General features: G+C 46.8%; 1 protein-coding gene across 1 annotated transcript; it reads right to left on the bottom strand.

Annotated features, from left to right (window-relative positions):
• Positions 1 to 36,167: 36,167 nt before the first annotated feature.
• Positions 36,168 to 141,966, bottom strand: cops5 (COP9 signalosome subunit 5). The gene is made up of 8 exons (XM_072467629.1): positions 141,492 to 141,966; positions 138,085 to 138,319; positions 106,995 to 107,123; positions 101,499 to 101,564; positions 95,925 to 96,010; positions 77,982 to 78,093; positions 48,344 to 48,492; positions 36,168 to 36,798 (listed from the first exon to the last, which is right to left on the bottom strand). Exons 1-8 carry the CDS (start codon positions 141,632 to 141,634, stop codon positions 36,708 to 36,710), a joined length of 1,011 nt encoding a protein of 336 aa, XP_072323730.1. The 5' UTR covers positions 141,635 to 141,966; the 3' UTR covers positions 36,168 to 36,707.
• Positions 141,967 to 144,179: the final 2,213 nt, after the last annotated feature.

The following is a 144,179-nucleotide window of genomic DNA, read 5'->3' as shown; positions in this document are numbered from 1 at the left end:
ATCCTGCAGTATGCTATCGCACCATCTCAGCACAACGTCAAACCGGCCCAAGGTAGAAAATGTCTTCTGACAGCTAAAGAAAAAGCAGGCACCAGGAGCAGATAGAATCTCTGCCAAAACACTAAAGCGTTGTGGAGGAGCACTATTGACACAAATTTCTGACGTAATTGACCATCTTCAAGGAAGGTGAGAAGTCCGACTGGAGTAACTACAGAGGAATTTGTCTACTATGTATGTACTGTGTATGTTCCCTTGGCCGCGGAAAAATAATTTTCACTGTACTTCGGTACATGTGACAATAAATATCAATCAATCAATTTCCCTTATGTTAGCCACAGGGAAGGTCATTGCAAGAGCGGCACAGTGACACTGTGGTTAGCACTGCTACCTCACAGCTCCAGGGTCCTGGGTTCAATTCCAGCCTCAGGTTGTCATAATATGCACCCATGAACATCATGAGGTAAAAGCAGGCACTGACAGGCACCCAGGTGAGCCAATCAATGTACAGAACAGAACACGACCAATCACAAGACAGGACACCAGAGGGGGACTGACACCTGTAAAACACACAAGGCATGAGCACTAGGCCTCTTTCCACTGGTGTTAGCTATAGTGATAGTCAGGGTGTACAAATCATTCAACACCTCCAACACGTGGATCAGAGCTAGCCTGGTCTAGAAAGTTAGCTTTAGTTTACTTAGGGTAGTAGAGTCAACCCACAGGCAGCTGTGTGTTCTGTTGCTAGAGTTCAATAAGTCATTTATTGAACCAACGCCTTCGTTTGGTGTATACTTGATCAGTTAATTGCATCGTGTGCAATCCGTGTTACCTCAGGGTGAACAACACAACACAGGTGACTGTGTGGAGTTTGCACTTTCTCCCTGTGTCTGCGTGGGTTTCCTCCAGGTGCTCTGGTTTTCTCCTATAGTCCAAAGATGTGCAGGTTAGGTGGATTGGCATGTTAAATTGCTCCTTAGTGTCCAAAAGGTTAGGTGGGGTTACTGAGTTACGGGGATAGGGTGGAAGCGTGGGCTTAAGTAGGATGCTCTTTCCAAGGGCCGATGCAGACGCGATGGGCCGAATGGCCTCCTACAGCACTGTAAATTCTATGCTTCTATAAGAATCTTCCTTAATCACCCTGTGGTTTGAGAGCTCTTCCCAGAGTTGCAAAGCAGATTCTGTCCTCTAAGGGGCACAATTAACACAATCTGTTTTAAAATTTAGAGTATCCAATTAGTTTTTTCCAATTAAGGGCAATCTAGTTTGGCCAATCCACCTACCCTACACATCTTTGGGTTTTGGGGGTGAGAATGTGCAAACTTCACACAGACAGTGACCCTGGGCTGGGTTTGAACCTGGGACTTGAGGAGCAGTGCCAACCACTGCGCCACCGTGCCGCCCCTGGACATAATCTTCACTGCTTGGCAACTACAAGAGAAATGCAGGGAACAGCACCAACCCTTGTATATGGCCTTATTTGACCTCACATAAGCCTTCGACACTCAACCGTGAGAGATTATAGAGTGTTGTCTCCATTTTGGCTGCCCCCAAAAGTTTGTCACTATCTTCTGCCTGCTCCACGATGTCATGCAAGCCGTGATCCTGACTAACAGTTCCACCACAGATGCAATTCACATTCGGAATGTGGTCAAACCCACACTCAAATCTACAGGAAATAGTCTCTTTTGTAAAAATTACTAACTTTTTATCAAGCCTGATCTACTAGATATTCAAGTTATCTATTCCTTATCCGTCAGAATAGTCAGAACCAGACAACGATAGGCTTATGTGATATTAGGCTACACTGGTTTGGAGATATGCCAAGTATCTGGAAGAGAACAGGACACAGGTTACAGTTCCTAGTTTGTTAAACCAGTTAGCGCCAGGATCACTGAACCTTTCACACTACTACAGAACAAAATGTGGATACAGTATATTAAGTAAGAGTTCAAAAACCTGGACTTATTTAGTGACCTACAAAATGAACATTTAAGAAATGACCTTCCTGTAAAGGATAGTCTTCCTGCATTGCGCATGCAGATTTTTTTGAGCAAAAAGGAAACTTCAGAATGTAATTAATCAAACATTACCTTTTCAACAGAGGGGTTCTGCCAATCATTTAACATGCTTGTTAAAACTGTTTTTAAATCCTAAGTAAACATGAAGTTTACATAAGAACCTAAGACTACTGTGTATCAGTTTAGTAATTTAAGCTCTTTAGGTCACTATATGCTTAAAAATGAGGGAAGCCATTTATCATTAATCTCAGATATCACCATGGTAATTTGGCCACTTCCATTTATCAGCATTCAACTTTCTAAAAATAATATTCAGAGCTCATGATGTTTAGCATTCTATAATGACTGTTGATTTTTTCTAAAGGAAATGAAGTGACTATTTGCTAATTGAAAACATACTGGAGAGTCCCTTGCCAATTCAATGAGGTTGAATGAAACAAAATGTACTTTAGTATATATTAGCTGGGGAAAAATCATTTAATAAAGGCTTTACTTATTTTCTGTTTTAGTACAATTCATTGTTATATAATTTGAACATAAGAACTGGGAACAGACATAGGGATGGGATTGTTGAATCTAACATCCTTTTTCAGATATCAGTCCCATCTACTAGTTTTCGCACCATATCCATTCTCTCTTATGGGCTAGTTTACCCATTTCTACTTTAACCATTTCCTAATGATTTATGTGACTCCAATATGGTGCAATAGTACTCTATTAAGTTTCACACAAGGGTTAACATCTTTATGTGTCCTATGTAATGGCCCTTCCTGATGATTCCCTTATTTGCCTTTCTTTATTTTTGCTGTTACCATTTTGATCCATGGATACTTAATGGACATGTATCTTTAAGTTAAGCAGCAGAAAGAAAGAGGAATTCAAGAAGTTGCAACATAATATATAGTGCTGCTAGCTTTGGACAGTAGAACCTAAATGCTTCAGCACCCGAGAGATGGCGTGGGACTCACTTCAATTGGTTGGTTGGTAGCTAATTAATTTGCCAAAAGACTGCATTCTGCCCGGTAACAGGTGAAGATTGGATCTTGTCCGAGTGGGATGATTTCCAGAGAATCAACAAGCTCAGTTTAAATCCTGGACACTCAGGGTAAAGAACCTTGGGCGGAATTCTCCAAGCCTCCGCGCTGAAATCGTTTCTTCTGGAAAGTCCAGAGTGAAACACACGCGTTTAGACATTGGAGTGGGGACATAGCCCCATTATTGGAGAATCCTGCCCTGTGTCTCTCTTCTATATCTCTCTCCAGAAAGGCTTTAAGTTGCAGTATTTCTGAAACTGCAGAGATCTGAATGAATCTACAGAGAAACCATTACAGGCTGCAAACAGAGACCTGAATCTGAAAGCTTTTCCCCTGGATGGGCATGTCTGCAGGTTACCAAACTCGCAGATGACAGTGAAGGCACTGGCTAAGGAATTGGAGGAGACATGTGGCGCAGCATGAATTACAAACAATGGGTGAGGGGGAAGGGTTGTCATTGACTGGAAAGCTGCCAATGGAGCAGTTCATGAGCTTCATTAAGGACACATTTCGGCAGCAACGTAAAGAAATGCAGAGTAACTGGTCAAAGGCAATTGAAGGGGCAGTGGCACCTCTTCGCAGGACTTTGGAACGGGTGGAGATGAGCTGGAGACGACGATCCAGGAGGTAGTGTCTAACCAGAGTGCCTGGATTGTGATGCTTGAAGTGGAGATGGCGATCTTGGGGCGCATGTGCAAGACATTGTGAGCAAAGATGGAGGACCAGGAAAACCATTCCCGGCAAAATCTGAGGATCATAGGCCTACTGGAGGGAGTGATGGAATGAGTGAAATGTTTTATGTCTCGAGGATGGTGGCCAGGTTGCTGGATGAGAAGATGCTGGACAAGGCCCTGGAGGTTGATCGGGCCCATAGGTTCCTGAGGCAGAGGCCAGGAACGGAGGAGCCGCCGTGGGCAGTGATTGTGCATATGCACAAGTCCCAGGACAAGGAGAAGATTCCAGGGCACAGCAGGATTGAGATTGGGAAGTTCTGTTCACTAGCATGTGCAAACTCCACACAGACAGTGACCCAGGGCCAGGATTGAACCAAGTGCCTACGGTGCTGAGGAAGCCATGCTAACCACTATGCCACCGTGCCACCCTTGAGCCAAGGGTTTTTGCATGGGTTCGGTTGCTGTATGCATCCTCCACGGCGAGTGTGTGAACGAATGAGACAAACCCGGGGTATTTTGGGTTGCACAGCGGTACATGGCTGGGTGTCCACTGTCCCCGCTATTGTTGACCTTGGTGATTGAACCCTTAGTGATGGCACTTTGGGCCTCAGCTGAGTGGTGGGGGATTGAGAGGGGGCAGGTAGCACCGGGTGTCCTTTTATGCCGATGACCTGATGCTGCTCGTAATGGGCTCATTAGAAAGCATAGGCAGAATCATGGGCGAGGTTTGGGGCCTTTTCAGGCAATAAATTGAATGTAGGGAAAAGTGAGGTATTCCTGGTGAATGCAGTGGGGTGTGGAAGTGAACCTGGGTGCACTGCCATTTAAGGTGCCAAGGGAGCGGTTCTGGTACCTGGGAATTCAGGTAACGCACGAGTGGGCCACGATGCACAGGTGGAATTTGATGGGGTTGGTGGAGGAGGTTAAGCTAAACCGTAAATTGTGGGGTGCGCTGGTCCTACCTTGACCTTTCTGACTCCATTTCCAGTGACAGACTGAACATTAATATTCATTACAAGCCCACCGACTCCCACAGCTACCTTGACTACAACACCTCCCATAAGGTCCCCATCCCATTTTCCAAGTTCCCCTGCCTCCATTGCATTGTTCTGATGATGCCTTCTTCGAAATGGCACTTCTAACATGTCTACCCTTTTCCTTAACCAAGGGCAGTCAACCGGGTTCAACTCATTTCCTACACCTCTGCCCTCACTCCTGCCTCTCCCTCCCAGAACCACAATAGGGTCCCCCTTATCCTCACTTTGTACTCCACTAGCCTCTGCTTTCAAAGAATCATCCTCTGCCATTTCCGTAAACTTCAGCATGATGGCGCAGTGGTTAGCATTACTGCCTCACGGCGCCGACGTTCCAGGTTCGATCCCGGCTCTGGGTCACTGTCTGTGTGGAGTTTGCACATTCCCCCCGTGTTTGCGTGGGTTTGACCCCCCACAACCCAAAGATGTGCAGAGTAGGTGGATTGGCCAAGCTAAATTGCCCCTTAATTGGAAAAAATCAATTGGGTACACCAAATTTAAAAAAAAAAAACTCCAACATGATGCCACCACGAAACACATCTTCCTGTCACCTCTCCTGTCTGCATTCTACAGATACCACTCCCTCCGTGGCACCCTGGTTCACTCCTCCATCATGATCCACTCCTCATCCCATTCCAGTGGCATCTTCCATACAATCGCAGAAAGTGCAACACCTGCCCTTTTACCTCCTCCCTCCTCACCACTCAAGGCCCCAAGCACTCCTTTCAGGTGAAGCACTCCATAGCACAGTGGTTAGTACTGTTGCTTCACAGTGCCAGGGTCCCAGATTCGATTCCCGATTTCCTCCCACAAGTCCCGAAAGACGTGCTTGTTAGGTAAATTAGACATTCTGAATTCTCCCTTAGTGTACCCGAACAGGCGCCGGAGTGTGGCGATTAGGGGATTTTCGCAGTAGCTTCATTGCAGTGTTAATGTGCTTACTTATAATAATAATCTTTATTGTGTCATGTGAGAGTACCTTTAAGAAATGGCTGTTTAAGAAATGTACTTTAAGAAATGGGTATTTATCAGTGATGTCAGAGTGTGGGTGGAGCTGGGCTGTCTGTCAGCTTTTTACTTTAGTTTTAGGCTGTTTGCTGCAAGTTGTGTTTTAGTTTTGTTTCCATAGCTGGATAGCATAGCTGCAGTCACAGCCAGAAGGTGTATTCGTCTCTCTCTCTGTAATCTAAAGACTGTAAATCGATCCATGGTGATTTAAAACTAATAACTGCTCTCAGTAGTGACTTTAACCTGACGTGCTTCTGTTTAAAGGTTTCTTTTAAGTCTTATGGATGTTAAAAGGAAAGCTTAAAGGATTACTTCGTGTTGTATTTATTGGGGGTTGTATTTGAATTGATAGTTGCTAAGATGTTCACTGTATGTTTTATAAAGCTTAACTTGAGTTGATAGAATAAACATTGATTTGCTTAAAAAAATACTTTTCCATTTCTGCTGTACCCCACCTGTAGAGTGGGCCGTGTGCTCCCCATACCACAATCTATTAAATGTTGTGGGTCAGGTAAACTCCATGATACACTTTGGAGTTCTCTAAACCCTGGCCCATAACAAATTGGGGGCTCGAGGGGGATAAAAGTCTATCTATTGGATTGGCTTAGTGAACTTAAAGACAATGAGGGGTGAGAATTTTGTGGTTGCTTTTCAGTTGTGCTATTCCAGTTTAAGTAGGGAGTGTGTTGTAGACAGTGGCTCTTTCAGAGGCTCTGAAGGTTTTGGGGGTGGAGACGGTCACACGCAGTACCTTACGGACAGAGACTAAAAGCAGACTGTTAGACATTGCAGTTAACATTACCTGACAAAATGCGAAAAGATGAGGTAATTATGGTGGTGGTTAAGCATTTAAAGTTGCCTGAGATACAGTTTGACTCATTGGAAATGGCAAAAATTCAGTTACAAATTAAACAAATGGAACATGAGAAAGAATTAAAGTAGCTTGAATATGAAAGAGGGGAAAAATAAAGAGAGAGAGCGGAAAGAGAAAGAGATAGAGAGGAAAAAGAAAGAGAGAGAGCGAGGAAAAAGAAAAGGAGAGAGAAGAAAGGAGAAAAGAAAGAATAGCTCCAGCAGAACAAAAAGAAAGAGAAAGGGAGATACAGATCAGGGAAAAAGATAAAGAGAGAGAGTTTGAACTTCAGAAAATGGTCATGAAACATGACAGTCAGTTAAAATTGGCAGACGTAAAGGGAAACGTACAGTTGGATGATAGTGATGAGGATAGTGGGAAAGAACGTCAAAGTCGAAGGCTTGGTGGGAATCTATTTAAATATGTCCAAGTATTTCCAAGGTTTGACGAGAAGAAAGTGGAAGCCTTTTTCATTTCATTTGAGAAGGTAGCTAAACAAATGAAATGGCCACAGGACATGTGGGTATTACTGATTCAAACAAAGCTGGTAGATAGGGCTAGTGAAGTGTTTGCGCCACTACCGGAGGAGGTATCAGGGACGTATGAGGAGGTGAAAAAATTCATCTTAGGTGCATATGAACTAGTGCCTGAAGCTTACAGACAAAGGTTTAGAAATTTAAGGAAAGCATTTGGTCAAACATACATGGAGTTTGAAAGGCTCAAACAGAGTAATTTTGATAGGTGGATAAAGGCTTTGAAAATAGACCAAACGTCTGAAGCTCTCAGAGAAATTATACTTTTGGAGGAGTTTAAAAATTCAATTCTTGATATAGTGAGAACTCATGTGGAAGAGCAGAGGGTTAAAACTGAGTTTAGCAGCAGAAATGGCAGATGATTATGAATTAGTTCATAAATCAAAGCTTGGTTTCTGACATCAGTTTCAGCCTGTGAGGGATAGAAACTGGGAACATGAGAAATACTCAAGTGGTAAAGGTAAAGGTGATCTGATGGGAGATAATAAGGAGACTGTGCCTCAGATTAAGAAAGAAATCCAGGAGGGTAGAAGTGAAATGAAAAGTTTCAGATGTTTTCACTGTAATAAACGAGGCCATGTAAAGTCACAGTGTTGGTGGTTGAAGAAAAGCACTGGGAAGGCTGATGTGGTAAAACAGGATAAGGCAGTGGGGTTTGTTAAAGTGGTAAAGGAAAGCCCAAGTGAAGCGAAGGAAGTGCAAAAGACTGTACAGCCTGATCAAGAGGTGATTGATAAGAAGGTGCCAGATGTCTTTCAAGAATTTACTTGTGTGGGTAAAGTTTACTCATGTATCAGGAGGAGAAAGTAAAGAAGTCACAATTTTAAGAGATACAGGAGCTAGTCAATCTTTAATGGTAAGAGATGAGGGGTTATGTAGTTTGGGAAGAATGTTGCCAGAAAAGGTGGTAATATGTGGAATTCGGGGTGAGAGGAGTAGTGTTTCATTATATAAGGTAAGGTTGGAAAGTCCAGTGAAGAGTGGTGAAGTGATAGTCTGAGTAATAGAGAAACTATCTTGCCTAGGAATACAGTTTATCTTGGGTAATGATTTAGCTGAATCGCAGGTGGGAGTGATGCCTACTGTGGTTGATAAGCCAGTGGAAAATCAGACAACTGAAGTGTTGAAGGACGAATATCCTGGGATTATTCCGGATTGTATAGTAACAAGGTCGCAAAGTCACGGGTTAAGACAAGAGTAGAAATCAAAGAATGAAGATGAAGTGCAATTATCAGTAACGATTTCTGATCAGATGGTTGAAAAAGAATAAGAACAGGTGGAGGGTGAGGCGGATATTTTTAGTTCAGGAAAATTGGCGGAGTTACAAGAGCAAGATATAGAAATAAAACGGATGTATCAGAAAGCATACACGGAAGAGGAATCTGAGTGTATACCAGAGTGTTATTACCGTAAAAGGGATGTCTTGATGAGAAAATGGAGACCTTTACATATGCAGGTGGATGAAAAGTGGGCAGAAGTTCATCAAGTAGTATTGCTGGTAGGGTATAGAAAGGAGGTGTTGCGAGTTGCACATGAGGTACCAGTGGGAGGTCATTTGGGAATAAAGAAAACTCAAGCTAAAATCCAGAAACATTTTTATTAGCCTGGGCTTGATGTAATTAAATTTTGTCAATCATGTCACACATGTCAAGTGATAGGGAAACCTCAAGCAGTGATAAAACCAGCGCTCTTAATACCCATTCCAGCATTTGAGTAACCTTTTACAAGGGTCCTAATTGATTGTGTAGGACCGCTTCCTAAAACGAAAAGTGGGAATCAATATCTTTTGACTATAATGGATGTGTCTACTAGGTTTCCAGAGGTCATTTCACAGTACGTAATATTACAGCTAAAAAGATTGTGGAGGAGTTATTTAAATTTTTTACTGGATATGGACTACCCAAAGAAATACAATCGGATCAAGGATCAAATTTTACCTCAAGGTTATTCAAAGAAGTTATGGATAGCTTAGGAATAAAACAATTTAAATCAATTGCATACCATCCAGAATCGCAGGGAGTGTTAGATTGGCATCAGACATTAAAAACAATGTTGCGGGCTTATTGTCATGATTATTCAGAGAATTGAGATAAAGGAATTCCATTCGTACTGTTTGCAATTAGGGATGCACCTAATGAGTCAACCAAATTCAGTCCTTTTGAACTAATTTTTGGTCATGAGAAAAGAGGACCACTTAAATTGATTAAGGAAAAATTGGTGAGTGAGAAATTGGAACTTACATTATTGGATTACATGTTAAATTTTAGGGAACGATTAAATAGAGCAGGTGAATTGGCTAGACAACATTTAAAAGTTGCACAACATGTGATGAAACGGGTAGCGGACAAGAAATCCAAAGTTCGTAGTTTTGCCAGTGGAGATAAAGTTTTAGTGTTGTTACCAGTGGTAGGTGAACCTTTAAAAGCAAGGTTTTGTGGACCTTATCAGATTGAAAGGAAATTAAGTGAGGTGAATTATATGGTAAAAACACCAGATAGAAGGAAGACTCACCGAGTGTGTCATGTGAATATGCTTAAAAGGTACTTTGAAAGGGAAGGAGAGAAAAAGGAGGAGGTTTTAATGATTCTAACTCAACGTGACGAACCAAATCCAGATGACTGTGAATTTGACATACCTCAAGTTAAATTGGAAAACGAGGATGTTCTTAAAAATTGGGATAAATTGTTGAGTTATCTTCCAGAGGAAAAACGAACTGACCTGAAAGTGTTATTGATATCACATGGGCATATTTGTGGAGATAAATTGGGAAGTACTAAAATGGCTTAACATGATGTAGATGTGGGAAAGGCTGTTCCAATCAAACAACATCCATACAGACTTAAAAACCCGTTAAAATTGGCACAGGTTAACAAAGAGATTGAGAATATGCTTAAAAATGGCATAATTGAAGTGGGTTGCAGCCAATGGAGCTCGCCCATAGTTATGGTACCTAAACCAGATGGTACCCAACTGTTGTGTGTGGACTATAGAAAGGGTAATGCAGTTACAAGAACGGACTCTTATCCTATCCCACGCTTGGAGGATTCCATTGAGAAAGTGGGACAATCAGCTTTTATTTCCAAACTGGATTTACTTAAAGGTTACTGGCAGGTACCTTTATCTGAAAGGGCAAAGGAGATTTCAGCTTTTGTGACTCCAGATGGTATATACCAATTCAAAGTTATGCCATTTGGCATGAAAAACACACCAGCCTCATTTCAACGGCTAACTAACAAAGTTGTTTCAAGATTACCCAATTGTGCGGTATACATCGACGATCTGGTAATTTTCAGCCAGACATGGAAAGAACATTTAAAACATGTGATGGAGTTATTCGATCGACTTCAGGAGGCGGGTTTGGTGATAAACCTGGCCAAAAGTGAATTTGGAAAAGCCCAAGTCACTTTCCTTGGCCATATAATCGGACAGGGTCGAATGGTCACACGGGATGTGAAACCAACAGTTATTGAGGAGTTTCCAATAGCCTCAAGACGAAGGGAAATAATGCGATTTTGTGGCATGAGTGGATTTGATCGAATATTTGTGAAAAACCTTTGTAGCGTGGTTGCTCCACTGATAGACTTGCTGAAGAAACGTTGAAAATTTCAGTGGACAGCGGACTTTCAACAGGCATTTGACTGTCTGTAAGCTGTGATAACCAATGTTCCTGTGTTGGAGAATTACAAGGGACTCTGTGATCAGATTGAACTAAAGTATCTGACTTTAAAGGGAAATGCCGAGGAGTAGAGAATTGGATGGATCGTGCAAAGTCCTTCTTGTTCAAAGAGATGTCAATCGAGAAGGATTCCAGTTGGAGTAAGAAGAACAAAAAAAAATGGACTATATTATTATACCTGTTTGCATGCGTTGTTTTTTGAAACAAAAAAGTATATTTACTGTGTGCGTTTCTTAAAGGATAGTGAAAAGGTGAAAAATGAAACCACCTTGAAGTTGATGGCTTTTTTTTTTCTTGGGGGGAGGTGTCATGTGAGAGTACCTTTAAGATTTGGGTGTTTATCAGTGATGTCAGAGTGTGGGTGGAACTAGGCTGTCTGTCAGCTTTTTACTTTCGTTTTAGACTGTTTGCTGCAGGGTGTGTTTTAGTTTTGTTTTCATAGCTGGATAGCATAGCTGCAGTCACAGCCAGAAGGTGTATTAGTCTCTCTCTCTGTAATCTAAAGACTGTAAATCGATCCTTGGTGATTTAAAACTAATAACTGCTCTCAGTCGTGACTTCAACCTGATGTGCTTCTGTTTAAAGGTTTCTTTTAAGTCTTATGGATGTTAAAAGGAAAGTTCAAAGGATTACTTAGTGTTGTATTCTTTGGGGGTTGTATTTGAATTGATGGTTGCTAAGATGTTCACTGTATGTTTTAAAAATATTAACTTGAGTTAATAGAATAAACATTGTTTTGCTTAAAACAATACTTTTCCATTTCTGCTGTACCACACCTGTAGAGTAGGCCGTATACTACCCATACCACAATCTATTAAAAGTTGTGGGTCAGGTGAACTCTATGATACACTTTGGGGTTCTCTGAACCCTGGCCCATAACAATTGTCACAGGTAGGCTTACATTAACACTGCAATGAAGTTAATGCGAAAAACCTCCAGTCGCCACATTCCGGCACCTTTTCGTGTATACTGAAGGAGAAATCAGAATGTCAAATGTCCAATTCACCTAATAAGCACATCTTTCGGGACTTGTGGGAGGAAACCCGAGCACCCGGAGGAAACCCATGCGCCCTGGTACTACCGTGCCACCCTTGTCATTTATACTGGTTACTTGTGATCATAATAAAGATTATTATTATTATTACTTGCACCTCCTTCAATTTGGTCTACTGTATTTGCCGCTCACAATGCAGTCTCCTCTGCACTGGGAGACTAAATGCAGAATGGGTGACCACTTTGCAGAACACCTTCGCTAAACCCACGTGCATGACCCAACCATCCCTTTGCTTGCCATTTCAACTCAGCATCTTGCTCTCATGTCCACATATCTGTCCTTGGCCTGCTGCACTGCTCCAGTGAAACCCAATGCAAACCATCTTTACCTTTTTCCACATCCCAAACATTTTTTTGTTCTGTGCAAAATTCCTCCCTTCCCCCTCCCCCATTGGGCCATCTGTCACCTGTTCTTAAGTTTTGCAACATCTTTGCTGCAATCTCTCCCAGCTCCCAGCAATCACTGTTCCTGGTGTTTCCATCCCTTCTTATATATAATCACATTTTCTATCTCTTTAGTTCTGAATAAGGGGCATGTGAACTCAAAACGTTAACTCTATTTTCTCTCCCTGCGGATGCTGCCAGACCTGCTGCGTTTTTCCAGCTTACTCTGTTGTTGCTCTGGTGATGGTATTTTTCTCTCTGATTATGGAGGTGGGAGTAGGCGATCTTTTTAATGGAGAGGATATGGAGTCAAATTCATTTTTCTTTCTATAAATTTAGAGTACCCAATTCATTTTTTCCAATTAAGGGGCAATTTAGCATGGCCAATCCACCTAGCCTGCACATCTTTTGGGTTGTGGGGGTGAAACCCACGCAAACGGGGAGAATGTGCAAACTCCACACGGATAGTGACCCAGAGCTGGGATTAAACCTGGGACCTCGGCGCCGTGAGACAGCAGTGCTAACCACTGTGCCACCATGCTGCCCTGTGGAGTCATAATCATAATATGAATAATAATATTTATTGTCACAAGTAGGCTTACATTAACACTGCAATGAAGCTACTGTGAAAAGCCCTGAGTCGCCACATTCCAGCGCCTGTTCGGGTACACAGAGGGAGAAATCAGAATGTCCAAATTACCTAACAGCACGTCTTTCGGGATTTGTGGGGGAAAACTGGAGCACCCGGAGGAAACCCACACAGACACAGGGAGGACATGCAGACTCCGCACAGACAGAGACCCAAGTCGGGAATCGAACCTGGGACCCTGGAGCTGTGAAGCAACAGTGCTGTCCTGGTGCTGTCTCTGAGCTCACCCTGTCTCTAAACCTCCTCCCCTTCTCTTAATTCTATTGAACCTCTTTCTTCTTTTTTCATTCATTATGAACTATCCAACTAGCTAGCTAGCTAATATCATTAACAGTTCCCAATCCTCAGGTACTGCCCCTTCCATTTCAAATGTTGTATCACCACTCCACCCTCAAACAAAACCTTACGCTTGATGCACTCTTGCTAACTACAGCCTCCGCTCCAACTTCCCTTTCCTTTTCAAAGTCTTTGAACATGTTGTTGCCTTCACAATTCATGCCTTTATCCACCTTGACGTTCTTGCAGCCTTCAACACAGTTGAGTGCAACATGTTCCTACAACGCTGCTCTTCTGTTGTGCAGCTGAGTTGAAGTGCACTTGTCTGTTTCCATTCTTATCTATCCTGTCATAGAGGATTTCATGTAACAGTTCTCCTCCTGACTTCAAACTCTGGAGTACCACAAGAATCCATCATTTGCCCTCATCTATGTGGCGGGCCCTTCAACAGCATTCAAACCGGTAACATCAAATTGCATGGCCGGGATTCTCCGACCCTGCACCGGGTCGGAAAATCTCCGGGGGGAGGCGCGAATCCCGCCCCGCCGCCCTGACGCCGGCTCCCCTATTTTCCGGAGACATTTTTTGGGCGCCGGCGGGATTCCCGCCATGTCGGTCGGGGGCCGTTGACTGTGGCGCCCCCCCCCCCCCCCCCTGATGGGCCGAGTGACTGACAAGTTTTGCCGGCGTGGATTACTCACCTCACACACGGCGGGACCTGGCAGGTAAGTGTGCGGGGGCCGTCCTGGGGGGGGGGGGGGGGGTGCGCGGGGGGATCTGACCCTGGGGGGCTCCCACGGTGGCCCAGCGGGCGGGCTTGTTCCATGGCGGCCTTCTTTCCTCCACGCCGGGCCCCTGTAGGGCTCCGCCATATTGCCCGGGGGCCGGCGCGGAGAAGGAAATCCCCGCGCATGCACGGAAATACGCTGCCCATTCCGCACATGCGCGAGATTATGCTGGCCGTTCCGCGCGTGCGCGAGGTCACGCCGTCCGTTCTGCGCATGCGCAACATCGCGCGGGCCGTTCCCCACCGGCTGGAGCAGCAGGGATGACTCCGGCAGCAACCTAGACTCCTAGGAAGGTACGGATTCCTCATTTTCGGGGGCCATTGACGCCGGAGTCGTTGGCACCGGTTTTCCCGCCGGCGTGGGGACATAGCCCCATTTTTAGAGAGTCCCACACTATGGGCGCGATTCTCCAGTCCCACGCCGGTTGGGAGAATCGCCTGGGCCGCCAAAATTTCCAGGGACGCCGGTCCGACGCCCTCCCGCAATTCTCCCAAGCGGCAGGAACGGGCCAGTCGGGTTTCGCGGACCGCAGGCCGGAGAATCGCTGGAGATACCCAAAATTGGCGATTCTCCGGCACCCCCGCTATTCTGAGGCCCGGATGGGCCGAGCAGCCAGGCCAAAACGGCGGGTTCCCCCCGGCGCCGTCCACACCTGGTCGCTACAGTCGTGGGCGGTGCGTGAACGCTGGGGGGGGCGGCCTGTGGGGGGGCGAGGGGGGATCCTGCACCGGGCTTCACCTTGAATGTGGGGTGGCCCGCGATCGGTGCCCACCGATCGTCAGGCCGTCCTCTCTGAAGGAGGACCTCCTTCCTTCCGCGGCCCCGCAAGATCCGTCCCCCATCTTCTTGCGGGGCGGATTTGGACAGGACGGCAACCACAAATGCGCGGGTTGGCGCCGGCCAACCCGCGCATGTGCGGATGACGTCCGTTATGCGGCGCCGGCCACGTCATCTATTCGACACCGCTTTTACGCGGGCGACAAGGCCTGGCGTGGGTAGATGACGCGGCCCCGATACTGGCCCATTGTCAGGGCCTGAATCGGTCGGGACCGGTGCCGTTCCGCGCCGTTGTGAACCTCGACGCCGTTCACGACGGCGCGGCCACTTCGGCGTGGGGGTGGAGAATCCCGCCCTATATGTATGATAACAACAGCCAACTCTGCCTCACCACTGGCTTTCTCAGCCCCTCCCCTACCTCTGTGTTTTCAAACTATTTGTCCACATTCAGTCTTGCAAATTCAGCATTTTCCGTCAATACCCATTTGAGCGTGACTTCAGGATGTAGCATATGTGTAGATTGGCACAGGAATCCAAAATTTGTGGGATGTCAAGCAGTGGCAATGAGCCAGCAATCAATAAAGCCAGTGAGAATTTCAACTTTTCTGCTCCCCTGTCACAACTAGAAGTCTTAACAAATGGTAGACTTTGTTCAATCAGGTGTAACTGAGATTTTAATGCCATTCTGATTAATAAAACCTAATGAACAACAGAACTAGCCCTGAAAAAAATGTTGTATTCATGGAGTTAAATCCATAGAATCCATCCAGTAGAGAAGAAGGCCATTTGGCCCATTGTGTCTGCACGACCCTCCGAAAAAGCCCATATCTAGGCTCGCTCCCCTGCCCTATCCCTGCAACCCCACCTAACCTGCACATCTTTGGACACTAAGCGGCAAGCTAGCATGGCCAATCCACCTAATCTGCACATTTTTGGACTGTGGGAGGAAGTTGGGGCACCCAGAGGAAACCCACTCAGACATGGGGAGAATGTGCAAACTCCACACAGTCAAGGCTGGTATCAAACCGTTTCCCTGGCCTTGTGAGGCAGCAGTACTAACCACTGAGCCACCTTGATTTTTTTTAAAGTGAATTTTTAGAAACATTTCTTCAAACTATTCTAGTTTCAACATTCACCCATGTACATGTCCCAATCTTTAATTTGATCAATCTAAACATTTTAAAGCTGAATTTAGTTTTCTGCTTTTTGTTTCCTGAATGGGTGTTTGTGAAAAACATTTAATGTGTTTTGTACCACTATAGCTGCAAGCTGGGAATGATCTGTAAAGAATGCTGTAATCAATTGCAGTACTACTGCAGCTCAGAGGTGAATTTTTTTGCCTGCTACAAGGGTGTGATCCATGTCACAAACTTCATTCCTTAACAACTGATTCCATCTACTCTTGTAGCTACTGTCAAAAGTTGAACTAGACTGTTTGTAAGCATAGCATCTTATTTGACCCGGAACTGAGCTTCTGACAACATGGGCTGGAGTCACCATTTTTGAGCCTAAGTGCGGAGGATCTGTGGCGTATTACGTGAAAAAATTAGGCGCCGACCCCCCACCGACCCTGCGACCGTGAGGCGCTAGCAGTCACGCAGTGTAAAATTCCCGGCTCCCACGATAAAACCGCCTGGAGAATGGGCGGGTCTGTGGTCGCGCATGCGCACGGCGACGATCTGCAGCAGTCGCGCTTAGAACATGGCGCCGGCTGTGCACGGACCTGACCTGCCAGATAGTGCTACACTGGCCACCCCCTGGTCATCCCCCCCCACCAGTCCTCCCAGCCCTCGCGGAACCTCCCCCGACCAGCAGCATGGCTCCCGCCAGACTGTGGCAGCGTTGAACACAGTCCGCAGCCGCCACGCTGGGATCCCGACCGCCGAGACCATACGTCAACCGCGCGGTCGGGAACTCGGCCTATCGGGGCGGAGCATCAGGGAGGGCCTTCAGGTGATGCGCTGAGGCCGTCCCAAGGGCGCGCGACACGATGATGCCATTTTGGAGGGGGTGGAGGATACCAAACCTGCATGAAACAGGTGCCGCCCCCGATTTTGGCATGAGAAGGGATTCTCCGCCCGATTGCCGATTAAGACATCGGCGTCGGGGAACGGTGAATCCCGCCCCATATCTTCTCCAACCTGCCTACAATCACTTCCATGATATCATCTGTCTCAACAGTAATAATTTGCATTTGCATAGACCGGTAGTAAAACATCCCAAGACATCCCTTCCCTGCCTCAGTTTATATGCCGTTGAACCCGTCATCTTTACCTATAAACACAACTATTCCAATGTTTCCTGCAACCAATATTGTAACACAAATCAAATTCTGTGCATCAGCACGGTGCTCTTTGGCCTATATTGTCCAGCAATCCCTCAATTTTAAATGTTCATCCTTGTTTTCAAATCCTGCCTCGGTTTTCACTATCAATGCAACATCCTACAGCCCTACAACCTCTCCGATCTCTGCGCTTCTCCAATTCTAGCCTCTTGAGCATCCCTGATTATAAGTGCTCCACCATTGGCAGCTTCAACTGCTTCGTAAGTTTCAAAATTCCCTCTCTAAGCTTCTACACACCTCCACCTCTTTGGGCGTAATCCTCCTGAAAAGTGACTGAGTGTCATTTTTGGCTGAGTGTTTCCCATTGGCTTTTTGGGTGGGATCCTGACCTGGATTCACCCAAACTTAGTCATTTGTTTGGGCCCTGGGGAGTTTCTCCCTGGTCCAGCCCACACTTAGAAATGTTTTCAGCAGTGGGGAACTGAACTCACCGGCGAGACCGGCTCCGTATAGATTGAGTGCCATTTTGAAAGGGTGCCCTGATCTCTAAGTGAACTTGAGTGTTCCCCAAACCCCACCACCCGGGTGCCCAGGTGCCAGGAGGAGTGCCAGCGTACTGTCCTGCTCCATCCTGGACCACCTGGGGAGCTCTAATGGTCTCCAAGACCCAGGAGTGGTCATCACACTTCGTCTCCACTTGTGGAGATCAGTACTAATCGGCACCCTGGTGAGGCTTCACTGGTGCGGCCGGTGATTTCTGGACGCTGGGAGTATGCGGCCTCGACCAGGCTGTACATATTTAAATAAGCTTTCATTACCTGGATCACGCTCAGCGAGGACAGAATTCAGATCGTGCCAGATGCCGCGGGTCAGGTGACTCGCTCAAGATTTTGTACTCGGTGTGAAGCCCAATTGGGCGTCTCCCACGATGACCCCAGCGTACCCGGATCAGCGCAGTACGCCAGGAGAAATTGCGCCCTTTACCTTGCTTTCCTCCTTTAAGATGCTCCATAAAATGTGCCTCTTTAACCAAACTTCCAGTCATTTTGGACTGGTCTATATTCAAGAACTCAGCGGCTAACCTAGACGAGTATGCCACCACTATCACAGACTTCATCAGCAAGCGTGTCAAAGATTGCTTCCCAAAAAAGGTAGTATGTGAGTTCTCCAACTGGAAACCATAGTTTAACTAGGAGATCCACTCCCTCCTGAAGTCCAGGTCTGAGGCATTCAAGACAGGCAACCATGGCCTGTACAAGGAATCGAGGTACGACCTCTGCAAAGCCATCAGGGACAACAAGAGACAATACCAGACTAAGTTAGAGTCACAGACTAACGACACGGACTTTCTTCGGTTGCGGCAAGGTCTGCAAGACATAATGGGCTACAAGATGAAGGTATGTAAAATCGCACCCCTCCCCGATGAGCTCAATGCATTCTATGCACGCTTTGAGCAAGAGGTCAGTGAACGCACGTCCTCCACCCCAGAAGCCTCGGATGAACTTGTATCTGAGGTCACCATTGCAGATGTCAGAGCAGCCTTCTCGAAGGTCAACCCACGGAAAGCCACTGGCCTGGATGGGGTACCCGGATGAGCACAGGTCTTGCATGGATCAGCTGGCGGGAGTATTCGCAGACATCATCAACCTCTCTTTACAACAATCTGAGGTCCCTATCTGCTTCAAGAAGGTGACCATCATCTCTGTACCAAAGAAAAGCCAAGCAGTGTGCCTTAAGTACTATCGTCCAGTGGCTCTGACATCCATCATGATGATGTGCTTCGAAAGGTTAGTCATGGCACAAATCAACTCCAGCCTCCCAGATTGCCTTGATCCACTGGGCTGAGCAGAAACTGATAGGAAAGTTCCGCACACATGAGTACGGCCTCAACCGGGACCTTGGATTCATGTCGCATTACATTCACCCCACACCATCTAGCCTGGACTAGCCACTAATTGATAATCCTACCAACTATCCTGGCTTGAGACAATTCACACCTCTTTAATCTGTGATTATGCCTCTCTCCAGTCGCTCTGTCTGGACCTGTAAAGACTTAATTACCTGAAAAGACTCGCATTCAAAGTATCATCTTGCATCATTGACTTTGCCTATATATGTGTTTCTGGAACCCATCTCTTTATTCACCTGAGGAAGGAGCTGCGCTCCGAAAGCTAGAGATTCAAAACAAACCCGTTGGACTTTAACCTGGTATTGTAAGACTTCTTACTTGATCCACTGCAGTTCGCCTACTGGTACAACAGGTCCACAGCAGACACCATCTCCCTGGCCCTGCACGCAACCCTGGAACACCTAGATAACAAAGATACCTATGTCAGATTCCTATTTATTGACTACAGCTCAGCCTTCAACACCATTGTTCCTACGAAACTCATCTCCAAACTCTGTGGCCTCGCCCTTGGCTCCTCCCTCTGCAACTGGATCCTGAACGTCCTGACCCACAGGACACAATCAGTAAGGATAAGCACAAACACCTCCTCCACGATCATCCTTAACACCGGTTCCCACGGGCTTCCGGTTGCGGCTATGCTGAGCTAAGTCGCAAATTCGGCCGGGTACAATCGAACTAAAGCGGTTCTGCATCGGAAGGGGGTGAAATTCGGGATGCTGCAGCCAGCGCGACTGTGGGTCACGTTTAAGGACCGGCACCATTACTTTGAGATGCCGGAGGAGGTGTGGACCTTTATTCAGGCCGAAAAGTTGGACACGGACTGAGGGTCGATTGTGAGGGGAGGTCGCGGGGGGCTACTGTGGTTACTGTGCTTTGGGGATGTTGGGGGATGTTCTGTTCTGTATTGTTTCCTCGGGTGCTGGGTGGGGTAGGGTGAAATGGTTCGAAGTGGGGGTTTTGTGAGAGTGTGGGTGTCGGTGGTTGGAAGGATGGGGCCCTGTTGGGGGAGGGGAGATGGGAGGCCTGAGGTGGGGGAGCTGGGATTAGGCCGCAAAAGGGAGCTGCGCCAGAGAGGGCGGGGCCGGTTTGATGGAAAGCGCGGGCTTTTTCTCACGCTAGGGAAGGAAGGGGGCAGGGCCGGGGGGGAAGGGCGGTGTTGGAGAGGAGCGCCCGCTGATGGACAGGAGGGGGGGGGAGACTACCACACTGGGGGGTCGATGGAGTGGCGCGAGTGGCCGGGGTCAGCAGGAGTCAGCTGACTTACAGGAGAGGGACCAGCTCCCGCTGTGGCGCCTGGATGTGGGCTTTCTGGCGGATAAGGAGGTGAGCGGGCAGATCCGGAGGTGCATTGAAAGCTATCGAGAGGCTAACGATAATGGGGAGGTGCAGGTAGGGGTGGTCTGGGAGGCGCTGAAGGCGATGATTAGGGGTGAGCTAATCTCCATTACGGCCCACAAGGAAATGAAATGAAAATCGCTTATTGTCACAAGTAGGCTTCAAATGAAGTTACTGTGAAAAGCCCCTAGTCGCCACATTCCGGCGCTTGTTCGGGGAAGCTGTTACGGGAATCAAACCATGCTGCGGGCCTGCCTTGGTCTGCTTTCAAGCCAGGAAGAGAGAAGAGAGAGGGAGAGGTTGGTGGGGGAGATTTTAAGGGTGGATAGGAGGTATGCAGAGGTCCCCGAGGAGGGACTACTCAAGGAGCGACGAAGCCTCCAGGCCGAGTTCGACCTGTTGACCACCAAGAAGGCAGAGGTGCAGTGGAGGAAAGCGCAAGGGACGGTGTATGAGTACGGGGCAAAGGCTAGCCGGATGTTGGCGCACCAGCTTCGGAAGCGGGAGGCAGCGAGGGAGATTGGGGGAGTTAGGGATAAAGGGGGGAACACGGTGCGGAGTGCGGTGGGAATAAATGGGGTATTTAGAGACTTTTATGAGGGGCTGTATAGGTCTGAGCCCCCGACGGAGGAGGGGGGGGATGCGTCGATTTTTGGATCAACTGAGGTTCCCGAGGGTGGAGGAGGAGCAGGTGGCTGGTCTTGGGGCACCGGTAGGGCTGGAGGAGCTGACTAAGGGGCTGGGGAGTATGCAGGCGGGGAAGGCACCGGGGCCAGATGGGTTCCCGGTGGAATTTTACCGGAAGTACGTGGACCTGCTGGGCTCTCTATTAGTGAGGACTTTCAATGAGGCGAGGCAGTGGGGGGGCGGGGGGGGGGCTACCCCTGATGATGTCCAGGGCGCTGATCTCGCTGACGTTGAAGCGGGACAAGGACCCATTACAGTGTGGGTCGTAGAGGCCAATCTCTCTCCTCAACGTGGACGCAAAGCTGTTAGCGAAGGTGTTGGCTACCAGAATTGAGGACTGTGTCCCGGGGGTGATTCACGAGGACCAGACGGGAAGGCTGCTGAATACCAATGTGCGGAGGCTCCTTAACGTAATCATGATGTCTGCAGTGGAGGGGGAAGCGGAGATAGTGGCGGTGATGGACGCGGAGAAGGCCTTCGATAGGGTGGAGTGGGGGTACCACTGGGAAGTGTTGAGGAGGTTTGGGTTCGGGGAGGGGTTCATTAGTTGGGTTAGGCTACTTTACGAAGCCCGGTGGCGAGTGTGGCCACGGATCGGAGGAGGTCGGAATACTTTCGGCTGTACCGGGGTCGAGGTGTTAGGCGTTTTAGTTGCTGTGATATGAAGAGTCTAAAGTTCTGTTCCTTTTTCACAAACACACATTTATTTCATTCCAACAGCCTTTGCACAAAACTCTAACTATACATCACTTGACAGAGGCCACCTGAAGCCCCTTTACATATCAGTGTCAATTAATGGATACTTAACATAAATGAGACAACTAATTGAAATGTCTCTTAACCCATTACTTAACAGTCTCCCCTTCCTTGGAGAAAAAAAATAATTAGGTGAAAACAAAATTTCAAGAAACTCAAAAACAACACACATGATTTCCCCCCCCCCCTTTTTTTTGGATGAGAAAGGAAAAAAAACAGTCACAGAAACAAGCGCCCTTCATTAACAATATCCAAAAGTTTCTGTGAACTCGCCCCTCTTTTCGTAAAATAGTCTGACAGTTGATAGCTCCTGTCGACCCATTTGATTTTTGTTATTTCCCCTCTGTCCAACATCTGCTTCAAACTTGCGATGTCTATCCGTAACCTCTTTTCATTGACACTTTTTGTAGAGAGCACATTTTTCCACAGGGATTTATTGTCAATGTGACAGTCAATAGGTATATTACCCAAATCCCTTAATCCCAAAATTTCTGTCAATATCATACTTATATAAAAGGTCATATCCACCGCCTCTACAAAGCTTAAAGTCTCAGCAGCCAAAGTGCTTTTTACCACTTTCCTTATTTTCTTTGTTTCCCACACAAGCGGGCAACATTTACCATTGTTCCCCAAAAGGTAAATTGTAAAACCTCCTGCGCTTGAAACCCCATCACATAAATTTGCGTAGGACGCATCACTATAAACTATGAGTTTCAAGTGCCTAAGGTCACCTAAAACCGGGAACTTCAAAACACACTCCTGCATTTTTAGTTTGGCCAACGCTTTATTTGCTCTTATTATGTCTTCCACTTTGGGATCATTCATTTTTGTACTCAACTCTAAGACATTAAAACTCACGTCCGGTCTAGTCTGTCTACCGAACCAGTTCAGTTGCCCAATTAAACTTCGCAGTTGCTCTTTTTCTATCTTTGAAACCATTGTGTCTTTTTGTGAAACTCGGCCACGGCTAATTGCTATTGGGCTGATGCTTTCCAAATATGATTGCTGACGTAAAGTTGCCCCTAACTTAGTCTGTCCAATTTCCAGTCCAATATATTTAAATGCACCGGAAGCCTGACTTCCAACCCTGAATTCTTTACTCAAATAAGAGATTACAATAGCTTCAAAATCACTAGTCCCACCCCACAAAAAATCATCGACATGCATCATAAAAATGCCAGAAAGATTTCCTTTATAGTGCCAGTAAAACATTGCAGGATTTGCTTTCAACTGGCAACAGCCTAACTTTAACAAAGCTGACCTTACCGAAAAATACCAGACTCTAGATGCATCATTTAATCCATATGCACATTTGTTCAACTTTCAGAGTACCCCTTCTGTGTTCGCTGCTTCTTTAGGAGGACGGAGAAAAATGTCTCTCTGGAGCTGATGCCCCTGCAAAAAGGCAGCTTTTATATCTATAGATTTGCATTCCCATGCCTTTGTGGCTAATAAAGCCAAGAACATCTTTAAAATAACCTTTCCTGCTGTAGGTGAATCTACCCTTAAATCCTGATCTTCTAAGTTTTCTTCAAATTCCCTTGCCACAAGCCTGGCCTTTGCCTTATAAGTTCCATCCGGAAGAACCTTTTCTGTGCAAATCCATCTGTGGGATAGAGCTCTTTGTCCCCTGTCCAGTACTTCCGTGTGTACCCCAAATTCACTCCAACTATGCAATTCTTGCTGTTTAGCTTCTTTGATAACTTTTTCATCTAATTTATTTGAAGCCACCAAAATCTCACGTGCATGTGGGCTTCTACTCCTATTAGTATTCGTAGTCTTACTCATGTTCCAAGATCTTGACAAACTACGTCCCCTCTCCCGCCTGGTATCTCGTTCTGTACTGCTACTGCTTGATCATTCCCTTCTGCTGTGGGATGTCCTTTCAATAGTTCTCGACCTTTTCCTGCGAACCTGTTCACTATCCGATGTACTATCTGAACTGGCACTGCATTTCTGCGCCCTCCATTTTTGAACTTCGTTTTCCCAATCCATTGTCCTGACTCCTTCCCCTGAATGCTGTACATTCAACCAATGTTTATACTTTCCAGTAGCCTTCCCTGCTCTACAAATAACAGTTGCACCCTTCCATTGAGTAGACCCTTCAGGCAAGTATGTCACTTTTGTACCAACTTTTGGCAGTTGCCCTTTCGGAAAAATGGCATCAGTTAATTGGTCCTCATAGTTCTGTAACACATGCGTACCAGATGACTCTGGTTCCTCACCATGTCTGTCTGCTCTGTCTAAATTTGAAAATTTGTAATCTGTACCCATTATCCTTGATGAATGTACCCTAACAGTTTGATTACCATGTTGCAAAATAATTGTTTTGCCATCTATGCCTATGATCTTCCCTGGGCCTTTCCATTCATTAGAATTGTCTCTCTTATAGTATACCATGCCTCCTTGCTGAAAAACGGCATCTGATGGCCGTACGTTATGTTTAAAAACTCTGCGAATTCTTTCAGAGACTTCTGCTTCCAAAAAAGCTTTTCTACTGCTATGTAATGCATTTAAATGTTCAGCAAACCCAGAGCTAATTGTAGTCCCCTCCCAAGCTGGAGGCTGGTCATCCAAAATGGACGGAATTTTAGGATTTCTACCAAACACTAATTGATAAGGACTATAGCCCCCAGCAATCTGCAATGAATTCTTTGCATGTACTGCCCATGCTAAAGCTGAATTTAGCCTGCAATTTGGTCGATCTGCCAAAGCTTTCCGAAGCATGTCATCAATGACAGCATGATTTCTTTCACAGACACCATTACTCAATGGGCTTTCTGCAGCCGTATTCATAACTCTGATATTCATGTTTTCACACATATCCCTAAACTCATCATTAGCAAATTCTCCCCCATTGTCCGTAAGGAATTTTGACGGTGGACCCATTCCTGTCCCTATCCATTTTTCCACTATTTGATCCAGAATTACTCTCTTTTCTTTACTTCGTACAATCGTTGATTGACTAAATCTGGTTGCTAAATCTACAAAATGCAAAATAAATATATTATTTGCTTTATCCCAGATCTTAAGGTCCATGGCCACAATCTCGTTAAAATCCCTGGCCAAAGGTAGGGTTACTATCGGTCGTGCTGATGTCCTTCTGTACTTCCTACAAACTTCACAGTGGTCACCAACCTGTTCTATCAGTTTAGTATAGTCAACATCCCTTACCCCTGCATCCTTTAATAAAATTTTCAGCCTCCGAGGAGACGGATGTGCAAATTGCCTTTGCAGTTTTAATACCACAAGCTTTTCATCAGCTAAAGTCCCATTTTCAACTGCCATTAACACATCCTTAACCACTCTACTTGAAATATTATTTGTCAGCAATGGAATACAATAGTGTCCCGATTGTGTAAATTGTAAGTCCACCGTCTTTCCAAAAACTGTTGCCTTATCCTGTTCCATATCCAGTTTCATGTGTGCTTTCTTCATCGACGGTCTGCTCAGAAGCAAAGGTATCTCACTTGATGCAACATCCGTGCTAATGAAATGATTCACTCCGGCAAATATTGCAAGGGATCGCCACTCTTTTCAGCGACTTCAGAGTATTATCATCCCCAAACCTGAAACTTGTGGAACTTTCAAATTTCTTAACCTTGTTATGATTTTCAGCATTCAAAGAGTCCAGGTAACATTATAACCAGTCAATTCCACACACAGTAGGTGTGCAGCCACTGTCCAATACAGCACAGTTGAAGGATTCTGCAACCAACACCCTCATTACCGGCGTAAAACTGCTTGTCAATAGGACAATGCCTTCTTTCTGGTCACTATCTTTTTCCTCTTCTGACTCTTCCGTGTCATGTGTCGCTTCAAACACTGTATCATAACGAGTTGGACAGTTGAAAGCATAATGGTATTGAGAGTCACATCGAAAAGATCGATTTATCATGCCCCGTGCATTTCTGTGGTTCATCTTCCTATTGTAGGTTCTAACTGGGTTTCTGTCTTCATAATTTCCTTGTTTCCTTCTATAGTCTTGAGCCCTGTTTGTAGCCATATGATTTCGCCATCCTGTTAGTAGTGTATCTTCCATATTCTGCCTTATTCCAGGCTGACCTATTTGGGTCATCAGAGCCATCGGAATCGAATGTTTCCCCAGAAACTTTTGTAAAGCTTTTGTCATCTGTTCAAATAAGGTATCCTTATCAGTAAACCGAACTCCTGTCAAAACCAGGAGCCTATCCATGTTGCTCACTCTAGCACAGTCAAGTAAGTTAAAGGCCAACACAGACTGTGGATATTCCAGATTGTGTTTCTGCAGCCTTTTATATAGTCTGCCAAATTCCATTATACAGTCTTCCATGGAGATATCCCCCATTTTCCGGAACTTATCAAAATACGACCATGCTTCATATGCACTTAACAAGTCATCTTTCTTGACTTCCGGTGACGGCGGGCGGGAGGCGGCCGCACAATGGAGGGCTCCCGTTCGAGAACGGCATTTTCGGGGCTTTAAGCACGGTCCCAGGGTCCACGGAGGCGGCAGAAGCAGGGAGAAGGCACGGAGGAGGCACAGTGAAGACACAGGAGGAAAAAAAAAAAGAAGAAAAATGTCGAGGGTGAGCAAAGAAACGGCCGGAAAAAAACAGCTGAAGGTCCGTCGGGGAGTGGAAAGGTCACCGCGGGGTCACCAAGGAAAATGGAGGCTGGAACACCAGGGAAGGCCGCACTGCTTACGGCTGAAGAAATAACTAAGGTGATGGCTGCGGAATTTGAAAAGCAGTTGGCGCAGATTGCGAAATGCATGGAGACGGTGAGGAAGGAGATGAGGGAGGTTTTGAGTGTGCTGGTGGAGGAGGCGGTTTCCCCGGTGAGGACGAAGGTGGCGAGCGCAGTGGCGGAGGTGCGAGAGCAAGGGGAGGCGCTGAAGGAAGTGGAGGAGACGTTATTGCAGCACGGTGATCAACTTGCCTCGATGGGGAAAGAGATGCGTAAGGTGATGGACACTAACAGGGATCTGCGAGGAAAAATGGAAGACTTAGAAAACAGATCCAGGCGACAGAATTTGAGGATTGTGGGGCTGCCCGAAGGAGTTGAAGGACCGAAGCCGACTGAGTATTTTGCCGCGATGCTGGCAAAACTATTGGGGGAGGGGGAGGATCCCTCCCAATATGAGCTGGATCAGGCTCATCGGTTGTGGAGGCCTGTACCAAAGGCGAGTGAGCCGCCAAGGGCAGTGACTCTGTGCTTCCGTAGGTACAGTGTGAAGGAGAAGGTCCTGAGCTGGGCCAAGCAGAAGCGGGTGGTGCAGTGGGCTGGAGCTGGTATACGTGTATACCAGGACTTTTCGGTGGAGCTGGCAAGGAGGGGGGCTGCCTTCAACCGGGTGAAGAGGGCACTGTACATTAGCAAGGTGCGGTGCGGCATTGTATATCCAGTGAAGCTGAGGGTGACTTACAAGCTCAGGGACTTTTATTTTGGAACGGCGGAAGCAGCGGAGTTTGCGAAAGCAGAAGGACTGTGGCAGAACTGACAAATTGAGGAATGGCCATGTGCCGATGTAACCTCATGACTGTATTTTCTTCTTTTTTGTATCACTGTGCGCGGGTGTAGAGGCTAAAGGAGCCAATGTGGTATATATTTGGACAAGGGAAGGGACAGGACTTTCACTCAAAATTAGGGTTCTTTGGCGTGTAGGTGGATATGCGGGGTTTGTGTGCTAAAAGGGGATCTTTGGGCATTCCTAGGGCCTGGCAAGTGGGAAAGGGACCCGGGCGGGGGCCTCCACGCTGGCCGGTTTAAGCTGGCCAGTGAACGGGAGTGAGGTGGGGGAGGGGCTGCGGCCATCGGAGCCTGGCACAACAGGGTCCGAGTGGTCTAGCCGGGGTGGAAAGTTGGGGGGGAAGGAACCGAGGTTGGGAGGAGGAATTTAACAAGAGGCAGTGGACGGGAGGAGCTGGAGGCTTGGTGTGGGGGTTGGGGGGTGGGGGGAGGGGGGGGGGAGCTGTGTAAGATTAAGGGTGACTACGGGTAATCCCTGATTCCTTTTTGTCATTTGTTTATGTAAACATGCGGGTTGAGGTTTGGTGGGTAGATGGGATCGTTGTTATTATGGGGACTGACATATCTTGCTGATTATTGTTTATTGTTGATGGATGTAAATGTGGGAGAGAATGTGAAAAAGGAGGAGAATAAAACATTTTATTTTTAAAAAAACAACTCACCTTTCTTAAATCTTATCCATATAATGTAATAAAGTCTCCAGACCTTCTTCTGAGTCTAACTCTTCCAATTCCAGCTCAGAAAGCACTTTGTTTCGGATTTTACTGCAATATGGTAAAGAAAGAGCCAATGCCATACCTTGTTTTCTCTTTCCCAAAGCAGTTACCTTAGTCCACATAACTACTGCACTTCTCCATTGGTCGTACGATTCCCTTTCAGAAAATAAGGGAGAATAGTCATATCCAGCCATCTTTATCCTCGGTTCAGCCATATATCCCTTTTTTTTCTTTTCGCACTCACTCCTTGGTTTGATCTGGAAAAGTTATTTCTTTCAAATCTTCACATTTACACAGCAACCATCCTCTGCTACCAATTGTTAGACCTTTTAGTTGCTGTGATATGAAGAGTCTAAAGTTCTGTTCCTTTTTCACAAACACACATTTATTTCATTCCAACAGCCTTTACACAAAACTCTAACTATACATCACTTGACAGAGGCGGACCCGAAGCTACTTTACATATCAGCGTCAATTAATGGATACTTAATATAAATGAGACAACTAATTGCAATGTCTCTTAACCCATTACTTAACACGAGACAGGAGTGCCCCCTATCCCCCTTGCTATTTACATTGGCAATTGAGCCTTTGGCTATGGCACTAAGGGAGTCCAGGAACTGGAGGGAGCTGGTCCGGTGGGGGGGGGGGGGGTGTGAAGGAACACCGGGTTTCGTTGTATGCCGATGACCTGTTACTGTATGAGGCTGACCCAGTGGGGGGATGCCGGAGGTGATGCGGATCCTCAGGGAGTTTGGGGACTTTTCCGATTATAAGCTCAACGTGGGGAAGAGTGAGCGCTTCGTGGTACACCCAGGGGACCAGCGAAGGGGGATAGACGAGCTTCCACTGAAGAGGGCGGAAAGGAGTTTTCGGTACCTGGGGATCCAAGTGGCCAGGAGCTGAGGGGCCCTACACAAGCTCAACTTGGCGAGGCTGGTGGAGCAGATGGAGGAGGAGTTTAAAAGGTGGGATATGCTGCCACTCTCCCTGGTGGGTAGGGTGCAGTCAGTGAAGATGACGGTGCTCCCGAGGTTCCTTTTTATAATCCAATGCTTCCCCATCCTGATCCCTAAGACCTTTTTTAAGCGGGTCAGTAGGAGCATCATGGGATTCGTGTGGGCGAAAAAGACCCCGAGGGTGAGAAGGGTGTTTCTGGAGCGGAGTAGGGACAGAGGAGGGTTAGTGTTACCTAATCTGTGTGGGTATTACTGGGCTGCCAATGTGGCGATGATATGCAAGTGGGTAATGGAGGGGGAGGGGGCGGCGTGGAAGAGCTGGAGATGGCGTCCTGTGTGGGCACGTGTCTGGGAGCGCTGGTGACAGCACCGCTGCTGCTCCCGCCAACTAGGTACACCACGAGTCCGGTGGTGGCGGCGACTTTGAAAATTTGGGGGCAGTGGAGACGTCACAAGGGTGAGGTAGAGGCTTCGGTTTGGTCCCCGATCTGGGAGAACCATCGGTTCGTCCTGGGGAGAATGGATGGAGGGTTCCTGAGCTGGCACAGGGCAGGAATTAGAAGGATGTGGGACCTGTTTTTAGATGGGACGTTTGCGAGCCTTGGGGCGCTGGAGGAAAAATCAGGGCTTCCCCCGGAAATGCCTTCAGGTACATGCAGGTAAGAGTGTTTGTAAGACGACAGGTGAGAGAGTTCCCGCTGCTTCCAGCGCTTAGGATCCAGGATAGGGTGCTCTCGGGGGTGTGGGTTGGAGAGGGCAGGGTCTCGGCGATCTACCAGGAGATGCAGGAGGAGGAGGAGACCTCGGTGGAGGAGCTAAAGGGTAAATGGGAGGAGGAGCTTGGGGAGGAGATAGACGAGGGTGTGTGGGTGCACGCCCTGGGTGGGGTTAATTCTTCCTCCTCTTGCACCAGGCTTAGCCTGATACAATTGAAGGTTCTTCACAGAGCGCATATGACAGGGGCGAGGCTGAGCAGGTTCTTTGGGGTGGAAGACAGGTGTGGGAGGTGCTCGGGGAGCCCAGCAAACCACACCCATATGTTCTGGGCATGCCCGGCGCTGGATGGGTTCTGGAGGGGGATTGCAAGGACGGTGTCTAAGGTGGTGAACACCCAGGTTAAGCCGAGCTGGGGGTTAGCACTATTTGTGGTATCGGATGAGCCGGGAGTGCAGGAGGCAACTGAGTTGGGCGAGGGGAGCCGTTTATGAGGATGGGGAAAAGGCGGGGCATGTTGGCAGGCCAACTTCGGAGGGAGGCGGCAGCGAGGGAAATTGTCCAGGTGCGGGATAGGACAGGAAAATTGGTATTGGCCCCAGACCAGATTAATAAGGTGTTTGAGGAGTTCTGTGAAAATTTGTACACGTCGGAGCCATCAAGGGAGGAACAGGAGATGCGGGAGTTTCTAGACGGATTGGAGTATTCGAGGCTGGAGAAGGAAACAGGGACACACTGGAGAGGTTGGTGGGGAACAGGAGGTAAAGGAGGATGTAAGCGGAGAAGGTGGCAGGGCCAGATAGGTTCCCGGTGGAGCATTACAAGAAATTGAAGGGCAAATTGACGCCGCTGATGGTGTGGATGTTTGAGGAGGCGATAGGGAAGAGGGTGCTACCACAAACATTGGGGCAGGCCTTAATCTCCTTGCTGTTAAAGAAAGATAAGAACCCAATGGAGTGTGGGTCGTACAGGCCTATATCGCTACTGAATGTTGATGCAAAGATACTGGCAAAGGCACAACTGGTGGCTAGGTTGGAGGGGTGCCTCCCGAAGGTGATAGGGGAGCCCCAGATGGAGTTTGCAGCTATTCTCAAATATTAGGAGGTTATTAAATGTAATCATGACACTGGCTGAGGGAAAGGAGACGGAGCTGATGGTTGCGCTAGATGCGGAAAAGACATTTGATCGAGTAGAATGGGGGTATTTGATGGGTTAGGAAGGTGGTCCTGCCAGGAGGGTGGTAAGCGGGGAGGGGGTTGGGCCTCCCGAATTTATTATATTACCATTGGGCGGTGAATGCTGAAAAGGTGAGGAGTTGGGTTGGCATTGGTGGAGGAATTGGGGACCCCCATTGGGTTGGTGGAGGTATGGGGGCAATGCAGGATGGGTTTTATAAAACGTTTGATAGGGACCTGGGGCCTCTGCTGGTGAGGACCTATAATGAGGCTAGGGAAAGGGGGAAATTCCCCCCCTCCCCGCAACTATCGCAGGAGTCTATTTCCCTGATACTAAAGAAAGATAAAGATCCGGAACAGTGTGGGTCCTACCATCCAATATTGTTATTTATTTATGTGGACGCCAAGTTGCTGGCGAAGGTGCCGGCCTCGCGTGTTGAGGACTGTGTCCGGGGGTGACAGCTGAAGATCAGATGGGATTTGTGAAGGGGAGGCAATTGTCAGCGAGTGTAAGGAAGTTACTTCACGTGATTATGATGCCCTCGGAGGGGCAGGATGTGGAGGTGGCAGTGGCAATGGATACAGAGAAGGCTTTTGATCGGGTGGAGTGGGAGTATCTGCGGGAGGTGCTAGGATGGTTTGGGTTTCGGCAGGGGTTTGTGGATTGGGTCTAGCTGCTGTATAGGGCGCCGGTAGCAAGCTTGCGGACAAATTGGGTGAGCTTGGGGTATTTCGGGATGCACCTTGGGACAACGCAGAGACACCTCTACCCGCACCCCCGGTTGATTTTTGCCTTGGCAATAGAGCCACTGGCAATGGCGCTTAGAGCATTGAGGGATTGTGCGGGCTGGGGGTTGGTTGAGCACAGGGTCTTGTTATATGCAGAAGACCTGTTGCTATATCTCGGACCCACTCGGGGGCATTGGTGGGATCATGAGCTTCTTGGAGGATTTTGTCCAGTTTTCCAGATACAAGCTGAACATGGGGAAGAGTGAGGTGTTCACGATCGAGGCCAGGGGGCAGAAGAGGAGAGCTGCCGTTCAAGGTGGTGGGGGTGAGCTTCAGGTTCTTGGGCATCCAGGTGGCGCCGGGATGGGCGCAGCTGCATAAGCTAAATCTGGCTTGGTTGGCATAGCAGATTAAGGGGGATTTTACGAAATGGGATGTTTTGCACTGTCGCTGGCAGGGCAGGTGCACAGTGAAGATGACGGTGCTGCCAAGGCTCCTATTTATGTTTCAGAACCTCCTAATCTTCATTCCAAAGTCATCTTTTAAGATGGCCAATGTGTTGATTTTGGGGTTTGTGGAAAACCCTGCGGTGCCAAGAAGGCGCTCTTGGAACGGGGGGGGGGGATTGCTGCTAATGAATTTTTTTTTAATTAAAAAAAAATAAAAAATTTAGAGTAGCCAATTCATTTTTTTCCAATTAAGGGGCAATTTAGCGTAGCCAATCCACCTAGCCTGCACATCTTTGGGTTGTGGGGGTGAAACCCACGCAAACACGGGGAGAGCCACCTGGCAGAATTCCTGCGGTTGGAAAAGATTAAGTTTGTCTTGAGAGGTCGGTTGATGGGTTTGCCCGGAGATGGAAGCCGGTCATTGACTTCTTTAAGGAGGATCGAGGTGTCAGCAGAGGGGGGGGGGGGGGGGGGGGGGAGAGAAGAAAGAGGGAGAGAGAGAAGGGGGGTTAAAATGGGGAAGGCAGGCAGGGAGGAAGAGAAGGGTAGTTGGGGTGTTAATTATTTATGTTGTTCCAGTTTGCTCTTGCTTTTATTTGTGTGTTTATATAAATGCCTTAATGAAAATATTTTAAAAAAAAATCTAAGTGCAGCTGATAGGTGACGATGCTATAGCATGGGAAAGGAGTCATCAGCCATGAACGAGGTTTTTGTCTTATGCAATAACCCATGACAAAACTTTGTTCAGAAATGAATGGGCAGGGAGGATGTGATTTTTGATTCACTGCAGATTTCAGTGTCAGCAGTGGGAGCGGAGAGGTTTGATTTGACAAATTAATTCCAGTGCCTCTGGATTTGTTGCAATGTGACATTTCAGATTTGCTTCCAACCACATATCTACATCATCTACTTCCACAAGGTCACTCACCTCTGCTGTTGCCTCAGCCCATCTGTCACTGTAACCTTCATCTTTCCTTTGTTTCCTCTAGGGTATTGCAACTGTCTCTTGCCTGGCTCCCCATCTTTCATGCTCCATAAACTTGCGACTTCTAAACTCTGCTGCCCATAGTCATGGATGAGCCCAGCAATGGGTAGAAATCTTCTTAGTAACAGCAGTAACCCGAATGTAACAAGGCACGATGGGATGTAATCGGCCCAGCAACAGGTAGAAATCTGCCCAGTGACAGCAGTAGCCAGCATTCAAAAGGCACGAGATGTGATTTTAAAAGTAATGAGATGCAGGTGTCTAGACAAATGATATATAGTTGCCAGCACCTTCAAAGGTAGAGGCATTTTACACCAAACAACCAGAGAGGCGAGTTTTAAATCTAACAGCCAAGAGCCTAGCCCAGGAGTCTTCGAGCCAAGGCTGTGCAGAAACCTTCATAAAGGCAGTTTAAATATCTTCTCTGGACCAGGAAAAGAGGTTTCTCCACTGTCTTCTATGGTAATTATAAGCTGAATTTGACTTATAAATTTACTTAAATTTGAATGTTGTCTTAAGAAGTTCAGGGATGGTAGATATTGTTTGAAACAAGGGGCATGTTCTACATAAACTGTGATTAGTAACTCATATACTTAATTGTCCAAGAGTATGGTAGGCCTGTTCATATATATTTGTCTTTAATTTAATAGTCAACAACTGGGCTGGTTATTCTCACTGGGGCTTCACTTGACTCCTTACACTATTCCAGAAAAAAACAAAACTATACACCCCCAAGAACTGGTGTTCCAAGTTGGGATACCCTCGCAGATACCATCAGTATGTTTTGTGACAGAAAAATTAGGGACTTGAGTCTGTATCTTAAAAAGCTTAATTGCTTGGATGTAGGGAAATGTTTGACTTTTAAACATTTGAGTGAGGAACAAGTGGAATCAAATGAGAACATGTTATTTTAAGTAAGAAGGCTGCAAAAATGGCTCTGACCCAGCCTCGATCTTATTTAGAAGTAGACAATATAACCTTAGCCAATTTGAAAAGTGTACCTGAAGCTATATTGGTGGAATTAGCAGAGAAATTGGAATTAGGATTATCTACAGGGGCTAAGAAAATGGAATAATTGAAAACCAAGCAACAGATTTGAATATACAGTTGGGGTCAGAGTGAGGAAATTGAACTAGCTAAACTTTAATTACAAAGAGATACAGAAATTAAGAAGTTAGAGATACAGGAAAAGGAAAGTGAGCGAGGTATCCAATGGGCAGGAGAGGAAAGTGAGAGGGAGTTTAAAATATCACGTTCGCTTCCCCAATCCTCCCCGAGTCAAAGCAACGGTTGGGACACTAAAGTTTTAGTTTTCTTGCCCCAGGCTAGGGAGAGAAATAAAATCATCTAGTTTTCCGGTTCTTAATCATTATCCAATAGCCTCTGGTGCATTGAATTTATGTTAACATTGAGTGAGGACAGGAGAGCTAACCGACCCCTAGAATGCAAAGTACCTGAATTTAAGAGACAATACTGTAAATAGTCAGCAGATCAGGCAGCACCTGATGTCTGTGATGGAAGGCCATCGATCTGAAAAATTTAGCCATTTCTTTTTTATCTTTGAACTTTGAAACACAGCTGAAAGCTAAAATGAAGGATAAGAGAAAATAAAAAGTGTATCTTTTTCAAACATCCCATCTCCCCTTTCTCAGCGACGTGGTGTCTTCCATATTCCCAAGTGGTGAAACCGTTGAGATTCAAGTTAACTGGAAATATTGTATGACTGAATACATGCGTATTCATAGACATGTGAAATCAGCATAAGTGGGCAGGCATTAAAATAGAGAGAAGGGACTGAGTTTTCGTTGTCAGTGGTGTGGAGGGGCTAAAAACAAATATCTGCAGTCATGAATTGCAGATCTTTCTAAACAGTCCCAATGCCAAATTCTATTCAGCAATTAGAACTGAATTTCAGATAGAGTCATATAAATTTCACCTCGATCATTTAATATGAGTAGGTAACTCCCTCCCTTAATCAATAGACAGATAAATCGATTAACTATGATATTTATGATCTTGTCAATCCTGCCTTCAATAGAGAATGGTAGAACGGGGCAGCACGGTAGCACAGTGGCTTCACAGCTCCATGGTCCCAGGTTCGATTCCCGGCTTGGGTTTCCTCCGGGTCCTCCGGTTTCCTCCCACAAGTCCCGAAAGACATGCTTGTCAGATGAACTGGACATTCTGAATTCTCCTTCTGTGTACCCGAACAGGTGCCAGAGTGTGGCGACTAGGGGATTTTCACAGTAACTTCATTGCAGTGTTAATGTAAGCCTACCTGTGACAATAAAGATTATTATTACAAGTTGCCTCCTGCGCGTTAACAATTTGGTAGGTTAATCAAGTGCCATCTTAAACACCCTTCACTCATTAGGGCCGACTTTATCACACTTCCGGGCAGAAATGCGGAGCACAAATTAGGGAAGGATTTTAAGATATGAAGCGCAGTTCTGTTCTCACCTATGGTAGTGCACATACAGTCACTTCTCAGAGTTTAATTCACTCTATTGTGATCGTCCTGATAAATGTACGTCCATCAGCTCTTATTTCCCCCAAACCAGTTACAGTGCACTGAAATTACTTCTTCAAAATAATTAAAGGAAAAATATTGATAAATATGAATCTGGTGCAATAAGCCAGAATTCTAACTCAAATCTGTCCTATTTGTAATTGTTTAAGGAGAGGACGGAGTTGACATTTTAGGTAGGATTTTCCCTGCAGGCTGCCAATGGGAAACTCTGTGATAGCGGCTGGTAGGTGCAGGGGAAGCAGTTCAATCCTGCCTCCGTGACTCTTCTGACACCCACCCGCGACTCACCCGGGGGTGGTGACCCGCACTTTGAAAACCCCTGATCTACAAGATGAACTGCTGCAACCCACCAAGCATCCTTCAACAGTACTTTACAAACCCATGACCTCTAGCACCTGGGACGAGAGGAGCAGCATATACATTAGAACCCCATCACCTGCAAGTTCCCCTCCAAGCCACGCACCTTCTTGATTTATCATCATTCATTCCCTATCACTGGGTCAAAATCCTGGAACTCTCTCCCTAACAGCACTGTGGGTATACCTACACCACATGGACTGCAGCGGTTCAAGAAGGCAGCACACCACCACCTTCTCAAGGGCAATTAAGGATGGGCAATAGTGTAGACCTAGCCAGTGACACCCACATTTCATGAAAGAACAAAATGGGAATTTATGATGGAACAATGAAAAGTAAAATATTTATTGTTAATATGCCTCAGTTTAGAACCAATGTGAATATTTCAGTAGGTTAATTGTGAAACAGTACATTATTTTTGGACAATGTCATCTTTATGCACCTTCAGAGCAACTCCATTGTAAAACAAAGTACAACTTCTGGCATATTAACTTGTTTTAATAATGCACTGAAGAGCACACACAGTTTACACTTTTCCATTTTTAGAAGTTCCATAAATGGAATTTTTCCTATTTGGACTCCTGATGTTCCAATACAGAAGTGCGTTTGTCCATAATGAAGTAAGGTGGTCCAACAAACTGCCATTTTGTGAAACGTTAGCAACATTGCCTAAAATTAAAATGGTGAAGATAATAAAAACGAAGAAAACAGCCAGTAATTCTGATAGGAATACGTGTCACCACCGTCCTGGGGAAATAGCTACAGACGTCAAAAAAAACTTGAAATTGTAAGGTGGTTCTTCATGCATCACCAGCACATTTGACAAGGAGTTTTCTTTGTCGAGACTGAGAACTTTAAGCAGAAGGTATATTGATCTGATTGAAGAGTTTATCCTTAATAACTTGAGACATCAAGCCATGTATTGCTTCTATGGTAGTCTTGCAGCTGGAAAAAAATACAAATAAAAATGACTAAATTGGAACTGCTAAAATAAAGGTTGTTTTCACAAATGAATGATCTCAGGGGGTAGGCACCAAGTCTGGACCAGAAATGTCTGGAGGGGCAAATAGACAAAGTAAACCCATTCTATTGAACCAGAGAGAACTTTCTTTTCAATAATCACAACACATAGCAAAATGCTTTCTACATTCTTCTCAGTCTTCAACAGCTTTAAGAAAGCCCTAAAAAAAATCTGAAGAATAATGCACAAGCTTTAAGAAAGCCTCCAAAAAAACATTTGCAGAATGATGCACAAATTTATATTGTTTCACTTTGTGCAATAGGCAGTAAATATTAATTCTAAAAAGAGACATTCAGTTGTGAGATGCTGTAACTTTAACTTTTGAACAAATTCAGTTTTTAACATATATATACACAATCCTAACCTGGGTATTGTCCAGGTCTTGGTGCATTTGGACATGGACTGATTTAGTGGGGAAGCATAGGCATAGTTGTATTTCGCTAGACTACTAACCCATAGGTTACCCTGTGGACCTGGGTTTGAATACAATAAAAAAAATGGTGAGCGCTATTAATTGTCCCAAAAACCCATCTGGTTCATGAATGTCATTCAGGGAAACTTTCTGCCGTCCTTATCTGGTCTGGCCTACACGTGACTCCAGACACACAGCAATATGGTTGACTCTTAAATGCCCCCTGAAATGACCTAGCAGGCCACTCAGTTGTATCAAAAGTTGTATCACAAGGACTTTAAACTAGCAAGTTGGGGGGAAGGGAAGTGTAAAGCCATGGACAGTATAATGGTTAATGGAGATCAAGGCAGCAGGTTACGTGACAGGTTATTATGTAGAGATATGGGTTCAAAGACAAGGAAAATTAGGAGAAAGGGTAAGAGGAAAAATAAATTGTGAAAAGTTACTGATCAAGGTGTTAGGATTCATAACAAAGACATAAAAAACAGCATAAGTGTACTTTACCTGAATGCTCGTAGTATACGAAATAAGGTAAATGAGTTGATGGCGCAAATCATCGTGAATGACTATGATTTAGTGGCCATTACTGAAACATGGTTAAAAGATGATCACGACTGGGAGTTAAATATCCACGGGTATCAGACTATACAAAAGGATAGAATGGACGGTAAGGGCGGTGGTGTAGCTTTGTTGTTTAAGGATGGCATCCGGGCAATAGTAAGGGATGATATTGGTGCTATGGAGGACAAGGGTGAATCAATTTGGGTGGAAATCAGGAATAGTAAGGCGAAAAGGTCACTGATAGGAGTAGTCTATAGGCCACCAAATAGTAACAGGATGGTAGGGCAGGCAATAAGCAAAGAAATAACGGATGCATGTAGAAATGGTACAGCGCACGGGGGGAAGCCGAGGTCGGCCAGAGTTTGCTGACTTCTGGGAGCAACATGGGGGGAGTAATTACGCTAGCGGGGGATCTAGCGGGGCGGTGGGAGGGGGGAATTACTGGGTTGCTGCTGCTGGGGAGAGGGGGGAGCTGTTATGGGAGGGGATGGGCGGGGGGGCACCGCCTGGGGGAGATACAGCTGCGTGGGAACCGGGTGAGGAGCTGGAAAAAGGGGATGGCTAATCGACAAGGGGGGGGGTAGGAAGCCCCCCAACCCGGCTGATCACGTGGAACGTGAGAGGGCTGAACGGGCCGATAAAGAGGGCACGGGTACTCGCACACCTTAAGAAACTTAAGGCAGATGTGGTTATGTTACAGGAAACGCACCTGAAACTGATAGACCAGGTTAGGCTACGCAAAGGATGGGTGGGGCAGGTGTTCCATTCGGGGCTAGATGCGAAAAACAGGGGGGTGGCTATATTAGTGGGGAAGCGGGTAATGTTCAAGGCAAAGACTATAGTGGCGGATAACGGGGCAGATACGTGATGGTGAGTGGCAAACTACAGGGGGAGACGGTGGTTTTGGTAAACGTATATGCCCCGAACTGGGATGATGCCAATTTTATGAGGCGGATGCTAGGACGCATTCTGGACCTAGAGATGGGAAAGCTGATAATGGGGGGAGATTTTAATATGGTGTTGGAACCAGGGCTGGATAGGTCGAAGTCCAGGACTGGAAGGAGGCCGGCAGCAGCCAAGGTACTTAAAGATTTTATGGAGCAGATGGGAGGTGTAGACCCGTGGAGATTTAGCAGACCTAGGAGTAAGGAGTTCTCGTTTTTCTCCTATGTCCATAAAGTCTACTCGCGAATAGACTTTTTTGTGCTGGGAAGGGCGTTGATCCCGAAGGTGAGGGGAACGGAGTATACGGCTATAGCCATTTCGGATCACGCTCCACACTGGGTAGACTTGGAGATAGGGGAGGAAACAGGAGGGTGCCCATCCTGGAGAATGGACATGGGACTAATGGCAGATGAGGGGGGGTGTCTAAGGGTGAGGGGGTGCATTGAAAAGTACTTGGAACTCAATGATAATGGGGAGGTCCAGGTGGGAGTGGTCTGGGAGGCGCTGAAGGCGGTGGTTAGAGGGGAGCTGATATCAATAAGGGTACATAAAGGGAAGCAGGAGAGTAAGGAACGGGAGCGGTTGCTGCAAGAACTTTTGAGGGTGGACAGACAATATGCAGAAGCACCGGAGGAGGGACTGTACAGGGAAAGGCAAAGGCTACATGTAGAATTTGACTTGCTGACTACAGGCACTGCAGAGGCACAATGGAGGAAGGCACAGGGTGTACAGTACGAATATGGGGAGAAGGCGAGCACGTTGCTGGCACACCAATTGAGGAAAAGGGGAGCAGCGAGGGAAATAGGGGGAGTGAGGGATGAGGAAGGAGAGATGGAGCGGGGAGCGGAGAGAGTGAATGGAGTGTTCAAGACATTTTATTAAAAATTATATGAAGCTCAACCCCCGGATGGGAGGGAGAGAATGATGGGCTTTTTGGATCGGCTGGAATTTCCCAAGGTGGAAGAGCAGGAAAGGGTGGGACTGGCAGCACAGATCGAGGTAGAAGAAGTGGTGAAAGGAATTAGGAGCATGCAGGCGGGAAAGGCCCCGGGACCGGATGGATTCCCAGTCGAATTCTATAGAAAATATGTGGACTTGCTCGCCCCGGTATTGACGAGGACCTTTAATGAGGCAAAGGAAAGGGGACAACTGCCCCCGACTATGTCTGAAGCAACGATATCGCTTCTCTTAAAGAAGGAAAAGGACCCGCTACAATGCGGGTCCTATAGACCTATTTCCCTCCTAAATGTAGATGCCAAGATCCTGGCCAAGGTAATGGCAATGAGAATAGAGGAATGTGTCCCGGGGGTGGACCACGAGGACCAAACTGGGTTTGTGAAGGGGAGACAGCTGAACACGAATATACGGAGGCTGTTAGGGGTAATGATGATGCCCCCACCAGAGGGGGAAACGGAGATAGTAGTGGCGATGGATGCCGAGAAAGCATTTGATAGAGTGGAGTGGGATTATTTGTGGGAGGTGTTGAGGAGATTTGGTTTTGGAGAGGGGTATGTTAGATGGGTGCAGCTGTTGTATAGGGCCCCGATGGCGAGCGTGGTCACGAATGGACGGGGATCTGCATATTTTCGGCTCCATAGAGGGACAAGGCAGGGATGCCCTCTGTCCCCATTATTGTTTGCACTGGCGATTGAGCCCCTGGCGATAGCGTTGAGGGGTTCCAAGAAGTGGAGGGGAGTACTTAGAGGAAGAGAAGAACTCCGGGTATCTTTGTATGCGGACGATTTGTTACTATATGTGGCAGACCCGGCGGAGGGGATGCCAGAAATAATGCGGATACTTGGGGAGTTTGGGGATTTTTCAGGGTATAAATTGAACATGGGGAAAAGTGAGTTGTTTGTGGTGCATCCAGGGGAGCAGAGTAGAGAAATAGAGGACCTACCGTTGAGGAAGGTAACAAGGGACTTTCGTTACCTGGGGATCCAGATAGCCAAGAATTGGGGCACATTGCATAGGTTAAATTTAACGCGGTTGGTGGAACAAATGGAGGAGGATTTCAAGAGATGGGATATGGTATCCCTGTCACTGGCAGGGAGGGTGCAGGCGGTTAAGATGGTGGTCCTCCCGAGATTCCGCTTTGTGTTTCAGTGCCTCCCGGTGGTGATCACGAAGGCTTTTTTTAAAAGGATCGAAAAGAGCATCATGGGTTTTGTGTGGGCCGGGAAGACCCCGAGAGTGAGGAAGGGATTCTTACAGCGTAGCAGGGATAGGGGGGGGCTGGCACTACCGAGCCTAAGTGAGTATTATTGGGCCGCTAATATTTCAATGGTGAGTAAGTGGATGGGAGAGGAGGAGGGAGCGGCGTGGAAGAGATTAGAGAGGGCGTCCTGTAGGGGGACTAGCCTACAGGCTATGGTGACAGCCCCATTGCCGTTCTCACCGAGGAACTACACCACAAGCCCGGTGGTGGTGGCTACACTGAAGATTTGGGGACAGTGGAGACGGCATAGGGGAAAGACTGGAGCCTTGGAGGGGTCCCCGATAAGAAACAACCATAGGTTTGCCCTGGGGGGGGAATGGATGGGGGATATGGAATGTGGCAAAGAGCAGGAATGACGCAACTGAAAGATCTGTTTGTGGATGGGAAGTTCACGAGTCTGGGAGCGCTGACCGAGAAATATGGGTTGCCCCAAGGGAATGCATTCAGATATATGCAACTGAGGGCTTTTGCGAGGCAACAGGTGAGGGAATTCCCGCAGCTCCCGACACAAGAGGTGCAGGACAGAGTGATCTCAAAGACATGGGTGGGGGATGGTAAGGTGTCAGATATATATATAGGGAAATGAGGGACGAAGGGGAGACTATGGTAGATGAACTAAAAGGGAAATGGGAAGAAGAGCTGGGGGAGGAGATCGAGGAGGGGCTGTGGGCAGATGCCCTAAGCAGGGTAAACTCGTCGTCCTCGTGTGCCAGGCTAAGCCTGATTCAGTTTAAGGTATTACACAGGGCGCATATGACTGAAGCACGGCTCAGTAAATTTTTTGGGGTGGAGGATAGGTGTGCGAGGTGCTCGAGAAGCCCAGCGAATCATACCCATATGTTTTGGTCATGCCCGGCACTACAGGGGTTTTGGATGGGGGTGACAAAGGTGCTTTCAAAAGTAGTAGGGGTCCGGGTCGAACCAAGCTGGGGGTTGGCTATATTTGGGGTTGCACAAGAGCCGGGAGTGCAGGAGGCGAGAGAGGCCGATGTTTTGGCCTTTGCGTCCCTAGTAGGCCAGCGTAGGATATTGCTAATGTGGAAAGAAGCCAAGCCCCCGGGGGTGGAGACCTGGATAAATGACATGGCAGGGTTTATAAAGCTAGAGCGGATTAAGTTCGTCCTAAGGGGGTCGGCTCAAGGGTTCACCAGGCGGTGGCAACCGTTCGTCGAATACCTCGCACAAAGATAGATGGAATGGAAAAAAGGCAGCAGCAGCAGCCCAGGATCGGGGGGGGTACGAACCAGAAGGACTCTCAGGGTTGTTAATATATACTGTATAATATGTATAGGTCGTTGCTACAGATAATTATATATTGGACTGTTAAATTATATTTTTGGAGAGTGTTACTTGTGATAAGGCAGTTGCCAATTAGGGTTAGTTTTCATTTTTGTTATTTATTATTTATTCATTTTCGGTTTATAAAATAGGTCATTGTTATTTGTGTTGTTATAATATTGTGTAAAGGATGCACAAATGTACTGTGTTGGTTGACCAAAAATTTTCAATAAAATATTTTTTAAAAAAAAGAAATGGTACAGCGGTTATCATGGGAGATTTTAATCTGCATATCAATTGGTTTAACCAGGTTGGTAAAGGCAGCCTTGAGGAGGAGTTTATAGAATGTGCCTGGGATAATTTCCTGGAACAGTATGTAATGGAACCTACAAGGGAACAAGCGGTCCTGGATCTGGTCCTGTGTAATGAGGCAGGATTGATTAATGATCTCATAGTTCGGGATCCTCTTGGAAGGAGCAACCACAATATGGTGGAATTTAAAATACAGTTAGAGGATGACAAGGTAAAATCAAACACTAGTGTTTTGTGCTTAAACAAAGGCGATTACAATGGGATGAGAGAAGAACTAGCTAAGGTAGACTGGGAGCAAAGACTTCATGGTGAAGCAGTTGAGGAACAGTGGAGAACCTTCCGAGCAATCTTTCACAGTGTTCAGGAAAGGTTCATACCGACAAAAGACGGTAGAAAGGGGAATAATCGACCATGGATATCTAAGGAGGTGAGGGAGAGTATCAAATTGAAGGAAAAAACATATAAAGTGGCAAAAATTAGTGGGAGACTAGAGGACTGGGAAGTCTTTAGGGGACAACAGAAAGCTACTAAAAAAGCTATAAAGAAGAGTAAGGGAGACTATGAAAGTAAACTGGCTCAGAACATAAAAGCAGATAGTAAAAGCTTCTACAAATATATAAGACAAAAAAGAGTGGCTAAGGTAAATATTGGTCCTTTGGAAGATGAGAAGGGAGATTTAATAATAGGAGACGGGGAAATGGCGGAGGAGCTGAACAGGTTTTTTGGGTCAGTCTTCACAGTGGAGGACACAAATAACATGCCAGTGACTGATGGAAATAAAGATATGATAGGTGAGGACCTTGAGATGATTGTAATCACTAAGGAGGCAGTATTGGGCAAGCTAATGGGGCTAAAGGTAGACAAGTCTCCTGGCCCTGATGGGATGCATCCCAGAGTGTTAAAAGAGATGGCATGGGAAATTGTAAACGCACTAGTGATAATTTATCAAAATTCACTGGACTCTGGGGTGGTCCCAGAGGATTGGAAAGTAGCAAACGTGACACCACTGTTTAATAAAGGAGGTCGGCAGAAAGCGGGTAATTATAGGCCGGTAAGCTTAACTTCGGTTGTAGGGAAAATGCTGGAATCTATCATTAAGGAGGAAATAGCGGGGCACCTGGAGGGAAATTGTCCCATTGGGCAGACGCAGCATGGGTTCACAAAGGGTAGGTCGTGTCTGACTAATTTGGTAGAATTTTTTGAGGACGTTACCAGTGCAGTAGATAACGGGGAGCCAATGGATGTGGTATATCTGGATTTCCAGAAAGCTTTTGACAAGGTGCCACACAAAAGGTTGCTGCATAAACTAAAGATGCATGGCATTGAGGGTAGAGTGGTAGCATGGATAGAGGATTGGTTAACTAACAGAAAGCAGAGAGTGGGGATAAATGGGTGTTTCTCTGGTTGGCAACCTGTAACTAGTGGGGTCCCTCAAGGATCAGTGTTGGGCCCGCTGTTGTTCACAATTTACATCGACGATTTGGAGTTGGGGACCAAGTGCAATGTGTCAAAGTTTGTAGACGACACCAAGATGAGTGGCAAAGCAAAAAGTGCAGAGGATACCGGAAGTCTGCAAAAGGATTTGGATAGGTTAGGTGAATGGGCTAGGGTCTGGCAGATGGAATTCAATGTTGCCAAGTGTGAGGCTATCCATTTTGGGAGGAATAACAGCAGAATGGATTATTATTTAAACGGTAAGATGTTAAAACATGCTGCTGTGCAGAGGGACCTGGGTGTGCTGGTGCACGAGTCGCAAAAAATTGGTGTGCAGGTGCAACAGGTGATTAAGAAGGCTAATCGAGTTTTGTCTTTCATTGCTAGAGGGATGGAGTTCAAGACTAGGGAGGTTATGCTGCAATTGTATAGGGTGTTGGTGAGGCCGCATCTGGAGTATTGTGTTCAGTTTTGGTCTCCTTACCTGAGAAAGAACATATTGGCACTGGAGGGAGTGCAGAGGAGATTCACTAGGTTGATCCCAGAGTTGAGGGGATTAGATTATGACGAGAGGTTGAGTAGACTGGGACTGTACTCACTGGAGTTTAGAAGGATGCGGGGGGATCTTATTGAAACACATAAAATTATGAAGGGAATAGATAGGATAAATGCGGGCAGGTTGTTTCCACTGGTCGGGGAAGGCAGAACTAGGGGGCATAGCCTCAAAATAAGGGGAAGTAGATTTAGGACGGAGTGTAGGAGGAACTTCTTCACCCAAAGGGTTGTGAATCTCTGGAATTCCTTGCCCAATGAAGCAGTCGAGGCTCCTTCTTTAAACGTTTTTAAGAAAAAGATAGATACCTTTCTAAAGAATAAAGGGATTCGGGGATATGGTGTACGGGCCGGAGAGTGGAGCTGAGTCCACAAAGATCAGCCATGATCTCATTAAATGGCGGAGCAGGCTCGAGGGGCCAGATGGCCTACTCCTGTTCCTAGTTCTTATGTTCTAAACCGCTACAAAGTCTCAAAGGAACAAAACTGGATAGACCACCCTGCATCGACCTAGGCACTAGAAATGATAATGATAAACTCAGCCCTGATGACCTTGCAAAGTCTTCCTTACCAATATCTTGGGACTTGTGCCAAAATTGGGAGAGCTGTCAAGCAACAGTCTGACACTGTCATGCTCAAGGAATTATACCTTGCAGATAATGTTCCAGACATCACCATCACCATCCCAGGGTGAGTCCTGTCCCACCAGCAGGACTGACCCAGCAGAGGTGCGGTACATGTATAGAGTTGGGAGGGAGTTGCCCTGGGAGTTCTCAACAAGAACTCTGGACCCCATGAAGTCTCATAGCACAAGGTCAATCATGGACAAGAAAACCTCCTGCTAATTACCATTTATCTCCCCCCCCAACTGATTATTCAGTACTCTTTCATGTTGAACAGCACCTGGAGGAAGCACAGAGGCTGGCAAGGGTGCAGAATGTATTCTGGGTGGAGGACATATAATAATTATGATAATAATATCACTTATTGTCACAAGTAGGCTTCAATGAAGTTACTGTGACAAGCCCCTTCACATGGACTTTAATGTCCATCACCAAGAGTGGCTCAATAGCACCACCACAGACTGAGCTGGTCGATCCTAAAGTACAGAGCTTCTGGACTGAGACTGCGGCAGGTGATAAGGGAACCAACAAGAGAAAAAAACATACTTGACCTCATCCTCATCAACCTGCCTGCCGCAGATGCATCTGTCCATCACGATATCGGTAGGAGTAACCACCGCACAGTCCTTGTAGAGACAGAGACCCATCTTCACATTCAGCAGATCCTCCATCGTGTTGTGTGGCACTAACAATGTGCTAAATGAGATAGATTTCAAACAGATCTAGCAACTCCAGACTGGGCATCCAGGAGGTGCTCTGGGCCATCAGCAGCAGAATTGTACTCTAACACAATCTATAACCTCATGGCCCGGCAGATCCCCCATTCTACCATGCCATAGATTCAACCCTGGTTCAATGAATAGGCAGAACAGCATGCCAAGAACGGCACCAGACATACCCAAAGATGAGGTCTCAACCTGATAAAGCTACAACATAGGACAGCGTGAGCAGTAAGTGATAGAGCTAAGCAATTTCACAACCAACTGATCAGAGTCAGATCTAAGCTCTGCAGTGTTGCCATATCCAGCTGACAGTGGTGGAGGACAATTAAACAACTCACTGGAGGAGGAGGCTGCACAAATACCCCATCCGCATTGATGGGCGAGTCCAGCACTTCTGTGCAAAAGTTAAAGCTGAAGCGTTTTGTATAATATTCAGCCTGAAGTGCCAAGTGGATGATCTTGTTCTCCTCCAGAGGTCTCCAGCATCACAGATGTCAGTCTTCCGCCAATTTGATTATGTGGTATCAAGAAACGGCTGGAGGCACTGAACACAACAAAGGCTATGGGCCCTGACAATATTCCAGCAATAAAGTGAAGACTTGGTACTCCAGAATTTTCCACACCCCTAGCCAATCTGTTCCAGTACAGTTACAGCACTGGCAACTATCCAGCAGTCTGGAAAATTGATCAGATATATCCTGTCCACAAAGAAGCAGGATAAATCCAATCCAGCCCAACCAATTAACACCCCCATCAGTCTACTCTCTATCATCAGCAAAGTGCTGGAAGGGATCATCAACACACTGCCAAGCAGCACTTGCTCAGTTTGGGTTCTACCAGGGTCACTGAGCTCCTGACCTCATTATAGCCCTAGTTCAACAAGAACAAAAGAGCTGAATGCCAGAGGTGAGGTAAGAGTGACTGCCCTTGACATCAAGGCAGCATTTGATTAAGTATGGCATCAATGTGCCCTAGCAAAACTGGAGTCAATGGAAATGCTCTTCACTGGTCATACCTAACGAAAAAGGAAAATGGCTGCAGTTGTTGAGTTCAGTTATCTTAGCTCCAGGATATTGCTGCAGGAGTTCCTCAGGGCAGTGTCCTAGGCCCAGCCATCTTCTGATACTTCATCAATGACTTTCCTTCTATCATAAGTTCAGTTGTGGGAATGTTTGCTGATTATCTCACAATGATTAGCACCATTCTTGACTCCTCAGATACTGAAGCAATCCATGTCCAAATACAGCATGACCCAGACAATATCCTGACTTGGGCTGACAAGTGGCAAGTGACATTTATGCCACACAACTGGCAAGCAATGGCCATCGCCAATAAGAAAGAAATCAACCCTTGATATTTAATGACGTTACCATCGCTGAACGCCCCGCTATCAACATCCTGGGTGTTATCATTGACCAGAAACTGAACTGGATTAGCCATAGACTGTGGCTACAAGAGTAGGTCAGAACTCACCTCCTGACTCTGTAAAGCCTGTTCACAGTTTACACTGCACAAGCTAAGAGTGTGATGGATTACTTTCCCATTTCCTGAATGACTGTAGCTCTAACAACACTCAGGAATTTGGCACCATTCAAGGCAAAGCAACCCATTGACTGGCACTCTTTCCACAAATAATCACTTCCTCCAGCACTGCGCACAGTGGCAGCAGTATGTACCATCTACAAGTTGCACTGCAGGAACTCACCAAGGCTCCCTAAACCACACCTTCCAAAATCATGACCACTACCATCTAAAAGGACAAGAGCAGCAGATATATGGGAACACCACCACTCTAAGCCACTGACCATCCTAATTTGGAAATATATCACCATTCCTTCACTATTGCTTGGTCAAAATCCTGGAATGCCCTTCCCAACAGCACTGTCGGTGCATTTGGACCACATGAACTACAGCAGTTCAAGAATGCAGCTCACCACCATCGTCTCAAGGGCATTAGAATGGGAAATAAATGCTGGTCCAGACAGCGAAATGAATTTTTTAAAGTATTTGATGAGTTGCGAATGGTACTGAACATTGCACAATCATCAATGAACATCCCACTTCTGACATTATGGGAGGAAGGTCATTGATGAAGCAGCTGAAGATGGTTAGGCCGAGGCTACCACCCTCAGGAACCCCTGCAGTAATGTCCTGGAACTGAGATGATTGACCTGTGAGTGTGTTGGAGGCAGGTTCAATCAAGGCATTTAAAATGGAATTAATTAGACTATTATTTGAAAAGCAACAATGTACAGGGTTATGGGGAAAAGGTAGGAGAATGGCACCAAATAAATTGGTCATTTGGCAAGCTGGTATAGACATGATGGGCCAAACGGATTCCTTCTGCGCTGTAAAAATGCATAAATAGTTTTGTGGTTAGAGCTGTAATTTTAAAGATGAATATGCCCTTACCTGTCTCGTGTAGCTTTAGCTAATTTATCTTCAGATTTTCTATCATGGGTGTCCAAACCAAGCATAAAACTGCCTCGACCAAGCTGGGCTTCTGACTGTTCCAACTTTTCAGACAAGTCAAAGACCTGTCCTGTGGTGTAATCAGCATTCTGCAGTGAAAAATGCAGAGGATTTTTACGAAGTGCATTTTTCCCACATTTTTCTGATGCTCAAATGATCTGCTACAGTCTCTCCGTTGATGAGGGATTGTAATAACAATATGGCAACTTTACATGGGCATGTAGAGGTGAGGATTTTTAACAGATATGTATGGCAGCATTAATACCGTGTATGACTTCAAAATGAGGGCCATTACATTCGTCCAGCCTGATCCAAATATCCATGTCACCTTGTTTCACCTGAAGTTAATAAGTGATCTTAAATTCCTGTATGCAACACCAAATGAGGTCAACCAATAATATATTTTAAAATATATTATTAATATACATACGAATTTACTTACGCATTTATACTTTGTAACTTACCGGTTTTAAAATCAAGTACACACAAAGTGACAACATAATACTATACAAATAATATGAGGATATACATCTACAGAACTGAGTGGAGGAATGGGTTTTAACTTCACTTCGGATTGTAAGATTTTCATAATAGTATAATATTTCTGAGGATTTTGTTAGGGTGTACTAACCTTTAAGTTAGCCAAATTTAAAATGGTCAGAAGGAATTTCCGTGGGGTGGCATGATGGTGCAGTGGTTAGCACTGCTGCTCTCACGGCGTCGAAGACCCGGGTTCGATCCCGGCCCAGTGTCACTCGGGAGTTTGCACATTCTCCCCGTGTCTGCGTGGGGTCTCATCCCCCATAACCCAAAGTTGTGCAGATTAGGTGGATTGGGCATGCTAAATTGCCCCTTAATTGGAAAAAAATAATTGGGTACTATTAATTTAATAATAGGAAATGTCTGTTAGACAATTAACAGTCAAGGTAATTGGGGAACAGGAAAGCAGTTGTTTGTGAGAAGCTATACTTGATGAATTTATGACTCCATTGGTGCTGAGAAGTCAGAATTAAAGGATTTTACTGTTTTGACGGAACAGTTAACAGGTTTGAACTTTTAGCATGTAACTTCCTCAGAGTGGCAATATACGACCCACATTGATATTCCAAACCCAACCTTCCTCACTTAGGCTAGGTGAAATAGGAGCAGCAAAGCTGGCGAAAGTGTCCTTGTGGCCACAGTTTTGCCATTGCTTCAATCGTATACTTCTTCTGAGACACGGTTCATCATTACTTCTGAGACTGAAGAAAACAGACATATGCTGTGCTATCAGCATTCAAGGAACCCTGGGCCTTTGAGGATAGAGTATCCAGGCTGTCTTCACTACTTCTTGTTGAGCATATTTACATTTATTTAATAAATTCTGCTTAGTTCACAAATAGTAGTCGTTCATACCTTAGGTCAAGCACAACCGAGGACCCTAACGTTAGAAATAAAACATTTGGACCAAGAGTTTTTTCCTAATCAGAAGGGATTTATACCTTGAAACCCTCAAACCTTACAGGATGGTTACTCTGAAATCTGCAGGATTGCAGTGGAGCTGCTCGGGTGTGGCACCATTGAGCAATTCCAAAGCCTAGCATTACTAAGGGCGCGGGAGGGAGAGGGAGAGCTGCCGTTTTCTAAGCAATCGTTGCAAATATTAAATGTTTATGACTGTTTTCTTGAATGCATCGGCATCGGTTTCTTTGCTTGTGCCTCTTTCTTTGTATAATTCTTTCTGCATCCGGGTCCCCTTTCTGGTCTCTCAAGTGTCAGCAATTAGTGTCAGCCATGGTTCACAGTTGGTAACACACTCACCTCTGAATCAGTTGGTTATAGGTTCAAATCTCACTCCTGAGACGTCAGCACAGAAATTTAATCTGACACTCCAGTACAGTATTGAGAGATGTCATGTTTGTGATGGAACATTAAACTAAGACCCTGCCTGCTGTCTCAGGTGGATGTAAAGATCGCATGGCATTATTTCGAAGAGCAGGCAAGCTGTTCTCGGAGGCTAATATTTATCCGTTAATCAACACAAAAGGTTATTGGTTGCTACCATTACTGTTTGTAGGAGCTTTTGGTGCACTGATTGGCTGCCATATTATAACAATAGCTACACTTCAGAAGTGCTCTATTTGCTGTACAGCATTTGGGAGGTTGGGTTTTTGTGAAAGGAGCTGTACAATTGCAAGTCTTTCTTTCTAAATAAGAAAATAGGTAATTAGAGGGAATATTTGCTTTCACAATTCAAGATAGGATGGAGACACTGGTGTGAGGTGATGCGGCGATTAACTCAACCCCCTCCTGTGCAAGAATGTGTTTGACACAATTTAAAGTTGTGCACAAGGTCCACATACAACATAATAATCTTTATTGTCACAAGTTACATTAACATTGCAATGAAGTTACTGTGAAAATCCCCTAGTTGCCACATTCCGGCGCCTGTTCGGGTACACAGAGGGAGAATTCAGAATGTCCAAATTACCTAACAGCATGTCTTTCGGGACTTGAGGGAGGAAACCGGAGCACTCGGAGGAAACTCACAGGCACAGGGAGAACATGCAGACTCTGCATAGACAGTGACCCAAGCTGGGAATCGAACCTGGGACTCTGGCGCTGTGAAGCAACAGTGCTAACCACTGTACTTCATGACTCGGGCTCAGATGAGTGGGTGTTTTCCAGGGGTAACAGATGGATGTGAGAAGTGCGGGGCGGAGACCGGCGAATCATGCTCACATGTTCTGGCAATGTGAGAGGTCGAAGAGCTACTGGGGGGCAGTGTTCGGGACCGTATCAAGGCTGCAGGGATTGGGGTGAAGCTGAACCCTATGGTGGGGATCTTTGGGGTGTCGGAGATTCCGGAGCTGCTGGAGGGGAAGCGTGTAGATGAGAAATTGGGCGGGGCTGAGGCGTGAGCCTTCGCCTCTCTGATTTCCCGGCAAGGATTATTTTGAACTGGAGGTCAGGTATGCCACCAGGGGTAGAGGCCTGGCTTGGGGATCTGTACGTGTTTCTCTAGTTGGAGAAGATCAAATTTGCCTTAAGGGGTCAGAGGAGGGCTTCGAGGTATAGTGAAGGCCGTTCATGACAAACTTTGAGGAGCTGTTTGTCGCGGGCAGGGGGTGGATTAAAGGGGCTATATTTTGCTTTGAGTGGGTGTAGAAGTGATGTTTTTCCTTGTGTTTGGAATAAAATATATTTAATGAAAGAAACAAGAATAAGAATTAGGATGGGGAAAGCTGCTTGATTTGCGTCCTGTTTAGTATACTTCTTTCTTTTTTAAAAAAAAAATAATAATTTTTATTAAAGGTTTTCATAAAATATCAATAACAAAATGAGAAAGAAAAAAGAACCCAACAGGGTTAAGTACAAAACACAATCTAAAAAAGCAACCCCCCAAACCCCTCCCCCCTGTACCTAAATAATAAATTAACATTAACACACCGACTTAAGACAACAGGTGTATACACCCCCCTCAGACCCTTCCAGTGTAAATAACATAAACAAAAATAAAGTAAACCCCCCCCCCCCCCCCCCCCCGAGCTGCTGCTGCCATTGACCAATGTCTATCGTTCTGCCAGAAAGTCTAAGAACGGTTGCCACCGCCTAAAGAACCCTTGTACCGACCCGCTCAAGGCGAATTTCACCCTCTCCAATTTAATGAACCCTGCCATATCGCTGATCCAGGATTCCACGCTTGGGGGCCTCGTATCTTTCCACTGAAGGAGAATCCTTCGCCGGGCTACCAGGGACGCAAAGGCCAGAATTCCGGCCTCTTTCGTCTCCTGCACTCCCGGCTCCTCTGCCACCCCAAATATTGCGAGCCCCCAGCCCGGTTTGACTCTGGACCTACCACCCTCGACACCGTCCTCGCTACGCCCTTCCAAAATTCCTCCAGCCCTGGGCATGCCCAGAACATATGCAGAACATATGGGTGTGATTTGCTGGGCTCCCCGAGCACCTAACACACCTATCCTCACCCCCAAAGAACCTGCTCATCCTTGTCCCGGTCATGTGTGCCCTGTGCAGCACCTTAAACTGTATGAGGCTGAGCCTCGCGCATGAAGAGGAAGAGTTCACCCTCCCTAGGGCATCTACCCACGTCCCCCTTCTTCGATCTCCTCTCCCAACTCCTCCTCCCACTTACCTTTCAACTCCACCACTGAGGCCTCCTCCTGCATCACCTGGTAAGTTTCCGAGATCTTCCCCCCCCCCCCCCCCCGAGAGCACCCTGTCCTGTACTGTGTGCGGCAGTAGCCGCGGGAATTCCACCACATGCCGTCTGGCAAAGCCCTTACCTGTAAGTACCTGAAGGTGTTCCCCGGGGGTGAGCCCGTACTTCTCCTCCAGCTCACCCAAGCTCGCGAGCTTCCCGTCCACAAACAGATCCCCCAACTTTCGTATGCCTGCCCTGTGCCACCCCGAAAACCCTCCACCTGTTCTTCCTGGGGCGAACCGGTGGTTCCCCCGTAATGGGGTCCACACCGAGGCCCTAACTTCCCCCCTATGCCGCCTCCACTGCCCCCAGATTTTGAGGGCCGCCACCACCACCGGGCTCGTGGTATACCTCCTTGGAGGAAGTGACAGACTCGTACCCACAGGACGCCGTCTCCAAGCTCTTCCATGCAGCCCCCTCCCCCTCCATCACCCACTTGCGCACCATTGTCGCATTGACGGCCCAGTAGTACCCACAGAAGTTGGGCAGCGCCAGCCCCCCCTATCTCTACTCCGCTCCAGGAACACCCTTCTCACCCTCAGCAGAGGGCTCAATTTCTGCACCACCACCAAAATGGACCCCATCAGTCTCGCGGCAGACACGGAGGAATTCATCAGGCGACTGAGGCTCCGGGAATTCTTCCACAGACCCCAAGAGGCCAACAGCGAACCCAAGCAGACTATCAATGAACCGGAACAGCAGACGGCAACCGAAGAGGAAAGAGTCGAATTGGACCCCTCCGGAAGGCCGCTGCCTTAGACTCGACATGTATGCTCAAGCCGTCAGGAGTCGCGTCAATGCCAGATTCATCAGTCGCATTCACAAGACAGCCCCGAACGTCACCCAAGCACAACGCAATGCCATCCGCGCTCTCAAGACCAACCGCAGCATCGTCATCAAACCAGCAGACAAAGGGGGGGCCACTGTCGTACTGAACAGAACGGACTACTGCAAAGAAATATACCGACAACTGAACAACCAAGAACACTACAGACAGTTACCCGCAGATCCGACCAAGGAACACATCCGCCAACTTAACAGACTGATCAAGACCTTGGATCCAGATCTTCAGAGCACCCTACGTGCTCTCATCCCACGTACTCCCCGCATTGGAGATCTCTACTGCCTCCCAAAAATACATAAGGCCAACACACCAGGCCGCCCTATCGTTTCAGGCAATGGGACCCTGTGTGAGAACCTCTCTGGCTACATCGAGGGCATCTTGAAACCTATCGTACAAGGTACACCCAGCTTCTGTCGCGACACGACGGACCTCCTACAGAAACTCAGCACCCATGGACCAGTTGAACCAGGAACATTCCTCGTCACAATGGACGTCTCGGCACTCTACACCAGCATCCCCCATGACGACGGCATTGCTGCAACAGCCTCCGTACTCAACACCGACAACTGCCAATCTCCAGACGCAATTCTGCAACTCATCCGCTTCATTCTGGATCACAACGTCTTCACCTTCGACAACAAGTTCTTCATCCAGACGCACGGAACAGCCATGGGGACCAAATTCGCACCCCAATACGCCAACATCTTCATGCACAAGTTTGAACAGGACCTACTCACCGCACAGGACCTTCAACCGATGTTATACACCAGATACATCGATGACATTTTTTTCCTTTGGACCCACGGCGAAGAATCACGGAAACGACTACACGATGACATTAATAAGTTCCATCCAACCATCAGACTCACCATGGACTACTCTCCAAAATCAGTTGCATTCTTGGACACACTCGTCTCCATCAAAGACGGTCACCTCAGCACTTCGCTTTACCGCAAACCCACGGATAACCTCATGATGCTCCACTTCTCCAGCTTCCACCCTAAACACATTAAAGAAGCCATCCCCTATGGACAAGCGCTCCGTATACACAGGATCTGCTCAGACGAGGAGGAGCGTAACAGACATCTACAGACGTTGAAAGATGCCCTCGTATGAACGGGATATGGCACTCGACTCATCGATCGACAGTTCCAACGCGCCACAGCGAAAAACCGGACCGACCTCCTCAGAAGACAAACATGGGACACAACCGACAGAATACCCTTCGTCGTCCAGTACTTCCCCGGAGCGGAGAAACTACGTCATCTTCTTCACAGCCTTCAACACGTCATTGATGACGATGAACATCTTGCCAAGGTCATCCCCACACCCCCACTACTTGCCTTCAAACAACCGCGCAACCTCAAACGAACCATTGTTTGCAGCAAACTACCCAGTCTTCAGAACAGTGACCACGACACCACACAACCCTGTCATGGCAATCTCTGCAAGACGTGCCAGATCATTGACATGGATACCACTATTACACGTGAGAACACCACCCACCAGGTACGCGGTACATACTCGTGCGACTCGGCCAACGTTGTCTACCTCATACGCTGCAGGAAAGGATGTCCTGAAGCGTGGTACATTGGCGAGACCATACAGACGCTGCGACAACGAATGAACGGACATCGCGCAACAATCACCAGGCAGGAATGTTCCCTTCCAGTCGGGGAACACTTTAGCAGTCAAGGGCATTCAGCCTCTGATCTCCGGGTAAGCGTTCTCCAAGGCGGCCTTCAGGACCCGCGACAACGCAGAATCGCCGAGCAGAAACTTATAGCCAAGTTCCGCACACATGAGTGCGGCCTCAACCGGGACCTGGGATTCATGTCACATTACATTCATCCCCCACCATCTGGCCTGCGAAATCCTACCAACTGTCCTGGCTTGAGACAATTCACACCTCTTTAACCTGGGGTTACCCCATCTCTGGATCTGTAAAGATTTAATCACCTGCTAATGCTCGCATTCCTAGCATTGTTTGGCATCTTTGAATTTGTCTATATATGTGTTTCTGGAACAGACCTCTTCATTCACCTGAGGAAGGAGCAGCGCTCCGAAAGCTCGTGACATCGAAACAAACCTGTTGGATTTTAACCTGGTGTTGTAAGACTTCGTACTGTGCTCACCCCAGTCCAACGCCGGCATCTCCACATCATGATCAACAACATACACAGTCTAACCCCCCCCCCCCTTAGTGTTCGATGTCGTCCAACTCCTGAAAGTGCATAATAAACAAAACCCATGTACTGTAGAACCATTCCATCCTTCCCCTCAACTCAAACTTCACTTTCTCGAATGTTAAAAACTCCAACAGATCCCTCCACCACGCCAGGGCAAAGGGTGGAGAAACTGCCCGCCACCCCAAGAGGACCCACTTTCGGGCGATCAGCGAGGTGAAGGCTAAAACATCTGACTCCGCATCCGCTTCCCACCCCGGCCGATCCAACACCCCGAAAATAACTTCCAGGGGACCCGGTTCAAGCTTCATATGTACCACCTTCGAAATTACCCTGAACACCTCCCTCCAATACCCCTCCAGCTTTGGACAGGACCGAAACATATGACCGTGATTTTCGTGTGCCCCCACCCCACCAAACATCCTCTACCCCCTCAAAGAGTTGGCTCATTCGCGCCTTTGTAAGGTGCGCCCTATACACACACGAAGGTGAAGCATTCACCCTCCGGAGCACCTCACACCACAACCCCTCCTCCATGCCCTTTCCCAGCTGTTCCTCCCAGTTTGTCTTAATCCCTCCAGCAATGCCTTATCTTCTCCCAGAATCGCCAACACCACCCCCTTCTCCATTTCCCCCCGTCATTAGCACCACCTCCAACAGTGTGGGGGCCAGCACCACAGGAACGCTTTCCATATATCCTTCTCAATGAAATCTCGGACCTGCGTATACCTAAACATTTCTCCCTGCCCCCAGCTCCTCCAAACCTGCAAATCGGCCCCCCAGAAACAAATCCTTTAACGCCCTGACTCACTTCTCTTCCCATCTCTGAAAACTCCCATCCCACTTCCCTGGCTCAATTCTATGATTCCCCCGGATCGTCATTTCCCTTGACCCCGCTCCCAGCCTAAAGTGCTGGCGCAACTGCCTCCAGATTTTCAATGTCGCTACTACCACCAGACTCCCTGAGTATTTCCCCGGGACCATCAGGCACGGCGCTGTTGCCAACGCCCTCAGCCCCGACCCCCTGCACAAACACGCCTCCATTCTATCCCACGGGGAGTCTCCCCCCTCTAACCTAGCTTCTCACCTTCTCAGCATTAGTCGCCCAGTAATAATATAGTAAATTCAGGACACCCAACCCTCCTGACTGCCGTCCTCTCTGCAACAGCACCTTCCTAATCCTCGCCACCTTCCCCCCTCATATAAACAAGGTAATCATCTTTTCAACCTCCTTGAAAAATGCCTTTGCCAGGAAGATCGTCAGGCACTGAAAAATAAACAAAAATCACGGCAACATATTCATTTTAATTGCATGTACCCGACCTGCCAGCTACTGAGGAAGACCATCCTAGCTTACTTCACCCTCCCCACCAAACTAGTAATGTTATACCTATGGAGCCACCCCCCCCTCAATCCCATGCCACCTGCACCCTCAGGTATCTAAAGTGAGTCACCGCCCCTGGCTCAGACACCACAAAATATTCACTTTTATCTAAATTTAGCTATACCCCGAAAAAGACCCAAACACTCGAAGCAGCTCCAATATGCCACCCATCGGCACATTCGGTTCCGATACATACAATAGCAAGTCATCCGCATACAAAGTGACCCTATGCTCGACAACCCTACCCCGCACTATCCCTTGCCACACCTCCAATGGCTGAAGGCTCAATCACAAGCACGAACAACAGGGGGACATAAGACATCCCTGCCTGGTCCCTCGGTACAGAGCAAAATACCCCAAATTCATGTTATTCGAGCGGACACTCACCCTCAGCTCCCTGTACAGCACACTTATCCAATCTACAGATCGTGGGCCAATCCCAAACCGCTTCAGAACCGCCATCAAATAACCCCACTCTACTCGATCTATTGCCTTCTCGGCGTCCAATGCCACAATCACCTCTGTCTCCCTCCCCTCCACCGGTGCCATAACCACGTTCAATACCCTCCTAATGTTCGAAAAGAGCTGCCTTCCCTTCACGAACCCCTTCTGATCTTCCCCTATCACCTTCGGGAGGCACTCCTCCAACCTACCTGTCAATACCTTCGCGTCCACATTCAAAAGTGATAAGGGCCTATACAACCCACATTCTGTCGGATCCTTAGCCTGCTTGAGCAACAGGGAGATCGATGCCTGCCCCAAAGTCTGTGGTAACACCCCCCTTCCTATCACCTCCTCAAACAACCCCACCATCAGTAGCGCAAACGTATCTTTAAATTTCTTGTAATACTCCACTGGAAACCCACCTGGCCCTGCCATCTTCCCCAACTGCATTCTCCCAATCGCATCTTTTATCTCCTGCTCCGCTGTCGCCTCCTCCAATACGGCCCTATCCTCCTCCCCCAACCTCGGGTATTCCAAACCATCCAAGAATTCCTGCATCTGCTGATCCTCCCCCGGTGGCTCCAACCTATACAATCTCTCGTTGAGTTCCTCAAACGCCCTATTAATCTGATTCGGAGCCACCACCAACTTCCCTGCCCTATCCCATACCTGAACAATTTCATAGAATCATAGAATTCACAGTACAGAAGGAGGCCATTCGGCCCATCGAGTCTTCACCGGCCCTTGGAAAGAGCACCCTACCTAGGCCCACACCTCCACCCTATCCCCATACACCAAGCTAACCTTTTTTGGACACCAAGGGTAATTTATCATGGCCATTCCACCTAACCTGCACATCTTTGGACTGTGGGAGGAAACCGGAGCACCCGGTGGAAACCCACGCAGACACGGGGAGAAAGTGCAAACTCCGCACAGACCGTGACCCAAGCCAGGAATCGAACCTGGGACCCTGGAGCTGTGAAGCAACGGTGCTAACCACTGTGCTACCGTGCCCCCCCATTTCCCTCGCCGCTGCCTCGTTACGAAGCTGGCCTGCCAACATGCACCCTGCCTTATCTCCATATTTGTAAACTGCTCCCCTCGCCCGCTTCAAGTGACGCATTGCCTTCCTTGTGGACAGCCGGTCAAAGCTAGTCTGCAACTCCTTCCTCTTTCTCAACTTCGCTGGATCCTCGTCTTCTGCCTACCTCCAATATCTCATCTATTACCCTTTGATGCTCCACCCTCTCCTCCTTATCCACCTTTGCCTTAAACTAAATCACCTCCCCTCTCACCACCGCCTTTAGAGCTTCCCAAACCACTGCCTGCAAAACCCCCCCAAACAATTAAACCCCATGTATTCCTCAATTGCTAGCCAGTACCGCTATCCCTTGAGCCCTGCGATCAAATCCAGAATGAAACACTTGGCTAACGCAGCCCTTCCAAGCCTCACCTAATCCTTCACACTTGAGTCTCCTGCAGAATCGCTACTTTGGCCTTCAAAGCTTTCAGATGCGCCAGCACCCTTGATCTCTTGACTGGGTCTCCCAACCCCTATGTTCCATGTAACTATCCTAACCAGAGGTCTCCCTTCTTTCCACCATCATCATAACTCAGGGTACTGCCCCATGAGCCTGACTTGCCGCTATCCATTGTTAACATCAAACCCCCGAACCCCCCCCCCCCCCCCACATACCCAGAATCCCCCTCTGCACTTCCTCTTGAAAAAACCTCACCAAGTATCGATCCCCCCCACACTTTTCACACCTCCTAGGCCCATCGAAACCTGCTCGCCAGGCTCCAATGTCCGCAGCCCCTTCCCCCACCTCACCTCCGTTCACTAGCCAACTTAAGTTAGCTAGCACGGGGGGGGGGGGGGGGGGGGGGGCCCACCCCACCCAAGGCTTTCCCTCCCCTCCTGCCCTGTCCCAGGAAAACAATCAAACCCAAACATCTCAACAAAATAAAATAAAAGTCGCAACCAAGAATGACAATCAAAAACTTGACAACGTGAAGTAATAAATAACAATATAGGTCAAACAAGAAATATTTATACACTCTCCTAACTCCCCAGTCACAGTCCACAACCCCTCTTCAGTTCCATTCTTCACTTCTGTCCCAAGCCTTCTGCCTTCACGAATGCCTCCGCCACCTCGAAGTAGAAATCTCTAGCGTTGTAGGCCACCCTCAGCTTCGCTGGATACACCACTCCAAATCGCACCCTGCTGTTGTATAATGCAGTCTTCACTCGGCCGAAAGCCGCTCGCCTCTTTGCCAGCTCCACCACCAAGTCCTGGTAAACGCGAACACCAGCACCAGCCCACTGCACTTCCCGCTTCTGCTTCGCCCAGTTCAAAACCTTCTCCTTCATGTGGTACTTCTGGAAGCAGATGATCACTGCCCTTGGCGGTTCATTTAGCTTTGGCTTCCTCCTCAGCGACCGATGGGCTCGGTCCAGTTCATACCGAGAGGGCTCTTCTCTCCCCTCATCAGCTCTGCCAAACATCTTGGCAAAGTACTTCATTGGCCTCAAGCCCTTCACCCCCCCCCCCGGGCAAGCCTACAATACTCAAATTTTGCCGCCTCGAGCAGTTCGCCAAGTCCTCCAGCTTTTCTCAAATCCCCTTATTGGCCTCGACCACCTTCCGCAGCTCATCCCCCATCGAGGCGAGTTGATCGCTGTGCTGCGAGATGGTCACCTCCACTCCCTTCATCTTCTCGCCCTCCTCCCTCACATCAGCCGGTCTTTGCCACAGCTACTCTCACCGGGGCAATTACCTCCTCCATCAACGCCTTCAAAGCCACCGCCATCTCCTTCCTCAATGCCGCCATATGCTTCGCAAACTGCTTCTCCAGCTCCAAAGACATCACCTCAGTCATCTTCGCTGCTGAGCAGTGCGGCACCACCCAGCAGCCCAGCCTCCGCCATCTTGCTAGCTCCTTGGCTAACCCTCTCACTCGACGGTGAACATTCACTCCCTCCCTTGTTCATGGCTGTTTTCCTTAAACCTTTTGAAATCCTTTGCCTTCTTTATATCTTCCTACATTCAATCATTCGCAAATTGCCCCCAGGACTGGACTTCAAAACTCCGAAGAACACGCCTCAAGCAGGAGCCACCCAACATGCCGCCACCGGAAATCTGAGAAGCCCAAGTTACTTCAATTTTTCTTCATTATTCAAACTGGTATTTATTTTTGCTACACTACCTCAGCACTGCATTAGCTCCATTGTGTCTCAGTTATCAGAACTAGTTGCACTACCAATGTCGGACTAGACCACTACAAGTGGATTCTGACTTCTTCTTGATCAGTCTACTGTTTTGGCAATGGAGTTCAAATTCTATGATTACAATTGCCATTGTTTGGACATTAGTGTTTGCTATTGTTTACTGTTATGAGTATTAGGATTTGCAAGCTCTTGGCTAAATTATAGAGTAGCTTTGTCATGTATCTTTCTTTCCTATGTGCAATACTTTGCTCGTCTGCATTAAATTTAGTTTGCCATGGTTATACCCAAGCAGTTTTGGGTCTACTCATTTTATAATTTGAGCTGTATCTTCAGGGATGGAGGCAAGCAATGTTACAGAGGTGGAAGGTGGTGGTCTCAGTGATGGAACAGACAAGTAGTCGAAGGGTTATATATGACACCAAAGTTCTGAACAATCTAGTTCAGCCTCAAATGGAGAAATGAACCTGACCTAACCATCGAGTCTGCACCAGCCCTTGGAAAGAGCACCCTACTTAAGCCCACACCTCCTCCCTATTCCCATAACCCCACCTAACCTTTTTTAAAAATAATAATCTTTATTGTCACAAGTAGGCTTACATTAACTCTGCAATGAAGTTACTATGAAAAGCCCCTAGTCACCACATTCTGGCACCTGTTCGGGTACACAGAGGGCGAATTCAGAATGTCCAAATTACCTAATAGCACGTCTTGAGGGACTTGTGGGAGGAAACCCGAGCACCCGGAGGAAACTCACGCAGACACGGGGAGAACGTGCTTTCTCTGCACAGAGTGTCCCAAGCCGGGAATCGAATCTGGGACCCTGGAGCTGTGAAGCAACAGTGCTAACCACGGTGCTACTGTGCCTACCCTTAAAATCAGAAACAATACAAAGATTGTAAGAGGTGATAAAGAAGTAGAGCTGTGCCATCAGGGTACATATGGAAACTTGCACCACATTTTGGGATAATGTGCTGAGGGGCAACATGTACATAGAAATCTGGAATTAAAAGTCTAATGATGACCATGAAACCATTGTCGTAAAAACCCATCTTTTCATTTTAGATAGGAACGGAACCAGCCAAGGGCAGTCACGTCTAACTGGATGAAGGAGGAGATGCATTGGATACGGGTGGTGTGGTAAACTGTTTCAAAGGTTGCGGAGATCAAGGATGAGGAGTGAAAATGTACTTTTCTCACAATCATATAGGATGTTATCTGTTGACTTTGAAAAGGGCAGATTCAATACTGTGGCAAGAGCAGGAACCGGATTGGAGTAATTTAACCCTGTATTTTGATTTTTTTTAAATTGCTCATAGGATGTGGTTGGCACTGGCAGTTGATCATGCCTAACTGACTTAGCGAAAGGGGCAGTGAACTGCCCTCTTTAGATTTTGCAGTTCTTGTGATGTAGTTACACCCAAAGTGTTGTTAGGGAAGGATTTCCAGGATTTTGTCTCAACAAGAGCCAAGGAACAGCAATATATTTTTTCAGGGTATAACATGGGAGGGGAACATAAGAACATAAGAACTAGGAGCAGGAGTAGGCCATCTGGCCCCTCGAGCCTGCTCCACCATTCAATGAGATCATGGCTGATCTTTTGTGGACTCAGCTCCACTTTCCAGCCCGAACACCATAACCCTTAATCCCTTTATTCTTCAAAAAACGATCTATCTTTATCTGCGGTTGCATGCGTCAGCTGCTCTTGCAACCTCCCTCGCCTAGAATGATAAGATTGGAAGTTGCTGTCGCAGGATCCTTGATGAGTTTATCTGGTGGGGAGACAACTGAAGTGAGCTTACAACCAGACAAGATTGTGGGTGCTTAAGCCTTTTTTGTTGGGCAAAATCTCACTATAAATCTAGTTTGGATCCCTTCAGCAGACACCGGTTTAGCTGTGTTCCATTCAGTGGAAGTTGGGGCATATGCAGCACAATCAATCACAATTATAATAGGGTCCTATATATGTCATAGGATTTCAGTTGAAACATTTCCACTGACAGCAAGACTTATTTTGCCTCTACTTCTGTCCTGCCATGCAATTTTCAGAAATTGGTGGAAAACACTTTTTGAAATGCTTCCAATAACCAAGTTCTTAACAGTCTCATTCAATAAAGTGTGGGGAAAATAAAGGCAGTTTTAAGGGGTTTATATTTATATTGGTAAACATTAGAAGATATAGGGCAGGATTCTCCGATACCCCCGCCGGGTCGGAGAATCCCCGGGGGGTGGCGTGAATCCCGCCCTGCCGCCAGCTGCCGTATTCACCGGCGCCGGTTTTCGGGCGGGGGCGGGACTCACGCCACGCCAGTCGGGGGGCCGTTAGCAGCGGCCTCCCCGGCAATTCTCTGGGCCCCGAAGGGCCAAGCGGCCGCCCGTTTTTGGCCAGTCCCGCCGCCGTGGATTGGACGTGGTCCCACACGGCGGGACCTGGCAGGTAAGTTGGCTGTTGCGGTCCTCGGGGGGGGGGGGGGGGGGGGGGGCCACAGTGGCCTAGCCCCCGGAAGTGCTGAGAATTTAGCTATTTCCGGTCTGCCCGACGCCCGAGTGGTTTGCGCCGTTTTTGACGCTGGCATCGGACCATTGCGCTGATTCGGGAGTATCCCACCTCCAGTTTTAAATGAATTTAATTTACTGTATCTGTACCTGGAAGGGTAAAACCTAAAGTTAGATTCATGCTGGACAAAGCTGTTTTTATGATTAATAAAGGGATCAGGGGTTATGGGGAGAAGGCAGGAGAATGTGGATGAGAAAATATCAGCCATGATTGAATGGCGGAGCAGACTCGATGGGCCAAGTGGCCTAATTCTGCTCCTATGTCTTATGGGTGAGGGTTGGTTATGTTCCAACTGTGTTCCTATTGTGCTTACAGGGGGCTCAGACATGAAGAATAAATAAAAAGGCATAAGCATGTGGGTGTTGCTCAGCAACTGGAGTCTTGTAAGGTTGAGAAGTTTTTAAGTTCTAGTTTTGGCTGAATGTGGAGAGTTGGAGATAGGGAGTGAGAGAAAGCAGCTCACATAACTCTGCTAGCAGCAGTTGGTTTAGAAGGCAAAAGGGAACATCTCTTTCAGCTTTGCTAGAAAAATAGCCATACCGTGGAGTGATGGTTAAGAAAACAAATGCAGTACAAATTAAATCTAAACAAGAGTGAATATTTTGTGGTGTCTCGGCCGGAGGTGGGGGGCTACAATTCTGTGGGGCAGCGACTCACTTTAGATACCTGGGGGTGCAAGTTGCTTGGGATTGGGGGGGGGGGGGGGGGGCTCCCTAGGTACATCATTTCTAGTTTGGTGGGGAAGGTGAAAGTTGATCTGGCAAGGTGGGATGGTCTCCCTCTGTCACTGGCGGGTCGGGTACAGGCGGTTAAAATGAATATGTTGGTGCGATTCCTGTTTATTTTCCAATGCCTGCCGATTTTCCGGCCAAAAGCATTTTTTCGAGAGATTGAAGGGATGATTACCGTGTTCATATGGGGAGGGAAGGTGGCCAGAATTAGAAAGGTGCTACTACAGGGAGGAAGGCAGGCAGAGGGTTTGGGTCTTCCGAGCCTGATGTATTATTGTGGAGAAGGTACGGAACTGGATCAGAGGGGTTGACTCCCAATGGGTCAGAATGGAGGAGACTTTGTGTAGTGGGTCGAGATTGAAGGCGCTAGCAACAGCGCCGCTCTCGACGGCCCCGGGGAGATACTCAGAATGAGTCCAGTAGTAATAGCTTTGTTGAGAATTTGGAGGCAGTTTCGTAAACATTTCGGGTTGGGGGCAAGGTCAAGGGAAATGTTGATTCAGGGGAACCATAGATTTGAGCCAGGGAAGTGAGATGGAATTTTTCAGAGATGGGAGGAGAAAGGAATTAGAATACTAAAAGATTTGTTTCTTGGGGATCGTTTTGCAGGATTGAAGGAGATGAGAGCGAAGTATGGGCTGGAGCAGGGGGAAATATTTAGATACATGCAGGTTCGAGACTTTGCTAGAAAGGAGATATAGAGCTTCCCAGTAGAGCCGGCTTCCACATTGCTGGAGGAGGTGCTGACGACAGGGGGACTGGAGAAGGGGGTAGTATCGGCGGTGTATGGTGCTATTTTGGAAAAGGAGAAGGCGCCGCTGGAAGGGACTAAGGCAAAGTGGGAGGAAGAGTTGGGAGAGGGTATGGAGGAGGGGTTCTGGTGTGAGGTGCTCCGAGGGTGAACGCCTCCACCTCGTTTTGATTTGATTTATTATTGTCACATGTATTAGTATAGTGAAAAGTGTTGTTTCTTGCATGCTATACAGACAACGCATACCGTACATAGGGAAGGAAGGCAAGACTACAGAATGTAATGTTACAGTCATAACTGGGATGTAGAGAAAAGATCAACTTAATACGAGGTGGGTCCATTCAAAAGTCTGATGTCAGCAGGGAAGAAGCTGTTCCTGAGTCGGTTGGTACGTGACTTCAAAGTTTTGTATCTTTTTCCTGACGGAAGAAGGTGGAAGAGTGTATGTCCAGGGTGCATGGGATCCTTAATTATGCTGGTTGCCTTTCCGAGACATCGGGAATTTATAGATAGAGTCAATGGATGGGAGGCTGGTTTACGTGATGGACTGGGCTACATTCACAACTTTTTGTAGTTTCCTGCAGTCTTGGGCAGAACAGGAACCATACAAAGCTGTGATACAACCAGAAAGAATGCTTTCAGTGGTGCATCTGTAAAAGTTGGTGAGAGTCGTAGCTGACATGCCAAATTTCCTTGGGTCTTCTGAGAAAGTAGTCGTTGGTGGGCTTTCTTAACTATATTGTCAGCATGGGGAGACCAGGACAGGTTGGTGGTAACCTGGACACCTAAAAACTTGAAGCTCGTGTGAGAGTTTGGGGCTGATACAGCTGAATGTGGTATATAGAGCATACCTTACAAGAGCGAGGATGAGCCAGCTATTTGAGGGGGTAGAAGATGTGTGTGAACGTTGCTGGGGCACCGCAAACCACGTTCATATGTTTTGGTCCTGTCCAAAGCTGGAGGATTACTGGAAGGAGGTTTTTAGGGTAATCTCTATAGTGGTGCACGTGAAACGGGACCTGGGACCTCGGGTGGATATATTCGGAGTGTCAGACCAGCTGGGATTGGAAACGGGTGCGGAGGCATATGTTGTAGTCTTCAGCTCGTTGATCGCCCGAAAGCGGATCCTGTTAGGGTGGAGATCAACCTCTCCACCCTGTGCCCTGGTGTGGCGGGGCGACCTACTGGAATTCTTGACTCTTGAAAAGGTCAAATTTGAACTGAGGTGAAGGATGGACGTTATTCATTATGCACTTTTGAGAATTGGATTACATCGAACATTGGGGGGGTGGGGGGCTGGGTGGAGGGGGACTGTATGTGTTAATGCTGACCATGGGTGATTCCCGATTGCTTTTTGTAATTTCTTTATGTTAACATGTGGGCTAATGTTTGGGGGTTTGGTGGGAGGATGGGATCGTTGTTATTGATATGGGGATTGACATTGCATTCGTTACTGATTGTTTATTGGTGGGTGCAAATTTGGGAGAAAATGTGAAAAAGGAGAATAAAACTATTTTTAAAAAAAGAAAACAAATGCAGAGATTTGAAGAGCAGCGAGTTAAGGAAACTAGAGAAATGAAGAGAAGTTTCCAAGACATCAGAGGTTAAACGTACTAGAACAGAAAACTATTTAGTAAAGGCACAGAGTGAAATGGCATTGCATCATGAGATACCAGAAAGATATCTGAAGTAATTTTCAGATTTGTGAGGTTTTGCTATTGTCTGGAACAGGCGTTGAAATAAATATGGAAATTGATGGTTGGATCTCGGAGTTTGTGTAAAAGCAGTTCAGACAAAGGAAACCTGGAGTGGTATTTGTCAGGATGTGGTGGAGCATCAGGTATCACTTTATGCAGATCACCTGCTTCTGTACATTACAGACCCGATTCCCTCCATAGAGAGCACAATGAAGACGCTTAATACATGTGTATCCTTCTCTGGACATCCCCCAAATCCTTTTTTATTAAGGTTAACAAATTGATTTCTAGTTTCATTTGGGCAGGTAAGAGTCCAGAATCTTAAGTGTTCTGCTCTAGAGAGACAGGCGGGTGGGAGATTTGGCTCTCCCAATTTTTTTCTTTTACTATTGAGCTGCTGATATTCAAACATTTGCAGTGGATTAGTGACCCAGATGAGATCTGGGGCAAAATGGAGGCTCGCTCATGCACGACCTCTACTCTTCATGCCATAAGTATTGCACCATTGCCCGTCTCTCTTGCTGGACTTTCCTCAAGTCCGGTGATGGTCTCCTCCTTCAGGATTTGGAAACAGTTTTGGCTGCACTTCAAACAGTTTTCCTTGTCTTCTTTAGCTCCTTTATGAAATAATCACTTCTTACCTTCTGGTCTGGGCCCTTAACTTAAATCTTGGATGGCAAAGGGTTAAGTATTTTTGGAACCTATTTGGAGGGGAGATTTGCCAGTTTTGGAGAGTTGGCTGACAAATTTCAGTTGCCCAATTCTAGCTTCTTCATTATTTTCAGATTTGTGACTACTTCCGTAAGGTTTTTCCTTCCTTTCCTTTGGTCCCGCCCTCCTCTTTGCTGAATAAGGTTTTATGCTTGACTGAACCTGAAAAGGGGGGTGTTTCGAACCTATATGGCTATATTCTCTTGTCAGGTCCCACCCTATTGCATGGGGTGAGGCCGAGATGCGAGGGGGAGCTGGGTCCTGTGCTTACTGATGAGGCTCGGAGGGAACAGCAGCTAACCACACACATGTTTTGGTCTTGCCCCAAACCTGCCAGCTTCTGGGTTTCCTTTTTTAACACTATAACAGAGATTCTTCAGGTAGTCCTAGAGCCATGCCCATTGATAGCTATATTTAGGGTCTCAGCCTCACCGGCATTTCACTCTGTGGTAGGGTAGGATGTTGTCGCCTTTGCCTCACTGGTAGCCCAGAGGTGAATATTGCTCTGTTGGAGGTCGCCCATCCCACCCAGTGCTTCTGCTTGGCTGGCGATTTAATGACATTCCTGCAATTAGTAACAATTAAATATACCACCAGGGGTCGGTGGGGAGGTTCTACCTCAGATGGCAACCATTTATTTCCTTTTTTAAGGATCGAGACACAGTCAACTGTTAGGGGTTTAGAAGTTTTAGTTTGTGTTTTTGATTGAGGATTTGTTCGTAACTTTTTTGACATTGTACCCTGAAATCTTTGTTGGTTGATTGTAGTTATTTTTAGTATTATTTTATAAATCCTCAATAAATATGCTTAAAAAACAAAAGAAACCTATAAGGGGTGGTGTAAAATCCTGGACTGGATTTATGTTAAAAGTGGAGCAGAGGCTTGGATTGAAAAAGTAATTTGTAAAACCTGGACTGGATTTCGGAATACACACCATTAAGCAAAAACATTATGAGAGAAGATTTTAAAGCATGTTTTTGGGGGTGGAGTTTGGAAACTCTCATCTGATCATCATCTGGGAAGATATTCCGAGGAGAAATCCACAGACACTAACTTGGGTTCAGAGCGCTTTGCATGTATTTGACCACAGTCATCTTGTGTACTTAAAAAGGACTTTTTATCTCAATGAGACCACTGCAGCTTAAGATATACTTTGCAATCAATGTTAATCTTTAAATCTGGGTGTTTTTGTGAAGCTAAAGGGGAGTAAAGGAATATTGCATTACAATCTATTTTTCACATGTTTAATAAATACTTTATTCTTATTGTTAAAACTAATTAGTAGTTCTCTGACTCTGTTCCTCCATGTTATATTAAAAAAAAGTAAAAGTTACGGTCTTTTGAGCCACGGCTCCATTCTGGAATCTTCCCGTCCAGTTATATCAACTGGGATTGTAACAAAAGTAATTCTTAAATATTACAAGAATACAATCATTATACAAGAGAAACACAAAATATATTGCATAGAAATTCAACAGTGAAAAATAAAATGCCAGAATATCACAACAGCTTAAAAAACACTGCAAAAACTTGTATTTTTTGTGGAGTGCGAATAAAGATAGCAGTTAAGGGTACTGCATTCACTGTATTGATTGGCATTGTTTAAGGAGTAACTGTAACTGTTGGTAGTTCAGCAACATAACCCTTGTGCCCTTATCTCCAATGCCACCGAACAAAGTATCAAAGCACATTGATTTATCTTCAATTTTGCCAACTATGAAGTATTTCATCTGCCACTATACATCTATAAATTATAAACATTCATGCTGCCATTGTGTTCATTCAGATTTAAAATTCATCAATCTGACTTTATCACCATATTTAGTGAACCCCAACCTTTCAATGTAATCACAGAATCACAGTTATGGCGCAGATGGAGGTCAGTTGACCCATCGTGTCTGCATCAGCTCCCTAAACGAGCATCATGACTTAGTGTCATTCCCCTGTTTTTTCCCCATACCCCTGCACATTGTTTCTATTCAAATAATAATCTAATGCCCGCTTGAATTCCTTAACTGATCCTGTCTCCTTCATATTTCCAGTCAGTGCTCGGTCCAGCCCTTCATGATTTTGAACATCTCCATCCTATCTACTTTTAGCTGCCTTCTCTCCAAGAAGAACAGTCCCAACCTTTCCAATCTATCCTCATAACTGTAGTTTCTCATCCCTGGAACCATTCTTATAAACCTTTTCTGCACTCTCACCAATGCATTCAGATCCTTCCTATAGTGTGGCGCCCACAACTGCACAAAATATTCCAGCTGGAACCAACTAGTATCTTGTGCAAGTTCAGCATAACCTCCTTGCTCTTGTACCATAAGCCCCTATTAATAAAACCCAGAATACTACATTGTGATGACTTCAGGAATTTCAGCTATATTGTGCTTTAGTTATTTGGCGCAGTAAGGGTTAAAAGCCTGGGTTAGTGCGTGTGACTGCTGCAATCATGCTTTAAAATAAATCCTAGTTTCGCAGACAAAGGTTTTAGGAGCCAGGGGTGCAATTAAGCCGTTGTAAAAAGATTGGGCTAATGCAGTTTTGTTTGGATTAAGGGGATTCCCTGTGAAGTTAATGAGATTCAGCTATATAAAATGATGTAGTTACTGGATTGTATCAGGCATTTTGCAGAAAGCAGGTCAATGGAGCTCTAGATGAAGCTGCGTACAGAAGTCAAGCAGTTTTCTCCCACTGCAGTTCAGTCGTGTTAAACAGGGCACGATTCTTCCAAAGCGGTGTGGTATCAAGCAGGAATTGCTGCGCATTTCCCAGCGCTTGGCCTGGTGAGACCGTCTCTGCAATACAATGTTAATCGGTCCACTCAATGAGGCTCCACGGACTTCACACCACAAATGAAGGGTCGCCAGCTTCGCCAGGACCATGTTTGCCAGCCCCCTGCTAACAAGGTAGGGGAGCACATAAACTGCTCTTACATAGCCAACCCCACTCAGCTTGCAGCCAAGAGGACCAGCCCCACGATTCAGGGATGCAGACCTGGGGAGGCTCCTAGAGGCGGTTGAGGCCAGGAGGTATGACCTGTGTGTCCCGTTCTCCTCCCCCCCCCCCCCTCACGAGGGTCCCGGAGAGGACAGCCAGTGCTGCCTGGGGCACGTGGCAATGGACATCAGCTCGGGCAGTGTCACTCGGAACATCGGTCCCTCCCAAAAACCTTCTTTCACCCCACCACTACCCCAAGCCCCTTCCCCAACCCCCCCGCCGTGCTGAACCACGCTTGCGGCTAACTATGCCTTCTTTGTCTCCCTGCAGGAGTAGTCCCACAATAATCAGGAGAGGCCCCAGACTGGTGGCAAGGTGCAGGACATCCGAATCCACCTTCAAGCAACAGTCCCTGGAGGGGGTGGCCGAGGACAGGGCGGTCACCAATGCGAAGGTTGGCGCACACCACAGAGGTGGGGATCCACCGGGCCCCACCCAGACGGACTGTCACACATGTGAGTTGTTATTGCCAAACTGAATGACCCATCCCTCCCACTGACCACATGTCCATTCTCCCGCTGGACCTCCAGCCGACGGCGCCGACCCATTCCGGGGTGGCTCTGCCCCACAGTTTCCCAGGAGAACACCTCGGAGGAGAGCTCCGAAGATTCCACCATTGACGCGTCACAGCTGTCAACCCCACCCTCCACCAGTGCAGAGACACCCACCTTGGTGGGCAAAGTTAGTGGTCAGGCTTCTGGGGCACATTCAGAGGGAGATGTCAGCGACACTCCAGCAGGTCCATAGCCAATTGAAGGATATCAGAGGCTACGGGCACAACAGATGGCGTCGGCAACGCATGGCACCGGGGCCAACACTATTAGGATGGTGACCGCAGTAGACAGGCTGGTGCCCAAAGTCAGCAGCATGATTGGAGGTGTCCAAGGCATGGTGCCGTCGGTGACGACCATGGCTGAGGACCTTAGTAGACTGTTCGACTTGCAGGGGAACATGACTCAGTACCAGGCGGACCTTGATGAGGTGCTGCGGTCCATGTCCCAGTCTCAGATGGGAATTGCCGAGGCACTGCGGAGCTTGTCCCAGTCGCAGGTAAGCATTGCCGAGGCACTGCAGAGCATGCCCAGTCACTGAGGAGCATCACCGGAGGCATTGACACCGTAGTGCATACATTGTGGCGCTTCCAGGGCTGGCAGAGCCAGATGACACAGGGGCAGCCTGGACTCGATCCAGCTGCCCCGCATCCCGAGGTGAACCCCAGGACTGTCTACCGACCGGGAGGAGGGGGCGTTGGGTGCCAACCCGTACCCATCCCATGCAGTGGCGACTGTGGCCACCAGCTCCCCAGAGTTCTACCCCTCTGACGACGTTGCGTCCCGCAGTCAACACCCGGGACAGATTGGCATGGCTGTGCATGTGCTGCCATCAAGCGCCAGAATGAATAAAAACATGGTGTGGCATATATGCATATTATATATAATAATTTTCTGTATTTGTCTATTTACATTTAAATGTCATAGTTTCAAAGTTAAACACACAGTAGGTTGTAAGCAAGTTGTACTGCCATATGTTACTCAGCAGTTCTGGACAGGAGCAATTAGAATCTTAAAATGGTTACAGCACCGCATGAGGGGTTTCTGCCAGTCAAGTCCATGCTAATGCTCTGCAAGAGGAATGTAGCTAGTTTCACTACCCCATCCGTCCTCTATTGTCCTGCATTTCCCCCCCTTCAGCTGCTTATCTATTTCCTTCTGAAAGCCACAATTGGGGTACATTGTAGTTAGACCATTCCTGAACTCAAGTAGAAATAGAAACAGTACAGGGCTAGGACAGAATTGGGGAAACAGTCCTGGAGTTTCATAGTAAAGCAGAGGGCTGCTGGACAATGTTCTACCTAATTTTCTTTTGGAGTTGTGGGGGATTTAATTAAATGCGTTCTTCCTTTAAATTATTTTGCACAGGCCGTGCATGCAGGAAGGCTTAAGGGAACCCACTTGCGTGCAATCTGTGCAAGGACTTCTGGGTTGTTGTACAGCGTACAGAGAATAGTGCTACTGGGTTTTAGAAGTACTGCAAAGTGACAAATTTTACATAAGCAAAACTGATAATACATCCGGATAGTGGAAATGTGACAAAGAAAACTGATGACAATAAAATCAAATTGTATGGATAGGATGTCTATGCAGACTAAGATTTGTAATAAGTATTTATTCAAAAATAGACAAGATATAAAAGTTGAAGCAACTAAAAACATATACGGACAGCCTTTTGACCCAACTGAAGAAAGAAAGACAGATGGCAAGAATATGGAGAACTGTATGTCAAAGATGAAAAGCCAGTTAATACTGAAATATGGAAGGAAGAGGACGTGGAAATTGATTATATGGGTCTTTATGTCTGAATATGAAGTGAGGGTTACAAAAAATTAGCTCAGGAATGGAACGGCCACAAATGTTTACAGGGTGTACATTTGCTTTGTGGATTTAAAAGAGCCTCCAATAGAGCGAATCAGATAAAACAAGTCGAGGTAATAAAGAAGAGTGGTACTGAGGGGATAGGCACCCAAATATGGCTTTTTCTACGGAACAAGCACGTTAGGGTAGTGGGAGAGGGAATGCAAATGAGAGGATTAGAACCAGGAGTGACTGGAAATGGGGTGTGACAAGGGCATTGCTCATCACCTCTATTGTTCAACATATTTTGAGAAGCAACATAGAACATAGAACAGTACAGCACAGTTAAGGTACTTCAGCCTCTGACATCTCCCCTATAACTTCCTCCAATCACCTTAACATTATGTCCCCTCATGACAGCCATTTCCACCCTGGGAAAAAGTCTCTGGCTATCCACTCTATCCATGCCTCTCATCACCTTGTACACCTCTATCAAGTCACCTCTCTGCCTTCTTCGCTCCAGTGAGAAAAGCCCTAGCTCCTTCAACCTTTCTTCATAAGACATGCCCTCCAGTCCAGGCAGCATCCTGGTAAATCTCCTCTGTAATTTCTCCAAAGCATCCACATCCTTCCTATAATGAGGTGACCAGAACTGGACACAATATTTCAAGTGTGGTCTAACTAGAGTTTTATAAAGCTGCAGCAAAACCTCGCGGCGCTTTAACTCAATCCTCCAATTAATGAAAACCACACACCATACATCTTCTTAACAACCCTATCAACCTGGGTCAGAGAAATGTTTAAACAGGTAGTAGAGGAAATGTTTTAAAGTAATCTTTATTGTCACAAGTGGCTTACATTAACACTGCAATGAAGTAAGTTACTGTGAAAAGCCCCTCGTCGCCACATTCCGGCGCCTGTTCGGGTACACGAAGGGAGAATTCAGAATGTCCAAATTACCTAACAGCATGACTTTAAGGACTTGTGGGAGGAAATCGGATCGCCCGGAGGAAACCCATGCAGACACAGGGAGAACATGCAGACTTCGCACAGTGACCCAAGCCGGGAATCGAATCTGGGACCCTGCAGCTGTGAAGCAACAGTGCTAACCACTGTGCTGCCACCTACTGAAAGCTGATGACAAAGCCCTGGTACAAGTACCATGAAGTGACAACAGGATTGGCTGATAGCCTGAATGCAGCAGTAATGGAGAGCATATTAATGTGGAAACAGGAAAGTTATTAATGTTTTGAAAAATATAGAATGAAAGATTTTAATAAATGCCGAACAGCTGAATAAACCTAGGCCACAGTTTCCCAAAATGGGTTCAGCGGGACCCTCATCCAAGGTGCTCCACAGCAGGCCAGGCTGATATATTACATTTGAAAAGTGCCAATGAGAGGCCAAGTTCTCCAGAATCCACCTTCACCCTCAGTCGCCCGGAAATGGATTTTGCTGGAGCGGAGGGACCCGGTGCCATGAGTGTGGGTGAGCAACCTGCCATTTTTCCTGAGACTAGAGAAAATTAAGTTTGTCTTAAGAGGTCGGTTGATATTGCCCTGAGATGGAAGTCGTTCATTGACTTCAAGGAAATGTTAAAAGGAGGTTAATAAGACCATAAGACATAGGAGCAGAATTAGGCCACTCAGCCCATCGAGTCTGCTCCCCCACTCGATTGTGGCTGATAATTTTCTCATCCCCCTTCTCCTGCCTTCTTCCCATAACCCCTGATCCCCTTAATAATCAAGAACCTATCTATCTCTGCCTTAAAGACACTCAGTGACTTGACCTCCACAGCCTTCTGCGGCAAAGAGTTCCCCAGATTCACCACCCTCTGGCTGAAGTTTTAAAGGATTGTTCCTTCAGTCGGAGGTTGTGTCCTCTGGTCCTGGCTTTTCCTAACAGTGGAAACATTCTCTCCACGTCCATTCTATCCAGGCCTCGCAGTATCCGGCAAGTTTCAAAAAGATTACCCCCTCATCCTTCTAAACTCCAACCAGTACAGACCCAGAGTCCTCAACCGTGCCTCATACGACAAGTTCTTCATTCCAGGGATCATTCTTGTGAACCTCCTCTGGACCCTTTCTAAGGCCAGCATATCCTTCCTTAGATACAGGGCCCAAAACTGCTCACAGTACTCCAAATCGGGTCTGACCAGAGACGTATATAGCCTCAGAAGTACATCCCTGGTCTTGTATCCTAGTCCTCTCGACATGAATGCTGACATTGCATTTCTACGGGCAGCACGGTGGCCTAGTGGTTAGCACACTGAGCTCCCAGGTTCGATCCCGGCTCTGGGTCACTGTCTGTGTGGAGTTTGCACATTCTTCCCGTGTCTGCGTGGGTTTCGCCCCCACAACCCAAAAATGTGCAGAGTAGGTGGATTGGTCAAACTAAATTGTCCCTTAATTGGAAATTATAATTGGATAATCTAATTTTTTTTTTTAAATTATTTAAAAAAACATTGCATTTCTTTTATTTTTAAAAAATATTTTTATTGAAGTATTTGTATGAACAGTAAATACAAACAAAAAAAAAAAGAGCAAGAACAACGTGAACATCGTAATAAATAACGCTAACCAAAACCCCAATCCCCCGTCATTCCCCTCCTCCTGTCCTGCCTGCTCTGTTAACCTTAGGAACTCCGCCAGGTTGCTCGCCTACACTCCCGGTTTTGGTGGCTCGGGGTCCCTCCACCCAAGCAAAATCCGTCTCCGGAATATCAGGGAGGCAAAGGCCAGGACATCTGCCTCTCTCGCCCCTGGACCCCTGGGTTCTCTGACGCTCTGAATATTGCCACTTCTGGACTCTGGACTACCTTCACCCTCAGCACCTTGGGCATTACTACCTTGAACTGGATAAGGCTCTGAGCCTCACACATGACGAGGACGCATTCACCTTCCTAACTGCCGACTGAACCTGCACGTTAATCTTAAGAGAATCTTGAACATGAACTCCCAAGTCCCTTTGTGCTTCTGATTTCCTACGCATTTCCCCATTTAGAAAGTAGTCTATACTTCCATTCCTCCTTCCATAACCTCACACTTTTCCACATTGTATTCCATCTACCACTTTATTTGCCCACTCTCCTAGCCTATCCAAGTCGTTCTGCAGCCCCCCTGCTTCCTCAATATTACCTGTCCCTCTACATATCTTTGTATCGTCTGCAAATCTAGCAACAGTGCCCTCAGTTCCTTCTTCCAGATTGTTCATGTATATTATGAAAAGTTATGGTCCCAGCACCGAACCCTGGGGCACACCACTAGTCATCGGTTGCCATCCTGAAAAAAAGTCCCCTTTATCCCCACTCTCTACCTTCTGCCAGTCAGCCAATCTTCTATCCGTGCCAGTATCTTACCCTTAACACCATGGGCTCTTAATTTATTTAACAGCCTCCTATACGGCACCTTGTCAAAGGCCTTTAGAAAATCTAAATAAATCACGTCCATGGTTCTCCTTTGTCCAACTTCCTTGTTGTTCCCTCAAAGAATTCTAACAGATTTGTCAGACATGACCTTCCCTTGACGAAGCCGTGCTGACTCAGTCCTATTTTATCATGCACTTCCATGTAGTCCACAATCTCATCTTTAATAATAGACTCTACAATCTTACCAATGACTGAAGTCAAGCTAACCAGCATATAATTTCCCGTCTTCTACCTCCCTACCTTCCTAAACAGGGGTGTTACATTAGCCATTTTCCAATCATAAGAACTAGGAGCAGACCATCTGGCCCTTCGAGCCTGCTCCACCATTCAATGAGGTCATGGCTGATCTTTTTAGTCCTCGGGGATCCTCCTTGCCACTAGTGACTCCTGAAAGATCACCACCATTGCCTCCACATACTCCTCAGCTATCTCCCTTAGAATCCTGGGATGTAGTCCATCCGGTCCACATGATTTATCCACCTTCAGACCTTTCAATTTCCCCAGAACCATCTCTTTAGTGATGTTCGCTACACTCACCTCTGTCTCCCGATTCTCCTGAAGGCCTGGTATTCCACTGGTGTCTTCCACCGTGAAAACTGATGCAAAATAGCTGTTCCGTTCCTCTGCCTTTCTTTGTTTCCTATTACTCCTTTCTCCAGCCTCATTTTCCAGTAATGAATTCTCTTACCTTTTAGAGATTGAAAAAAATTCTTTCCACCTTCTTTTATATTGCTAGCTAGCTGACACTCATTTCATCTTCTCCCCCCCCCCCCTTTTTTAGGTGCCCTCTGCTCGCTTTTAAAGGCTTCCCAATCCTCTGGCTTCCCACTAATCCTCGTCACTCTGTATGCTTTTTCTTTTGCATCCACAAATTGCATCAATTTTAATTGATTAACAATTTGAATTAGCCTGATGGCAGAACTGTATCAAGAGGTATTAAATGAAAAAGGGGAAAACAATTATTAACTAGTACTTACAAAATCCTTCCCCCCTCTACATACATTGAGGTGATTCTTTGGAGAATGCAAATAGTACTTTATGCAGACTTTTTCTTCCAATTTGAAAAAGGTAATTTTTCTTTTAACTCTATACATAGCTTAAAAGAAAGAAATAATTTAATTGCTGCAATTGGCACTCAAGGCTTTCTTCCTACTCTCCTCCCCTACCCAATTTATGACTATTAGCTTACATGCAGCTGTAACTGAAAGAGAGTGACCATTTTCGTAAATACTGAACAGTTGGACAAGCTTACACAATTTAAATAACATCCATGTTTCAGCACCACATTCCATATCAAACATTTGAATAATTTATTTCTATTCTGTCATCCAGTCAATATTCCCCTCTTTTTTTATTAAACACAGCTTTTCCCGTTATAATCCCGACTGTCAACACCTCAGCATTCCTACAGTCATTATATATAATAATGATCATCTTTTTATTGTCACAAGTAGACTTACATTAACAATGCAACTGTGAAAAGCCCCTAGTCGCCACATTCCGGCGTCTGTTCGGGTACACAGAGGGAGAATTTAGAATTCTCAGCTGGTACGGTAATTCAACCCACGCTGCTGGCCTTGTCCTGCATCACAAACCAGCTGTCTAGCCCGAAGGCTGGTTCATCAGCCAAGGCTTAATGAACGGAGTGTGTTCACCCAATACTTGCAATATGTTTGCAGCTATTCAAATGGTCTAATTTATTAAAATACTCACTCTTTCATTTGTATTTCTAGTAATCTCTTTGGTCTATGTATTAGAACTGGAGGAGAGAAGCCAAACCCAACAAGTTTTACTCTACTTAACTCCAATGTCAGGTTGGAACTAGGTTATTTTTGGTACCGTTTACATTACAATCTTGGTCTCCTCCTGCCAAATGCTACTAGTATAATGTAAATGCATGCAAGGTCTGCAGTTTTTCATTTCCACATTTATTATAAGCACTCTTCAGAAAATAAAACAATCTTGCAAATTGGGAACAGTAAAACTAAGACTGTAGCAGTAAAGGATAACCTTTTTTCCACTGCCTTCATCATCATCTCAAATTAAATCAATTCAGAAGGGTAGATAACTCACTGTGAGGAGGCTTGATGAACTGAGTGTGTTCACCCAATACTTGTTCCACAGAAGCTCAAGTAGTTTACGATCCAGAGATGATTTAAAATAAGTAACCTCAAGGGCATAATACCTAAAGAAAAATAAATCCCTTTGATTACAAACAAGAAAACATTCTTATTGTATATATAGGGCGGGATTCTCCGCCCCGCCGCATTTCTGCCCCGACTGACCGGCGGGATTCTCCGTTACGCCAGCCGGTCAACGGGGTCTCCCATTGTGGGGCAGCCCCACGCCGTCGGGAAGCCCCCGGGCGCCGGCATAACGGAGAATCACTCCGGCGGAGATTCCCGGCCATAACCTGTAATAGTGTGCTCACTGGGATTTTAAATACTGTTCATTATAAATCAATCTTCCTGTGCTCACAAGAAGCAGCTGAGCAATAGACTTTGCTACAATCATCATCAAAACTGCTGTGCAATGAATGTCAAAGTAAAATATATTGTCAACATTCAGCAAGCCACACCCCATCAAGATAATCACTTCATCTTGGTCCAGTAAAGGTCCACATCACGATTTGAGTTCATAATATAGGCAACATTCCATGCAGTGATATCATTTGCCAATAAGACATTCCATGAAGGCCTCATCGGCTGTTGTTCAAGTGGTTCAGATGTTATTTGTCATAGACCCTTTTGAAGAACAGGGGGGGGTGCTTTTCAGTGTCCTGGAAAACATGTCTCCTTCAATCAAATATATTTTCTTTCCATGGAATACTTTTGCTGGTTTATTTACATGATAATCAATAAACTTTTGTTGGATGCACGTTGAGATGTTGACATAAAGCTCGTTGAAGATGCAAGTTTTTAAAAAAATGAATTAAAGAATAGAATTAAAATTAGATTCTCGTGCAAGATAATCCAATACCGGACTTTGTGCATATAGTTTGCCAGCCTGGATGCTTCTAGAAAAGAGACATCCATATGGGGGCAGCACTGTGCTCACCAACATCTTTGACTGTTAGAGTGCAAGTCCACTCACTCTGGATCTCACATTTGGTACACCTCCGAGCTATTTTGTCAAACAGTGACAGAAGTATTAGTTTTAAAAGCAATTCATCTGCCTGCTCACCTCCTAAATTGCACACGGTGATAATTGATGAATGGATAAATAGAATAAAATTACAAACCTTTAGAACAGTCTACATATGCAGTTAGGACCAAATGTAGTCTTCGGCTGAAGTGGGGAAAAACATGGGGCGTCATTCTCCGACCCCCCGCCGGGTCGGAGAATGACCGTTGGCCGCTGTGAATCCCGCCCCTGCCAAAGTCTCCGGTACCGGAGATTGGGCGGGGGCGGAAATCGGGCCGCGCCGGTTGGCGGGATCCCCCGCTCAATTCTCCGGCCCGGATGGGCCGAAGTCCCGCCCAGAAATTGCCTGTCCCGCCGGCGTAAATCAAAGCTGGTATTTACCGGCGGGACCAGGCGGCGTGGGCGGGCTCCGGGGTCCTGGGGGGGGGCGCGGGGCGATCTGACCCCGGGGGGTGCCCCCACGGTGGCCTGGCCCGCGATCGGGGCCCACCGATCCGCGGGCGGGCCTGTGCCGTGGGGGCACTCTTTCCCTTCCGCCTCCGCCACGGTCTCCACCATGGCGGAGGAGGAAGTGACTCTCCCCACTGCGCATGCGCGGGAAACTGTTGGCGACCGCTGACGCTCCCGCGCATGCGCCGCATTTCCGCGCCAGCTGGCGGGGCAACAAACGCCATTTCCGCCAGCTGGCGGGGCAACAAACGCCATTTCCGCCAGCTGGCGGGGCGGAAATCCCTCCGGTGCCGGCCTAGCCCCTCAATGTTGGGGCTCGGCCCCCAAAGATGCGGAGCATTTTGCACCTTTGGGCCGGCGCGATGCCCGTCTGATTGGCGTCGTTTTTGGTGCCAGTCGGCGGACATCGCGCCGTTGGGGGAGAATTTCGCCCCAGGTCTCAGACGCAGATGTTTTTTTTTTTAAATGAGATATTTTTCTGCAATATAAGCTAAAGACCTTAAAGATACAAACCAACTCATAATAGTGCTATTTTTTGAGGAAGCATGTAATTATGGTCTGCCAAGTTTTCATTCACATTATCTATTTTAAGTATGGATAGACAAAAATTATGACAAATACATGAAAACAGGCAATGAGATTTTGAAGGTAAGATATGAATAAAATGAAAAGAAAATCGCTTATTGTCACAAGTAGGCTTCAAATGAAGTTACTGTGAAAAGCCCCCAGTCGCCACATTCCAGCGCCTGTTCGGGGAGGCTGGTACGGGAATTGAACCATGCTGCTGGCCTGCCTTGGTCTGCTTTCAAAGCCAGCGATTTAGCCCTGTGCTATGTGAGCAAATACTTTTATTATGGATATTCAAAACTTTAGATCTGCATGCACGTTCCTTAAAAATTACAAGGTCTGCATTTATAATAGAACTGTCCATCAAATATAGCAGTTCCAGAATCCCATGAATTATGGATACTCCCATACCTCCCTGGCCCTCAACATGTACTGCAGAGACTCTAATAATCCAATCAGCTCTGTTACCCAAACTGCTGTTTTGCTATTCAGTTATTAATATTAAATCCAAGTATTATATAAAATAAGGGTGTAACCCAATTTTAAAATAGAGAGAGTGTTGGTTCACTCTGCCTTGGTTTAATTAAAAAACAAATTACTAGAGATGCGAGTGCCAATGGCAAAGCCAACATTATTGTGCAATCCTAATTGCCATGAGGTTGTGGTGGTGAGCCAGTTGCCTTATTGAATCACTGTAGTCCTTGTGGCATACGTGTGATGATATGCATAAAGCAATTCTGTACATAATATTACACTACTTCCGACCACCAGATGGCAGTGTAAACCCACCACGTGATCCTGTGTCCGGGGAGTTGGGAGTAAGTCGTGTTGGATGATAGACATATTTTGCTGTAGCTCTATAATAGTGTTAGTAGTTAATTATCTTATTTATTCTAGTTATCTTTACAATGCAGTTGTTTCATCATAAATTATTTAAACTAGATGTTCTGTAGCTCATCGTTCACATCGGACAGCCTACAGAACATGACAATAGGTACACCACAGTGCTGTTAGGGAAAAAGTTCCAGATTTTTATACAGAAAGTGATCTAGGTCAGGATAGTATGTGACTCAAGAGGGGGAATTTGCAGTTCGTAATGTTTCCATGTATCGGATATCCTTGTTCTTTTTGGTCACGGGTTTAGGAGATGTTGAAGAAGCTTTAGTGAGTTACAAACATACAAATTAGGAGTAAGAGCAAACCAGTCAGATCCTTGACCCCTGTGTTATAAGACCATAAGACACAGGAGCAGAATTAGGCCACTCGGTCCAGGAAATCTGTTCCGCCATTCAATCATGGCTGATATTTTTCTCATCCCCATAGCCCCTGATCCCCTTATTAATCAAGAACAAAGAACAAAGAAATGTACAGCACAGGAACAGGCCCTTCGGCCCTCCAAGCCCGTGCCGACCATGCTGCCCGACTAAACTACAATCTTCTACACTTCCCGGGTCCGTATCCCTCTATTCCCATCCTATTCATGTATTTGTCAAGATGCCCCTTAAATGTCACTATCGTCCCTACTTCCTCCACTTCCTCTGGTAGCGGGTTCCAGGCACCCACTACCCTCTGTGTAAAAAACTTGCCTCGTACATCTACTCTAAACCTTGCCCCTCTCACCATAAACCTATGCCCCCGAGTAATTGACCCCTCTACCCTGGGGAAAAGCCTCTGACTATCCACTCTGTCTATGCCCCTCATAATTTTGTAGACCTCTATCAGGTCGCCCCTCAACCTCCGTCGTTCCAGTGAGACAAACCGAGTTTATTCAACCGCTCCTCATAGCTAATGCCCTCCATACCAGGCAACATTCTGGTAAACCTCTTCTGCACCCTCTCTAAAGCCTCCACATCCTTCTGGTAGTGTGGCGACCAGAATTGAACACTATACTCCAAGTGTGGCCTAACTAAGGTTCTATACAGCTGCAATATGACTTGCCAATTCTTATACTCAATGCCCCGGCCAATGAAGGCAAGCATGCCGTATGCCTTCTTGACTACCTTCTCCACCTGTGTTGCCCCTTTCAGTGACCTGTGGACCTGTACTCCTAGATCTCTTTGACTTTCAATACTCTTGAGGGTTCTACCATTCACTGTATATTCCCTACCTGCATTAGACCTTCCAAAATGCATTACCTCACATTTGTCCGGATTAAACTCCATCTGCCATCTCTCCGCCCAAGTCTCCAAACAATCTAAATCCTGCTGTATCCTCTGACAGTCCTCATCACTATTCGCAATTCCACCAACCTTTGTGTCGTCTGCAAAATTACTAATCAGACCAGTTACATTTTCCTCCAAATCATTTATATATACTACAAACAGCAAAGGTCCCAGCACTGATCCCTGCGGAACACCACTGGTCACAGCCCTCCAATTAGAAAAGCATCCTTCCATTGCTACTCTCTGCCTTCGATGACCTAGCCAGTTCTGTATCCACCTTGCCAGCTCACCCCTGATCCCGTGTGACTTCACCTTTTGTACTAGTCTACCATGAGGAACCTTGTCAAAGGCCTTACTGAAGTCCATATAGACAACATCCACTGCCCTACCTGCATCAATCATCTTTGTGACCTCCTTGAAAAACTCTATCAAGTTAGTGAGACACGACCTCCCCTTCACAAAACCATGCTGCCTCTCACTAATACGTCCATTTGCTTCCAAATGGGAGTAGATCCTGTCTCGAAGAATTCTCTCCAGTAATTTCCCTACCACTGACATAAGGCTCACCGGCCTGTAGTTCCCTGGATTATCCTTGCTACCCTTCTTAAACAGAGGAACAACATTGGCTATTGTCCAGTCCTCCGGGACATCACCTGAAGACAGTGAGGATCCAAAGATTTCTGTCAAGGCCTCAGCAATTTCCTCTCCAGCCTCCTTCAGTATTCTGGGGTAGATCCCATCAGGCCCTGGGGACTTATCTACCTTAATATTTTTTAAGACGCCCAACACCTCGTCTTTTTGGATCTCAATGTGACCCAGGCTATCTACACACCCTTCTCCAAACTCAACATCTACCAATTCCTCCTCTTTGGTGAATACTGATGCAAAGTATTCATTTAGTACCTCTCCCATTTCCTCTGGCTCCACATAGATTCTCTTGCCTATCCTTCAGTGGGCCAACCCTTTCCCCGGCTACCCTCTTGCTTTTTATGTACGTGTAAAAAGCCTTGGGATTTTCCTTAACCCTATTTGCCAATGACTTTTGTGACCCCTTCTAGCCCTCCTGACTCCTTGCTTAAGTTCCTTCCTACTTTCCTTATATTCCACACAGGCTTAGTCTATTCCCAGCCTTTTAGCCCTGACAAATGCCTCCTTTTTCTTTTTGACGAGGCCTACAATATCTCTCGTTATCCAAGGTTCCCGAAAATTGCCGTATATATCCTTCTTCCTCACAGGAACATTTCTATCTCTGTCTTGAAGACACTCAGTGATTTGGCCTCCACAGCCTTATGCGGCAAAGAGTTCCACAGAATCACTGCCCCGCCTGAAGAAATTCCTACTTATCTCTGTTTTAAAGGATCGTCCCTTTAGTCTGAGATTGTGTCCTCTGGTTCTAGCTTTTCCTCCTAGTGGAAACATCCTCTTATCGTTATTTGATAAGGTCATGGCTGATCTGATTGTGGCCTCAGCTCTACTTTCCAGTCATTGGCATATACCCTTTGACTCCCGTGTCAACCAAAAATTTATCTAACTTACCCGTAAAATATTCAGTGAGCCTGTCTGCACTGCTCTCTGGAGGAGATAATTTCACAGGCAACAACCCTCTGAAATCCCATCTTAACATTAAATGTGAAAACCTTTAGTTTTAAAACTGTGTCCCCTAGTTCTAGTGTCTCCCACAAGGGGAAGCATCAACTTAGCACCCAATCTGACAAGACCCTGCATGATCTTATATGTTTTAATACAATCACCTCTCATTTCTCTAAACTCTAATGGATACAGGCCAACCTTTCCACCTAAGGATAACCTAATGAGGAATCAGTCAAGTAAAACATCTCTGAACAGTTTCTAATGTTATTACATTTTTCTCAAGAACAGCAAGTCCTCACTTAATGTTTCACTTTAATGGCATTAATGAAGTAGTGTCAGTATATCTATTTAACTTTTCACTTTAACACCATTTGCCAGAGACTTCCTCTTCTATGGCCTGTCTGCTCACCCACTCATCGCTTCTTCCCCCTGCTGCCACCCGTTATCCTAGACATTCCCTCCCACCCACTTGTTTCTTTCCTCACTGCTGGCTCCACTCTAATCTTCACTGCTCACTTTACTGATGCTGAACTCGAGACTCCATATAGTGGCAGATCTTGGTCAGTGCAGGTAGTTCTGGGATTTCCACTGATAACTGCACTGAGTAATTCCTACCACAAGATGGAGCCTGGTCAATCTAAAGTATTCTATGGGAAGTGTTTTTATTAGATACGGTATTGTGTTTATAAGGGGCTGGATTATCCAGTCCCCAGGCAACGTGTTTCTCGCGAGACACCATTTGCTGGCGGCGGGAATCTATCTTCCCCAACACTTGTCAATGGGATTTCCCATTGAAGCCACTCCACGCCCGCGAGGAAACCAGGCGGGGGTGCACTGGCAGCGGGAAAAGAGAATCCCAACGGCCAGAGAATTGCAGCCTTGATATTTAGTGAGGTATTTTGTTTTGCTAGTTAGTTTAGTTTGCTAGTTAGGGGACGGAGCACCACACAGGATAGGGAAAGCAAGGAAGCATGAAAGCAAGGGGGGGGCCATGGCGCACCTCCTGATAGGGAGCGAACATCTGGCCGGGGTAGGAAACACAAGGGAAATACAATGATAAGAAAGGGATGGGTCTGAGTGGCTTCAGCAGGTAAGATGCAGGTTGAAGGAACAAGATGGCGCCACAAGCAGCCACTTTGGAGGGTCCCTGGACAAAAGGACACCCTAGAGTGTAGGGGTGCACCCACGTGGCGTGCACAAATGGCGGCTATGTTGGGTGCCTCCTGGACGAAGGGAAAGCCCGGAGTGTGTGAGAGAGACATAGAGACTTTGACTGTGGACAGGATCCATTGAAATACCAATTAAACCGCAGAACGGGGAAAAAGACAGGCATGGCTAGAGAATTCGGAGCATTCGTAGAGTAGGTGGGGCAGTGGACCCATGGGGGTTCCCACACCCTGGTGATAAGGAATTTTAATTTTTTTCACCACCGCACAATGTATGCATCCGTATTGACTTTGCAGTGGGAAAAATCGGTGCTTCCAGAAATAGTGTAAGAGCGGAATAATCCGTGATAGTCATCTCTGACCACGCTCCACATTATATGAATGTGAGGCTGGAGATGGGCCGTGCCCAATGCCCTACATGGAAGTTGGACATGGACCTCTGCGCTGTCAAGGTCCTCTGCCAGAAAACATCACAGGCCATAGGTGAGTACGTTACAAATAGCATAACAGGCAAGTCTCACCTTCTATGTTCTGGGAGGTACTGAAGGTTTGATTAGGGGAAAGATTATAACCTACAAGGCACGTAGGGATAGGGAAGGGAGGGTTGCCAGGCAGCAACTGATCAACTCCACCCTGGAGGCTGACCGAAGGTACTCCGAAGCTCTGACTGTAGAGCTTCTGGTGGAGAGGAAAAAGCTACAAATAGACTTTAACCTACTATCCACCAGGAAGGCAGTGCACCAACTCCGGCAGACTTGGAGGACCTTTTCTGAACATGGAGAAAAAGCTAACTACCTGTTGGCTCACCAGCTGAGAAAGCAGGCAGCCGCGAGAGAGATAGCCCAGGTAAAGCATAGCAGAGGCGGACTGGTAGCCAAACCAAAAAAGGTCAACCAAGCGTTTGAGGCCTTCTACAGGGGACCTCTCAGCCCCCCGACAGGGACTCGGTTCCTCAATGGACTGGATATGCCAGTTGTGGGGACGATAGTCGGAGGGAGCTGGAAGCACCAAACAGGACTGCGAGAGGTCATGGAGAGCATCAACTCCATGCAGGCGGTGAAGGAGCCGGGACCCGATGGGTTCCTGGCAGACTTCCATAAAGAATTTGCACCAGCTCTGGCCCCACACCTATAGGAGATGTTTGCAGTCTCGCTAGCGAGGGGCTCCCTGCCTCCTATACTAACACAGGCCACCATAATCGCTGATACCCAAGAAAGATAAAGACTCAACGGAATTCTGGTCATATAGACCCATTTCGCTGCTGAACGCAGATGCGAAAATACTCACAAAAGTCCTGACCAAAAGACTGGAAGACTGTGTACCAGAAGTAGTCAGAGAGGACCACTTTGTCAATGGTAGACAGCTAACTGTGAACATCAGAAAGCTGCTGAGTGTGATACTAACCCCATCCAGGGAGAGAACACCAGAGGTGATCATCTCCTTGGACGTAGAAAGTTAGTTCGACAGAATCGAATAGAAGTACCATGGAATGGAGCGATTTGGGCTAGGTACGGGGTTTAACTCCTGTACATCGTCCCCAAGGCGAGCGTTCGGATCAATACCATCAGCTCTGAATACTTCCAGTTACTCAGAGGCACCAGGCAGAGATGCTCGCTGTCCCCGCTCCAGTTCGCCCTGGCAACTGTACCCTTGGCGATCACTCTGCAAGACGCAAAAGGCTGAAGGGTATCCGAAGAGGAGGCAGAGAGCACAGAGACTCGCTCTATGCAGATGACCTGCTCCTCTACATTTCCGACAAGCAGAACGGCTTGAAGGAAATCATGAAGCTCCTGGAAGAGTTTGGGGCCTTCTCAGGCTACAAACTCAACCTGGGCAAGAGCAAGGTATCCCCGGTGAACCCGAATGGGGAAGCTGGAGGGGCTACCATTCAAACTAGCCCAAAACAAATTCACTGTCTGTGCGGAGTCTGCACGTTCTCCCAGTGTCTGCGTGGGTTTCCTCCGGGTGCTCTGGTTTCCTCCCACAGTCCAAAGACGTGCAGGTTAGGTAGATTGGCCATGATAAATTGCCCTTAGCAACCAAAAAGATAAGGAGTGGTTATTGGGTTACAGGGATAGCGTGGAAGTGAGGGCTTTAGTGGGTCGGTACAGACTCGATGGGCCAAATGGCCTCCTTCTGCACTGTATGTTCTATGTCTCATGCAGTTCAAAGTGGTGCACAGAACACACCCAACCAGAGCTCGAATGAACAGGATCTTCCCAGAGGAGGAGAACAAGTGTGAACGATGTCAGTGAGGCTCAGCCAACCACGCCCACATGTTCTGGGCCTGCCCCAGACTTGTTGGGTTCTGGACAATCTTCTTCGAGGCAATGTCCAAGGTTGCGGGGGTGAGGATGGTGCCGTGCCCAAGAGTGGGAGTCTTTGGGGTTTCGGATTAGCCAGAACTTCATATGGGCAAGAGGGCCGAAGCCCTGGCTTTTGCTTCCCTAATTACACACCGGAGAATCCTGCTCGGCTGATGATCAGCAAAACCACCCAGAGCTGCGGATTGGCTGGCACACCTGGTGAAATTTCTCCATCTAGAGAAGATCAAATACACCATCCACTGGTCGGACGAGGGATTCAAAGCACGAGGACTATTCATCAGCCTGTTTCAAAACCTGTTCGAGGCTAAAAGCAGATAGGAAGGGTGGGGGGGGGGTGCAGTGAGGGCAGCCAGGAGCACACAGACCAGATAAGAACAAAAAGGGGGCAGGGGTGCAGCAAGGGAGGAATCCAGGTGGGGACACGGGCAAAGACCGGGGATGGGGGGGGCAGCATGGTAACATAGTGGTTAGCACAGTTGCTTCACAGAACCAGGGTCCCAGGTTTGATTCCCGGCTTGGGTCACTGTCTGTGCGAAATCTGCACGTTCTCCCCGCGTCTACATGGGTTTCCTCCGGGTGCTCCGGTTTCCTCCCACAGTCCAAAGATGTGCAGGTTAGGTCGATTGGCCACGCTAAATTTCTCTTAGTGTCCAAAACAAAGGTTAGGTGAGGTGAATGGGTTAGAGGTGTGGGCTTGGGTGCAGTGCACTTTCCGAGGGCTGGTGCAAACTCGATGGATCGAATGGCCGTCTTCTGCACTGTAAATTCTATGATTCTATTTTGGCAACAGTAACAAATCCAAAGCGAAAGAGGGCCTGCAGCATCTACGATGGAAGACAGGGTCCAAGATGGAGCCCGAACGACAGCGGGGGGTTACTTCCAATGTTTGAGAAGGCATGCGGCATGCTTGCCTTCATTGGACCGGGCATTGAGTATAAAAATTGGCAAGACAAGTTGCAGCTGTATAGAATCTTAGTTCGGCCACGGTTGGAATATGGTGTTCAATTCTGGTCGCCACACTACCAAAAGGATGTGGCGGCTTTGGGCAGGATACAGAAGAGGTTTACTAGGATGTTGCCTGGTATGAAGGGCATTAGCAATGAGGAGGTTGGATAAACGTGGCTTGTTCTCATTGGAACGAAGGAGGTTGAGGGGCGACCAGACAGAAGTCTACAAAATTATGAGGGGCACAGACAGAGTGGATAGTCAGAAGCTTTTTTCCAGGGTGGAAGAGTCAGTTACTAGGGGACATAGGTTTAAAGTGCGAGGGGCAAAGTTTAGAGGAGATGTGCGAGTTAAGTTTTTTTTTTTTTTACACAGAAGGTAGTAGGTGCCTGGAACTCTGGAGGTGGTAGAAGCAGGTACGTTAGTGACATTTATGGGGCATCTTGATAAATACATGAATAGCATGGAGGGAATAGAGGGCAGCACGGTAGCATTGTGGATAGCACAATTGCTTCACAGCTCCAGGGTCCCAGGTTCGATTCCGGCTTGGGTCACTGTCTGTGAGGAGTCTGCATATCCTCCCAGTGTGTGCGTGGGTTTCCTCCGGGTGCTCCGGTTTCCTCCCACAGTCCAAAGATGTGCAGGTCAGGTGGATTGGCCATGATAAATTGCCCTTAGTGTCCAAAATTGCCCTTAGTGTTGGGTGGGGTTATGGGGATAGGGTGGAGGTCTTGACCTTGGATGGGGTGCTCTTTCCAAGAGCCGGTGCAGACTCGATGGGCCGAATGGCCTCCTTCTGCACTGTAAATTCTATGACATAAATTCTATGACAAATGTGCAAAATGATTTAGGTTAGACGGGTAAGCATGGTTGGTGCAGGCTTGGAGGGCCGAAGGGCTTGTTCCTGTGCTGTACTTTTCTTTGTTCGGCTTTTGTAAATTGTATCTGGTCGACACAAACTAGTTTCTTTTGTGCTGGAGAAAATGAAAAACCTAAATAAAAACATTTTTAAAAATAGCTTTTCCTCTTAATTTACAAGTATTTCTGGGATATTATTTGTCTTTACAGTGAAGACAGACAGAAAATATCTGTACAACCCTTCCACCATTTCCTTATTAAATAGAACATACAGTGCAGAAGGAGGCCACCCGGCCCATCAAGACGCCACCAACCCACTTAAGCACTCACTTCCACCCCATCCCCATAACCCAACAACCCCCCTAACCTTTTAAGGGCAATTTAGCATGGCCAATCTACCCAACCTGCACGTCTTTGGACTGTGGGAGGAAACTGGAGCACCCAGAAGAAACCCACGCAGACACGGGGAGAACATGCAGACTCCGCACAGACAGTGACCCAGCGGGGAATCGAACCTGGGACCCTGGCGCTGTGAAGCCACAGTGCTAGCCACTTGTGCTACCGTGCTACCCATTACTAATTCCCAGACTTACTCTTAGGACAACATTCACTGTAGTTACTCTTTTTTAAAAAACACGTAGAACCTCTTTGCTCTGTTTTTAGTATTTTTGGCTAGCTTTTTGCATACTAATCTTACTCCTTATTAACCTTTTAGTCATTCTTCGCTGGTTTTGAAATTCTGTCCAAACTTCTGGCCTACCACTAATCTTCACAGAATTGTATGCTTCCGCTTTCAATTTGATAGTATCTTTAACCTCCCTAGTTAGCCATTGATGGTGTATCCTTCCCTTGTGTATCTCTTTCTCACTGGAATGCATCTTTGCAGAACATTATGAAATATCTCCTTAAGTGCCTGACACTGCATTTTTACTAACTTACCCCTTAACCTATTTCCCCAGTTCACCTCAGCCAGCTTTGTCTTCATATCATTGTAATAGCTTTTACTTAATTTTAGGGCATTAGTCTTCGGTCCATTCTTCGCTTCTCAAGCGGAACATGAAAGTCAATCATGCCATGATCACTGTAACCTAGAAACTCTTTTCCTATGAGGTAATGAACTAATTCTGTCTCATTGCACACTACCCGATTGGAATGGCCCATTCTCTTGTTGACTCTAGAATGTGCTACTCCAAGAAACTGTCCGGAAAACACGATTTTTTTTGGCATCCAGCCCCGACTGAAATACCTGACCTACCCACCCTTTTCTCAATCTTACCTGGTCTGCCACCTTCAGGTGTGTCTCCTGAAGCATCACAACATCTGCCTTCAGCCCCTTCAGGTGCGCGAACACGCGGGCCCGCTTGACCAGCCCGTTCAGTCCCCTTACATTCCAGGTTATCAGCCGGATCAGGGGGCTACCCGCCCCCTCCCCCGCCAACCAGCCATAACCCCTCCTCGGCCAGCCACGCGCCCGCACCCCACGCCCGGCCCGTTCCCCACGGCGGCTGACCCCCGTCTCGACCCCCCCCCCCCACTCGCTCCAGCTCCCCCTTGACCATAGCAGCAGCAACTCGATTCCCCCCACCCCACCTAGGACCCCACCTAGCTGCTTTACTCACCCCATTGCACTTCCGCAAGTCAGCTGACTCCTGCTGACCCCAGCCACTCCCGCCTCTCCTTCGACTCCTCCCATTGTGTGACACACCCTCCTCTTCCATTCCCCATCCGCAGGCTCTCCACCTCCCCCTTCCATCCCAAGCGTGGGAAACAACCCTCGCTTCCCCTCCCCGGCCCCGCCCCCTCCAGTCTTCAGCGCGGGAAAAAGCCCGCACTTACCACCTACCCGACCCCACCACCTCTGACGCAGCTCCTTTTACAGGCCCAGTCCCCTCACCCTCGACTCGGGCCTCCCCCTCCCCTGCGGGGCCCCATCACACTGCCAGCCATCCACCCCTGTTCCATTTGCTTACCCCCCTCCAAGAGCCCCCCCACCCCCCCCCCCCGACCAACCCAACCAAAACAGTGCCCAACCCGCCCTAACCACCCTCACCCAACCAGAAAGGAAAAAAAAAAACAAGAGCAAAGGACCCCCCCTCAAAAAGTAACATATCAACCGCAATCCCCAAACGCCCATCCAAACCCTCAATCTGTGTCCAACTTCTCGGCCTGAACCAAGGTCCATGCCTCCTCCGGAGACTCAAAATAATGGTGCCGGTCCTTGTCGGTGACCCACAGTCGCGCCGGCTGCAACATGCCAAACTTCACCCCTTTCCTGTGCAGAACCGCCTTCGCTCGATTGTACCCGGCTCTCCTCTTCGCCACCTCCGCACTCCAGTCCTGGTATATTCGAACCTCCGCGATCTCCCACCTGCTGGTCCTCTCCTTCTTGGCCCATCTGAGCACACACTCCCGATCAGCGAACCGATGAAACCGCACCAGCACCAGCTCGTTAGCCTTGGGCCTCCTCGCCAGCATTCTATGGGCCTCTTCCAGCTCCAGGGGCCCCTGGAAGGACCCCGCTCCCATCAGCGAGTTCAACAGGGTGACCACATAGGCCCCCACTTCCGGCCCCTCCAGCCGCTCCGTGAGGCCCAGAATCCGCAAGTTCTTCCGCCTCGACCGATTCTCCATCTCCTCGAACCACTCCTGCCATTTCTTGTGGAGCGCCTCGTGCGCCTCTGTTTTTACCGCCAGGCCTAGGATCTCGTCCTCATTGTCGGAGATCTTTTGTCGGGCCTCGCGGATCGCCATCCCCTGGGCCGTCTGTATCTTTAGCAGCTTATCGATAGAAGCCTTCATCGGCTCAAGCAGGTCTGAATAACCTCCTGTTGCTCCTGCACCCACTGCATCCACACTGCCTGGTCCCCGCCCGCCGCCATTTTGTTCTTCTTCCCTCGCACCTTCTTCGGGTCTATCACCACTTTTTTAGTCGCCCCGCTCCTGGTAAAAGCCATATACTGTCGGGGAACTATTGTACCCTCCTTCCCACAGCGGGAAACGTCGGAAAAATACTGTTGGGGGCCCTGATAAGAGGCCAAAAGTCCGTGTTTTGCGGGAGCTGCCGAACGTGCGACTTAGCTCCGCATAGCCGCAACCGGAAGTCCCCATTGTCATCTCTTTTAAGTAACATTTCCTAATCCAACATAGCCAACTCACGCTTCATACTATTGTAGTTTCCTTTATTTAAATTCAGGACCCTAGTCTGAGAATCAACTACGTCACTCTCCACCTTGATGGTGGCTCGTCCCCAAAGGGCCTTGCACAACTAGATGGGCAATTATTCCTTTCTCATTACATAATACTCAGTCGAGGATGGCCTTTTCTCCAGTTGGTTTCTCAATGTATTGGTCCAGAAAACCATTCTGTATACTCTCCAGGAATTCCTCCTCTACGGTATGATTACAAATTTGATTTGTCCAATCTATATACAGATTAAAGTCATCCATAATTACAGGTGTTCCTTTATTGCATGCTTCTCTAATTTTGCCATTCCCAACATCACCACTATAGTCTGGGTGGTCCATATACAACCCCCACTAACATTTTTTTGCCCCTTGGTGTTTCTCAGCTCTACCCTTACAGATTTCACATCGTTGGAGCTAATATCCTTCTTCACGATTGCATTAATTTCCTCTTTAATCAGCAACGCAACCCTACCGCTTTTTTCTTTTATCTGTCCTTCCTAAATACGGCATACGCCTGGATGTTCAGTTCCCATCCCTGATCACCCTACAGTCAAGTCTCCATAATCCCAACTATATCATACCTGTTTACATCTATTTGCATGATTAATTCATACACTTTATTGTGAATGCTCCGCACGTTAAGGCACAAAGCCTAAAGCTTGTCTTTTTAACATTCCTTCTCCCCATCTCTTTATATTTCCACTGTTCGATTCTGGTCCTTGGTTTCTCTGCCTATCACTTGCTCCCCTTTCTGTCTTTTGTTCTTGTCTGTATTTACCCCCTCTTGTGACTACTTGCATAGGTTCCGACCCTCTGCCATTTTTGTTCAAACCCTACCCAACAAAATACATCAGTCCCAGTGCTGCCCAGGTGTAACTCATCCAGTTTGTATTAGTCCCCCTCCCCCAGAACTGGTGTCCCAACGACCAAGGAATCTGAAACCTTCCTCCTCGCACTCTCTCTTCAGCCACGTATTTATCATATAAACTTATTTCTGCTCTGACTTGCACGTGACACTGATAGAAATCCTGAGATCACTACATTAGAGGTCCTACTTTTCAACTTACTTCCCAACTCCCTATATTCTGCTTTTAGCACCTCACCCCTTTTTTTTTTACCCATGTCGCTTGTCCCAACGTATACCACGACCACTGGCTGTTCAGCCTCCCCCTCCAGAATGTCCTGTAGCTGCTCTAAAACATCCTTGACTCGAGCACCAGGGAGGCAACATAGCATCCTCAAGTCTCGTTTGTGGGCACAGAAATGCTCATCTATTCCCCTTACAATTGAATCCCCTACAACTATTGCATTTCCACAATTCCTCCCCTGTGCAATAGACCCAACCATGGTGCAATGAACTTGGATGTTGCTGCTTTCCCGAGTGGTCATTCCCCCCCGCCCCAACAGTATCCAAAGCAATATATCTGCCTTGCAGGGAAATGGTCACAGGAGATTCCTGCACTGCCTGTCTAGTCCCCATGCTCTGACTGGTCACCCATTCCCTTTCTGCCTGTGGCACCTTAGCCTGCAGTGTGACCACCTCTCTATTCATGCTATCCATGATACACTCTGTGTCGCGGACGCTCCACAGTGTCCCCACCCACGGCTTCAACTCAGAAACCCGGCCTTCCAGGAGCTGCAGCTGGAGACACGTCCTACACACATGCTGGCCTTGGGCAATGGAAATATTCCCGGCATCCCACGTAGAGCAGCAGGAGCACACCACGGCTTGGAGCTCTCAGGCCATGACTTACCCCTTTACATTAAATCTTTTGGAAGATACTTAACTTCAAATAATATAAATTATTCGAGGGCCCTTCTACCATGGTCCTCGATACTACAGAATATAGCCCTTACAAATTATAGATCACAATATGTAGACCACAATATATAGACCGTATAAACTATAAGCGATAAAAGTAGTAAATACTTACCCTACCATACACACCCAATCAGCTGCTTCCACTTGCCCAAAGGTCACTTTTGAATCCAGACATTTCCTAAGAAGCTCCAAACTTCAAGCTATCACTCCACTCAGTCTTTTTTCTCCCTGGCTCTGCTCCCTAACCTTATTTACTAAATTACCGTATTACACTTTTACTGGATTTAACTTTACTTCCCTGTTGTTAATATTGCTTACTGAAATTCAAGGAGCCACTTTTTATACAAAATCCATTTTTCTAGTTAAAGCTACTTAAACTCTATTCCCAATTGGAACTTCTCATCAACCAATCAATTTACCGTTTTCCTGTGATGACATTCCTGGATTGTTTTTCAAACTCAGCACCCTGTCCCAGTAGAGGTGTCCCTTGCAGGTTTGCCCGTCTCTGCTCCCGGAATGGGAGTCAAGTTCTGATCTCATAGATTATCATAGAATTTACAGTGCAGCAGGAGGCCATTCGGCCCATCAAGTCTGCACTGGCTCTTGGAAAGAGCACCCCACCCAAGGTCAACACCTCCACCCTATCCCCATAACCCAGTAACCCCACCCAACACGAAGGGCAATTTTGGACACTATGGGCAATTTATCATGGCCAATCCACCTAACCTGCACATCTTTGGACTGTGGGAGGAAACCGGAGCACCCGGAGGAAACCCACGCACACACGGGGAGGATGTGCAGACTCCGCACAGACAGTGACCCAAGCTGGAATCGAACCTGGGACCCTGGAGCTGTGAAGCAATTGTGCTATCCACAATGCTACCGTGCTGCCTGTGCTGATCTATGCTCAGTAATTTAAGGGATGTTGATAGTGGGGAATTTGATTATGGTAGTACCACTGAACCTGAAGGGAAAAGGTGGTTAAACTCGGGAAATGGTCATTGCATGTGTCACGACTGTTACTTGCCACTAAAAACCGGAGCCTGAATATCATATAGCACCTGCTGCATGAGGGCACAGACTGCTTCATGATCTGAGGATTTGCAGATGGAACCACAATACAATTATCAATGTTTACCCTATTTCAGACCTTATGATGGAGGTAAAGTCATTGATGAAACAGCTGAAGATGGTTGGGTCCAGAACATGATCCTGAGGAACTCCTGCAGAGATGCCCTATGGTTGAAATGAACAAGCAGAAGTATCTTCCTTTGTGCAAGGTATAAATTCCGCCAGTGGAGCGTAACCCTCTTCCCCCATCCCAATTCACATTGACTCCAATTTTACTAGAGCTCCTTGATGTCACACTTGGTCTCTTCAGGGTCAGTGAGGCTATTTGGCAGTAATTAACATTGTTCTAAACCAGGTCATACCTCATTCAACAAACCGCATCCAGAGAAAACCCACGCAGACACGGGGAGAAAGGGCAAACTCCTGTCTGTGTGGAGTTTGCACTTTTTCCCAGTGTCTGTGTGGGTTTCCTCTGGGTGCTCCGGTTTCCTCCCACAGTCAAAATATGTGCAGGTTAGGTGGATTGGCTATGATAAATTGCCCCTTGGAATCGTAGAATCCCTACAATAAGGCGGTGAATGCTGACAGCTTTGCCATCATTACTGCCTCAAAATTCAGATGAGTGACAGGGTACTCTAACACATAACTATTATAGGAAAGCAGCATTATTCACGGTTATTATCGAAACGTATATGCATGCGCGATAAACACTTCCGAGGTGTCACCTACTGTTTGCAGTGTACTCCAAAATCCTCGATTTTGTTAAGTGGAATAGTCTGGTATTCTGAAGGACCTTCATCGGGTGGTTTATAACCCTAAAAAATAAAGTATGCAATAGAATTTTTGAAATACTTTAAAAAGGACAATGCTCTTTAATTTGCCTAGTTAACTGTTTTCTGATCAATGTTTTTCCATCCTTTTATATAAATAAAAAATTGAACTTGATTTCTGCGAATTTACAGAAAATCTAGCAACTACAATTAAAATTAACACACACTTTCACCAGTAAATCTTCAGAAGTTTCTCATAGTCAGTCCTTTGCATCCCTGATTCTTAACTTGCATTTCACCTTTCTAATTTTTGTCTCCATAAATTGATCTGTGATTTCTCTAATTCTTCCCAATTCATAATGATCTTTATGCCATGTGATTCTCTCTGCAATATTTACCCTACTTTTTCCTCCATCTCTGTTCGCTTCACTTCCCAATTCTTTGAAGCTCCTGATGTCTGTCTTGCTAGGAGGTTTCATATTAGTCCAAGATGTATCTTGCAGCCACAACAAAATTAGCATGAAGCCAACGGTCTACAAACATAAACCAATCATGTTTGGCCAGTTGAGAAGCGGAGAGACAAAAAGAGCAAAAGGGAAGTCAACTGAGGGCACCAAAGTAGCTCATCCACGACTTTGTTTCCTCTTCTTTATTCCAATGCTCATGGTAAACCTATCTTCTGGACTCCGTAAACTGAGCTCATCCAAACTCTGTTACAATAATTAGATCCAAACTCAACCAAGTCCCCCTTCCATCAATCACCCATGATCACAGACTTACATTAAAATTCTCATGCTCGTTTTCAAATTCCTCCCCATCTCAGTTTCCTCCTCCTAAAATACCGAGATCTCTGTTTCTCCAATTTTGGCATCTTGAGTATTCCCAATTTTAACCATTCAGTTATTGCCAACCATGCTTTCAGTTGTCTACATCCTAAGCTCTGCAACTCTCTCCTTAGATATCCCTGCTTCTCGACTTCTTTCTCCTCCAACAAGACTGGATTTAAAACTACCTTTTTGACTGAACATTTAGGCATCTATCCTAACCTCGTTCCCTTCCTGCAATGCTTGGGCAGGTATACATCTCCCTTCAAGGATTTCACTGTTTAACGTAGATGCTAAGCTGTTAGTGAAAGATCTGGCATTCAGGTTGGAACCTTGTCTCTTGTAGGTAGTTGCAGAGGACCAGATGGGATTTGTAAAGTGCCGAAGACTGTGTCCAACGTACGGCGACTGACAAACGTGGTTCTTTTCCCAGCAACCAGCCCAGAACCAGAGATAATTGTGTCATGAGTTGCAGAAAAGACGTTTGATAGGATGGAGTGGAGGTACAACTTTGTGGTTTTGGAGAAGTTTTGGTTCAGCCTTAAGTTAGTGTCACGGGGGGGGGGGGGGGCTGCTGCTTCTATACAAGGCTCCTTTGGCCAGCGTTCATAGAAATACCATGAGTTGTTTTTTTCAGTTGCACAGGGCGAGGGTGTCCTATGTCTTCCCTCCTGTTTGCATTAGCGATTAAGCCATTGCCCATATCCCAGACGACTTCGGACAAGTGGAGAGGGATAGTTAGGGATGGAGTGGAACATATGATGCCCCTGCATGCAAATGATCTTTTGTTATATATGAAGGACCCTGGTGGTGCCCACCATGGGGATATAATGACGATGCTGTGGGTCCTTTTACGGATATAAATTAAATCTGGAGACGAGAGAGTATTTTACAGTCAGCACCACGGGGAATGGAGCCAGTCAGGGAATACTTCCTTTTCGCTTGGCCAAGTCCAGCTTCCGGTATTTGGGGGTTGGAGATTGGGCCCGACTCCGAAAACTGAATTATACCAGCCTGGTGAATAAGGTAAATCTGACCTACTAAGGTGGGACAATTTTGATGAACATTTTGCCAAGAATTCTGTTTCTATTTCAGTCTTTCGTCCCAAATCATTCTTTTTTTGGGGGGGGGGGGGGGGGGGTCCACTTAAAAAATATGGAGGCAACTCCATCAACATTTTAAACTGAGGTTGGCCCCCATTTGTGCTAACCACCTGTTCGAGTCGGCGAGGTTGTATGCCACATTTGGGGTGTGGAGGAACAATAATAATAATCTTTATTGTCACAAGCAAGCTCACATTAACACTGCAATGAAGCTATTGTGAAAAGCCCCTCGTTACCACACTCTAGCGCCTGTTCGGATACAGAGGGAGAATTCAGAATGCCCTTCGGGACAAGGGGCTGGAGAGATTTGTGGTCTATTCCTAGAGGGGCAGTTTGCCAGCCTGAAGGAATTGAAAGAGAAGTTTAGGCTCTCAGGCCTAGATTACCTCAGGTACGAAACATTGTTCGACGAACGTTCCACCCTCTTTGATGGGGAGGATCCTTTTGTGCGCAGGGCGAGAGGAGGGTAGTACATTCGGTATATATGGGCGGAGGACTCGGGTCTTGGTGGAGGGAGTGAAAGAGAGGAGGAGCTGGGACCCGTATTGGAGGATGAGGTGTAGAGTGAGGCCCTCCGCAGGGTGAACGCCACATCCTCATGTGCAAGGCTGATGATTAGATTCAGCTTAAAGGTAGTGTTTAGGGCGCACCTGACCAGAGCTAGAATGAGTTGCTTCTTTGCGAGAGTTGAGGACAGGTGCAAGAGGTGTTAATTGTTTGGAAGGGGGTTCATTTTTTCTTTTTTTTTTTTTGGAAGGGTTGTTTTGTAATTTAGCTTGTTGCTCTCTTTTACTGTTGTTTCTATTTTTATACTTTATAAGCTCAAGAAGGTTAATAAAAACATATATATATATATTTAATTTATCCTAATCCCTCCTTATGCAGCTCAAGTGTCAAATTTTGTTTGATAACACTCCCACAAAGTGTCCTGGATGATTTCCGACAATAAAATCACTATATAAATGCAAGTTGTTGTTGCGAGACCAATCGGCAGAGGTCACCAAGAATAGCAGACCTGCAAGTAGAGATTACAAGTATCAGGAGAACAGCTGGTAAAAGCCTCCAAGAGTATTAATGTGACCGAGGCGAGTACATAAAAATTCCAGCCCCTCGAGCCCATTCCGCCATTCAATGCAATTATGGATGATCTCATCTCGGCCTCATCCAAACCATCCTGTCCACTCCCCACAACCCTTCATCTCGCTCATTAAAAACCTATCTCCACTTTGTTTGCTCAGTGTTCCGGTATCCACTGTACTCTGGGGTAGAGATTTCCAGATTCAGGACATTTCAGTTTTAAATCAGCTACCCCTTAGCCAAAAGCAATGGCCTATTGTTCTAGAATGTCCACAAGGGGAAACAACTGCTCTACAAATACCCTGCAAATCCCCTTTAGCATCTTATGTACCTCAATCAGATCTCCTCTCATTCTCCAGTGAGTGGAGGCCTAAACTGTTCAATCTCCTTTCATAAGACAAATCCTTCATCCTTGGAATCAACCTACTGATCGTAGTAGTCCTGTATTAGAGGCCTAAAATCCCAAGCAAGCAGTTGAGGTATAGAAAAAAAAACACCCATACTCAAGGTAGAAGGGACCGCGAAGGCTGAAGCAAGCAATTCAAAAGCTAGCAAGCATCTAAGCAGATGATAAAATTGAAGATATTGAAAGTTAATTGCGGAATAAGGAGCTGCAGCAGACCAGGAAATTCTAAGTGTGTGTCTAGGTTCATTTATTCTCACAATGCTTGTGCTGATTGATATTTAGTGCTAGTGGGAGGGCTACAATTGCACTGTGCTAGCTACACAGGTAAATGTAATGGGAAATGTTGGCGGGCTTCTAGTCAGAGTGTGCTTCCAATACAAGGTTGTTGTTTTTTTTTAAAGAAGCCACACAGCAGAAGAATTTTATGATCCAGGTTACATTTATCTTGGATTCTCTCCCATTGTTTCAAGTAGCGAGTAATTGAGCCGTATAGATTTGGAAGATCCAATATTTAATCACGAGGTCCCCAACCTGCTTCAAGGAGACCACCAACATACCGGTGCCAAAGAAGAACCAGGCAACGTGCCTCAATAACTACCGTCTGGTGGCCCTGACATCAGTCGTAATGAAGTGCTTCGAGACGTTGGTCATGAAGCGCATCAACTTCATACTCCCAGAACACCTTGATCTACTGCAATTTGCATACCGCCGCAACCGGTCCACAGCAGACGCCATCTCCCTGGCCCTACATTCATCCCTAGAACATCTCGACAACAAAGACTCCTACATCAGACTCCTATCTATTGCCTACAGCTCCGCCTTCAACACCATAATCTCAGCCAAGCTCATATCAAAGCTGCAAAACCTAAGGCTTGGCTCCTCACTCTGCAACTGGATCCTCGACTTTCTAACCCATAGACCACAAACAGTAAGAATAAATAACATCTCCTCCACAATAGTCTTCAATACTGGGACCCAGCAAGGCTGCGTACTTAGCCCCCTACTATACATCCTGTGCACACACGACTGTGTGGCAAAATATGGCAAAATATGGTTCTACCTCCATCTACAAGTTTGCTGATGACACGACCATAGTGGGCCGGGTCAGAATACAGGAGGGAGATAGAGAACCCAGTGGAGTGGTGCACCCATAACAATCTATCCCTCAATGCCAGCAAAACTAAAGAGCTGGTCATTGACTTCAGGAAGCAAAGTACTGTACACACCCCTGTCAACATCAACGGGGCCGAGGTGGAGATGGTTAACAGTTTCAAATTCCTAGGGGTGCACTTCACCAAAAATCTGTCCTGGTCCACCCACGTCGACACTACCACCAAGAAAGCACAACAGCGCCTATACTTCCTCAGGAATCTATGGAAATTCGGCATGTCCTCATTAACTCCTACCAACTTTTACAGATGCACCATAGAAAGCATCCTATCTGGCTGCATCACAGCCTGGTATGGCAACTGCTCAGCCCAAGACCGCAAGAAACTTCAGAGAGTCGTGAACACAGCCCAGTCCATCACACAAACCTGCCTCCTATCCATTGACGCCAGCTACCCCACCTCCCGCTGTCTGGAGAAAGCAGGCAACATAATCAAAGACCCCTCCCACCCGGCTTACTCACTCTTCCAACTTCTTCCATCGGGCAGGAGATACAAAAGTCTGAAAACACGCGCAAACAGATTCAAAACAGCTTCTTCCCCGCCGTTACCAGAATCCTAAACGACCCTCTTATGGACTGACCTGATTATTACTGCACTCCTGTATGCTTCACCCGATGCCGGTGTCCATGTATTCACGTTGTGTACCTTGTTTTGTCCTATTATGTATTTTCTTTTCATGTACTTAATGATCTGTTTGAGTTGCTCGCATAAAAATACTTTTCACTGTACCTCGGTACACGTGACAATAAACAAATCCAAATCCAATCCAAGGAGGCGACAGGCAGGGAAGGGTCTCCTCTCCCATTCATTGGCAAATAGCCTATTCACTGTTTAAATTATTTTATGAAACAAAGCCAGGTAGGATAGATGCACAAGGTGTTGGGGTGCAGCCTACAAGAACAAATGGTTTCAAGAGGGAAGAGATTAGGAGAGAAAATTAGCAGGAAGAGTTACCTTAGGATATGTCCTGAATGCCCCCAAGTTTACTTTCCCAGCAGATATAGTTCTTGTTGGGTCAATCTGAAAAAAAAAGTTTTGGTCAGCATAACTTTAAAAATTCCAAACATCAACAAACCAGTAGAATTAGCCTTAAAATGCAACTGAAATATTAACGTGCATTGCACATAGATAGTCCATGTGTGAAAGAATGAATTAAGAGAAGTTCCTAAATTATACACAAAACTAAGTTCACTGTCCTCTTATGCTCCTTAATCCCTCCCTCGATGTAAAACCCTCAAACCGTATTCACCCACCCCCTTGACCTGGTTAGTGGTCACCTCACATGGTGTTGATGCTGCCAATATATGCTGCATCCAGTATATCAATCACTGCCAAGAGTAAGAAAATAGGACTTGAGAAGGAGTAGGCAGGCCATGCAACCCTTCAAGCCTGCTCTGCCATTCGATAAGGTCATGGTTAATCTGGGTATGGTCTCAATTCCAATTTCCTGTCTGCCCTCCCATAACCATGACTCCCTTGTCCATCAAAAATGTGTCTAACTCTGCTTTAAATAAATTCAATGATTCAGCCTCCTTTGCTTTCTGGAGAAGAGAATTCTACATACTAATGACCCTTTGAGAGAGAAAAAAAAAAGTATTTCATTTCCTCATAACACTCTCCACCCCCCCAATCCCATCTCCTCCTTCTGCTTTGGAAAACAATAATTTACCTATTACAGAATTTTCAAAATCCTAACCATCTAATCTTTAGCCCTCTGTTCACAACATTTTTGCACTGATTTGTTCAAACACACCCTAACTTTTGATGCAGTAGCCCCCAATAAACCCTTGCTGTGCCCCCAAGACCAAAGGGTGCAGACTTAAACAGACATGTTCTGATATGGTGGATAACCGATCGAGCTATTTACTGCCAGATTTGTGTCAACACAAAGCACCATTGAGTCCTGCTCCTGTCTGCTAAAACTGCTCACTGTTACAAGATCATTCTGGAATGCAAAGATGACCCCCAGCTGCTTCCCTCAACTGCAAAATACCTGCTTAAGACCTTCTCCCATGTCTCCTCCATCCTCAAATCAAATGATAAGTGCAAGGAACTCATTAACTTACATTTTTTTTAACATTTTTTATTTTTTTTTATTGAGAGCACCCAATTCTTTTTTTCCAATTAAGGGGCAATTTAAATGTGGCCAATTCACCTCCCCTGCACATCTTTGGGTTGTGGGGGCGAGACTCATGCAGACACGGGGAGAATGTGCAAACTCTACACGGACAGCGACCTGGGTCAGGGATCGAACCCAGGTCCTCGGCGCCGTGAGAAGGAGCCCATTAACTTGATTGAGGCCTTCCAATCAGCTGCCTTATCCCTCCGGGACAAACTTCCTCTAAAGCTCCTTCCTGCCTGAAGTAGCATCTTTCTCTAGTTTTTATTTAATCTCCCATCATGAACAGAACGTGGCATGAAGACACATGCCTGCTCCGTCAACCCAATTCCCACAAAACTGTAAGCAACCAACTTCCCTTCTAGTCCCAATGTTAATGGATATTGTTAATGGTTCCCTATCTTCAGGTGTTGTCCCTCTCTTCTCTAAATCTGCCAGCTGATCACTTGCAATGGTTTCATTTCCCCACCCATCTCGCACCATTTGTCAGATTTATCCTTGGACTCCTCATAATTCGCCTTTATGTGCAGCCCCTTGGCGATATCATCCAAAAATCACAACTTTAGTGTTTCCCTGTATGCTGACAACACCGAGTTACCCAACTTTAACTTCACCACTACCTCATTCAATTTCTCCACTGTAGTTTAATTATTAGGCTGATAACAGACATTCTGAATTATTAGGCTGATCTTCTATTGGATGAACAGCAATTTCTTCCAATTAAATACTGTGAAGCCTGCTGGCACACCAGCTCCGTAAGAGGATGGCAGCGAGGGAAATAGGTGGAGTCAAAGATGGCAGGGGAACTACGGGGCGGAGTGCAGGGAAAGTGAATGAGGCTTTTAAGGCCTTTTACGAGGAACTGTATAAGTCCCAGCCCCCAGGGGGAAAAGAGGCGATGCGGCGATTCTTGGATCAGTTGAGGTGCAAGGGTGGAGGTGCCGGAGGTGGCTGCTCTGGGGGCGCCAATTGGGGTGGAGGAGCTGGTTAAAGGACTGGGGAGCATGCAGGCAGGGAGGGCCCCGGGGCCGGATGGGTTCCCGGTGGAGTTTTACAGGAAGTATGTAGACCTGTTAGCCCCGTTGCTGGTAAGGACCTTCAATGAACCAAGGGAGGGGGGACCCTGCCCCCAACAATGTCGGAGGCGACGATCTCTTTGATCTTAAAGCAGGATAAGGACCCACTGCAATGTGGGTCATATAGACCGATCTCGCTCCTTAATGTAGATGCTAAGTTGCTGGCAAAAATGTTGGCCATGAGGATTGAGGACTGTGTTCCGGGGGTGATTCATGAGGACCAGACGGGATTCGTAAAGGGTAGGCAGTTAAACACTAATGTGCAAAGGCTCTTAAATGTGATAATGATGCCACCGGTGGAGGGAGAAGCAGAGATAGTGACAGCCATGGACGCGGAGAAAGCCTTTGATCGGGTAGAGTGGGAGTATCTCTGGGAAGTGTTGAGGAGGTTTGGGTTCGGAGGAGGGTTTATCAGTTGGGTTAAGCTCCTGTATAAAGCCCCGGTGGCGAGTGTGGTCACGAACCGGCGGAGGTCGGAGTATTTCCGGCTGTATCGAGGGACGAGGCAGGGGTGCCCCCTGTCTCCTCTGCTGTTCGCATTAGCAATTGAACATTTGGCGTTACGGGAGTCGGGGAAATGGAAGGGGGTGATTAGAGGGGGAGAGGAACATCGAGTGTCGCTGTATGCAGACGACCTGTTGCTGTATGTGACGGATCCAGTGGAGGGGATGGTTGAGGTAATGCAGATCTTACGGGAGTTTGGAGACTTTGAGCTAAAATCTCAATATGGGAAAGAGTGAGCTCTTTGTGATCCATCCAGGGGACCAGGGAAGAGGGATAGAGGACCTACCGCTGAGGAGGGCGGAAAGGAGCTTTCGATATTTGGGGATTCAGGTAGCTAGGAGCTGGGGGGCACTGCACAAACTCAATTTGACGCGATTGGTGAAACAGATGGAGGAGGATTTTAAAAGGTGGGATATGTTGCCACTCTCGCTGGCGGTAGGGTACAGTCGGTTAAAATGGTGGTCCTCCCGAGATTTCTTTTTGTATTTCAATTGTGATCACGAAGGCCTTTTTCAAGAGGGTGAGCAGGAGCATTACGGGATTGGTGTGGGCAAGCAAGACCCCGCGGGTAAGGAGGGGGTTCTTGGAGCGCAGCAGAGTTAGAGGAGGGTTGGCATTGCCGAATCTGGGTGGTTATTATTGGGCAGCCAACGTGGCAATGATCCGTAGGTGGGTGATGGAGGGAGAGGGGGCGGCGTGGAAGGGATTGGAGATGGCGTCCTGCAAAGGAACGAGCCTGGGGGCGCTGGTGACGGCACCGCCGCCGCTCTCGCCGACAAGGTATACCACAAGCCCGGTGGTGGCGGCAACGCTAAAGATCTGGGGGCAGTGGAGACGGCACAGGGGTGCGACGGGAGCCTTGGTGTGGTCCCCGATCAGAGACAACCATCGGTTTGTCCCAGGAAGGATGGACGGGGGGTTTCAGAGCTGGCATAGGGCAGGGATTAGAAGAATGGGGGACCTGTTCATTGATGGGACGTTTGCGAGCTTAGGGGCGCTGGAGGAGACGTTTGGGCTATCCCCGGGAAACGCTTTCAGGTACATGCAAGTGAGAGCGTTTGTGAGGCGGCAGGTGAGGGAATTTCCGCTACTCCCGGCACAGGGGATTCAAGATAGGGTGATTCTGGGCGTATGGGTCGGAGAGGGCAAGGTGTCGGCGATATACCAGGAGATGAAAGAAGAGGGGGCGGCTTTGGTAGAGGAGCTGAAGGGTAAATGGGAGGAGTTGGGGGAGGAGATTGAGGAGGGGCTATGGACTGATGCCCTAAGTAGGGTTAATTCCTCTTCTTCGTGTGCCAGGCTTAGCCTGATACAATTTAAGGTGGTTCATCGAGCGCATATGACGGGGGCGAGGCTGAGTAGGCCTAGACCATCTCGCGGAGCGTTAGATGAAGGTCGGACAGGAGCAGCAGCAACCCAGGGGGGGTGGGGGGGAGGGACATCGTTCGTGTTTGGGGGGGGGGGGGGGGGGGGAAGAGTGGGGGTTCCTTTGGGGGGCATGTGAGCAAGAAAGCACATGAATGATCCTAAAACTGACATGTACGGGAAGAATCCAATGTACAATGTTCTGTATTTTATTGACTTGCCACGTTCATGTCTTGCCACGCAAGTTCTTTTTCTTTTCTTTGTTAAGGGGGGGGGGGGTTTGTTTGTAAGATGGAGAATATTGTTATTGAAAAATTCTTAATAAAAATATATTAAAAAAAATACTGTTGATGCACAATCAATACGCTTGAGTCCACGTGGAGTCATATTGATTCAGCTTTAATCAGGTAGAACTGTACCCAGCAGCAAAGTTACAGAAGTGAAGGCTGCTGGGGACGGCACAGGTTCTTATACCCCGCCTCTCAGGGCGGGGCTATGTACATTGCCCAATGGTAGACCCCGCGGTCTAGCCAATGGTTATTCCTCTCTCTGGTACCGCAATACCTGGTATTACCACAACTGTGAAGCCATTTCTCATGGTGTACTAGCTGGAGTTTCATCAATTAAAAGGCACATTAAAGATCCAAGGGTAGAAATCTCAATATTTCCTGTACCATATATTAGTTAATGTAGGAACAGTAAAATATGATGATGAAATGCTTGGCTAGAGTGAAGGTGCAGGAAGTTCATGAATCATTGGGATTAGATCTGCAGAGGGAAAGTCTTGAGTGGATGTGCCTGACTGAACGGATGGAACTGATGTCTTCACTGCCAGAGTAAAGAGTCATGATGTGGAGATGCCGGCTGGAGATGTGACTCACCTGATGAAGGAGCTACGCTCCGAAAGCTAGTGATTCCAAATAATCCTGTTGGACTTTAACCTGGTATTGTAAGACTTCTTAAAGTAAAGAGTGTCACGGAGAAAGGTTTAAATTTGTTAGAAGCAATATGGTAGGGGAAGGAGAGAGGAACACTGATGAAACCGAAAGAAAGTAAAAATGGCCAAAGAAAAATTAATAAAAGAGGGAAGAGGGAGAAGGAATTAAAATGAGTAAGACTACTAGCAGGAGGTTTGCGATCCATTCACATAAATGCACAAAAGTATTTTGTGAATAAAATTGGTTAGCCAAAAGCATAAAGTGCTTAGTGAAATATAATAACATTAACACAGACATGGCTCAAATTGCAGAAAAGTCTGAAACTTAGATGTTCCAAGTTGCTACCAGGGGAATTTAAAATGGCAAAAGTTGGCAGGAAGTGCATGAAGATTTTAAATATATTAATAATGTATTTCAGGTAAAATATAAATAAAAATAGGGCACATACCACAACTGCTACAAATGGTTCCTGGAACTGTTGATTTAACATCTGTGTACTAACATCTATTCCTGAAAGCCAGCATCCATAACCTGGATGACTGTGATACCAGCCAATTGCATTTTCAAGACGCCCAACCTGAAGTAATTGGAAAATAAAGTTAAATACGGACAGAATTTGAAAAAAAAGAGAGAAAAAATTGTTTAAATACATTCAAGCACAAAATAAAAAGGTTTTACAAGTTTTGTTTTAAACTGAAAATGCCTCACGACAACGCAAGCAAATCTGGTGTGAGGAATTGTTAAAAGTAGCTATCAGAAACAAAACTGCAGATGCTGGAATTTTGAAACAAAAAAAAAAGAATCAACACATCAGTCAGCACCTGCTGTTGCATTAATATTTCAGGTGTAGACCTTCATCAGAACTGATGAACAGCGTACACCTTAAATATGAAATCAATTCACTCCACAGATGCTGATTAAACTGTAAAAAAAACCCAAATTAAACTGTCCTGTGACCTATAAATATTTGTTCGGCCCATTGCAGTCTTTTCAAAATATTTTAAACAGTAAATGTTGACAGCAGGCTTGAAGCAGGTATTAATTCGAATTGAGTGATGGAGCTCAACTAACATCTTCAGCTGATGCCAAATTATTCCTTGGATTTATAACGGTTTCCTTCTCTACTTCAATTGACTCAATTCTAATAATCAGGTTCAGAAATTCCTTTAAATAATACCCCTAAAATGACAGAGAAGCATGCATTGTGCAGTTTTCCTAGTCTTTATTTCAAAATATTAGCCATAATTGTTTGTAACTGATTTTTTTTTTTATATAAATATTTTATTCAAAATTTTTGGTCAACCAACACAGTACATTGTGCATCCTTTACACAATATTATAACAACACAAATAACAATGACCTATTTTATAAACAAAAAAAAAAACCAAAAAAAAAGAATAAATAATAAATAACAAAAATGAAAACTAACCCTAATTGGCAACTGCCTTATCACAAGTAACACTCTCCAAAAACATAATTTAACAGTCCAATATATAATTATCTGTAGCAACGACCTATACATATTATACAGTATATATTAACAACCCTGAGAGTCCTTCTGGCTCCTCCTCCTCCCCCCCCCCCCCCCCCCCCCCCCGATCCTGGGCTGCTGCTGCTGCCTTCTTTTTTCCATTCCATCTATCTTTCTGCGAGGTATTCGACGAACGGTTGCCACCGCCTGGTGAACCCTTGAGCCGACCCCCTTAGGACGAACTTAATCCGCTCTAGCTTTATAAACCCTGCCATGTCATTTATCCAGGTCTCCACCCCCGGGGGCTTGGCTTCTTTCCACATTAACAATATCTTGCGCCGGGCTACTAGGGACGCAAAGGCCAAAACATCGGCCTCTCTCGCCTCCTGCACTCCCGGCTCTTGTGCAACCCCAAATATAGCCAACCCCCAGCTTGGTTCGACCCGGACTCCTACTACTTTTGAAAGCACCTTTGTCACACCCATCCAAAACCCCTGTAGTGCCGGGCATGACCAAAACATATGGGTATGATTCGCTGGGCTTCTCGAGCACCTCGCACACCTATCCTCCACCCCAAAAAATTTACTGAGCCGTGCTCCAGTCATATGCGCCCTGTGTAATACCTTAAACTGAATCAGGCTTAGCCTGGCACACGAGGACGATGAGTTTACCCTGCTTAGGGCATCTGCCCACAGCCCCTCCTCGATCTCCTCCCCCAGCTCTTCTTCCCATTTCCCTTTTAGTGCATCTACCATAGTCTCCCCTTCGTCCCTCATTTCCCTATATATATCTGACACCTTACCATCCCCCACCCATGTCTTTGAGATCACTCTGTCCTGCACCTCTTGTGTCGGGAGCTGCGGGAATTCCCTCACCTGTTGCCTCGCAAAAGCCCTCAGTTGCATATACCTGAATGCATTCCCTTGGGGCAACCCATATTTCTCGGTCAGCGCTCCCAGACTCGCGAACTTCCCATCCACAAACAGATCTTTCAGTTGCGTTATTCCTGCTCTTTGCCACATTCCATATCCCCCATCCATTCCCCCCGGGGCAAACCTATGGTTGTTTCTTATCGGGGACCCCCCCAATGCTCCGGTCTTTCCCCTATGCCGTCTCCACTGTCCCCAAATCTTCAGTGTAGCCACCACCACCGGGCTTGTGGTGTAGTTCCTCGGTGAGAACGGCAATGGGGCTGTCACCATAGCCTGTAGGCTAGTCCCCCTACAGGACGCCCTCTCTAATCTCTTCCACGCCGCTCCCTCCTCCTCTCCCATCCACTTACTCACCATTGAAATACTAGCGGCCCAATAATACTCACTTAGGCTAGGTAGTGCCAGCCCCCCCCCCCCATATCCCTGCTACGCTGTAAGAATCCCTTCCTCACTCTCGGGGTCTTCCCGGCCCACACAAAACCCATGATGCTCTTTTCAATCCTTTTTTAAAAAAGCCTTCGTGATCACCACCGGGAGGCACTGAAACACAAAGAGGAATCTCGGGAGGACCACCATCTTAACCGCCTGCACCCTCCCTGCCAGTGACAGGGATACCATATCCCATCTCTTGAAATCCTCCTCCATTTGTTCCACCAACCGCGTTAAATTTAAACTATGCAATGTGCCCCAATTCTTGGCTATCTGGATCCCCAGGTAACGAAAGTCCCTTGTTACCTTCCTCAACGGTAGGTCCTCTATTTCTCTACTCTGCTCCCCTGGATGCACCACAAACAACTCACTTTTCCCCATGTTCAATTTATACCCTGAAAAATCCCCAAACTCCAAGTATCCACATTATTTCTGGCATCCCCTCCGCCGGGTCTGCCACGTAGAGTAGCAAATCGTCCGCATACAAAGATACCCGGTGTTCTTCTCCTCCTCGAAGTACTCCCCTCCACTTCTTGGAACCCCTCAACGCTATCGCCAGGGGCTCAATCGCCAGTGCAAACAATAATGGGGACAGAGGGCATCCCTGCCTTGTCCCTCTATGGAGCCGAAAATATGCAGATCCCCGTCCATTCGTGACCACGCTCGCCATCGGGGCCCTATACAACAGCTGCACCCATCTAACATACCCCTCTCCAAAACCAAATCTCCTCAACACCTCCCACAAATAATCCCACTCCACTCTATCAAATGCTTTCTCGGCATCCATCGCCACTACTATCTCCGTTTCCCCCTCTGGTGGGGGCATCATCATTACCCCTAACAGCCTCCGTATATTCGTGTTCAGCTGTCTCCCCTTCACAAACCCAGTTTGGTCCTCGTGGACCACCCCCGGGACACATTCCTCTATTCTCATTGCCATTACCTTGGCCAGGATCTTGGCATCTACATTTAGGAGGGAAATAGGTCTATAGGACCCGCATTGTAGCGGGTCCTTTTCCTTCTTTAAGAGAAGCGAAATCGTTGCTTCAGACATAGTCGGGGGCAGTTGTCCCCTTTCCTTTGCCTCATTAAAGGTCCTCGTCAATACCGGGGCGAGCAAGTCCACATATTTTCTATAGAATTCGACTGGGAATCCATCCGGTCCCGGGGCCTTTCCCGCCTGCATGCTCCTAATTCCTTTCACCACTTCTTCTACCTCGATCTGTGCTCCCAGTCCCACCCTTTCCTGCTCTTCCACCTTGGGAAATTCCAGCCGATCCAAAAAGCCCATCATTCTCTCCCTCCCATCCGGGGGTTGCACTTCATATAATTTTTTATAAAATGTCTTGAACACTCCATTCACTCTATCCACTCCCCGCTCCATCTCTCCTTCCTCATCCCTCACTCCCCCTATTTCCCTCGCTGCTCCCCTTTTCCTCAATTGGTGTGCCAGCAACTTGCTCGCCTTCTCGCCATATTCGTACTGTACACCCTGTGCCTTCCTCCATTGTGCCTCTGCAGTGCCCGTAGTCAGCAAGTCAAATTCTACATGTAGCCTTTGCCTTTCCCTGTACAGTCCCTCCTCCGGTGCTTCCGCATATTGTCTGTCCACCCTCAAAAGTTCTTGCAGCAACCGCTCCCGTTCCTTACTCTCCTGCTTCCCTTTATGTGCCCTTATTGATATCAGCTCCCCTCTAACCACCGCCTTCAACGCCTCCCAGACCACTCCCACCTGGACCTCCCCATTATCATTGAGTTCCAAGTACTTTTCAATGCACCCCCTCACCCTTAGACACACCCCGTCATCGGCCATTAGTCCCATGTCCATTCTCCAGGGTGGGCGCCCTCCTGTTTCCTCCCCTATCTCCAAGTCTACCCAGTGTGGAGCGTGATCCGAAATGGCTATAGCCGTATACTCCGTTCCCCTCACCTTCGGGATCAACGCCCTTCCCAGCACAAAAAAGTCTATTCGCGAGTAGACTTTATGGACATAGGAGAAAAACGAGAACTCCTTACTCCTAGGTCTGCTAAATCTCCACGGGTCTACACCTCCCATCTGCTCCATAAAATCTTTAAGTACCTTGGCTGCTGCCGGCCTCCTTCCAGTCCTGGACTTCGACCTATCCAGCCCTGGTTCCAACACCGTATTAAAATCTCCCCCCATTATCAGCTTTCCCATCTCTAGGTCCGGAATGCGTCCGAGCATCCGCCTCATAAAATTGGCATCATCCCAGTTCGGGGCATATACGTTTACCAAAACCACCGTCTCCCCCTGTAGTTTGCCACTCACCATCACGTATCTGCCCCCGTTATCCGCCACTATAGTCTTTGCCCCGAACATTACCCGCTTCCCCACTAATATAGCCACCCCCCTGTTTTTCGCATCTAGCCCCGAATGGAACACCTGCCCCACCCATCCTTTGCGTAGCCTAACCTGGTCTATCAGTTTCAGGTGCGTTTCCTGTAACATAACCACATCTGCCTTAAGTTTCTTAAGGTGTGCGAGTACCCGTGCCCTCTTTATCGGCCCCGTTCAGCCCCCTCACGTTCCACGTGATCAGCCGGGTTGGGGGGCTTCCTACCCCCCCCCCCCCCCTTGTCGATTAGCCATCCCCTTTTTCCAGCTCCTCACCCGGTTCCCACGCAGCTGTATCTCCCCCAGGCGGTGCCCCCCCGCCCATCCCCTCCCATACCAGCTCCCCCCTCTCCCCAGCAGCAGCAACCCAGTAATTCCCCCCCCCCCCCCCCATGTTGCTCCCAGAAGTCAGCAAACTCTGGCCGACCTCGGCTTCCCCCCGTGACCTCGGCTCGCACCGTGCGACGCCCCCTCCTTCCTGCTTCTCTATTCCCGCCATGATTATCATAGCGCGGGAACCAAGCCCGCGCTTCTCCCTTGGCCCCGCCCCCAATGGCCAACACCCCATCTCCTCCACCTCCCCTCCTCCCCCCATCACCACCTGTGGAAGAGAGAAAAGTTACCACATCGCAGGATTAGTACATAAAACTCCTCTTTCCCCCCTTTTTAACCCCCCTCTTCGCTCCCCACATTCGCCCCACCACTTTGTTCAAACGTTCTTTTTAATAACCCGCTCATTCCAGTTTTTCTTCCACAATAAAAGTCCACGCTTCATCCGCCGTCTCAAAGTAGTGGTGCCTCCCTCGATATGTGACCCACAGTCTTGCCGGTTGCAGCATTCCAAATGTTATCTTCTTTTTATGAAGCACCGCCTTGGCCCGATTAAAGCTCGCCCTCCTTCTCCCCACTCCAGTCTTGATAAACGCGGATCACCGCGTTCTCCCATTTGCTGCTCCGAGTTTTCTTTGCCCATCTAAGGACCATTTCTCTATCCTTAAAACGGAGGAATCTCACCACTATGGCTCTGGGAATTTCTCCTGCTCTCGGTCCTCGCGCCACCATCACTCGGTATGCTCCCTCCACCTCCAACGGACCCGCCGGGGCCTCCGCTCCCATTAACGAGTGCAGCATCGTGCTCACATATGCCCCGACATCCGCTCCCTCCGCACCTTCAGGAAGACCAAGAATCCTCAGGTTGTTCCTCCTTGCGTTGTTCTCCAGTGCCTCCAACCTTTCCACACATCGTTTCTGATGTGCCTCATGCGTCTCCGTCTTCACCACCAGGCCCTGTATGTCGTCCTCATTCTCGGCTGCCTCTGCCTTCACGACCCGAAGCTCCCGCTCCTGGGTCTTTTGTTCCTCCTTTAGCCCTTCGATCGCCTGTAGTATCGGGGCCAACAGCTCTTTCTTCATTTCCTTTTTGAGCTCTTCCACACAGCATTTCAAGAACTCTTGTTGTTCAGGGCCCCATGTTAAACTGCCACCTTTCGACGCCATCTTGGTTTTTGCTTGCCTTCCTTGCCGCTGTTCTAAAGGATCCACTGCAATCCGGCCACTTTCTCCTCCTTTTTTCATCCGTATCCAGGGGGGATTCCCTTCTGATTTACCGCACAGTGTTTTTAGCCGTCAAAATTGCCGTTGGGGCTCCTATCAAGAGCCCAAAAGTCCGTTTCACCGGGAGCTGCCGAAACGTACGACTCAGCTGGTCATCGCCGCACCCGGAAGAGTAACTGATTTTTAAACATTTGCCCCAATGAGGTGTCATTTAGGAAACATGGCTTAAACAAAGGCATTTTTGCTCATCAGCTGTTAGTAAAGCTAAACAGCACCACCTGCTGGTTTACTAAAGCACTTATTGTTTCTGGTTTGAGTAAAATAAAATAACTTTTTTAGTCAATGAAAATTTGATCTAGCCATTAAAATCCAAGTTTGTCGTGCCTCGCTAATGAATGAATAACCACATGTCAAATATTTCTGTACTTGGGTATATCAGCACCAGGTGTTGGGGGATGAAGAGAGTGAATCTGGACTGTTCCTTACACCTATCTAGTTTTGGATTCTATACCTAGATAAATAACCATTCTAGTTCTGCCCAACTGAACATTGATTAATAGAATTTCACAAGCATTCACATCTTCTGAATAATTTTCACCCATAACATTTTTTCTGGGTAACTAGGAGCAATTAGGAGAAAACCAAGAGAAAGTGGCAGGCTAACAATCGCTATGGAGACATTGGGCTGGACTACAACTGGGCAGCAAATATAGCCATGGTTAGGAAGTGGGTAATAGTGGTGGGATCGGTGTGGGAGCTGATAGAGGCAGCCTCTTGCAAGGGCACTCGTTTAGGGGCACTGCTAACAGCGCCTCTGCCGTTCTCGCCAGCCAGGTCCTCCGCGTGCCTGGTGGTGATGGGGCGGCAGCACCTGGGGTTTGAGCACAATCAGTGGGAACCACAGGTTTACCCAAAGGTGGGATCGAACAGTTTGGGGTCCCAATTGTGGGGGGCAGTTTTTTGAGCTCAGAGGAACTGGAAGAGGTGTATGAGCTACCCAGCAGGAATGGGTTCTGGTGCGGACAGTACAGGATTATGTTAGGAAGCAGGTGTCGTCCTTTCTTGAACTGCTGCCCCTGGGACTGCAGGACAAGGTGCTTTCGAAAACAGGAATTGGCAAAGGTAGGGTGCCGGAGATTTATAAGGAATTGTTGGACTGAGAGGGTGTGCCAATAGGAGAAGTTAAGTGGAAGTGGGAGGAACAGCTTTTGGGGGAGGAGTGGGGGGGTTGAAGAGAGGGAGAGAGGAATGGAGGCTGGAGCGTGAACGCATTATCTTTGTGTGCTAGGCTTAGTCTCAATCAATTTAATGTAGTCCATAGGGTGCATATGATGTTGGCCAGAACGAGCAGATTCTTTGAGAAGATAGAGGATAGGTGCAGGGGGGCGCTCGGTCCACTTCAGGGGCCTTACCCAGCATCCCTTGTGCCACCGGCATCGAGACGTACCTTGTGGCACTAGCACCTTCCACTCCTTCATGCAGGCCCACTATTCACAGATTCTGCCTTCTCGAGGTATTCTTCTGCTCCTTCACCTTTGCCCTCAACATTTTACACAGGTCTCCTAGGAGCCCCATCTCTGCCTCCAAAGCTACCACACGATCACTGTGGTCCGAGATCACTCCTTCGATTTTTCAAATCTGCGGCCCCTGCATCTCCAAACACTTCTCCACCCGTTCCAACAAACTTTTCAGGGGTGCCACAGCTCTTTTGATGGCCTTCGAGTGATCCTCCGCATTTCTTTCCTCTGCTGCCGGAATTCCTCCTTAATAAAATCCATCAACTGCTCCATCTGGGGCTTTTCACTTTACAGCAGCACTTTCCCCGCCGCCTTGCTTACACTGGCTGCTGCTGCAGTACAGGCTTCCTCGAGGTCTTCTGCAGGATTGATAATCAGTGGATATACCAATCCCGGTGGAAAACTACTCCTCCACCAATGCCTTTTCAGCAAAGTTCCACCCAGTATCGGGTAAAAAGAGCTCTTTTCTGTGCCTTCAAGCAGGAGCTGCCCTGGGTCATAGTATTTACAGTGCAGAAGGAGGCCATTCGGCCCATCGAGTCTGCACCGGCTCTTAGAAAGAGCACCCTACCCAAGGTGTGACCACTCACATCATGGCTACCAACGGAAGTCAAAAGGAATGAAACCTGCCGGACCCCAGCATCGAACCAGGCACTGGAAACAAGAACAGCTAACCCAGCACTGTCATCCCTGCAAAGTCCTCCTCACTAACATCTGGGAGCATGTGCCGAATTTGGGAGAGTTGCCTCACAGATTAGTTAAGCAACAGCCTGACACCATCTTACTCACAGAATCACACCTTACAGACCATGTCCCAGATACAACTATCACCATTCCTGGATATGTTCTGTCTCACCGGCAGGCCAGACCCAGCAGAGGTGGCAGAACAGTGGTACACAGTCAGGAGGGAGTTGCCCTGGGAGTCCTCAACGTCGACTCTGGACCCCATGAAGTCTCATGGTTTCAGTTAAATATGGGCAAGGAAACCTTCTGCTGATTACCACATATAGGCCACCATCAGCTGATGAATCAATACTCCTCCATATTGAACACCACTTAGAGGAAGCACGGAGAGTGGCATGGTCACAAATATGCTCTAGGTGGGGGACTTCAATGGTCATCACCAAGAGTGGCTCAGTAGTACCACCACAGACCAAGCTGGCCGGGTCCTAAAGGACATAGCTGCTAGACTGGGACTGCAGCAGGTGGTGAGGGAACAAACAAGAGGAAAAAACATACTTGACCTCATCAACTGCCTGCTGCAGATACATCTGTCCATGAGTGTATCGGTAGAAGTGACCACCGCACAGTCCTTGTGGAGACAAAGTGCCGTCTTCACATTGAGGATACTCTCCATCATGTAGTGTGGCACTACCACATGCTAAATGGGATAGACTTCTAACAGATCCAGCAACTTAAGACTGGGCATCCATAAGGCGCTGTGGGACATCAGCAGCAGCAAAATTGTATTCAACCATAATCTACAACCTCATGGCCCAGCAAATCCCCCACTCTACCATTACCACCAAGCCAGGGGATCAACCCTGGTTCAAAGAAGAGAGCAGGAGAGCATGCCAGGAGCAACATCAGGCATACTGAAAATGAGGTGTCAACCAGGTGAAGCTACAACACAGGACTACTCGTGTGCCGAACAGCATAAATAGAGCTAAGTGATTCCACAATGAACACATCAGATCCAAGCTCTGCAGTTTTGCCACATCCAGCCGTGAATGGTGGTGGACAATTAAGCAACTCACTGGAGGCGGCCGCTCCAGAAATATCCCCATCCCTTTTTTTTTTAATAAACATTTTATGGAGATATTTATGGTTTTATAACAATAACAAAAGAAACAGTGTACATACCAATATAAACATAGTGCAAAGGCCGTCTTCCTCCCTCACAGGTCTCACCTTTCTAACACCCTAGTCTAAACTAAACAAAACGCCAACCCCCACCCCCTTTCTGCTGACGGTTAATTTTCCCCAAAGAAGTTGACGAACGGCTGCCACCTCCGGACGAACCCTAACATTGACCCTCTCAGGGCGAACTTGATTTTCTCCAAACAGAGAAAGCTAGCCATATCAGTTCGCCAGGTCTCCGACTTTGGGGGCTTTGAGACTCTACAAGCCAATAGTAGCCGTCTCCAGGCTACCAGAGAGGCAAAGGCCAGAACGTCTGCCTCTTTCTCCTCCTGGATTCCCGGGTCTTCCGACACTCCGAAAATCGCCACCTCTGGACTCGGTACCACCCTTGTTTTTAACACCTTGGACATGACATCCGCAAACCCCTGCCAGAATCCCCTAATTTTCGGGCATGCCCAGAACATATGAACATGGTTCACTGGCCCTCCCGTACACCTGTCTTCTACCCCAAAGTACCTGCTCATCCGGGCCACTGTCATGTGAGCCCGATGCACGACCTTAAACTGTATCAGGCTGAGTCTGGCACATGTTGTGGACGCGTTGACTTTACTCAACGCATCTGCCCAGAGACCATCCTCTAGCTCTCCTCCTAACTCCTCTTCCCATTTGTGTTTCAGCTCCCCAGTCTGCGTTTCCGTGACCCCATGAATTCCTTATAAACGTCCGAAACCTACTTCCGGTGACGGCGGGCGGGAGGCGGCCGCACAATGGAGGGATCCCGTTCGGGAATGGCATTTTCGGGGCTTTAAGCCCGGTCCCATGGTCCACGGAGGCGGCAGAAGCAGGGAGAAGGCACGGAGGAGGCACAGTGAAGACACAGGAGGAAAAAAAAACAAAGAAAAATGTCGAGGGTGAGCAAAAAAAACGGCCGGAAAAAAAACAGCTGACGGTCCGTCGGGGAGTGGAAAGGTCACCGCGGGGTCACCAGGAAAAATGGAGGCTGGAGCACCAGAGAAGGCCGCACTGCTTACGGCTGAAGAAATAACTAAGGTGATGGATGCGGAATTTGAAAAGCAGTTGGCGCAGATTGCGAAATGCATGGAGACGGTGAGGAAGGAGATGAGGGAGGTTTTGAGTGTGCTGGTGGAGGAGGCGGTTTCCCCGGTGAGGACAGAGGTGGTGAGCGCAGTGGCGGAGGTGCGAGAGCAAGGGGAGGCGCTGAAGGAAGTGGAGGAGACGTTATTGCAGCACGGTGATCAACTTGCCTCAATGGGGAAAGAGATGCGGAAGGTGATGGATCTGTGAGGGAAAATGTAAGACCTGGAAAACAGATCCAGGCGACAGAATTTGAGGATTGTGGGGCTGCCCGAAGGAGTTGAAGGACCGAAGCCGACTGAGTATTTTGCCGCGATGCTGGCAAAACTATTGGGGGAGGGGGCGGATACCTCCCGATATGAACTGGATCGGGCTCATCGGTCGTGGAGGCCTGTACCAAAGGCGAGTGAGCCGCCAAGGGCAGTGACTCGGTGCTTCCGTAGGTACAGTGTGAAGGAGAAGGTCCTGAGCTGGGCCAAGCAGAAGCGGGTGGTGCAGTGGGCTGGAGCTGGTATACGTGTATACCAGGATATTAGCAAGGTGCGGTGCGGCATTGTATATCCAGCGAAGCTGAGGGTGACTTACAAGCTCAGGGACTTTTATTTTGGAACAGCGGAAGCAGCGGAGGAGTTTGCGAAAGCAGAAGGACTGTGGCAGAACTGACAAATTGAGGAATGGCCATGTGCCGATGTAACCTCATGACTGGATTTTCTTCTTTTTTGTATCACTGCGCACTACACTGCGGTGTAGAGGCTAAAGGAGCCAATGTGGTATATATTTGGACAAGGGAAGGGATGGGACTTTCACTCGAAATGTGGGTTCTTTGGGGTGTAGGTGGATATGCGGGGTTTGTGTGCTAAAAGGGGATCTTTGGGCTTTCCTGGGGCCGGGCAAGTGGGAAAGGGACCCGGGCGGTGGCCTCCACGCTGGCCGGTTTAAGCCGGCCAGTGAACGGGAGTGAGGTGGGGGGAGGGGCTGCGGCCATCGGAGCCTGACAGAACAGGGTCCGAGTGGTCTAGCCAGGGTGGAAAGTTGGGGGGAAGGAACAGAGGTTGGGAGGAGGAGTTTAACAAGAGGCAGTGGACGGGAGGAGCTGGAGACCTGGGGTGGGGGTGGAAGCTGTGTAAGATTAAGGGTGACTACGGGTAATCCCTGATTCCTTTTTGTCATTTGTTTATGTAAACATGCGGGTTGAGGTTTGGGGGTTGGTGGGTAGATGGGATCGTTGTTATTATGGGGACTGACATATCTTGCTGATTATTGTTTATTTTGATGGATGTAAATGTGGGAGAAAACGTGAAAAAGGAGAATAAAAAAATTATTTTTTTTAAAAACTCCGAAACCCTCCTTTCTCCCACCCACATTTTGGAAACTACCCTGTCAAGTATCCTACTTGGTGGTAAGAGCGGGAAGGTGAGACCTGCCTGCGTAGGAAATCTCGCGCCTGCAGATACCTAAACTCATTTCCACCCGTCAGTTCGAATTTCTCCTCCAACTCCCTCAGGCTGGGGAAGCCCCCCTCTTATAAACAGATCTCCCATCCTCTCGATCCCTGCTCTTTGCCATCTCCGGAACCCTCCATCTAACCTCCCCGGTGCAAACCGATGGTTATGATTGGAGACCAGACCAATGCTCCCTCTGCTCCCACAATGGAGGAAACATGCATGCCTCATTAAATGTCCTCATCAGCAGCGACCCCAGTATCCCAGAGAACCCTGGTCCCGTGGCTTTACCCACCTGCATGGCCTTCAGCCCTTCTGCTATTTCCTCCAACCCGATCGGGGCCCCCAGTCCTTCTACCAACTCTTCGTCAACCTTCGGGAACCTCAGCCCTCCTAAGAATTGCCTCATCCCCTCCGGCCCAGCTGGGGGTTCCAACTCATACAGCCTGCTGTAAAACTCCTTAAACGCCTCATAAATCCTGCTGAATCTCCGACCAGGTTCCCATCCCTTACTTTTCCAATCTCCCTGGCTGCCTCCCTCTTTCGGAGTTGCTGTGCGAGCATTCTACTGGCCTTCTCTCCATACTCAGATATTGCCGCCCTCGCCTTCCTCAGCTGCTCCATCGCCTTCCCTGTAGTTAACAAGCCAAACGCCACCTGAAGCCTCTGTCGCTCACTTAAAAGCACTGCCTCTGCAGTCTCCGCATATCTCCTGTCGATCCGAAGTATTCCCCTTATCAGTAGGTCCGTCTCTGCTCTGTCTACCTTCTCCCTGTGGGCCCGTATCAAGATCAGCTCCCCTCTAACCACCGCCTCCCAGACCATTGTACCAGAGACGACCCCCGTATCATTAACTTCCAGATAGTTCTGGATACATTTCCTCACCCGCCCGCACACCTCCTCATCCGCTAACAGTCTGACATCCAATCTCCAGTGCGGGCGATGGCCACTCTCCTTGCTCGCCTGTAGGTCCACCCAGTGCGGGGCATGGTCCGAGACTGTAATCGCTGAATACTCAGTGTCCACTACCCCCGTGAGTAAAGCCCTGTTCGAGATTTAAAAAAGTCAATCCGGAAGTACACTTTGTGCACGTGTGAGTAAAAGGAGAACTCCTTCACTTTCTGCCGCCCAAATCTCCATGGGTCCACACCCCCATCTGCTCCATAAGCCCCTTTAGCTCCTTTGCCATTGCTGGCACCCTGCCTGTCCTTGAGCTCGACCGGTCTAGCCTTGGGTCAATGACTGTGTTGAAGCCTCCCCCCCCACCAAACGACAAATTTATGCAAATCCAGGTCCGGGATCTTCACCAACATCCTCCACATAAACTCCACATCATCCCAATTTGGCGCATAAACATTCACGACTACCACCAGCAGCCCTTCCAGCTTCCCACGAATCATGATGTAACAGCCTCCCACATCCGCAACTATTCTTCCCGCCTCTAATGACACTCGCTTATTAATCAGGATCGCGACCCCTCTAGTCTTAAGAGTCCAGCCCCGAGTGAAAAACCTGTCCGACCCATCCCTTCCTTAATCTAATCTGATCGGTTATTCTAAGGTGCGTCTCCTGCACCATTGCCACATCCACCTTCAATCACCTCAAATGCGCGAACACGCGTGCCCTCTTAACCGTCCCATTTAGCCCTCTTACATTCCATCTGATCAGTCTGGTTGGGGAGGCTTCTCCCCGCCTCCCCGCCGATCAGCCATCACCTTTCTTAGGCCAGTCTCCAGCTCGCGCCCGCGCATCCGCAGGCCCACCCCAGGCAGCCCCCGTCCCCAACCTCCCCCTCCAATACTATGCAAACCGCCCCCTTCAACAAGCATAACATCTGCTCATCCCCACTGCGCTTCCGTGAGCCAGCCTGCCCAGATAGCTTGGTAGCCCCGCCCATGGCGCCAGGCATTTCCCCACCTATTGTTCCCCCCCACTTCCCCCACTCGGACACACGTATGCAAAAGAAAACAATCCCAACCCAATTGCCCAAAAGAAACACAAAGAAAATTAAAAAAAGAACTCCACATCTAAAGTACACACCTCCACCCCCATCTGTACAAACGCAAACTTTAACTCACACAAATATGCGGCAGGCCCCGCATCAATACAGAAGGCATTACAGACAAAGTCCAAAAACAAAAACTTTTTTTAACATGAACAGCAAAGTTAAGCACCTCAGTCCACTGTCAGCCCTTTCTTTCTATGAAGTCCATCGCTTCATCGGGCGACTCAAACTAAAAATGTTGCTCCTCATAAGTGACCCAAAGACTGGCCGGATACAGCAGTCCAAACTTCACCTTCTTGAAAAGGGTCGACTTTATTTGGTTGAACCCTGCTCTTCTGGCCACGTCCCCCACTCGCAGCTTCCTCGCGAGCGCTCTGTGAGCCCTGTTCACCTCCAAGGGTTGGGAGAACGTCCCATCCCCCAGTAACTTCTCGAACATGCCTGCTATATATGCCCCTCCGTCTGCTCCTTCGGACCCCTCCGGGAGACCAACGATTCTCAAGTTCTGCCGGCGGGACCCATTCTTTGGTCCTCCACCTTCTCCAGGAGCCTTTTCTGTTGGTCTCTCAGCATCCCCACCTCCACCGCCATTGCTGTTTGGTGTTCCTCCTGCTCAAGTCAGTGCCTTTTCCACTTTCTGGATCACCTGATCTTACGCATCCAGTCTAAGTTCCAGCCGAGCAATCGATTCCTTAATCTGGTCCAAGCATTCCTGTTTCTGCTTGGCGAAGCCCTCCTGTATGAACTGCATTAGCTGCTCCGTCGACCGTTGGGTCGTCGAACCAGGACTCCGGTCGTCCGCCATGCTTTCTCCCGCTGCACCTCCATAAGAACATAAGAACTAGGAGCAGGAGTAGGCCATCTGGCCCCTCGAGCCTGCTCCACCATTCAATGAGATCATGGCTGATCTTTTGTGAACTCAGCTCCACTTTCCGGCCCGAACACCATAACCCTTAATCCCTTTATTCTTCAAAAAACTATCTATCTTTATCTTTAAAACATTTAATGAAGGAGCCTCTACTGCTTCACTGGGCAAGGAATTCCATAGATTCACAACCCTTTGGGTGAAGACGTTCCTCTTAAACTCAGTCCTAATTCTACTTCCCCTTATTTTGAGGCTATGCCCCCTAGTTCTGCTTTCACCCGCCAGTGGAAACAACTTGCCCGCATCTATCCTATCTATTCCCTTCATAATTTTATATGTTTCTATAAGATCCCCCCTCATTCTTCTAAATTCCAATGAGTACAGTCCCAGTCTACTCAACCGCTCCTCGTAATCCAACCCCTTCAGCTCTGGGATTAACCTAGTGAATCTCCTCTGCACACCCTCCAGTGCCAGTACGTCCTTTCTCAAGTAAGGAGACCAAAACTGAACACAATACTCCAGGTGTGGCCTCACTAACACCTTATACAATTACAGCATAACCTCCCTAGTCTTAAACTCCATCCCTCTAGCAATGAAGGACAAAATTCCATTTGCCTCTATCCATGCTACTACTTTCCCCTTAATGCCATGCATCTTTATCTTATGCAGCAACCTTTTGTGTGGCACCTTGTCAAAGGCTTTCTGGAAATCCATATATAACACATCCATTGGCTCCCCGTTACCTACCACACTGGTAATGTCCTCAAAAAATTCCACTAAATTAGTTAGGCATGACCTGCCCTTCATGAACCCATGCTGGGTCTGCCCAATGGGACAATTTCCATCCAGATGCCTCGCTATTTCTTCCTTGATGATAGATTCCAGCATCTTCACTACTACCAAAGTTAAGCTCACTGGCCTATAATTACCTGCTTTCTGCCTACCTCCTGTTTTAAACAGTGGTGTCACGTTTGTTAATTTCCAATCCGCCAGGACCTCCGCAGAGTCAAGTGAATTTTGGTAAATTATCACTAGTACATTTGCAATTTCCCTAGCCATCTCTTTTAGCACTCTGGGATGCATTCCATCAGGGCCAGGAGACTGGTCTACCTTTAGCCCCATTAGCTTGCCCATCACTACCTCCTGAGTGATAACAATCCTCTCAAGGTACTCACCTGTCATAGCCTCATTTCCATCAGTCACTGGCATGTTATTTGTGTCTTCCACTGTGAAGACCGGCCCAATAAACCTGTTCAGTTCCTCATGTCCCATTATTAAATCTCCCTTCTCATCCTCTAAAGGACCAATATTTACCTTAGCCACTCTTTTTTGTTTTATATATTTGTAGAAACTTTTACTGTCTGTTTTTCTATTCTGAGCAAGTTTACTCTTGTAATCTATCTTACTGTTCTTTATAGCTTTTTAGTAGCTTTCTGTTGCCCCCTAAAGATTTCCCAGTCCTCTAGTCTCCCACTAATCTTTGCTACTTTGTATGCTTTTTCCTTCAATTTGATTCTCTCCCTTATTTCCTTAGATATCCACGGTTGATTTTCCCTCTTTCTACCGTCCTTCCTTTTTGTTGGTATAAACCTTTGCTGAGCACTGTGAAAAATCGCTTGGAAGGTTCTCCACTGTTCCACCATAAAGTCTTTGCTCCCAGTCTACCTTACCTAGTTCTTCTCTCATCCCATTGTAATCTCCTTTGTTTAAGCACAAAACACTAGTGTTTGATTTTACCTTGTCATCCTCTAACTGTATTTTAAATTCCACCATATTGTGATCGCTCCTTCCAAGAGGATCCCTAACTATGAGATCCTGAATCAATCCTGTCTCATTACACAGGACCAGATCTAGGACCGCTTGTTCCCTCGTAGGTTCCATTACATACTGTTCCAGGAAACTATCGCGGATACATTCTATAAACTCCTCCTCAAGGCTGCCTTGACCAACCTGGTTAAACCAATCGACATGGGGGATTTGAATCTACATGATAACTGCTGTACCATTTCTACATGCATCAGTTATTTCTTTGTTTATTGCCTGCACCACCATAATGTTACTATTTGGTGGCCTATAGACTACTCCCATCAGTGACTTTTTCGCCTTACTATTCCTGATTTCCACCCAAATGGATTCAACCTTATCCTCCATAGCACCGATGTCATCCTTTACTATTGCCCGGATGTCAGTCCTTCTCTGTTCGCCTATTTCTTCCTTTGCGAGCACTCCTGGTCCGCCTCTCCATGCACAGATGTAAGATTCCTCTTCACAATTGCATCCACCATCAATTTTCCGAATCAAATCCGACAAAAAATTTGGGGATAAAGGTCCAAAGGTCCGACCCGAGCGGGAGCCACCAAATGTGTGACCTACTCCTTCATAGCCGCCACCGGAAGTAAATATCTCCATCCTTAATGAGGGAGGAGCCCAGCACGTATGTGCAAAAGACAAGGCTGAGGCATTCGCAACAATCTTCAGCCAGAAGTGCCGAGTGGATGATCCATCTCGGTCTCCTCCGGAGGTCCCCAGCATCACAACTGTCAGTCTTCAGCCAATATGATTCACTCCACGTAATATCAAGAAACGGCTGAAGGCACTGGATACTTCAAAGGTTATGGACCCTGACAATATCCCGGCAATAGTACTGAAGATTGCGCTCCAGAACGATGGCATCAAGGAGCCCTAGCTAAACTGAAGTCAATGGGAATCAGGTGGGTAAACCTCTGCTGGTTGGAGTCATACCTGGCACGAAGGAAGATAGTTGTGGTGGTTGGAGATCAATCATCTCAACTCCAGGACATCACTGCAGAAGTTCCTCAGGGTAGTGTCCTGGGCCCAACTGTCTTCAGCTGCTTCATCAATGACCTTCCTTCTATTATAAAGGTCAGAAGTGGGGAAGTTTGCGGATAACTGCACAATATTCAGCACCATTCGCAACTCCTCAGATAATGAAGCAGTCCATGTCCAAATGCAGCAAGACCTGGACAATATCCAGGCTTGGGCTGACAAGTGGCAAGTTACATTCATAGAACATTACAGCGCAGTACAGGCCCTTCGGCCCTTGATGTTGCGCCAACCTGTGAAACCACTCTAAAGCCCATCTACACTATTCCATTATCATCCACATGTTTATCCAATTACCATTTAAATGCCCTTAATGTTGGCGAGTCCATTACTGTTGCAGGCAGGGCATTCCACGCTCTTACTACTCTCTGAGTAAACAACCCAACTCTGACATCTGTCCTATATCTAGCTCCCCTCAATTTAAAGCTATGTCCCCTCGTGCTAGCCATCACCATCCGAGGAAAAAGGCTCTCATTGTTCACCCTATCTAATCCTCTGATCATCTTGTATGCCTCAATTAAGTCACCTCTTAACCTTCTTCTCTCTAACGAAAACAGCCTCAAGTCCCTCAGCCTTTCCTCATAAGATCTTCCCTCCATACCAGGCAACATTCTGGTAAATCTCCTCTGCACCCTTTCCAATGCTTCCACATCCTTCCTATAATGCGGCAACCAGAATTGCACGCAATACTCCAAATGCGGCCGCACCAGAGTTTTGACCTTATGGCTTCCAAAACTCAATCCCTCTACCAATAAAAGCTAACACACCGTACGCCTTCTTAACAACCCTATCAACCTGGGTGGCAACTTTCAGGGATCGATGTACATGGACACCGAGATCTCTCTGCTCATCCACACTACCAAGAATCTTACCATTAGCCCAGTACTCTGTATTCCTGTTACTCCTTCCAAAATTAATCACCTCACACTTTTCTGCATTAAACTCCATTTGCCACCTCTCAGCCCAGCTCTGCAGCGTATCTATGTCCCTCTGTAACCTGCAACATCCTTCTGCACTGTCCACAACTCCACCGACTTTAGCGTCATCTACAAATTTACTCACCCATCCTTCTACGCCCTCCTCCAGGTCATTTATAAAAATGACAAACAGCAGTGGCCCCAAAACAGAGCCTTGTGGTACACCACGAGTAACTTGAACTCCAGGCTGAACATTTCCCATCAACCACCACCCGGTCTTCTTACAGCGAGCAATTTCTGATCCAAACCCCTAAATCACCCTCAATCCCATGCCTCCGTATTTTCTGCAATAGCCTACCTTGGGGAATCTTATCAAACGCTTTACTGAAATCCATATACACATCAACTACTTTACCCTCATCCACCTGTTTGGTCACCTTCTCAAAGAACTAAATAAAGGTTTGTGAGGCACGACCTACCCTTCACAAAACGGTGTTGACTATCCCTAATCAAATTATTCCTTTCTAGATGATTATAAATCCTATCTCTTATAATCCTTTCCAAGACTTTGCCCACAGCAGAAGTAAGGCTCACTGGTCTATAGTTACCGGGGTTGTCTCTACTCCCCTTCTTGAACAAGGGGACAACATTTGCTATCCTCCAGTCTTCTGGCACTATTCCTGTAGACAACGACGACATAAAGATCAAAACCAAAGGCTCTGCAATCTCCTCCCTAGCTTCCCAGAGAATCCTAGGATAAATCCCATCCGGCCCAGGGGACTTATCTATTTTCACACTTTCCAGAAATGCTAACACCTCCGCCTTATGAACCTCAATCCCGTCTAATCTAGTAGCCTGTATCTCAGTATTCTCCTTGACAACATTGTCTTTTTCCTGTGTGAATACTGACGAAAAATATTCATTTAGCGCCTCTCCTATCTCCTCAGACTCCACGCACAACTTCCCACTACTGTTCTTGACTGGCCCTACTCTTACCCTAGTCATTCTTTTATTCCTGACATATCTATAGAAAGCTTTAGGGTTTTCCTTGATCCTACCTGCCAAAGACTTCTCATGTCCCCTCCTGGCTCTTCTTAGCTCTCTCTTTGACGAATGTGATATAAAATAGTTACTTTAGAGATACTAGTTAATGTAATGTAGAAATAAGCCACTTTGATTTTTGCAGTTAGGGACAAAGGAATTTGGGACCGCATGGAAAAAGCAGGAAGAGGTGTGTCTATAAGAGTGAGGATGCATTGATAGGGGCCAGAGAAAGGGATTGGAAGTGAGCCAATCAGAATGGATTAAACAGGTCAGGAGGGACCTAGGCTGACCTATGTCCGTCGAGTATGTGAAACTTGATACCATTTGAACTGATTTTGCAGAGATTCCTTTGTCTGTTAGTTCAGTCGTTTTCTGGAGTGTAAGAGGCAGGACGTCCTGTTACATTCTGTAAGATGGTTAAGCTTGCAAGCTAAATAAATAACTTCTGTTTACGTGCGAATCCGTCTCAACTTTTATTGAGGCCAGACTGACAGAGAAAGAAAATAGGAGATCAGGAGATCAACATCTTTAGGTCCTTCCTGGCTAACTTGTAACTCTCAAGCACCCGAACAGAACCTTCACGTCTCCTCTTTACATAAGCCTCCTTCTTCCTCTTGACAAGTGGTTCAAGTACTTTAGTAAACCACGATTCCCTTGTTCGACCACTTCCTCCCTGCCTGACAGGTACACGCGTATCAAGGACACGCAGTAGTTGTTCCTTGAAAAAACTCCACATTTAAATTGTGCCCATCCCCTGCAGTTTCCTTCCCCATCCTATGCATCCACGTAACCGAATTGTGGTCACTGCTCACCGACCTCCAAATCTAACACCTGGCCTGGTTCATTACCCAGTACCAAATCCAATGTGGCCTTGCCTCTTGTTGGCCTATCCACATACTGTGTCAGGAAACCCTCCTGCACACATTGGACAAAAACGGACCCTTCTAAAGTACTCGAGCTTTAGCGTTTCCAGTCAATATTTGGAAAGTTAAAGTCCCCCATAACAACTACCCTGTTGCTTTCGCTCCTGTCCAGAATAATCTTTCCATTCCTTCCTCTCCATTACTGGAACTTTTCGGAGGCCTATAGAAAACTCCCAAAAGGGTGACCTCTCCTTTCCAGTTTCTAACCTCAGCCCATACTACCTCAGTAGACGAGTCCGCATCAGACATCCTTTCTGCCAACGTAATACTACAATTACGTCAATGCAACATTGACTAACAATGCCACACCTCCCCCTCTTTTACCACCTTCCCTGAGCTTACTGAAACATTTAAACCCTGGAACCTGCAACAACCATTCCTGTCCCTGTTCTATCCATGTCTCCGAAATGGCCACAACATCGAAGTCCCAGGTACCAACCCATGCTGCAAGTTCACCCACCTTATTCCAGATGCTCCTGGCGTTGAAGTAGACACACTTCAAACCACCTTCCTGCCTGCCGGTACACTCCTGCAACTTTGAAACCTTACTCACGACCTCACTACTCTCCACCTCCTGTACACTGGAGCTACAATTCAGGTTCTCATCCCCCTGCTGAATTAGTTTAAACCCTCCCAAAGAGTATTAGCAAATTTCCCCCCAAGGATATTGGTACCCTTCTGGTTCAGGTGTAGACCATCCAGTTTGTAGAGGTCCCACCTACCCCAGAATGAGCCCCAATTATCCAGGTATCTGAATCCCTCCTTCCTGCATCATCCCTGTAGCCACGTGTTCAACTGCTCTCTCTCCCTATTCCTCGTCTCGCTAGCACGTGGCACGGGTAACCCAGAGATAATAACTCTGCTTGTTCTAGCTCTAAGATTCCACCCTAGCTCTCCAAATACCTGCCTTACATCCCCATCCCTTTTCCTACCTATGTCGTTGGTGCCGATATGGACCACGACTTGGGGCTGCTCCCCCTCCCTCTTAAGAATCCCGAAAACACGATCCGAGACATCACGGACCCTGGCACCTGGGAGACAACACACCAACCGCGAGTCTCTCTCGTTCCCACAGAATCTCCTATCTGTCCCCCTAACTATGGAGTTCCCAATGACTAATGCTCTACTCCTCTCCCCCCTTCCCTTGTGAGCAACAGGGACAGACTGTGTGCCAGAGACCTGTACCCCATGGCTTATCCCTGGTAAGTCCCCCCCGCCCCCCCGTATCCAAAGCGGTATACTTGTTAATAAGGGGAACGACCACAGGGGATTCCTGTACTGACTGCTTCCTCCCAGCCCCTCTCACCGTCACCCATCTATCTTCATTCTTCAGAGTAACTACATCCCTGAAGCTTCTATCTACGACCACCTCTGCCTCCCGAATGATCCGAAGTTCATCAAGCTCCTGCTCCAGTTCCCTATTCGCACTACACAAATGCCAGGCAATGGCCATCTACTACAAGAGAGAATCTAACCATCGCCCCATGACATTCAATGGCATTACCATTGCCAAATCCCCCACAATCAACATCATGGGGTTACCATTGATCAGAAACTGAACTGGACTAGCCATATTAGTACTGTTGCTACCAGGGTAGGTCAAAGGCTAGGAATCCTACAGCAAGTAACTTACCTCCTGACCGCACTCCCCCTCCCCCCTCCCCAAAGCCTGTCCACCATCTAAAAAAGGCACAAATCAGGAGTGTAATGGAATACTCTCCACTTACCTGAATGAGTCCAGCTCCAACAAAGCAGCCTGTCTGATTGCTCGTCCCCCCAGAAACATTCAAATCCTCGACCCATAACGAACAATGGCAGCCGAATGTACCATCTACAAGATGCACTCAAGTAACTCACCTAGGTTCATTAAACAGCACCATCCAAATCCACGACCACTACCATCTGCAAGGACAAGAGCAGCAGATACCTGGGAACTCCACTACCTGGAGGTTCCTCTCCAAGTCACTCACCACCCTGACTTTGAAATATATCGCCATTCCTTCACTGTCGCTGGGGCAAAACCCTGGAACTCCCTCCCTAATAACATAGTGGGTGTACCTACACTTCAAGGACTGCAGTGGTTCAAGAAGGCAACTCATCACACCTTCTGAAGGGCAACTAGGGATGGGCATTAAATGCTGGCCTAACCAGCAACACCCACATCTCGTAAATGAATTTTTAAAAAGTTAAATGTGATTACCTTGATGAGATTCTGAATGAAACTTATCGGAATTTGTTAAATTAGAGATTACAAATTTTTAAAATATGCCTGGTACTTTCTTTAGTTTTTTTTCTTCCACTGCATACAGATCATAAATTGTGTTAACACCAACCCACCAGCTGCAAAATGGTGGGGACTGCATTAAAATAAGGTGTCAGTCATGGAAGAGATCAATAGCATAAAGGATGGAAACAAGCTTGAAATGGAAGATGAATACAGCAAATATTTTAAATTATTACTTCCTCCAATTAATCACCAGAGGAAGATAAAAGCAATAGGTCTTCCAAAAACAAACAGAGAAAATCACGTTATGATCTGGTTAGAGAGCAGTTGTTTTTTGTTAAAAAGTTGATGAAAGTTTGAAATTCTTAGGAGAATAAAGTGTAAGATTACATGGTTTTAAAACTCTCTTTATACTATTTCTAAAACTACTTGAAGGAAAACGGCAGACAGAATGTGAAGCTGATGAAAAATATTTATTCCATGCAATTGACATGATTCAGCAGAGGACAATACAGCAGGGCTGCTGATTGGCTGTTGTGGGGGAAATTTGCATACGTGCATTGTGGTCACCGTAACTTGAAGGTGGTTTGTGGAGGAGCTGTTGTCAAGTGACACTTAAACCCGAAACACTTCTTCAGTGTTTCCCTCCCTACTCACTCCTCTAACTGAAGGGCACCACGGTAGCATTGTGGATAGCACAATTGCTTCAGAGCTCCAGGGTCCCAGGTTCGATTCCAGCTTGGGTCACTGTCTGTGCAGAGTCTGCACAGCCTCCCCGTGTGCGTGTGTGGGTTTCCTTCGGGTGCTCCGGTTTCCTCCCACAGTCCAAAGATGTGCAGGTTAGGTGGATTGGCCATGATAAATTGCCCTTAGTGTCCAAAATTGCCCTTAGTGTTGGGTGGGGTTACTGGGTTATGGGGATAGGGTAAAGGTGTTGACCTTGGGTCCAAGAGCCGGTGCAGACCCGATGGGCCAAAAGGCCTCCTTCTGCACTGTAAATTCTGTGATTGTGACTGGTCCTGATGAATCCTGGGAATTCTTAAAATTCTTTCACAGGATGTGGGTGTTGCTGGCTGGGCCAGCATTTATTGCCCATCCTGAATTGCCCTCGAGAAGGCTGTGGTGAGCCTCCTCCCTGAACTTGGGCTCCTTGATGTCACACTCAGTCAAATGCTGCCTTGCTGTCATGTCAACTCCAGAGTTCACCTCTTTCAGCCATGTTTGGACCAAGGCTATAATGACCAGAAGACATAGGAGCTGAAGTAAGGCCATTCGGCCCATCGAGTCCACTCCACCATTCAATCATGGCTGATTTCAACTCCATTTACCCGCTCTCTCTCCATAGCCCTTAATTCCTTGAGAAATCAAGAATTTATCAACTTCTGTCTTAAAGACACTCAACGTCCTGGCCTCTACCGCCCTCTGTGGCAATGAATTCCACAGACTCACCACTCTCTGGCTGAAGAAATGTCTCCTCATCTGTGTTTTAAAGTGACTCCCTTTGATTCTAAGGCTGTGCTCCCGGGTCCTAGTCTCCCCTGCTAATGGAAACAACTTCCCCACGTCCACCCTATCTAAGCCATTCATTATCTTGTAAGTTTCTATTAGATCTCCCCTCAACCTCCTAAACTCCAATGAATATAATCCCAGGATCCTCAGACGTTCATCGTATGTTAGGCTTACCATTCCTGGGATCATCCGTGTGAATCTCCACTGGACCAACCCCAGTGCCAGTATGTCCTTCCTGAGGTGTGGGGCCCAAAATTTCATAGATAGAGATTTGTTTTCATAGAATTTACAGTGCAGAAGGAGGCCATTCGGCCCATCGAGTCTGCACCGGCTCTTGGAAAGAGCACCCTACCCAAGGTCAACACCTCCACCCAATCCCCATAACCCAGTAACCCCACTCAACACGAAGGGCAATTTTGGACACTAAGGGCAATTTATCATGGCCAGTCCACCTAACCTGCATATCTTTGGATTGACGATTGCTCAGAGAATTCTAAATGGGGCCTAACTAGTGCTTTATAAAGCTTCAGAAGTACATCCCTGCTTTTATATTCCAAGCCTCTTGCGATAAATGACAACATTGCATTTGCTTTCTTAATTACGGACTCAACCTGCACGTTCACCTTTAGAGAATCCTGGACTAGGACTCCCAAGTCCCTTTGCACTTCAGCATTATGAATTTTGTCACCGTTTAGAAAATAGTCCATGCCTCTATTCTTTTTTCCAAAGTGCAAGACCTCGCACTTGCCCACGTTGAATTTCATCAGCCATTTCTTGGACCACTCTCCTAAACTGTCTAAATCTTTCTGCAGCCTCCCCACCTCCTCCATACTACCTGCCCCTCCTCCACCTACCTTTGTATCATCGGCAAACTTAGCCAGAATGCCCCCAGTCCCATCATCTAGATCGTTAATATATAAAGAGAACAGCTGTGGCCCCAACACCGAACCCTGCGGGACACCACTCGTCACCGGTTGCCATTCCGAAAAAGAACCTTTTATCCCAACTCTCTGCCTTCTGCCTGACAGCCAATCGTCAATCCATGTTAGTACCTTGCCTCGAATACCATGGGCCCTTATTTTACTCAGCAGTCTCCCGTGCGGCACCTTATCAAAGGCCTTTTGGAAGTCAAGATAGATAACATCCATTGGCTCTCCTTGGTCTAACCTATTTGTTATCTCTTCAAAGAACTCTAACAGGTTTGTCAGGCACGACCTCCCCTTACTAAATCCATGCTGACTTGTCCTAATCCGACCCTGCACTTCCAAGAATTTAGAAATCTCATCCTTAACGATGGATTCTAGAATCTTGCCAACAACCGAGGTTAGGCTAATTGGCCTATAATTTTCCATCTTTTTTCTTGTTCCCTTCTTGAACAGGGGGGTTATAACAGCGATTTTCCAATCGTCTGGGACTTTCCCTGACTCCAGTGACTTTGGAAAGATCATAACTAACGCCTCCACTATTTCTTCAGCTATCTCCTTTGGAACTCTAGGATGTAGCCCATCTGGGCCTGGAGATTTATCAATTTTTAGACCTCTTAATTTCTCTAGCACTTTCTCCTTTGTGATGGCTACCATATTCAACTCTGCCCCCTGACTCTCCTGAATTGTTGGGATATTACTCATGTCTTCTACTGTGAAGATTGACGCAAAGTACTAATTTAGTTCCTCAGCTATTTCCTAGTCTCCCATCACTAGATTACCAGCGTAATTTTGGAGCGGCCCAATGTCTACTTTTTCCTCCCGTTTGTTTTTAATGTATTTAAAGAAACTTTTACTATCATTCCTAATGTTACTGGCTAGCCTACCTTCATATTTGATCCTCTCTTTCCTTATTTCTCTCTTTGTTATCCTCTGTTTGTTTTTGTAGCCTTCCCAATCTTCTGACTTCCCACTACTCTTTGCCACATTATAGGCTTTCTCTTTTGCTTTGATGCATTCTCGGACTTCCTTTGTCAGCCATGGCTGCCTAATCCCCCCTCTGCTAACCTTTCTTTTCTTTGGGATGAACCTCTGTACTGTGTCCTCAATTACTCCCAGAAACTCCTGCCATTGCTGTTCTACTGTCTTTCCCACTAGGCTCTGCTCCCAGTCGATTTTCGTCAGTTCCTCCCTCATACCCCTGTAGTTAACTCTATTTAACTGTAACACCTTTACATCTGATTCTACCTTCTTTCTTTCAAATTGCAGACTGAATTCTACCATATTATGATCACTGCCTCCTAAGTTTTCCCTTACTTTAAGATCTTTTATCAAGTCTGGCTCATTACATAACACTAAGTCCAGAATGGCCTGTTCCCTCGTGGGCTCCATCACAAGCTGTTCCAAAAAGCCCTCCTGTAAACATTCAATGAATTCCCTTGTTGGGTCCACTGGCAACATTATTTACCCAGTCCACCTGCATATTGAAGTCCTCCATGATCACTGTGACCTTGCCTTTCTGACATGCACTTTCTATTTTGTGGTGCATTTTACGCCCCTGGTCCTGACCACTGTTAGCGGAAGCCTGTACATAACTCCCATTAAGGGTTTTTTGCCTTTGTGGTTCCTCAACTCTACCCACACAGACTCCACATCATCTGACCCCATGTTGTTTAGTGCTATTGATTTAATTTTATTCCTAATTAACAAGGCAACCCCGCCCCCTCTGCCCACCTCTGTCTTTTTGATAGGTTGTGAATCCCTGGATGTTTAAATGCCAGTCCTGAATCCCCTGCAACCACGTCTCTGTGATGCCTACCACATCATACCTGCCAGTCACAATCTGGGCCACAAGCTCATCTACCTTGTTCCGTACACTGTGCGCATTTAAATATAGCACCTTTAATTCTCTACTGACCATCCCTTTTTGTTTTCAGTGTGGTAGACCTTGGTTTACTGAGCCTTTCCATACACTGTCATATTTTGTGAGATGGGGACTATCGTAACCTCTCCCGAGTTCTGTCTTTTTTGTGGCTTTTTGTATTCCTAAGCAGCTGCGCTTCCCAATGATTACTTCACCTCTTGGTTCCCTGACTTTCCCTCCCCCCAATCTTTAGTTTAAAGTCCTATTGACCACCCTATTTACTCTTTTCGCCAGAACACTGGTCCCAGCTCGGTTCAGGTGGAGACCATCCCAACGGTATAGGTCCCCCCTGTCCCAAAGCTGATGCCAGTGTCCCATGAAAAGGAACCCCTCTTTCCCATACCACTCTTTCAGCCACGTGTTAACTTCCCTTATTCTTGCCTCCCTATGCCAATTTGCACGTGGCTTGGGCAGTAATCCGGAGATTATGACCCTTGAGGACCTGTTTTTTTAATTTGAATCCTAGCTCTTTATAATCTCTAAACAGGTCCTCTTTCCTATGTTGTTGGTACCGACATGGACCACAACAACTGGATCCTCCCCCTCCCTCTCCAGAATCCTTTCAAGCCGGTCAGAGACGTCCCACACCCTAGCACCGGGCAGGCAATATACCATGCGGGACTCTTTATCCTGCTCACAAAGGATACGTTCTATCCCCCTGATAATAGAATCCCCTACAACTACAACTTGCCTATTTACTCCCTCCCTTGAATGGCCTGCTGAACTATGGTGCCTTGGTCAGCTGACTCATCCTTCCTGCAGCCCTGTTCACCATCCACACAGGGAGCAAGTGCCTCGTACCTGTTGGAGAGGGTCAAGGGCTGAGGCTCCGGAGTTCCTGACAGCTGGTTCCCTTTACCTGCCTGACTTGCAGTCACACCCTACTGTCCCTGGCCACTGGCAGGATTTAAACTTACTTTGACAGGTGTGACTGCCTCCTTAAACACAGTGTCCAGGTAAGTCTCCCCCTCCCGGATGTGCCTCAGTGTTTGAAGCTCAGACTCCAGCTCATCAACTCTGAGCCGGCACTCTTCGAGCAGCCAACACTTACTGCAGATGTGGTCGCTGCAGCTCGCAATGGGATCTGCCAGCTCCCACATCAAGCAGCTCAAGCACATCACCTGACCAGCCATCTCTAATTAATTAATGAGTTTAATTTTTAAGTTTAAAGTTTAGCTGTGTTTTTTTTAAAATTTGGGGCAAATTTGCTATCAACCAATCAGATCACAGCTTCCCTCTGACGTCACTTTTGAAAAAAAAAAGTGGAAAACAGGAAGTTATCGTTTGGTTTTTATACTCACTGAAGCAGAGTTGCCCTGGCATAACCCAAACTGAGCAGGTTATTGCTGAGTAAGTGCCACTTAATAGCACTGTCAACAACTCCTTCCATTAGTTTGCTAATATTTTAGAGTAGACTGATGGGAGTGATAATTAACTAGCATAGATTTGTCCTGCTGTGTGTGGACAGGACAAACCTGGGCGATTTTCAACATGTCAGGTAGAAAGATGCCAGTGTTGTACTTGTGCTCCAACTGGTTTACTGGGAGTGTGACTAGACTGCACCACAAGTCTTCAGTACTATTGCCGGAAATATGTCAGACCCATAGCATTTGCAGATCCAATGTCTTCAGCCGTTTCTTGATATCATGTGGAGAGAATCAAATTTGCTTAAGACTGGCATATATGATGCCGGGAACTTCAGGAAGAGGCAAAGATGGATCATCCACTTGGCACTTTTGGCTGCAAATGCTTCAGTCTTGTCTTTTGCATTGATGTGCTGGGCTCCCCCATCACTGATGATGGGAATAAGACCAAAAGACTGTAAGAAATAGGAACAGGAGTAGGTCAGTTCGCCCTTCGGGTCTTCTCCATCATTTAATAAAATCATGGCTGACCGAACACTCACTAAGTCCACTTTCCTGCCCTCTCGCCGTAACCTTCAAATTGTCTACAGATTGAAAACCTATTAACCTCAGCCTTGAAAACATTCAAGGACTCAGCATCCTCAGCTTTCTGGGGTAAAGAATTTCAAAGATTCATCAGTCTGAGAGAAAAAACTCTTCCTCAAATTCATCTGATCACCCCCTTATTCTGTGACTATACCCTCTGTCCTGCACTCTCCCATGAGTGGAAACATCCTCCCAACATTTACCCTGCCTATCCCCTACGCATCTTATATTTTCAATCATACTGTTTCTAATTCTTTTGAACTCCAAGGAGTACATATCCAACTTGTTTAATCTTTCCTCATATGGCAGTTCCTCCATTCCTGGAATCATCTTGGTGAACCTCCTCTACACTACCTCCAATTATAATATATCTTTCCTCAAATAAGGAAACCAAAACTGTACACAGTATTCCAGATGTGGCCTCACTAATTTCTTGTACAATTGCAGCAACACACTTTACTTTTATACTCCATCCTCCTTGAAATAAAAGCCAGAATTAGATTTGCCTTCTGCACCTGTATGCCAGCTGTCTGGGTTTGTAAACAAGGACCCCCAAGTCTCTTTGTGCGACAGCTTTCTGCAGTCTCTCTCCATTTAAATAATACTCCACCTTCTCGTTCTTTCTTCCAAAATTTCACATTTCACCACATGAAATTGAAGGGGATATTTATAGAACCTCCTCCTCCTCCAGTTAGTTGGTTATTTTCCCAACACCATGCATGATGGCAAAGCTTAGACCTGATCCGTTGGTTGAGGGGTTGCTTATCTCTATTACATGCTGCTAGTGTTGTTTGGCATGCAAGTAGTCCGGTGTTGTAGCTTCACAGGCTGACACAATAATGTACATTGATTATATTCAGACTGCACAATCCAAACCGAACCCACAAAATCAGAACTCTGAACAAAAATATCAAGTCCATTGAAGCAAATGCTTAAATTGAGTCAAGATCCTCCCCATGCCTGTGTGGGTCTCATCCCCACAACCCAAATATGTGCAGGATAAGTGGATTGACCACACTACATTGCCCCTTAATTGGAAAAGAAAAGAATTGGGTACTCTAATTTTTTTTTTTAAATTGAGTAAAGATAATTCCAATGGATAAATGTAATCGTGCAAATTAGTTTTTTGTTTAAACCCTTACTTCTGACAATAGAAATTTCAGTTACTGTGGAGGAAAAAGCAATTTAAGTTTTTTAAACTTTTGGGAGATTTGAGAGAATCCAGTGACCAGATTGGACAGAGTTTACAGAGACAATGCAGAGAATGCAGGAGAGAATTATATGGATAGATCCTTGGGGGGGGGTTATGGAGTAGGGTGGGAAAAGGGCCATTGGTGGAGGGACTCTGGTTGTGCAAAACCTCATTCCGGAGGTCTCAAAAACCTCATTCGGGAGGTCTTGCATACTTAAGCTCGAACCTGAGAATTATGAGATACTGACAGATCACGTGCAAGTTCACTAAAGGAGGTTCAAAACCAAAGAGTTAATACCAGTAGACTCAAAATAATCTTACAACAGTTAAATGCAGACAAAGGAAATGTAGATCGGAAGTATTGATGATAGACGCAAGATTTAAGGTATTGATAGATACTGCAATTACAACACATACCTGGAAATAACTTGTATACATTAGCAATATCCTTTGCAAACTGTATTGACAAATCTGAAATTTTCCATTTGAATCCCAGTACTTAAAAATAAATTGCAATAATTTCACAAGATGGAAAAATCTGTCAAGTTATTTAACCTACCTGTTTAGCATTCTCAATATAAGCAGCCATGTATTCATAAGCAGCAGCCTGAGCATTGACTCTGGTTTCTGTCCCTTCAACAGGGAGAGCAAAACTGTCCATTATGATCATTGTTTCTCCATCCACTTTTCCCAGCATTAAGCCCATCACTTCCAGATTTCCACCCGACCTGGCATGCATCACCATCTTCAAAAGTGCAAGGGCCGAGATCTTACAATACTTGAAGTAATGATGACTGGAATAAATAAATTACAATAATTAGAAAAATATAGTGTTTAATTTTGCTGACAGTCACAACATATTTCTTGCATTTCGCATTAAAATCTGATGTACTAGTAGTTACACAAATGTAAATATAAATGGATGGAATTAAAATAAAACTTTAAATCACACAATATACACAAAGATTATCAATATTATTCAGTATACTAAACATATTAAAGATCATTGTCAAAATAAAAGCTGAACACCAAAGCAGAAATTATGACATTCATTTGTTATGCAAGTAAAGATAATAATAATCTTTATTAATGTCACAAGTAGGCTTACATTAATACTGCAATGAAGTTACTGCGAAAATCCCCTCGTCGCCACACTACGGCACTTGTTCGGGTACACCGAGGGAGAATTCAGAATGTCCAATTCACCTAACAAGCACATCTTTAAGGACTTGTGGGAGGAAACCGGAGCGCCCGGAGGAAACCCACACAGACATGGGAAGAACGTGCAGACACCGCACAGACAGTGACCCAAGCCGGGAATCAAACCGGGTTCCTGGTGCTGTGAAATAACAGTACTACCACTGTGCTACCGTGATACATAAAGCAAGCCACAAATTGGAAGAACTCACTGCTCTTCTTTCAGTGTTGTGGGCCAGATGAACAGAAAGTCAGGCAAGTTCTCACCCAATGCAGCACTCTTGTCAGTATTGCACTGAAATATCATCTGATATTCTGTAAAGTCCTTTGGAGGGGTGTAAGAGTACATCATTGTCCTCAGTTTGCTAGTGAATTAGAAATCCAATCCCTCAACCAACATTACAAAAACACATTATCCATCTCATTGCTGCTTGCAAACTGACAGCAGAGCTTCTGGCATTATATCAATGACTAAACTTCAAAAACTTCTAACTGTAGAGTACTTTGGGAAGTCCTGAACTCCATTCCCCTGAATTCCTGATTCTGCAATCCAGCACCAACTCACAAGCACCACTTCATCTCTTCGGCCAGTGAGCAGAATACTACTGTCCCAAAGGGGTACCTTTGCCCCAAAGGCCGCAGCATGGAATTGCCAACCTTCTGCTGCCTCCTTAGTTCTTCAGTGCTTCTCCCAAGCCCCCATCACTTAAGTCTGCCAGCCACAGCGCTCTTACTGCCTAACTGGGACATCTTCCCTGGGACTCTCCACTCCCAGTGACATGATCCAGGTTTTCACACAGTTTTCTCTTGTGCAAGTCCACTGGCCCAAAGAACTACAAAATATTGAACTGAGCATGCGCTGCCCGCTCCCGGTATATGCATGCGCAAAACTCTCGAGGTCTGTCATGACTAGGGAGTTTCCAGCCACCACTCATGGTCAGAAGGCAATTTGGATCTCGTAACGGTGGCTAGGCTTCAAAAAGAAAACCATATACTTCAGTTATATAGATAGATTGGAGAAATTGGTATTGTTTTCCATGGAGAAACAAATGTGAGGGGTAATCAAATCATATCTTAATGTGGAAAATAGACTGCCAAAATTTGTGAAAAAGAATACTATTGTACTGGGTCACCTTTGCAAATTCAGTAGTCTTCAAATTAATGGCATAAAAATATGATCCGCTTTGCACCTGGATTAGATGGATCTTAAAGTGTGTGTTAATGAGTCTCAAGTCCATGTCATGGAGCTACATATATAAAAAACGTATTTTGCACATATCTTAAGTTTCAATGTTGGTGCTCTGATTTAGGATTTATCCAATGAGGCAAAAGTACTAAGGATTGTCTATTGTAAACTTCTTGATCTACAAATTTCAAGAACAAGACAAAGGAGAAATACAAGCGCAAATAGGACTGCTTTGCACATCATCAGTCACATTGTTGGGCTTGGACACCCCCGACAATCATCATCATAAAATACGTAAATTTTCATGTTTAATAACCAGTTAGTTACTAAAAGGCAACCTTATTTTCTCATTAGGCTCACATGATTTTCTGTAACCGGGAATGCTGTCTCTTCAGTATTCACGTTTAGTGGAAATTATTTAAATAGACACAAGTGCATTATCACAGATCACAACGTTAACTGGGTACATGGCTAAGCAGAATGGGAAGCTGAGAAATTAGTGAAAGTAGGAATTTGGTGCAAGGAGGATCAGATAGTCATCTTTGCCTTTTCATTCATGACTCCTTAAGATACTGTCCAAATGCAGTGTGTACCATCTAAAAGATCCACTGCAAGAAATTACCATAATAATAATAATCATGACAGTAACTTCATTGAAGCCTACCTGTGATAATACACGATTATTATTATTATTAGTAGGCTTACATTAACACTGCAATAAAGTTACTGTGAAAATCCACTAGTGGCCACACTCACCAGGTGTGCCTGTTCGGTTACACGGAGGGAGAATTCAGAATGTCCAATTCACCTAACAGCACGTCTTTTGGGACTTATGGGAGGAAACCAGGGCACCCGGAGGAAACCCACGCAGACAAGGGGAGAATGTGCAGACTGTGCACAGACAGTGACCCAAGCAGGAATCGAACCTGGGACCCTGGTGCTGTGAAGCAACAGTACCACCCAAACCCACGAACACTACAATGTAGACAGACAAAGGCAACAGATACATGGGGACATCACGGTCTGGAAGTTACTCATGGACTGAGCAGTTCAAGCAGGCAGCTCACCACCACCGAGGGGGAATTGGGTATGGACAATAAATGCTGGCCTAGCCAGCGAAACCCACATCCATTGAATGAATAAATAAAACATCACATGAAACAGCAGAGCAGGCTCAAAGCACCGTGCAGCCTAATTCTTGTCTTTATATTCTTAGATACATTTTCCAGTAGCTAATAAAAGTAATCTGCCATTTGTAAAGTCAGTGCTGTAGCATTAAAAAAGTTGGTCTGTGAGAAGTTAGGAAATTTAATTTGTATATGTACTTATATAGAAAACAGGACATACTAAATTGGAAGTTGTGGTTGTAATAAAATTACAACCACAACATGCCCCTTTGCCCCCAAAGTTTTGTCCAAGACACTCTTTCTGAATAAATTGCATTTACTGGGGTTGCTGTTTCTTGATATATTTAAGTCTCCCTACTGATGAAACAAAGGTCGGGCCTACTAGACGTCTCATTAACTGCTCTTATTCAAACACTGATCCCGTCAAGAGCAATAACGTTTCAAACATTGACTTACTCTTTAGTCCATGGTTTAGCTGCGAGGATCTCCTGCTGTTGTTTTTTGTCATATTTGTAGATCTCATCGATGCTCTGAACTTCCTGCATGTTATTCGCCAGCTCCCAGGTCTTCTGGGCGACATTACCACTCACACCAGCCATGTTCTCCTACCTTCTTATCCGCCCGCTTCACTCGGCACCGCGACAACTGCCTCTGTCATTCAACGCCGCACCTCCTCACCAGTTTTAATATTAAATAACTACCACACCGTCAGCGGCCTCAGGCCAGTCCCAGCGGTGGCACCGCGCGGGGGGGGGAAAAAATCACGATAAAAGAACACCAAGTCAGTTAACTTATAAATGTCGTTAACTATTGATTCTCAAAGCACAGTTTATCTTTTAATTTCGTTCACTTAATTTAACACCATCTGATTCAAGGATAAAGTCGAATTGTGAGGCCTCTTCAGCCTTCAGGGAGTGGTGCGCCCTCTGAAGGAAGTAAGTGGAATATCCGGCAAACAGGGCAATGGGACTTTTCAATGGCTGACACCCATTGGACACCAGGAAGAAATGTGACTGTGACCATTAGATTACACAATAATCAACTCAAAGAATTCATGCAAGTTCAAAGTAACACGCATTTATTGAGTTTCCTTTGATATTACTTATAGTTAGAATTTTTTTTTTAATTTTAATTTTATTTTTTTAAATTTGGAGTAGCTAATTCATTTTGACCAATTATGGGGCAATTTAGCATGGCCAATCCACCTAACCTGCACATCTTTTGGGTTGTGGGGGCAACCCAGCAAACACGGGGAGAATGTGCAAACTCCACACGGACAGTGACCCAGAGCCAGGATCGAACCTGGGACCTCGGCGCCGTGAGGCAACAGGGCTAACCCACTGCGCCACCGTGCTGCCCTATAGTTAGAATATTATTGAGCATTTCTAAAAAAAACATTTGTCAAAGCTTTTCATCTTGCACTCATCAGGGCAATCGCAACAATACCAATGCCAGGGGAAGCAGCAACTGTATGCAGAGAGGGTGCTAATTGGTTGGCAAGTGGACTCTGATTGGTTGGGGTGTTGCCATAGAGAATGCACCAGATGATGGTGACTTTGAGTTAACTGACAATCATTTGAATTTTAAACCAGGTACCTTGACTCTGATTGGTCAAGGCAAGGGATGTCCCTTTCCGAGGGTCCGAGGAGGGTTGGTTCTGCTTCTTCGTTGCACAGGAGCCTGGGGATGAGCCAAGATTTATGCTTGATGTGAATCCTATTGTTTACCTTGTGGTGGAATGCCTTTTTGGTTGTTTGAGTGACCTGTTCTCTTCTCTTCTTCATTGGTGGTTGCTTGGCTTGTACCAGGGAAATTCATATTCTGGTGTCTTGATATCTTGTTATCCGGTACATTAGTTCTGGTAGCTCTAACTCTTCCCTCCTTTTCCTTCCTTTCTTGGAGGCTCTGGAGGTTTGGTCATAATCTGAACATGTTGCTGCCTCTGTGTGGAATAGTATAGAACGATGTTGTTTCTGCACTGGGCCTTAGTCTGCGGTTAAGTTGCATTGTAAAAGGCGAAAGATTTATACGATCTGAAAGAGAAACCAGAGTGTACTAAGTTGCATTGTATGGTATATATGTGACTCCCCAGATAACTGGGGATTTTGAGCATTTTCTTTGCATTGTGAGGGTGGATATGAAGAACTCATACATGGGTGCAGATGAGTCTGGTATCCGAGGAGAAGAGGCTGTGGTGGGTCACTGGTGCCTTTGGTGCTGCTAGAGTTGAGGGAGATGTACGTTGATGCGCACCCAAACATGGCACCGAATATTTATCCTGATTTCTCGTAGTACTTGTGGGTTGACAGTGTGGGGGCGTGTGCACCATTTTACCATGGTTTCCATGGCCTCATCCTGTAACTCCCTCGGTCTCTGGTGGGGTGTATAGGTACCTAGTTGTCTGGTGGTTGTATCGAGTCAGTTGTGATGTTGCTCTCCTATCGCTCTCTGTACTCACAAAATCCTGTTTATGGCAATGTATTATTTTGTAATTTAGTTGTGTTGTTCTCCAAAATGTAAAACATTAATAAATACACTTTAAAAGCAAAAGAAAACAGATGGCCATTCCATGAAATAATATATCCAAAGATGTGCAGGTTAGGTGGATTGGCCATGCTAATTATCCCTTCGTGTCCAGGGATGGTGCAGGGCAGGTGGGGTTACAGGGATAGGGTGGGGTGGATTGGGGAGTGTAAATGGATAGAGTGCTCATTCAAAGGGTCAAAGTCTCGATGGGCAGAATGGCCTCCTTCTGCACTGTAGGGATTCTATGATCATGGACTTTATCCGTTTGTATAAAAGATTTAGGAAATTCAATCTGGGGCTCCTGGATCAGGAATAGCCTATAAATTATTGGATTGTGCTAAGGTATCTCATATGGAGAAACAACATGTCCGAATAGAACTTTAGTTCTTGGAAAAGGGAAGTCTGATGGATCAAATGTTAGCTACCTTAAAAGGTTCCCAGGGAACAATTGTTTCCTTCAGCCTTCATGGAACAAATGAAACATTACGTGATGAAACAAAGAATTGAATACTGATTGCCAGATTTGATATAGTACAGGTACTGAAACAAGGCAGGAATTAAAGGCAGACAGAATGATAATGAAAATACTTTTAGCAGATCTGGCTATTACAACAGAAG

The sequence above is a fragment of the Scyliorhinus torazame genome, chromosome 11, assembly GCF_047496885.1.
Source record: "Scyliorhinus torazame isolate Kashiwa2021f chromosome 11, sScyTor2.1, whole genome shotgun sequence".
Lineage (NCBI taxonomy): Eukaryota > Metazoa > Chordata > Chondrichthyes > Carcharhiniformes > Scyliorhinidae > Scyliorhinus > Scyliorhinus torazame.
Note: the sequence above shows the minus strand (reverse complement) of the source record. Positions and strands in the feature narration are given on the sequence as shown.

Excerpts from the sequence above, each read along its gene's own strand:
- cops5 (XM_072467629.1), bottom strand. The coding sequence starts at position 141,634 with ATGGCTGGTGTGAGTGGTAATGTCGCCCAGAAGACCTGGGAGCTGGCG. Across the intron at positions 138,320-141,491 it reads GCTAAACCATGGACTAAAGA|TCATCATTACTTCAAGTATT; the intron begins GTAAGTCAATGT and ends TATTTATTCCAG. Across the intron at positions 107,124-138,084 it reads ATATTGAGAATGCTAAACAG|GTTGGGCGTCTTGAAAATGC; the intron begins GTAGGTTAAATA and ends CAATTACTTCAG.